Raw genomic sequence first — 137,462 nt, forward strand, 5'->3', positions numbered from 1 at the left:
ACTCTAATTCAATTTTATTAAATTGTACAGAATTTGAACTTATAAAATTTAGAATCTTTATTAAAGTTTATATGTTAACATGTCAGAGGTAAGCAGTTTGGTAGTTTAGTGAATTGATAGTTCTCTGAAATTTGTATGAAATATTTCATTAAAATATTGCAGCAATTTAAAATATAACATTTACAAATTTAATGTCATATATTTTTCCAGATCAGCACATATACATTTCCATTTTAAAATAATCCCACTAATAGTGGGATTTTGAGGAGATTCTTGATTTTTGGTTATTAAAGACAATGATACAAAGAGCAGCGATTATGTTTCTTTGAACACCTAGCCTATAAATCCCCTAAGTGGAGGTTCTCCACTGAACTGTCATAAAACCTTTAAATCTAAGATATAGTGCCGACTCCCCCTCCCAAATTATATATAGGGCCAATATAAAAAAGAGAATTATTAAACTCTATCTCACATTCTTTAATTCAAAATTAAATTTATTCTAAAATGTGATAAGCAAATGGTTTTTCCACTGTTTCTTTAACCTTTTCTTACTAATTAAAGTTCTTAGTTTGAAACGTTTCTTAGTTTCATTTGTTGACAGTATATTCTCATCTTTTTTATGATCACTTTTTTATTTTTTACATTTAGTAAAGTCAAATCTACTAGTCTATATCTTCCTAGAGTTTAGTTTTTGCATCATATCAAAAAAATTTTTAATGAGCTATTTTAATGGGTTAAAATATGTACCTATGTTTGCCTTTAATGTTTTCATAGCTGTATTTTTACAAATCTAAATCTTTTACACTTCTGAGATTTATTTTCAAAAGTGAAGTGAAATTAGAGGTTTGATCTTACCATTCCTGATTGCTAAGTTGCCCCATTATCATTTACTATTTCCCTTCAGTTCAGTCGATCAGTCGTGTCTGACTATTTGTGACCCCATGAATCGCAGCACGCCAGGCCTCCCTGTCCATCACCAACTCCTGGAGTTCACTCAAACTCATGTCCATCGAGTCAGTGATGCCATCCAGCCATCTCATCCTCAGTCATCCCCTTCTTCTTCTGCCCCTAATCCCTCCCAGCATCAGAGTTTTTTCCAATGAGTCAACTCTTCCCATGAGGTGGCCAAAGTACTAGAGTTTCAGCTTTAGCATCATTCCTTCCAAAGAACACCCAGGACTGATCTCCTTCAGAGTGAACTGGTTGGATCTCCTTGCAGCCCAAGGGACTCTCAAGAGTCTTCTCCAACACCACAGTTCAAAAGCATCAATTCTTTGGTGTTCAGCTTTCTTCACAGTCCAACTCTCACATCCATACATGAATACTTACAGAACCCAAAATCTATCTCTATCATATATCTCATTTACCTATGTGTTTGTGTCTAGGTGTGGACAATACAATTGACTTTGAACACATCCTGGAGAAGGAAATGGCAACCCACTCCAGTACTCTTGCCTGGAGAATTTCATGGACAGAGGAGCCTGGTGAGCTATATATAGTCTATGGGATAGCAGTTGGACATGATTGAGCTACTAATTTGAACACATGGGGAGATTAGGGGCACCAACCCTCCAACACAGTGGAACTAACCAATTATACAATACTGTAGTATTTATTATTGGAAAACAATCTTCATATGCACATTTCTAACCCTTATCCAAGGGTCAACTGTAGTTTTGTTTCACTTTGCTGTCTCATTCTTCCCGCTCTGTGTCCTTACTCTCTAAAATCTGTAATTTGTGGAATAAGTAGTGCATGAAGACAAACACCACTATGTCATATGGCAGAGTCACACGTGAAAAGTATGATTTAGTGGAAAAACTTATAAGTAAAAATTTAGCAAAGTTCCTTCTTTTCTCATCATCTCATGAGGAAGCTGGGTTATTGCTGCTTATAGACTTATAATGTGTCCTAGGCAAGTTATCTCACCCACTGCCTGGTCTATTTTATAATCAGGCAAACCTGAGAACAAACTGGAAGAAAAGATTAAAATATCAAATCTTTAAAGTTAAGCAGTATTAATTTTGAAGCCAAATTTTTAGGAGAGTATGATTAAGCCAACTATTGGCATTTATGGATAATGTGGAATTCTGACATTAGAAAAGTCCTCTTTCCCAAAACAGAGCCACCAGCACCAGCTACTTATTACATACTGGCTCATCAGTAAAGTTATATTTGTTTCTCCACAAATGTGCTTTACTATGTTATTTGTCACTGTCATTTCTGATATTTCTTTGGTTTATTCTTATATCCTTGGGCCAAAATCAAACTGTCTTATATGGCTTCATAAGTAGGTCTTGGCAGTATAAATCTTCTAGCTTTGTTCTTCAAAACAGCCTTGGATCATCTTGACCTTTTGTAATTCAGTATACATTTTAGAATTAACATGTCAATTTTCCAAAAACTCCTACTTGAATTCAGATTGGGAGTACATGAATATATATATGAACTTAAAGATAATTGGCATATTTTACAATTCATGAATCTAATATTTATTAGATGCTTATTTTGTTGTCACTTGTAAATTATGTTACTTGCCTAACTTTTTAATTTTGGTAATTATATAAAGTGACTTTCTAGTATTGAACCATTTTTGCATTCCTACAATAAAATCAGGTGGTCAGAATGAGAGCTAAAAAAATATCAATATTTGTGCAAAGTAGTATTTCTATAAATCTTTACTGAGAATTTTGCATTATTTGATTAGTTGAAAATGACTAGTAATTGTGCTTCTGGTAATGTAATCTTGAAAAAGTTTTTCACATGTAGATAGATATGTACAAGTATATTGTACAATTTTAGAATATCAGTTTGTCAGTAAAAATAAAATCATTTGCAAAATGTTGTTATGAGAGGATATCACTTATTCATTTTCATATCATACACAAACTAGTAAGATGATAAGTGAACTTTACCTCTGCCAGTATTTTTTATTTTATTTAAAAAGTTTGAAGCAAAATGATAAAAATGCACATACTTATTAATTCTGAAAACAGGATGGAGATCTTTATTATAGTATTTTTTACTTTTCTGGATTCTTAAAATATTTAAAAATATTTTTCTTTGCTCAGCTAGAAACTCTTCTGGTTTTTTTTTCAGATCTCTTAAAAACAATGTATTGTGTTACTATCTCTTCTTAGATACTGGTATATCTTCCTTATTATTTTGTCTCAAAAATTCTGGCTAGCATTCAGTTCAGTTCAGTTCAGTTGCTCAGTCATGTCCGACTCTTTGCGACCCCATGAATCGCAGCACGTCAGGCCTCCCTGTCCATCACCAACTCCCGGAGTTCACTCAAACTCACGTCCATCGAGTCGGTGATGCCATCCAGCCATCTCATCCTCTGTCGTCCCCTTCTCCTCCTGCCCCTAATCCCTCCCAGCATCAGAGTCTTTTCCAATGAGTCAACTCTTCACATGAGATGGCCAAAATACTGGAGCTTCAGCTTTAGCATCATTCCTTCCAAAGAACTCCCAGGGCTGATCTCCTTCAGAATGGACTATTCATGTGTAAATGGATGTCATTCCACAAAGGTCTGCTTTACACATCCAGAGCAACATGGATGTTTTCCCAGATAAACATATTTCCTCTTTTTTTTTTAAATTTTTATTTTTACTTTATTTTACTTTACAGTACTGTATTGGTTTTGACATGAATCTGCCACAGGTGTACATGAGATTTCCTTTTGTTTATCAGGGATCTACAAGCCAGCAGCAAGCATCCATTTAGGCTATCTCTGCACTGTACTTCTCAATCTACTAAATGCATAGGCCCAAAGGAAATCAGGGCCTGTGGGAGAAGACTCAAATATTTGGACACTTCTTCCATCTCAGAAAAAAATAAGATGGGAAGCTATCTCAATTTGCCAAACATAGATTCATTTGTCTCAAAACTGATAATGTTTATTATCTCTCTGTTCATCTGACTATTAGCAGCAACTACAGAATGACTTCTAGATTGTTAATGCTCTATATTCCAGTTACCCAGTTTCATTTCTCTTAGTCCTGCTTATAATTAGAAAACCATTTGGCCTTTCTTTCACTTGAAAGTGAAAGAAAGAAAGTGAAGTCACTCAGTGGTGTCCGACTCTTTGCGACCCCATGGACTGTAGCTACCAGGCTCCTCTGTCCATGGGATTTTCCAGGCAATAGTATTGGAGCGGATTGCCATTTCTTTCTCCAGGGGATCTTGTCAACCCAGGGATAGTACCTGGGTCTCCCGCATTGTAGACAGCCGCTTTACCATCTGAGCCACCAGGGAAGTCTTTCACTTACATGACCCTTACTATTATTAGAGTTCAAGATGGTAGACCTTATTTTTTTGTCTATGGAGGAAGAATAAATCTATTTCTCAAACTCTAAAAGAGATGTCAAAGAGCTTGCATATTCTCCCACCAGCTGAGATCATCACTTTTGTTAGGCCCAAATATGAGTTACATATTGATAGTTTCAATTTCCTTCAAACAACTTGGTTTATGGCAGATATTCCTCATAATTTTTGTTAAGAAATTGTGTCTATCTCTTTCAAAAAACTGGATTTAGTGTTAATTCTTTTTTATCCTTTTTAAGCATTTCAGTGAATTTTAGGGAAAAAAGTTAAGTGACTATGCACTTATCTTTCAAATTCAACTAACAGACTTTCTATTTTGGTTTTGTTTTAGGTAACATTTGCCAACAGCCAAACAAATGGAAAAACAAAATCACTCTGTAGTGGCTGAATTTATTTTGCTGGGACTCACAGAGTCTCATGAGTTACAGATTTTCTTTTTTTACTTTTTTTCCATTATTTACATAGCCATTTTATTAAGTAACCTCATTATAATCTTGGTAGTGAAATTGGACCCTCAATTACAGTCTCCAATGTACTTCCTACTGGTCAACTTGTCCTTTATTGATATGTCTCTGGCTTCCTTTGCTACTCCTAAAATGATTGGTGACTTAATTAGTGAAAATAAGGCCATTTCTTATGAAGGATGCATGGCCCAGATTTTTTTCCTTCACCTTTTAGGTGGAAGTGAGATGATGTTGCTTGTAGCCATGGCAATTGATAGATTAATTGCCATATGCAAACCGCTGCATTACAAAAATATTATGAGCCGCCGTATTTGCATCAGACTTGCACTTTTCTCCTGGACTGCTGGATTTGTGCATTCTGTTAGTCAAATAGTTTTTATAGTGACTTTACCATTTTGTGGCCCCAATGTTGTGGATAGTTTTTTCTGTGACCTGCCTCAGGTGATCAAACTTGCCTGCACTGACACCTATGTCTTAGACCTATTAGTCATTGCATTTAGTGGACTACTTTCTTTGTTCTGTTTCATATTTCTGTTCATTTCCTATAGCATCATCCTGATAACTGTCCATCATCACTCCTCCAGTGGATATTCCAAGGCCATGTCCACTCTTTCAGCCCACATCACCTTGGTGGTACTATTCTTTGGACCTTGCCTCTTTATCTATATATGGCCATTCAGCCATGTTTTCATAGATAAGATCTTCTCTGTGTTTTATACAATTTTTACTCCCCTTTTAAATCCAATCATTTACTCATTTAGGAATAAAGACATGAAGAAAGCAATAATAAAAATAAAGACCAAGAATGTGAGTTCCAGATCAGCCTTTTAACTTAAATATTACAATCCTCAAAGGCATCATCATTGTTGTTGTCATTGTAATCATCATCCAGAGACACAGGTATAAGATTTTACACTGAACATAAGTCATATTTTGGGAAATTATTACTTTTCCCTACACAAGCATATATGCAACAAAGCATTCTGAATTGCACATCCAAGTGCAAAATCATTCCAACATATTATCATCCATTTATGTTGTAATTTTAAATTTTTCTATACATTCTTAGATTTTAAAATACTGTTGGTTGAGTTCTAACCATGTCTAAGGCACTTTGCATGCATTTACTCTTAACCTCACACAGTGAAAATAGAGAATATTATTTATATTTATACCAGAAAACTGCACATTATAAAATTTAACAAACTTGTCACAGAAATTGTTAAGTACTAGACCTAGAATCAGATCCCACATGTAACTACAAAATCTATGCTTTTATAACAAAATATTTTAATCTATATTTTAATTAGTATTCATACATTTTGTTTACTTGTCCTCTCCTTTACATATCGTAGTTCCCAATAATTAAATCTTCCCCAAAATAGGTTAAAATGATTTTCCTTTGATCTGAAAGTAAAAAGAAACCAACCTTATGCCTCTGATTCAATGAAAAGAGTTTGTTAAAACAGCTAAGAACGTTGACCCATTGAGCAAGGTGTACCAGTACTACTGTTACACAGCAGGGTAGGAAAAATCATATTTGAAACCCATGTGATTCTCTGTGGTGCCTCACAGTATTTGCATATCAAGTAGTAAAAATATGAAAATTACATAACCTAGTACAAATTAGAATTTGAATCACTCCACCAAGAAAAGAATCACCATCAATGGAGATCTTGGATGAAGACAAAAGAAGAATGCAATTGGTAGTAAAAGAAGATAGCCATAAATAAATATTATAATAGTTTAACATTAGTAGAATGATGATTATAGAAACTAAGACTGTTTCCTTCCTAAAATATTTATGGTCATTGTGTATGTATAGTATTTGTTGACAAATTTCAATTTTTTGTTGTTGTTCATTATCAAGGAGTTGTTGGAGGTTAACTTTAGAATTTTGTCTCTAAGATGGGATATTCATGTGGGATTATGACTAAATTAGAGGAAATATCAATACCTCACTGAGATGAACATAGTAACCTACAGAATTTTGTCTTTCCATTTGGAGAAAAGAGGGTGAATGTCTTGATTTGTATAAATCTTTAGGCTAAGACAACTGTTGTTCCTTGGCAGTTTAAATAAAGATAGAATGAGAGTATTAAACATTTGAGAAGAGAGAAGGCATGTACCGAGAATCACAGAATTTTACCCTGACCAGTAACTTAGGGTACATATTTAATCAAGAATAAATGATATTATATAAGTAATGAGGAATCTGGAGGAATATTTTATTGGGTCAAAATTCATAGTTGAAACAAGAGAAGCCTGAATTAAGCAGTTATTTTAAAAAGTTATTCAAACCCATTGTTTTAAGGAAGGTGCATGCATTTTAAGCTAACTGTAATCATTTAATTAGGTATAAAAAAATGAGAGCATCTATTTATGTCTTTTAACATTAAATGACAAGTAAGTTTTGTTATTATTTACTACACAGATTATTTTAGGTACTCAATCAATCTGTGTGTTGCCTGGTCATGATATATGGCATTTAAAGTTTCTGGAGAAGATGGGAGTAACCAAAGACAGAGGGGGATCAAAAGTAGTTCTCTTCAAGGTCATTTGCTTTGAACAAATTGTCATTCAATAAACAGCTGTCTCTCTGTATAATAGCTTAGGTGTGCTAAAGTGAAGGAGAGGGAATGCTTAAAGATTACATCATCTTATGTTAGCTCAATTCATCCTCCACAACTTAATTAGGGCTTTAAAAATGTTTCTGTGAATAAACCTTGGATTGAAGATCATTCTTGTTTTTAAAATTCATGTAAATGATTATAAAATGACAGAATTGATAATTATACCCACAATATGAACTTTTCCTTAGCTAAATCACAAAGTATTAATAAAAGAACAATGAGATACATAACTGACAAATACAAGATACAGTAAACTGGCCAAAATATTTAAAGTTAAGAAAAATTATTTCACAACATGGATTTACTTTCATCTTTATTAACAGTGAATGTGACAATACATATTGTACCTTGATAAATTAGCTAGTCATCAAAATTAGTAAAACATCAAAAACTAAATATATAAAACATAAAATTAACCTCTACAATTTTATTTGCAATATTAATAGTCAATGATAACCAATGGAAGGCTTTAAATTTTAATTAAATGTAGTAAAATGTGTTTCCGTTTCTTACTAATACCAAAAGAACAAAAGCCACATTCCACAGAGAAATTACTTGTATTTTCTGCCATTCTATAAAAATGACTAATGTATGACAATAAATAAAATTTATTCCTTATCAGCAAATGCTATTGAAAAGCACACAGAAACTATTTCTAATTATCTGCAAATTAAGTGATAGAATAAATTATATCTTGGGAGGAGTTTTGCCTTATATAAGAGTTGAAAGGTTTTATCACTTGTACATAAAAATTTTCATCAACAATACTGACTCATAATAAAAGCTAGTCTATGACAAAAATCTACATTAAGCCCTTGGTTGAATAGTGAATTTGACTGGAATTAAATAAGAACTTGTAGATAAGATACAGATATGTCAACCAATTTGAAAGTTACTCATGACATTGTTGGCAAGTTATTGAAACAGACTGTGAAGCCTGCTGTGCAAAGTACATTAGGATGATCAATATGATAAACTGTATAAAAGCAAACTCTTATAAAAGAATAATTTACTGTAAGATTTTATAGTAAAAAGGGCAATGACAATGAAAATATATTTTGCCATATAAATATTCTCTGAAACTCTCATAGCAAGGTAAATAAATTTAAAAAAATTAGTATTTTAATGACCATAAAACAGTTCGTTGTAACATTAATGTATAATATGAAGTTTGAAGTAATTTAATGTGAATTATTCTTAGTATATCTTTACAATTTTCTATTTCTAAATATATTAATGTGCATATAATATGCACTTTTAGGAGTAAGTGTGTAACATGTATAGATCAATTTTTCTGTTAAAGATATAATGGTCATAAAGGTCTAGAGATTATTTATCTGAAATAATACCATAAAATGGTTAGAAGGAAGCTAAGAATGTAGTTTGGGAATAATGTGAGGAAAAGGAAGCGTCCATTAAATCAAAGCTGTCTGTACTTATTATATCACAAAAACCCAATATTCTCATGACTATTTTAATCATTCCAATACTCAAGGAAAGCAAAGCATATTACAGGACCAGAAATTAAGAGTGAACATCTCTGCTGGTTCTGCTATCACAGCAGCCCCAATGTTGTAACTACTCCCACTGAAATTTGGATTCCCAGGGCTCCAAAAAATCTGCCTCCAAACTGGTTCACATCTTTATAATAGATGCAGAAAACAGTATCCAGAACCACATGAAGGGCATCACAGAGAGTGAAAATTAGATTTATGATTTCAAATAACGTCTTGAACACATTGTTTCTCATAATGCGCCTTTACAGCAAGTAAGTGAAAACATTATAGAGGATTAACTCATTACAAATTTAGTATACTGAAGATGGTATTTTAATTAATTCTGTGTTGACTGGAAGGAAAATACTATGGTTTTCAAGACATGGAATTACATACTTATTTTACATTGGACTATAATCAACAATTTCCATGAAAATTCAAAAGGTATATGCTCTCAAAACGATATTGCAAATAATTTTGGTGGTATATGGTAAATGATTAAGAATAATGAATAAAATTAAGAAATATAAATTCCTGAGCATCCAGATAATTCTGGATTAAATTATTTAGCCAGCATCATTAAAAATGTGGAAAAGCTAGAAACTCATATTATTTTTTGTAGTATGGTGATAGATTTCTTTTAATAAATTTAAGCTATACCTAGGACATATAAATAAGAATAGCATAATTACAGTTGGAAAAAAAGCTGGCAAGGGAGAATTAATGAACTAGATATTTAGGTATTTAGAACTAGATATTTAGAAAATCACTGTTTGAAACTTATGGTTATTCCATATATACATAGGGCATTTTATTTTTATTTTATTTTTTTTTCTTTATTATTTCTTTATTATTTTTTTTTAGTTTTTTATTTTTTAAATTTTAAAATCTTTAATTCTTACATGCGTTCCCAAACATAAACCCCCCTCCCACCTCCCAGGGCATTTTAAAGAATAAAGACAAATAAGCTCTTACAGGATGTTCATATTCAGGAGAATAAAGAAAAAAGTGAATACTTCAGGAATCTCATTATGAGTATTCAAAATAGTAATAATAATCAAGAAAACTATTTAACAAAATAGAGAAGAGCAAGCTTCCAAATAGATGTCATTCAAAACCATAAATTTAAATAGGAGACTTTAAGAAAAGTTTAAAGTTAGATTGTACTGGATTGCAGTGTGACAATAATTGTCTCCTGGTGAAATAAATTTGAGGACAAGCAGCTGGACTGTACTAGAAAACTCTATTTAAAAACACTAAATTAAAATATTAAAGATAATTTTAATTTAATAATAAAAGCAAAAATGCATAATAGTTGTATTGAATATAATCACCTTATATAAAATCGCCCATTTAATACACATTTTAATGATTATTATTCTATTCACATAGCTATGCAAGGATCACCACAATCTTATTTTACACAATCTTATTTTAAATCATTTTCACCATAAGGTAGTTCTATTTGCAATTTTTTAAGGAATCTCCACACTGTTCTCCATAGTGGCTGTACTAGTTTGCATTCCCACCAACAGTGTAGGAGGGTTCCCTTTTCTCCACACCCTCTCCAGCATTTATTGCTTGCAGATTTTTGGATCGCAGCCATTCTGACTGGTGTGAAGTGGTACCTCATTGTGGTTTTGATTTGCATTTCTCTAATAATGAGTGATGTTGAGCATCTTTTCATGTGTTTGTTAGCCATCCGTATGTCTTCTTTGGAGAAATGTCTATTTAGTTCTTTGGCCCATTTTTTGATTGGGTCATTTATTTTTCTGGAATTGAGCTGCATAAGTTGCTTGTACTGCTGGGCATACACACCGAGGAAACCAGAATTGAAAGAGACACATGTACCCCAATGTTCATCGCAGCACTGTTTATAATAGCCAGGACATGGAAACAACCTAGATGTCCATCAGCAGAAGAATGGATAAGAAAGCTGTGGTACATATACACAATGGAGTATTACTCAGCTGTTAAAAAGAATTCATTTGAATCGGTTCTGATGAGGTGGGTGAAACTGGAGCCGATTATACAGAGTGAAGTAAGCCAGAAATAAAAACACCAATACAGTATACTAACACATATATATGGAATTTAGAAAGATGGCAAAGACGACCCTGTATGCACGACAGGAAAAAAGACACAGATGTGTATAACGGACTTTTGGACTCAGAAGGAGAGGGAGAGGGAGAGGGTGGGATGATTTGGGAGAATGGCATTCTAACATGTATACTATCATGTAAGAATTGAATTGCCAGTCTATGTCTGACGCAGGATACAGCATGCTTGGGGCTGGTGCATGGGGATGACCCAGAGAGATGTTATGGGGAGGGAGGTGGGAGGGGGGTTCATGTTTGGGAACGCATGTAAGAATTAAAGATTTTAAAATTTAAAAAATAAAAAACTAAAAAAAAAAAAATTAAATTAAATTAAATTAAAAAAAGAAAAAAAAATAAATCATTTTCACCACTGCAAAAAGAAAACTCACGCCCATCTCCAATCGATCCTCAGCTGAAGGGCCACTAATATGGGTTTTTTTTTTTTTTCAAAGATTTGCTTTTTCTAGACATTTAATATAAGTGAAGTTACAAAGCATATAGTCTTTTGTGTCCAGCTTCTTTTATTAAGCATATTTTTCAGTTTCATCTGTATTTTAAGATAAACATGTATAGTTTTAGAAAAAGGTGAAATTAGTCAAAGTAGAAATTATGCTTAGTTTATTTAAATGTCTATAATGAAAATGGGAGAAAATATTTATTTGAGTTAGTTTTGCTTATGGTGTTTGTTGTTCAGCTGCTAAGTTGTGTCTGACTCTTGAGACCCTGTCGCACACAGCACACAGGGCTCCCCTGTCCTTCACTATCTCCTGAAGTTTGCTCAGATTCATGTCCATTGATTTGGTGATGCTATTTAACCATCTCATCCTCTGCTACCCCCTTCTTTTTTTTGTTATATTAAGTAATTTATGTCTTATACACACATGATCAAGAGTAGAAATATTTATTTTCCACAATTTACTAAAACAAGTCTTGACTCCTTCTTTTCCTAATAGAGATTTATATGGAAAAGTCTCAGGCTTATATAAGATTTATATGAGTGACTCAGACTCAACACATGCCCTCTCTGTGCCCATTCTGTGTCCAGCCATGAGCTTATACATACACCATCTCACCTAATAATCACTACATTTCCTCAGGGTGGTCCTACCTCTAAGACTTGGGAAAATTTAATTAATTATGGGAGTCTTGATTTTTCATTTACTAAAGAGAACAACTAATTACAAAGTTCCATCCTAACTCTAATATACTGTGATTTTGTCTTCAAATTCCTGCAAAGGGCATCATAAATTGAGTAAAGGTAACTAACACAAAATGTGCAATTATTTAAGAGGAAGACAATTTTCTTCATTGATAGGATTTTTGTCTAACCTATATGATAACTTATTTCTTTTCATTTCATAGTCTTTTTACCTTCATAATATAGAAGCAGGTATACTAAGTGCAGAACCAAATAAATATTTTGAGAAAGCTTGCTTAAAAGTGAAAGAGAGGAATAAGAGACAGAAATGCAGGGAAAGTCATCAACACAGTAAATTCCAGCTTTCCCTCTGAAATAAAAGGCCAAAATAAATCTTTCTTAATCAATTATGTTTAACTAAATTAATTTCATTTGCACGTAGTTCTGTTTTTACTTTATTGTGGGAAATAAAATTCAAGGGTATTGGTTCCCAAATTATAGTTGGCATATTCATTATTTTCTAACAGTTATCAAGCCATGTCACTTCCCCAGAGTGCATGCAGTTATTGCAATTTCTGTCACAAGTCTCAACAGCAATATTTCTGGTCACTCTCATGATAGTCATGTAACACAGTCGTTATAGAAGGCATGGTGTGGAGACTGTCCTCTGCATGCCCCTCCAGGCCCGCAGTACACCATTTAGCATCCACTCGGTACACTCCTGGAGGTTGACCTACAGGAACTACATCATTTTTCACTTTTATTTCCCCTAGTTTGTAGACACTGACTATTTCTTAAAAATATCGGAGGTAAGATAACAATTGAGATAATTAAGGTTGTATAACGGTGATAAGAAGTTTTGACAAAAGACCGAGCAGAGCTGAAAACAAGGAGAGATTTACAGGTCATTGGAAAACAAATATTTCCTAAGCATCTTTAAAACTTAATTCAGTCACTTTTCCAAATACACCACTCTTTCTACTCACTGTTATCAATTCTTTTCTTCTTATAAATCTTCAGTCTTTATGCCTTGTCCTTTTTATTTACTGACCATGAGTACTTTTTTTTATTTTTTAAGATGATTTGAAGATAAATAACAAACAAGTTTGAAGCTGTGTCTTAAAAGTGACACTTGGAATTGGTTGCCAATTTTAAAAAATCTTACAACATTTTTCACAAATCATGTGCTATATTAAATATTTTGTTACATGTCTCATTGCTAATTTTTGATTGACAATTAATCTCTAGATGGTAAACTCCTGAGATACCAGGTTCTGATTCCTTTTGTATAAGAAAGAAAGGTGCAGTTAATTACCTAGAAGGATTACAAATACTTGTTGAATCATATCTGTTATGCTCATATAAATGGAACATGTTAATTCAATCAATATTTAATAATCTGACCATAAATATACATTCCTTTATGTTTGGAGGAAATATGGTGCTTTGCTATAAGCCCAGATACTGGTGTGAGTAAGTCATTTAAAACATCTATGCCAAGTTTCCTTTAAAACAAAATTAGGATAATTATAATAATGGGATTGTTATGCCCATAACAGTAAAGCTTGTTAACATATGTGAAATACAACACAGCTTATCACGTAGTGATCATATAATTATAATTAATTTTGATCACTCTACATCCTAAGAATGACATCTAAAAAGCTCAGCAAAGAAAATTTAGTGTGATATATTGCAACAAAGCAATATCTATACATTAGGATTGAATCATTTCACTATTTACTTCTAAACCACGACATACCAAAAGTTTGCACAAAACACACAAACTTTTCACTGTGAACAATGATGATAAAAGGTTTTGAGAAAACATCTCCAATTAAGATCTGAGATTTAAGACTATCTATTCTCATAGCACCAATAGTTACTCATCAAATAGAAATCAAAAAATGTTGGTGTTTTTGTTGAAGTTCATTTGATAAGTCGTGTTTGACTCTGCGACCCCATGTCAGTGCTAACTGTGGCTTTCTTAAAAAAATTCTCTTTGTATATAAAGAACATCTAGAATCTTCCTGAGTTGAGTAAATGGATCTGAAAAATGGATCTGTAGTGACTGAGTTTATTTTACAAGGATTTTCTGCAGGATGGGGACTTCAGATTGTCTTCTTCGTGACATTCTCCTTGATCTATGGGGCTACTGTGCTGGGAAACGCTCTCATTATGGTCACAGTGACATGCAGTCCCACCCTTCATTCTCCCATGTACTTCCTCCTTGGAAACCTCTCCTGTTTGGACATGTGTCTCTCCACGGTCACCACACCCAAGATGATCAGAGACTTGCTCACTGAACACAAGACCATCTCTGTATGGGGATGCATGGCCCAGATGTTCTTTATGCACTTGTTTGGAGGTGCTGAGATGACTCTGCTGGTAGCCATGGCTTTTGACAGATATGTGGCCGTATGTAAACCCCTGCATTACAGGAAAATCATGAACCACAGGTTGCTGAATGGGTTTGTTATACTCTCATGGACAATTGGTTTTACACACACCATGAGTCAGATGGTATTAACTGTAAACCTGCCTTTCTGTGGCCCCCACGTCATAGACAGTATATTCTGTGACCTTCCCCTTGTAATTAAGCTTGCGTGTGTAGAGACATACACCCTGGAACTATTTGTCATTGCTGACAGCGGGCTGTTGTCCCTCATGTGTTTCCTCCTCCTGCTTGTCTCCTACACGGTCATCCTGGCCACTGTGCAACGAAGGTCATCTGGAGGCCTCTCCAAAGCTCTGTCCACACTGTCTGCCCACATCACTGTGGTCAGTCTGTTCTTTGGGCCGTGTATCTTCATCTATGCCTGGCCTTTCAAGAGTTTTGCCAGAAATAAAGTGCTTGCTGTATTTTACACTGTTATCACACCCTTATTGAATCCTATTATTTACACCTTGAGAAATCAGAAAATGCAAGAGGCCATGAAAAAACTAAGGTTCCAAAATGTTAGCTCCACATAGAACTTTTAGATTTTAGACTGTGTAAGTAATCCAGCTTTCAAATATAATGCAAATATAATTTGAATATATATGCAATACATGGTTTTACTCTTTTATTTTAGAATCATAACTGATGCATAAAAATTAATGATAATATATTTTAAATTTATACAGTGCTGTTATAACATATGATAATTAGTGATCTCAGCAAAACAGACATATAAAAATCATTAAATACTTTATGATACAGGCAATATATTTGTTAGTGAAGAAATAAATATAAAAACACAGTGATTACTGTTAAGAGATTACTTCAATTGAAATGGGTTGTTAATGACAGTCATAATACTATCATTTATTCTCAGTCATTTATACAAATGACAGTCATTTATATTATCATTAAATGAGACACCCTGAACAAATAATGATTGAAAGAATTTGAACCAATGAGAGAAAATGTAAGATTAAAAAATTATATTTGACAGAATCATAAATATAAAATTCTAGATTGAACATAATATGCCAAAGGGAAAAACAAATAGAAGCGCAATTTCAATAGAACTGCACAGAGCAGCCTTGAAATCAAATGCTCTAAGAAATTCCATCTGTATACACAGTTGACTTTCAAACCTAAGGAAATAAAAGTAGTAGCACACTTTTTAAATTTTATGTAATATACCACGTAACTTGTTTTTTCCAAGTGCTTAAACTATGGTTTAATTGTCTTTGTTAAGCTTGCAATTTTTATTGCAATTATAAGCAAATTAACATTTGCTTGTTAGTGTTAAGGGGTAGGGGGCATTTCTTGCTGAATTCAGAATCCTAAACTTATTGATGGCTAATCTTAAGTATTCTTCCCCAATTCAAGAGACTAAATATTTCTTCTTGTTCTAGGCAATAGTTTTGAAGTTAATCCTAAAGAAGCATATAGACTTTTTTCTCCATTCAGTGTATCCTCAAGTTCATCCAGAGTGATGCTGTTAAAACACATTGCTTGGATTCTTTACAGCATGTTGGTAGCCTGTTTCTTTAAACTGTATGACACGCTAAATTCATGCTTAGTAGTTCACAAATGTCAAAATAACCTAAACATATTATTGACCAGAATGCTCATAAAAAATTACCAGTGAAACATATTTATACTATACCTAAAATTGTCCCATAAAAATTATGATTATTTCTCAAAGATGGCTATAATCAAAAAGGTGACAAATAACAAGGGTTGACAAGGAAGTAGAATAATTGGAACCCTCATATACTGCTGACGGAATACAAAATGGTGTAACCATTTTGGAGAGAATTTTGGCAGTTCCTCAAAAATGTTAAATATAGAATTACCATGTGCCCTAGTTCAGTTCAGTGCAGTTCAGTTCAGTCGCTCAGTCGTGTCGGACTCTTTGCAACCCCATGAGTCACAGCACGCCAGGCCTCCCTGTCCATCACCAACTCCCAGAGTTCACGCAGACTCACGTCCATAGAGTCAGTGATGCCATCCAGCCATCTCATCCTCTGTCGTCCCCTTCTCCTCCTGCCCCCAATCCCTCCCAGCATCAGTCTTTTCCAATGAGTCCACTCTTCGCATGAGGTGGCCAAAGTACTGGAGTTTCAGCTTCAGCATCATTCCCTCCAAAGAAATCCCAGGGCTGATCTCCTTCAGAATGGACTGGTTGGATCTCCTTGAAGTCCAGGGGACTCTCAAGAATCTTCTCCAACACCACAGTTCAAAAGCATCAATTCTTCGGTGCTCAGCTTTCTTCACAGTCCAACTCTCACATCCATACATGACCACTGGAAAAATCATAGCCCTGACTAGACGGACCTTTGTTGGCAAAGTAATGTCTCTGCTTTTCAACATGCTATCTAGGTTGGTCATAACTTTTCTTCCAAGGAGTAAGCGTCTTTTAATTTCATGGCTGCAGTCACCATCTGCAGTGATTTTGGAGCCCCTCAAAATAAAGTCTGACACTGTTTCCACTGTTTCCCCATCTATTTCCCATGAAGTGATGGGACCAGATGCCATGATCACTTTTTGAATGTTGAGCATTAAGCCAACTTTTTCACTCTCCACTTGCCCTAGTTACTTCATTTCAAATACACCCTCGAGAGAAATTAAGGCACATGTACACCCCCAAATTTATAATAAAATGATGGTAGCAACTTTCATCATACTAGTAAAAATGTTAAAACAACCCAAATGTTCTTCAACTAATGAATGGATAAATAAAACATGTTATATCCATACAATGGAATATTATTTGGCAATAAAAATGAATCAGGTACTGGTATATGCTACAGTTCAGTTCAGTTGCTCAGTCGTGTCTGACTTTTTGCGACCCCATGAATTGCAGTACGCCACCCTCCCTGTCCATCACCAACTCCGGAAGTTCACTCAGACTCACATCCATCGAGTCAGTGATACCATCCAGCCATCTCATCCTCTGTCATCCCCTTCTCCTGCCCCCAATCCTTCCCAGCATCAGAGTCTTTTCTAATGAGTTAACTCTTTGCATGAGGTGGCCAAAGTTCTGGAGTTTCATCTTTAGCATCATTCCTTCCAAAGCAATCCCAGGGCTGATCTCCTTCAGAATGGACTGGTTGGATCTCCTTGCAGTCCAAGGGACTCTCAAGAGTCTTCTCCAACACCACGGTATATGCTGCACTATGTATGAATCTTGAAAACACTTGGCTAAGTTAAAGAAATGAGTCGCTAAAAACTACACCTTACATGAGTCCATTTGTATGAAATGTCCTTTATAGGCAAAACCTTAGAAGTAGAAAGTGGACTAATGGTTGCCTAGAGCCAGGAGTGAGAGGGAAGCAAGGATGTGGTCTTTTTAGCCTCTTGGATGTTTTCAAGACTCATTCACATCACAGCTTACCTCACTTCTTGATGCTAAGAGTGACATGAGCAACGTGAGAGGAGGAATCCCTGGACCATTGCTCTCCAACAAACACACCAATTTAATAGCAATTTGTGATAGATTTTCTTTGTGAGAACTTTGAAACCAATTGAAAGTCTCTTTTACCCCTGGGGGATGAAAAATTAGACTCACCAAATCAGGCAAGGAGATTCAAGTCTTGCTAGTCTTGGAGCTCTGACAGGTCTGTCACAGTCTGGCTGTCTGGGGGAAGACAGAGGCAGTTAGCTGGGCCAGCTATAATTGATTCTCCATAACTCAGCACAGAATGAGTGGATAAAAAATTCCAGCTCTCAGCTTCCACCTGTAAAGGAAAAGAGTCAATTTATGGATCTAGCATCCAGACTTCACAGAAGATTCTCAAAGAACTAGTACTTATCTCACCAGGCAGGGGCTGTGATGGTTCTGATAGAGTCCAGATGCTGGGGGACAACTGGGTTGGCAGTTTGGGTTTCTAGATGCCAGAGCTTCACCACATACCCCACCACAATCTGTCCACAGAGTGAGAAAACAAAAATCACTGCCAAGAGGAATGCTTCCTCCTGAGGTGGGAAACCATCGGCAGAGGTCTCCAGAACCTCTGTTCAGGTTTATTGGTGAGGACCCCCTCCTCTACAAGGCCAATCTGTGAAGACTGGCAGAGGTGCCTGCATGGTGTAATGTTTAGAGACCAACACAGAGCATCAACAGAGAACCAGGCAAAGATGTTCTAAATAAATAAGCAAGGTAAATCTCCAGAAACTGACAGTAATGAAACGGAGTTCATGATTTACCTGACTGAGAATTAAAAATAACTGTCATAAAGATTCCCTTTGGAATGAAGCGAACAATGCATGAATACTCCCTTCAATAATAGTCTCATGGCTCCTGCCAGAACAGGACAGTTAAATGTCACAATTACTTTAGTATATAGTCTCTTTCATTTTTTTCAGGCCCAGCATATCCCAGGGATTATGCTGGGCTTCTACTCTAGTTATTATGTACAAGAGGAAGTTAGCCTAAAAGATGACCTATTTCCTTGCAGAAGCGAGGCCTCTGAAGCTCCTTGAGCAGGAGAAAGTTCAAGTTCTTACTGATGTTGACGAGTCTGTAGAGCTAAAGTCTGCCAGGGCATTTATCCAGATGTACTCATTCCATATTTCAGGGTTCTAAATTTTTCCCTACCAGTGCTCTGACCTTATCATGACACATATGCCTAGAGTGTTTGCACTTGTTTGGATCTCTGTAGCTGTGGAAGATCCCCTAGAGAAGGGAATGGCAACACACTTCAGTATTCTTGCCTAGAGAATTCCACGGGCAGAGGAGCCTGGCAGGCAACAGTCCATGGGGTTGCAGAGTCAGACACTACTGAGTAACTAACAGTTTCAAAGATGAAGAATCTTCTATAGGTATACTTGTGCAACTGTTAGATCTTCAGAGTCTTGCTTGTCTGTGTCTACTTAATCAGGAGACAAGGAACTCTTTGAAAACTACCAAAGAGTTTTTAAATCTTTTAAATACCTAACCTTTAACGTCTGCTAATTAATGGCTTTCAATTTCTTTTTATTTCAAGGCATCGATACAACTTACAATAAGCAAACAACTGCTCTCTTTGTAGGAACTTCTCTTCTCTTTCTTTCAAATAAAAGAATCATTCACCTGTGATAGCATTCCTTTCCAACAGGCTGTATTCCCAGATCACCACCCATGAAATATTTAGCCATCAGCCAACTACACTAAGCCAGGACCTGGGTCCCATCTACCACTTGTGTGAATGCATGCTCACTCACTAAGTCATAGCCAATTCTTTACGACCCCATGGACTCTAGCCTGCCAGGCTCTTCTGTCCATGTAAATTTCCAGGCAAGAATACTGGAGTGGGTTGCCATTTCCTCCTGCAGGAGATCATCCTGAGCCAGGAATTGAGCCTGTGTCTCCTACATTGGCAGGTGGATTCTTTATCACTGAGCCACGTGGGAACCCTACCATTTGCAGTGGAATCTTATTGGCCACCAGGTGATGAGCCAGCTACAAATCCCCATTTTCATCTGTTTCTCAGACCACTCCTGGTACCAACTATGTTAATTTAGGTCTTCCGAGAAATGGATACCAAGATGAGGTTACATTCATAGTACATTCACACAGTGGAATAAAACTCGGTAATACATTTAAAAATTTTCAAACTTGTACATTAAACACTCTGGATACATCTCTTAAAGACTGTTATTTAGAGAGAAGATACTCAAAAGCATACACATTGTAAGATTTTATTTAAAAGAAATTCAGCAATAGACAAAACTGATATTACGTGAGAGAAATGAGAATAGTCCTTATCTCTGCTGGTGAATGTTTATTGCAGAGCAGTCGAAGGGAAATTTTTGGTGTGAGAAAAATATTTAGAAATTTGACAAGTGTGGTAGTTTCATAGATGCCTGCAAAAGGAAAACAAAATTTTCAAACTACACATTTAAGATTTGTTCATCTTAACATCTATAAATTATTTATCATGTAGATAACAGAATTTAAAGATTGGCTTTAAAAAATAGCAAAAATATCAAATAAAGTTATTGGGTATGGTATTCTTTCAATAGTTAATAAAAGAAAATTTGAGAGTGCTTTATGGAAATAATATTAATTATAATAGAGTAATATCTTGATTTGTTTTCTTACCAAAACCCTTTTTCTCCTTCTCCTGGGATGCAGCTATAAGCTCTTTTTTTTTTTTTTTCATTTTTTTTTAATTTCTTTTTTTTTTTCATTTTTTATTTTTTATTTTTAAATTTTAAAATCTTTAATTCTTACATGCATTCCCAAACATGAACCCCCCTCCCACCTCCCTCCCCATAACATCTTTCTGGGTCATCCCCATGCACCAGCCCCAAGCATGCTGCATCCTGCGTCAGACATAGACTGGCGATTCGAGTCACATGATAGTATACATGTTAGAATGTCATTCTCCCAAATCATCCCACCCTCTCCCTCTCCCTCTGAGTCCAAAAAGTCCGTTATACACATCTGTGTCTCTTTCCCTGTCTTGTATACAGGGTCGTCATTGCCATCTTCCTAAATTCCATATAGCTATAAGCTCTTAAAGCCAATGTCTAATTCATTTTCCAAGGTAAAAGTAGGCATGGCAGAGAGGAGCTCTGGTTTTACTGGTCCTAATAGATATTTTATTGCTTTTTTATATTCTCTACTTTTTGGCATTTTCATATGCTATATTTGTCTCTAATTTTTCCTATTATGTTAAAATTAAACTAGTAGTGCACTAAAATTAATAGCTTTTCAAGTTTTCTATTTTTTTCAGAAAAATAGATGTAATTCACTAGTAAATTACTTATTGCCTTATTCTTTCCTTTTCCCAAGCACTAAGAGCACCATAAGTGACCATCTTTTATAAATTAAAACATAGTTTAGAACATTTAACTTTTAGATTATATTAGTATGTATATATGAACTTCTCAGTTCAAACTGAAGAAAATTAGTCACCAAAGACATGGGCTATTTTATATGATGAGAGAGAGCTTCAATCTTTTTCTTTGACTGTTTAACAAGAAGTATCCCAGGGTTCCATTTATTTTAAAGTATCAAGTTATTAATTGAGAACATAGTTGGCAATCAAGATCCAATGATGAATGGTGGTATATAGGGTTCTTTTTTTATACTGAATTATCTCCTTTGATGATCTGCTTATTTCCTCAATACAAGCCTTTGACCATGTGGATCACAACAAAACTGTGGAGAATTCTTAAAGAGATGAGAATAACAGATCACCTTACCTGTCTTCTGAGAAACTTGTATGCAGGACAAGAAGCAGTATTTCTAACCTTACATGGAACAGCTGATTGGTTCAAAACTTGGAACAGAATATGTGAAGGCTGTATACTGTCATCCTGCTTATTTAACTTCTATGCAGAATAAATGCCAGGCTGGATGACTCACAGGCTGGAATCAAGATTGCTGGGAGAAATAACAACCTCAGAAATGCAGATGATAGTCACTCTAATATCAGGAAGCAAGAGGAACTAAACATCCTCTTGATGAGGATGAAAGAGGACAGTGAAAAAGCTGGCCTAAAATTCAGCATTCAAAAAACTAAGATCATGGCATCCAGTCCCATCACTTCATGGCAAATAGATGGGGAAACAATGGAAACAGTGAGACACTTTATTTTATTGGGCTCCAATATCACTGTGGATGGTGACTGCAGCCACAAAATAAAAAAGCGCTTGCTCCTTGAAAGAAAAGCTACAACAAAACCTAGACAGTTTTATTATAAAGCAGAGACATCACTTTGCCGACAAAGGTCCATATAGTCAAAGCCATGGTTTTTCCAGTAGGTCATGTACAGGTGCGAGAGGTGGACCATAAAGAAGGCTGAGTGCCAAACAATTGATGCTTTTGAACTGTGGTGTTGGAGAAAACTCTTGAGGGTCCTTTGGACAGCCAGGAGATCCAACCAGTCCATCCTAAAGGAAATCAGTCTTCAATATTCACTGGAAGGACTGATGCTGAAGCTGAAACTCCAATACTTTGGCCACCTGATGTGAAGACCTGACTCATTGGAAAAGACCCTGATGCTGGGAAAGATTGAAGGCAGGAGAAGGGGATGACAGAGGATGAGATGATTGGATGGCATGACCAAGTTGATGGACATGAACAGGCTTCAGGAGTTGGTGATGGACAGAGAAGCCTGGAGTGCTGCAGTCCATGAGGTTGCAGAGTCAGACATGACTGAGTAATGGAACTGAATTGAACCAGTGGAATGCTACTAGTCAAGGCTATGGTTTTTTCAGTGGTCATGTATGGATGTGAGAGTTGGATTGTGAAGAAAGCTGAGCACCGAAGAATTGATGCTTTTGAACTGTGGTGTTGGAGAAGACTCTTGAGAGTCCCTTGGACTGCAAGGAGATCCAACCAGTCCATTCTGAAGGAGATCAGCCCTGGGATTTCTTTGGAAGGAATGATGCTAAAGCTGAAACTCCAGTACTTTGGCCACCTCATGCAAAGAGTTGACTCATTGGAAAAGACTCCGATGCTGGGAAGGATTGAGGGCAGGAAGAGAAGGGGATGACAGAGGATGAGATGGTTGGATGGTATCACTGACTCGATGGACGTGAGTCAGTGAACTCTGGGAGTTGGTGATGGACAGGGAGGCCTGGCGTGCTGCGATTCATGGGGTTGCCAAGGGTCGGACACAACTGAGTGACTGAACTGAACTGAATGCTACTACAGAGGAATATTTTCTTCAAAACTTTCAGCTAGGAATAAACAAGAACAAGCAAATAATTGCAGAGTAATAAAATATTTCTAAGTTTAAAATAACATAAATTTAGGAACTAAAATAGAAGAAAGAGAAATAAGTTTCTGGAATGCTAGGAAACAACGAGTAAGCCTGAATCATGGAAGACATGGCTGGAGCAGAAGCTTTGAAAAAGCAGGGTAATGCAGGACAAACAGGTATCAGAGAACAACCTCATGGCTGCTTTTTTTTTTTTTTTTCAGGTCTTTTTTTTTTTTTTTAGGTGTTTTTATATTTTGTGTTTCTGCCTTCAAGTCATCCACTAAACTTGCCGCTGAGACACCAAACTTACCAAGTAGCCCTTCTATGTCTCCTGTCTCTCATTTAAATTTTTCTTTTTTTGGTTTCTTCTCTGTTATTTTCTAAGCTGCTGGTTATCTTCTGCTTTAAATATCAGAAATTTATGCTTAAATGAAATACAATTTTAAGCTACAAGTTGTGTTACAATATCAAGTACTCTGTGAATTTACTAAAATATTAAAATCTCTTTGCAGCTATTCATGCCTTATTTGCTAACCTGGATATAAACAAGATTGACTAGTATTACATCTTGTAAAAATGAAAATCATTTATTTTTCAAAATAGAAATAGCACTTGTAAGTACTTATGCACTCAGCATAGGAACTTCTAAATACGTAAAGCAAATAATAACAGACTAAAAGGACAGTACAATAATGGTAGGGGGCCTTTAACACACTACTTATGTCAGTGGATTTTCTTCCAGACAGAAAATCATAAAGAAATATTGGTCTTTAATGACAAATTAGAACAGAAAAACTTAACAGATATTTATTGAACATTCCATCCAAGATCAATAGAATATATATTTTTTCAATTTCACATAAACACTCTCTAGGGTAGATATCAAGTTAGGCAATAGAAAATAATAGCAAATGAAGCAACTGACAAACAACTAATCTCAAAAATATACAAGCAACTTATGCAGCTCAATTCCAGAAAAATAAACGACCCAATCAAAAAATGGGCCAAAGAACTAAATAGACATTTCTCCAAAGAAGACATATGGATGGCTAACAAACACATGAAAAGATGCTCAACATCACTCATTATTAGAGAAATGCAAATCAAAACCACAATGAGGTACCACTTCACACCAGTCAGAATGGCTGCGATCCAAAAATCTGCAAGCAATAAATGCTGGAGAGGGTGTGGAGAAAAGGGAACCCTCCTACACTGTTGGTGGGAATGCAAACTAGTACAGCCACTATGGAGAACAGTGTGGAGATTCCTTAAAAAATTGCAAATAGAACTACCTTGTGACCCAGCAATCCCACTTCTGGGCATACACACCGAGGAAACCAGAATTGAAAGAGACACATGTACCCCAATGTTCATCGCAGCACTGTTTATAATAGCCAGGACATGGAAACAACCTAGATGTCCATCAGCAGATGAATGGATAAGAAAGCTGTGGTACATATACACAATGGAGTATTACTCAGCCGTAAAAAAGAATTCATTTGAATCAGTTCTGATGAGATGGATGAAACTGGAGCCGATTATACAGAGTGAAGTAAGCCAGAAAGAAAAACACCAATACAGTATACTAACACATATATATGGAATTTAGGAAGATGGCAATGACGACCCTGTATGCAAGACAGGGAAAGAGACACAGATGAGTATAATGGACTTTTGGACTCAGAGGGAGAGGGAGAGGGTGGGATGATTTGGGAGAATGACATTCTAACATGTATACTATCATGTGAATTGAATCGCCAGTCTATGTCTGACGCAGGATGCAGCATCTTGGGGCTGGTGCATGGGGATGACCCAGAGAGATGTTATGGGGAGGGAGGTGGGAGGGGGGTTTATGTTTGGGAATGCATGTAAGAATTAAAGATTTTAAAATTAAAAAAAAATTAAAAAAAGTCTCAATAAACATAAGAAGATTTAAGATATATCAAACAAACAAAAAAAATTAAAAAATAAAATATATCAAACACCTTTTCCAATAATGCCATAATGTAACTACTGATAATTTTCTTTAGAATATTAACAGTCATATAGTAATCAATGGAAGGCTTTAAATTTTTCACTTAATATAATAAAAAGTGTTTTAGAATGTTTCTTATTAATAGCAAATTAACAAAGCCATATTTCACTGAGAAAATACTTGTTTTTCTGCTATTCTGTAAAAATGGGTAAGATGAACAATATGACAATAAATAAAATGCATTCTTTATCAGCAAACACCATGGAAAGGTACACACAAACCATTTCTAATGCTTGCAAATATAGTGATAGAATAAATTAAGTCTTGTTGAAAGGAATTTTGCTCATTGTAAGACTATGGGAGATTTTAACATCTGTATATGAGAAATTCCCATCAACCACAATGACTCTTGCAAAAAAGCAATATCTATGCAAAAATTCTTGAGAAGGCAATGGCACCCCACTCCAATACTCTTGCCTGGAAAAATCCCATGGACAGAGGAGCCTGGTAGGCTATAGTCCATGGGGTCTCTAAGAGTCGGGCACGACTGAGAGACTTCACTCTCACTTTTCACTTTCATGCATTAGAGAAGGAAATGGCAACCCACTCCAGTGTTCTTGCCTGCTGAACCCCAGGGACAGAGGAGCCTAGTTGGCTGCTGTCTATGGGGTTGCACAGAGTCGGACATGACTGAAGTGACTTAGCAGCAGCAGCAGCATGCAAAAACTCTATATTAAACCATGGGTTAAATGATGAATTTGACTAGAATGAAATAAAGATTTGGAGATAAGGAACAGAGATGTCAACCAATTCAAAAGTTATTCAGAGCATCCCTTGTTGTCAAGTTATCGAAACAGACTTTGAAGCCTGTGTTGCAGAGTATACCAGAAATATCAATAAGATTACTTTAGTAAAAGGAACAACTTACCAAACAAGAACTTATTATATTTTATTTTTAAAAGGATAATGATTATGAAAGGGTTTCCTAGGTGGCACAGTGTTAAGAATCCCCCTGTCAAAGCAAGAGATGCGGGTTGGATCCCTGGGTCTGGGAGATCCCCGAGTAGGAAATGGCACCCACTTCAGTATTCTTGCCTGGAAGATTCCACGGACAGAGAAGCCTGGTAGCATACAGTCCATGGGGTCACAGAGTCAGGCACAACCGAGCACACAACATGGCAGCACCAGAAATGATTATGAAACTATTTTGTGCCAAGTACAAATATTCTCTCAAAATCTCATAGAAAGATACCTGGATAATGAAAATAACTATATTTTAGTTAGCTTAAAGCAGAAATATCATTCAGTTCAGGTCAGTTCAGTTGCTCAGTTGTGTCCAACTCTTTGCGACCCCATGAATCGCAGCACGCCAGGCCTCCCTGTCCATCACCAACTCCCAGAGTTCATTCAGACTCACGTCCGTCGAGTCAGTGATGCCATCCAGCCATCTCATCCTCTGTCGTCCCCTTCTCCTCCTGCCCCCAATCCCTCCCAGCATCAGAGTCTTTTCCAGTGAGTCAACTCTTCGCATGAGGTGGCCCAAGTACTGGAGTTTCAGCTTTAGCATCATTTCTATATGATGTGCATATCAGTTCAGTTCAGTCGCTCAGTCGTGTCTGACTCTTGATCAATTTTAAATAATTTAACATAATTTATTTCAATTTTATTTTTTAAAATTTCTACTTCTGGAATATGTAAACATATACATAAGATGTGCTTTTATGCAATATGTGTAGATCCATTTTTATATTAAGGTTTTGGTGGACAGAAAGGTTTTTCAATTATTCATCTCAAAAATTATTGCAGAGTTCTTAGAAGGAATGTAAGAAAATTTCTTGGGAGTAAAGTGAGGAAAACGAAGTCTGTATTAAATCAAAGCTGTCTACACTTACTATATCACAATCCACCAACACTCTCATGCCTGTTTTAATCATTCCAGCTTCCCACCAGGGAAGCCCCTCATATTCAAGAGAATAAAGGAAAATTTGAATACTCCAGAAAATGACCGGAGAGTGACTTCATATTCCAGGATCAGAAATTAGTGTGAACATCTTTCCTGGGTACACTATGGTAGAAGCCTCGGTGTTTAACTACTTCCACTAAAATTTGGATTCCCAGAGATCCAACAAATCTGCCTCCAATGTGGTTCACATTTTTATAAAACAGGCCTAAAATAGTACCCAGAATCATATGAAGGGACTCACAGAGAGTGAAAAGTAGATTTGTCATTTTGAACAAACTCCTGAACATGCTGCTCCTAATATTGTGCCTTTAGAACAGGTAAGAGAAAATGTTACAGAGAGCTAATTCATTACAAGGTTCATACACTGAAAATGGTATTTTAATTAATTCTGTGTTGGCTGAAAGGAAAAGGCTATGGATTTTAAGATTTGAAATCACATACCTATTTCACAATGAATTATAACCAACAATTTTCATGAAAATTTAAAAGGTATATATTCTTAAAATGATATTGCAAAGTAAGATATGGCAATAGATGATGTGATTAGGAATCATGACTAAAATTAAGAAAAGTAAATCCTGCTTGCTTGCTTGCTTGCTTGCTAAGTCGCTTCAGTCGTGTCCGACTCTGTGCGACCCCATAGACTGCAGCCCACCAGGCTCCCCTGTCCCTGGGATTCTCCAGGCAAGAACACTGGAGTGGGTTGCCATTTCCTTCTCCAATGCATGAAAGTGAAAAGTGAAAGTGAAGTCGCTCAGTCGTGTCCGACTCTTCACGACCCCATGGACTGCAGCCCACCAGGCTCCTCCGCCCATGGGATTTTCCAGGCAAGAAAATGGAGTGGGGTGCCATCACCTTCTCCAAAGTAAATCCTGAGTATCCAAATAATTCATACTATCAAATAAAATAAAGGAAAACCTAGAAACTCATGGCATTTTCCGCAGAATAGGGATCAAGGTTCAAGTGTTGGCAGAAAATGTAAACATGCACACATAATGACAGTTGAAGCAGGAGCTGGCAAGGTAGAGTTAGGTAGACAAACTAGGTATTTAGAAAATCTCTGTATAAAACGCACCATTAATACAATGAGATTTTAAATAAATCTGAAAGAGTGAGAAGTCCCTACGGGATGTTCGTATTAAAGTGCGAAGTCGCTTCAGTAGTGTCCAGCTCTCTGCAACCCTATGAACTGCAGCCTGCCAGGCTCGTCTGTCCATGGGATTCTTCAGGCAAGAATACTGGAGTGGGTTGCCATTTCATTCTCCAGGGGCTCATCTTGACTGAGGGATGGAACCAGGATCTCCTGCATTGCAGGAAGATTTTTTTACTGTCTGAGCCACCAGGAAAACCCTTCATATTCAAGAGTGTAGTTCAGTTCATTTCAGTCACTCAGTCGTATTCAGCTCTTTGAGACCCCATGAACTGCAGCACGCCGGGCCTCCCTGTCCATCACCAACTCCCGGAGTCGACCCAAACCCATGTCCATTGAGTCAGTGACGCCATGCAATCATCTCATCCTCTGTCAACCCCTTCTCCTCCTGCCCTCAATCTTCCCCAGCATCAGGGTCTTTTCCAGTGAGTCAGCTTTTCGCATCAGGTGGCCAAAGTACTGGAGTTTCAGCTTCAACATCAGTCCTTACAATAAACACCCAGGACTGATCTCTTTAGGATGGACTGGTTGGATCTCCTTGCAGTCCAAGGGACTCTCAAGAGTCTTCTCCAACACCACAGTTCAAAAGCATCAATTCCTCAGTGCTCAGCTGTCTTTATAGTCCAACTATCACATCCATACATGACCACTGGAAAAACCATAGGCTTGACTAGACGGACCTTTGTTGGCAAAGTAATGTCTCTGCTTTTGAATATGCTGTCTAGGTTTGTCATAACTTTCTTTCCAAGGACTAAGTGTCTTTTAATTTCATGACTGCAATCACCATCTGCAGTGATTTTGGAGCCGAGAAAAATAAAGTCAGCCACTGTTTCCACTGTTTCCCCATCTATTTCCCATGAAGTGATGGGACCAGATGCCATGATCTTCGTTTTCTGAGTGTTGAGCTTTAAGCCAACTTTTTCACTCTCATCTTTCACTTTCATCAAGAAGCTCTTTAGTTCCTCTTCACTTTCTGCCATAAGAGTGGTGTTATCTTCATATCTGAGGTTATTGATATTTCTCCCAGAAATCTTGATTCCAGCTTGTGCTTCCTCCCGCCCAGCATTTCTCATGAGGTACTCTGCATGTAAGTTAAATAAGCAGGGTCACAATATACAGCCTTGATGTACTCCTTTTCCTATTTGGAACCAGTCTGTTGCCCCCTGTCTAGTTTTAACTGTTGCTTCCTGACCTGCATACAGGTTTCTCAAGAGGCAGGTCAGGTGGTCTGGCATTCCCATCTCTTTCAGAATTTTCCACAGTTTATTGTGACCCACGCTGTCAAAGGCTTTGGCATAGTCAATAAAGCAGAAATAGATGTTTTTCTGGAATTCTCTTGCCTTTTCCATGATCCAACAGATGTTGGAAATTTGATCTCTGGTTCCTCTGCCTTTTCTAAAACCAGCTTGAACATCAGGGAGTTCATGGTTCACATATTGCTGAAGCCTGGCATGGAGAATTTTGAGCATTACTTTACTAGCATGTGAGATGAGTGCAATTGTGCAGTAGTTTGAGCATTCTTTGGCATTGCCTTTCTTTGGGATTGGAATGAAAACTGACTTTTTACAGTCCTGTGGCCACTGCTGAGTTTTCCAAATTTGCTGGCATATTGTGTGCAGCACTTTCACGGCATCATCTTTCAGGATTTGAAATAGTTCGACAGGAATTCCATCACCTCCACTAGTTTTGTTTATAGTGATGCTTTCTAAGGCCCACTTGACTTCACATGTCTGGCTCTAGGTGAGTGATCACACCATCTTGATTATCTGGGTCGTGAATATCTTTTTTGTACAGTTCTTCTGTGTATTCTTGCCACCTCTTCTTAATATCTTCTGCTTCCATTAGGTCCCTACTATTTCTGTCCTTTATTGAGCCCATCTTTGAATAAGTGTTCCCTTGGTGTCTCTAATTTTCTTGAAGAGATCTCTAGTTTTTCCCATTCTCTTGTTTTCCTCTATTTCTTTGCATTGATCTCTGAGGAAGGCTTTCTTATCTCTCCTTGCTTTTCTTTGGAACTCTGGATTGAAGGAATATTTGAATATTCCAGGAAACTAATTATGAGTATTCAAAATAGTATGAAAAGTATGAAGAAAACTGTTTAGCAAGAACAGAGAAGAGCAAGTTTCCAAATACTAAACATAGCCAAAAATATAAATTCAAATAGGGGTATTAATACATTTATAAGTAGATTCGATTGGACTGCAGTAGGTCATTAATTATCTCACAATGAAATATATTTTAGTATAAGCAGCTGTACAGTACTAGAAAACTATAATTTACAAACACCAAATTTTAATATGGATAAAAGTTAAAAATGTATAATGGTTTACATTTTATTGAATATAATTCACATAGTATACATTTACCCTTTTTAAGTACACATGTAAGTGATTATTATTACACTCACATATTTGTGTACCTATCACCACAATCTGATTTAAGTCATTATCATCAGCAGTGCTCATTGGCATTCACATCCCAACTCAAGGGGACTACTGATATAATTTCTGTCTTTATGGATTTTTGATTTTAAATATTTCACATAAATGAAATTATATAACATGTGGTCTTTTGTGTTAGGTCTCTTTTACTTAGTTTTTGAGGTTTGTCTAGGATAAGCGTGCATAGGTTTTAAAAAGTATAAAATCCACCAATACTGAAATTATGTTTGTTTTCTTAAAATGTCTATATGAAAGGGAAAGAAAAGATTTACTTGTTACATTAAGTAATGTGTATTGTATACACATGAGCAAGAGTGGAAATGTTCATATCTGATAACTTAATAAAATAAGCCTTGTTTTATTACTTTTCTAACAGGGATTTATGTAAATTATTCTCAGACTTTAATCTTGGATTTACATGAATAACTGACTCAATATATGCCTTCTCGGTGCTCATTCTGTGCCAAACCAGGAGCTTATACATATGCTATCCGATCTAATACTCACTACACATTCTTGGGAGTGGTCTTGCCTTTAGGACTCAGGGAAATCATTTACTAAATAAGATTTGGAGAAAAAATGATTAGAAAGTTCTATCCTAGTGCTAATGTATTATTTTTCTACCTTCAATTTTCTCCAAAGTGGATAATAAATTGAGTGAAAGCAATAAAATCTAATTGGCAATTAATTATTCAAGAGGAATAAAAGTTTCTTTACCAATACATTTTGTTGTCTAAGCTATAAAATAATTTCTTTCCTTTCATTTAAATTGCCTTTGTATTCATAATAGAAGAACAGGTCTATTAAGTGCAGAAATAAATATTTTGAGAAGACTTGGTCAGGAAAAAGAATAAGAGACACAAGCGCTGGGAAAGTCATCAACTTAAATGAATGCCATCTTTCCCTCTGAAATAAAGTAAAAGGCCAAAATAAGTCTTTTTAATCAATTTCTGCTTAATTGAATTAATTTCATATTCAGATTTTTCTTTTGTTAATTGTATCATGGGTTGTAAAATTCCATGTACCATAGGAACTATGTGAAAAGTATAGTCCCTTTCTCATTAACAGGAGCATTTACAATAGAAACTTATCTTTATGTTTAGTTTTAAAAAATAAGAAAATATAATTCTGGAAGTAAAAACAAATAAATCCATGTGACAAAGGCAATGGTCCCCAAATTATAGTTGGTTTTCATGTTAATAGTTGTCAAGCTTTGTCGTTTCTCCATAGTGCATGTAATTATTGCATTTACTGTCACAAAAGTGTCAACAGTAATATTTCTGCTCATTTACATGTTATTCGTGTAGCACAGCTCTTCATAGAAGGCTAAGTGTGGTTCTGTCCTCTGTGTACTCCCACGTCCACCGTCAACATTTTAGTATACACTCTGTACACTTCTGAAGGCTAACCTACAGGAACAACATTCTTTTCATTTTCTTTTCTCTAATTTGTAGGCACTAATCATTTCTTGAAAATATCCGAGATAAGAAAGAACTTCTGGAACTTCTTTTGAGTTGAGTAAATGGATCTGAAAAATGGATCTGTAGTGACTGAGTCTATTTTACAAGGATTTTCTGCAGGATGGGGACTTCAGATTGTCTTCTTCGTGACATTCTCCTTGATCTATGGGGCTACTGTGCTGGGAAACGCTCTCATTATGGTCACAGTGACATGCAGTTCCACCCTTCATTCTCCCATGTACTTCCTCCTTGGAAACCTCTCCTGTTTGGACATGTGTCTCTCCACGGTCACCACACCCAAGATGATCAGAGACTTGCTCACTGAACACAAGACCATCTCTGTATGGGGATGCATGGCCCAGATGTTCTTTATGCACTTGTTTGGAGGTGCTGAGATGACTCTGCTGGTAGCCATGGCTTTTGACAGATATGTGGCCGTATGTAAACCCCTGCACTACAGGAAAATCGTGAACCACAGGTTGCTGAACGGGTTTGTTATACTCTCATGGACAATTGGTTTTACACACACCATGAGCCAGATGGTATTAATGGTACACCTGCCTTTCTGAGGCCCCCGCGTCATAGACAGTATATTCTGTGACCTTCCCCTTGTGATTAAGCTTGCATGTGTGGAGACACACGCCCTGGAACTGTGTGTCACTGCTGACAGCGGGCTGTTGTCCCTCATGTGTTTCCTCCTCCTGCTTGTCTCCTACACGGTCATCCTGGCCACTGTGCAACGAAGGTCATCTGGAGGCCTCTCCAAAGCTCTGTCCACACTGTCTGCCCACATCACTGTGGTCAGTCTGTTCTTTGGGCCGTGTATCTTCATCTATGCCTGGCCTTTCAAGAGTTTTGCCAGAATAAAGTGCTTGCTGTATTTTACACTGTTATCACACCCTTATTGAATCCTATTATTTACACCTTGAGAAGTCAGAAAATGCAAGAGGCCATGAAAAAATTAAGGTTCCAAAATGTTAGCTCCACATAGAACATTTTTTTTTGTCTTTTTATTTTTTTTATTTTTTTTATTTTTATTTTTTTTTAATTTTAAAATCTTTAATTCTTACATGCATTCCCAAACATGAACCCCCCTCCCACCTCCCTCCCCATAACATCTTTCTGGGTCATCCCCATGCACCAGCCCCAAGCATGCTGCATCCTGCATCAGACATAGACTGGCGATTCAATTCACATGATAGTATACATGTTAGAATGTCATTCTCCCAAATCATCCCACCCTCTCCCTCTCCCTCTGAGTCCAAAAGTCCGTTATACACATCTGTGTCTCTTTCCCTGTCTTGCATACAGGGTCGTCATTGCCATCTTCCTAAATTCCATATATATGTGTTAGTATTATGTTAGCCTTATATTTGAAAGCTGGATTACTTATACAATTCTATGTGTATAACATAGAACTTTTAGACTTTAGAATTGTATAAGTAATCCAGCTTTCAAATATAAGGCTAACATAATTTGAATATATTATATGTAATACACGGTTTTATTCTTTTATTTTAGAATCATAACTGGGTGCAGAAAAAATTAATGATAAAATGCTTTAAATTCACCATTAATGCTGTTATAACACATGATAGTTATCTACAGCAAAACAGACATATAATGTCATTAAATACTTATGATAAAGTCAATATTTATTTATTAGTGAAGAGATAATTATAAAAATATGTAGTGGTACTATTAGAGATTATTTTAATATAGATTGCTAATGATTATCACTAATTTATACTACCATAAATGTGCTACCCTGAATAAATCATTATTTAAAGAATGCCAACAGCAAAGGCAAAAATTTAATTCCAACCTCTTGAACCAATGAGAGAAATAAATTTGATAGTATAGTTAATATAAGATGACAGAAGGAATATAAGATACTAGAAAGGAAAAAGAAATAATGAAAGGACAATTTCAATAGAACTACAAAGAGCAGCCTTGAAACCACATGCTCATAAGTGTGAAGAGTTGACTTTCAAACGTAAATGAAAAAAAAGAAGTACACTGTTTGATTTTATGTTTATAAATTTATATATGTTTTAAAAAGAATACTACTTGGTGATTAAAAACCTTAGCTCTCATTTCTCCCTGGGGAGGGAAAGAATCAATACATGCACCTAACACCTCAACTTCTCAGAGGCTTCTCAAAGAAACAGAATCTATCTTATCAATCACTACTGAAAACTGAAATCCCTGAGGAATCTGTAATGATACAGAAAAAACAATAAAACCCAAAAATCACAACAAAAGGCACTGCGTTTCCAGGGATATTTCCTCTCTCTTGACACTCTCTCCTCTCCCTTTGTCCTCTCCTCCTTTTCTTGTATCTGCATACATGACTTTGTGGCACAGGTATCTCTGTGGGCATGGTTTCTTTGTCTCTACATCTTTTCTTCTTTTTTTTTTCCATTATGTCTTTCCATTTTTTCCCCTCTTTTCTCCTGTAGTTTCCAATTACATTTCAATCTGTCTTTCTGGAAATTTATATTGTTATATTAATTTTATCCAAGCAAAATGACATATATTCAAAATTATTTATTTGCAGCACAGATTATAATAGGAAAAAATAAATAACATTATTTTCATCTCTTTACCTCTTTCTCCAACTTTTTATCTCCTACTGCGTCTCTGGCTGTATTGGATATAAATTTGAATGAAAGTACACTTGATCATATATTGTTTTCCTTTTGAAAAAGATGTTTGTTATTTTAATTTTAATGTGATAGATTTATTTCACTTCTTAAACAAAAAGTCAAATTAATTTCTTACAATTAAGTATTTTTTCTTCCATATAACATTAATTTAGAAACTAAAAATTCTTCATTTTGCTACAGCTGAACACACATTCAAAAAAGTGAATAACTATAGATACAAAAATCACAGTATAATAATTCTCTTATTTGAGACAGCATATCCCTAGAGAGACTATTCTACAAGACATCATGAAGTTCTCTTATTTAAGGAGAATTATTCTTGAAAAACATTTTGAGCATAATATATTCTCTATCAAACTCTTCTATACAAAGAAATAAAGGTAGTAACATATTTACCATTGATTTATTTTCACTATTTAACTTCTTATTAAACAACCATGCATTTTCATCACTTGTATGAATTGTATAATAAGATCTAAAATAATCTCCCTAGACTTTCTACTTTCATTATACTTAATAAACATATGTGCCATTCCATTATCACTGTCACTGATAAACTGTCAAATTCTAAATCTTAACAAGACCTGTGTGGCCCTAGCTGGTACATTTTTTGAACAATTAATCCTTAAAGTATTCTCATCTTTTCCTCTAGTTCTAGATGACATTCTAATATTCCCACTGAAAGTACTCTGTAGGCTTAAAGTAGCTATAATACCCCCATACACCCCTTATTGCATTATAAGTTGTAGAACAGATTTAGAATTCATCATGTTTCACCATGAGAATATATATTTAAGGAAAAATTCTGGAATGATCAGTTAATCCCCTTTTTATCAGGAGGAAGATAATGGCCATTTGTTTGAGAGTCACACTGAACACCTGGTGAGCTGAAATTTTTGCTCAGTCTTCATATTTGAAAGAAATTGAAAGGAAGAAGAAAATAGAAAACAAATCACATTGTAACTGTCCGAGACATTTGCTGCCTGAAAATGCATGCTAATAGGATAATGTTGCAGCAACAGAGAAAAGGTGAGATCTACATTTGTCTAATTACTGGATGTTTTAGTTCAGCCTAAGTAGATGTAAATTGGCTACTGATCATCTCATTTGACCCCAAAAGGATGGGATATATTATTTCTCCTTTTTAGATTGAAAAAACAGATTTTAAAACACTAAATAACTTGTCCAAGGTTATACAGTTACCAAACTATAGAAATAGTCACTTATATTAAATAAAATATCTTCAAATAATATTCCTGATACTATATAAAATCTTGGAGTATTAAAGGAAAATACAAATTTATATGATCTAATTTAACTATTTCATTTAATTTATAAGATATTGTATGGGTGAAGATTTGTGCAATTGAATAAAATTTTACATAATCCTCATATCAATAACCTCAGATATGCGGATGATACCATCCTTATGGCAGAAAGTGAAGAGGAACTAAAAAGCCTCTTGATGAAAGTGAAAGTGGAGAGTGAAAAATTTGGCTTAAAGTTCAACGTTCAGAAAACGAAGATCATGGCATCTGGTCCCATCACTTCATGGGAAATAGATGGGGAAACAGTGAAAACAGTGTCAGACTTTATTTGGGGGGGCTCCAAAATCACTGCAGATGGTGATTGCAGCCATGAAGTTAAAAGATGCTTACTCCTTGGAAGAAAAGTTATGACCAACCTAGATAGCATATTCAAAAGCAGAGACATTACTTTGCTGACTAAGGTCCGTCTAGTCAAGGTTATGGTTTTTCCAGTGGTCATGTATGGATGTGAGAGTTGGACTGTGAAGAAGGCTGAGCACCGAAGAATTGATGCTTTTGAACTATGGTGTTGGAGAAGACTCTTGAGAGTCCCTTGGACTGCAAGGAGATCCAACCGGTCCATTCTGAAGGAGATCAGCCCTGGGTGTTCTTTGGAAGGAATGATGCTGAAGTTGAAACTCCAGTACTTTGGCCACCTCATGAGAAGAGTTGACTCATTGAAAAAGACTCTGATGCTGGGAGGGATTGGGGGCAGGAGAAGGGGACGACTGAGGATGAGATGGCTGGGTGGCATCACTGACTTGATGGACATGAGTCTGAGTGAACTTTGGGAGTTGGTGATGGACAGGGAGGCCTGGTGTGCTGCGATTCATGGGGTCTCAAAGAGTCAGACATGACTGAGCGACTGAACTGAACTGAACTGAACAACTCTACTATCAATTAAATATTCTTATTCTTCTGCCTGATCCACATTTTTTAAATCTTGTAGTAATAGTAACAATATATTGTAATAAAATATAGAAATCAATACATTATCAGAAACCACATTGTCATATTTGAACTTTCATCTTTGTAAGGGTGGTATCAAGGAGATTAGTTTTAGAGCACAAAGTCATTTCATATATATCAGAATGAGTTAAAAGCAGACAAAATATGTGAGAGAATGTGCGACTGAGTGACTAATATGTGAGACTGAGTAAATTTCAGAGGATAGTATTCAGGAGAAAAGGCGTAGTGCCGAAGACCAAGTTAAGAATTTTCAGTCTGTAGAAAATCCACTCTAAGTGAACATTTAGGAAGCACCTACCATGCTCCCTCTACCATGGAATGAGAAAAACAATCTACTACCTCAGAATTAATGGAAAGACAGGCATGGAACACGATGAAATAGAATACATATAGAGAAGGAGGTGAGAAAGATTTAACACTGAAAGAATTTGGGCAAAAAGAAGGAAAAGAAAGAGAATGATAAGAAAGGAAGCAAGGAGGATGTGAAAGCAAGAGATATAATAAGGAAGAGAAATTGCAAGAAAAAAAAAAAGAATAAAATTGAAAATAAAGGAAGCTAAATAAAATATAAATATAAAAAGAATAATTGAGAAAATGAATGTATTAAGGTAGGATTAACAGGAAGAAAATGGGAAATTATAAAAAACAAGAACAGGAAATAAATGGGGAAAGATTAAAGAGTGAGACGCCAGGATGGTAATCAGGTCCCCAGAGGGGAGCTGATCTAATAGCAGCTGGAAACTAGGCACGCTCGATATTGCTTGTGGAGGGGTGTTGCGGGTCTGCACTTGCAGAAAGAAGGAAAAGAAATAGACATCTCTACCCATGCATCTTCAGTTCCAGGTGTGTTTTTGTACCAGTTGAAATAACAAGGAATATTAGCGATGAGAGCATTCAGATCTACATCTTAGCCTACACTGACAGCTACTTCTTTGCTTTATAGGATTAGGACAAAAGCTTGTCCATCTAAGATCCATTGTTTGGGGCCTTTTTTTTTTTTCAGAATTCATTCTTTTCTTTCTTTTTTTTTTTTTCCACAGAGAAATAATCATCCAAGGCACGTCTGTCCTTTATCTCTATGAAGAGCAGAATTTGAGAATCACTGGAATAGAAGGTATGTACATGGGAATGGGAGAAGAGTAGTGAATTTAAAGTATTAAGTGGTATAGATTTTCATTTGTTAATAACAAATAGGGAGTAGAGGTGGATGATAGAAAATAAAAGCAAAGGTAGAGTGGAAGAGCCTGTAACTCATAGTGATCCCTTTGTCCTGGAACCCAAAGAAATAACCTTGAGCACCTGAAATGCACAAAACTTAAGAACAGATAGAGGTAGCTGTTGACTTACTTTCCTAAGAGTAGGTTTCTACAGGCAGAATGAGGAATGAATGTGGAGACAAATCAGTGTTTAAGTGGATAAAAGAAAGAAAGAAGCTCCTAAACTAATTTGAAAGTCACCAAAGACATTTTTTTTTCCTATTTCAATTTTCTTAGACTCACAATGTGTGAATATGTATTTTTATGCACAAACATGTGCCCATGAGTTATGGTATGGTTGGTTTAGTTCCTAAGTCGTGTCCGACTCTTGCGACCCACAGACTGTAGCCTGCCAGAGCTCCTCTGTCCATAGGATTCTCCAGGCAAGAATATGGGAGTGGGTTGCCATTTCCTTCTCTGGGGATCTTCCTGACCCAGGAATCGAACCCAGGTCTCCTGCATTAGCAGGCAGATTCTTTATCGATTGAGCTATGAGGAAAGCCCACCCATGAGTTATAAACAACTTCTTTGTCACATTTGTCTGCTCCTTACAGATGTTGCTAATCACACGGAACACATGTTCTGATGTTTCCTAATAAGTATGCCTAAGATACTGGTGGATTGTGTGAATTTCCCTTGAGTTCCCTATACAGACTTGTTAAGGGTGGTCTTCCTTTACTCTTTCCTTTTCTCTCTTCCTCTTTCCAGGGAGGCTAGTAATAATTATGTCAAATTTCAATTAGAATTTTTTTCCTCTTTACTCTTGTCTGCCACATTAAATAATAGTTAAAGAAATTTGGAGAAGGAAATGGCAACCCACTCCAGTATTCTTGCCGGGAAAATCCCATGGACAGAGGAGCCTGGCAGGCTACAGTCCACGAGGTCACAAAGAGTCAGACACAACTAGAGCGATTGAGCACAGTGCAAATAATATTTATTGAGATATAAAAAACATATTATAAAATTGACCATTTAGACCATATTATTCAGTGCTAAGTGTATTTAATGAGCTATGCAAGCATAAACATGATATAATTTTAAAACATTCTGTCACTCCCCAAGAAATCTCATACTCATTAACAGTCACTCCTATCCCATTCCTATTCCTTGGCAACCACTCTTTTACTTTCTATATCTACAGATTTGCCTTGTCTGGACATTTTGCATAAATTGAATTATAAAATATGTGGTCCTTTGTGACTGGCTCCTTTTATATAGCATAATGGTTTTGAGTTATATCCATGTTGTAACATATATCAGTAATCCATTCCTTTTCATTGCTAAATTGCATTCCACTGTATGCATAGCATTTTTGAAAATCAACATTGTGTATAATTAAAAATCAAGGGAAATATTGCTATATGTCACATTATAATATTTTGTTATAGTCAACAACCTTCTTTTACATCATTCATCTCAACAAATATGCCCAAATATCACATATATGAATGTTTATTTATAGGATACTTCTACAATTATGCTAATGTAACACTTAGAAAGCAATCACAAATACTTTTAAAAATTCAAAGCGTGATTTAAAATAATAAAAGGAGAAGTTCCATTGTTTTTATGCACCCTAATGGATTATCTTGTTTATCCACTGAGATGAGCATACTCCATTTTGGAGACCACTATATAGACTAAACCTTAATTCTGGATGTCATGAACAGAATTCTTCTTTAGATCAGATTATAGCCCACAAGGCCGAAGTATTTACATAAGCAGATAGCAATTATTTCAGCACCTAAATAAAATCATACAAGTTGATGGAGCACTAATTAGTAACTTTATCACATAGAAAGTCCCAGAGACAGAGGAGCCTGGTGGGCTACAGTCCATGGGGTTGCAAAGAATCAGACACAGCTGAACACACACACACAATCTGTTTAAACAGAGGAACACATACCTTTTCGCCCCTATCACTTACTAATTAGAATTAAAAAGAAAAGTCATTGCAAATTTAAGAATCTTAACTGAAATTACTCTATTTTTCTCATCTGCTGAATGATATATTAGACTACATGTTCTATATGGTCATTTCCAGATCTAGCTTTGATTTTATTAGTTGAGATAGTCAAAATATTTTATATATTCTAATAAGTTTTATATTACAAGAAAATATTTGTGGGAATAGCATTTGGCTATCATCCTGGATCTGAGGGAAAAGTAGACTGTAGATATATCTGGTGAGCAAGTAAGACTGGACTAGTATCAATTAGGATTTCAGGACAGGGTGTGGAACACATGCAGGGTTGGGGACCAATCAGAGGTGTAAATAGGGGAATGTGTGCTTAGTTGCTCAGTCATGTCTGACTCTTTGTGACCCGGTAGATTGTAGCTCCTCTGTCCATGGAATTATCCAGGCAAGAAAGCTGGAGTGGGTTGCCATTACCTCCTCCAGGGGATCTTTTTGATCCAGGGATTGAATTTGCATCTCCAGTATTTCCTGCATTGGCAGATGAATTCGTTACCACTGAGTCACCTGAGTCACAGTTAGATGTAATGTAGTGTACTCGCTGAGATCCAGGTGACTAAATAGAGTAAGGTTGCACAAGGGCACCAAAGCAAAACACTGTGATGGAACTAAGGCGGCACAAATTCTGAAAACAAGGCTGCTGCTGCTAAGTCGCTTCAGTCGTGTCTGACACTGTGAGACCCCTTAGACGGCAGCCCACCAGGCTTCCCGTCCCTGGGATTCTCCAGGCAAGAACACTGGAGTGGGTTGCCATTTCCTTCTCCAATGCATGAAGGTAAAAAGAGAAAGTGAAGCACATAGCTGCAAATCAGGAACTGGGAATTCTACAGGAACTGGAGGAAAGAAGCATCTGCATAATATCTTTGCTCTGTGGAGATGAAGAAGGGGACCAAAACTCAGCAACTTAATCTAAGCAATAGAGACAGTGCACCACCGACAACAACAAGAGCCACAACAACCTGACAACCTTAATAATGACTAGTTTTGCTTTAATCAGGAATTTTCTAGTATACTTCAAGCAAAATAGCTTAGGAACACAATTATATAGAAACACATGCTTAAATAGGAATGCAAGTGGTGTGGCCATAAGATCAGTGTCTTGGAGAAGCAGGAAAATGAAAGGTAGGAAGTTTAACTGAAAACACAGGAGAGCTATGATGTGTAAAGTGCCTTCAGCTGGCAAAGAGCTGGATGTGGAAAATATTATTTTTATTTGGAGAAGAGCTAGGGGGTAAATGAAAAGGTGGTTATAACAGATGGTATTCTCCTCTTTGTTGTTCCACAGACTGAGGAATGATGGAGAGGGAGAACAGCACTGAGGTGACAGAATTCATCTTACTTGGTCTGACCCAGTCTCAAGATGTTCAGCTCCTGGTCTTCACACTAGTCTTAATTTTCTACCTCATCATCCTCCCTGGAAATTTCCTCATCATCCTCACCATCAGGTCAGACCCCGGCCTCACGGCCCCCCTCTACTTCTTCCTGGGCAACCTGGCCTTCCTGGATGCATCCTACTCCTTCATTGTGGCTCCCAGGATGCTGGTGGACTTCCTCTCAGAGAAGAAGGTGATCTCCTATAGAGGCTGCATCACTCAGCTGTTTTTCTTGCACTTTCTGGGGGCAGGGGAGATGTTCCTTCTTGTCGTGATGGCCTTTGACCGCTACATTGCCATCTGTCGTCCTTTACACTATTCGACTGTCATGAACCCTAGAGCCTGCTATGCCTTGCTGTTGGCTCTGTGGCTTGGGGGATTTACTCATTCCATTGTTCAAGTGGCTCTCATTATCCACTTGCCCTTCTGTGGTCCAAACCGACTGGACAACTTCTTCTGCGACGTGCCACAGGTCATCAAGCTGGCCTGCACGGACACCTTTGTGGTGGAGCTCCTGATGGTCTCCAACAGTGGCCTGCTCACCCTGCTGTGCTTTCTGGGCCTCCTGGCCTCCTATGCAGTCATCCTCTGCCGTGTAAAGGGGCACTCCTCTGAGGGGAAGAGCAAGGCACTGTCCACATGCACCACACACATTATCATCGTGTTTCTCATGTTTGGACCTGCCATCTTCATCTACACCCGTCCCTTCAGAGCCTTCCCAGCTGACAAAGTGGTTTCTCTCTTTCACACCGTAATCTTTCCTTTGATGAACCCTGTGATTTATACCCTTCGCAATCAGGAAGTAAAGGCTTCCATGAGGAAGTTGTTGAGTCATCACATGGTTTGCTGAATGCAATGGAAAGACTGGAAAACCAAGGAGGGGAGTAAGTTCATTTGAAATTAAATAAGTTATTTATTCATTAATGCACAGAATCAATCAATCATTTAGCAAATAATGTATTTATTAGACACTTTCAGGTTTCAGGCTTTATTGTAAGTATATGAACAGGACAGGTAAGATTCCAGATCTGCTGGGACTATATTTGAGTGGATAAAGATAGGTCATACTATTAAACTGGAAAAAAAAAAAACCCACAATGTCTGAATACTCTGAAGCTAATTAAAAATAACGTCATGTTAGAGTTCGACTGAGAGATGATAGTTACTTTATTTTTGGTTGTTAAGCAAGATATTGAGTGTTATTTAGCTGATATCCAGACGATTTGAAAGAAACAACCATGCAATAACCATGGGGATTAAATATTTTAGGCAGAGAGGATGACTAATACAAGGACACAAAGATCTTATAAGTCTGATACATTTGAAAATTATAAAGAAAAATAGACCAGCTGTAGCATAGTTAGTGTGAAAGTGGCAGAAATTGAAGCTAGAGAGATTGGTACAAGAAAACCACATATTTTAAGTGATAAAAAGATCTTCAATCTATTCAAATTTCAAAGAGAGGCCAAAAAATGTATTAAGTAAAAAAGTGACTGTTTCCTATTTGATTTAAAGCAGGATTCTCGAGATTCTATAGAGGGTTTTGTGTAGTAAAATATCATTAAGTACAAAGTGTCATACTGTTACATGATTTTAATGGACACTTAAAGATGTAGTTTTTGTTCCTAATTTGGTGGAGTGAAGTAACGAAAGCTGTTATATCCTATGGAAAATGGTCATAAAACAGTTTAACTTCATATTTCAAAGTTTTGGAAAGTTTTGTGGTTATTCATAATATTTTTTTTTTAATCTTAGAAAGGAATTTGAGTTCATGCAAAATCTTTTCACTTAATGCAATAATGATAGGTATTTGGTGTATAAGTCATTATTTGGTTACAGATAGTTAACTTTTCTGGTTATATTTTAAATAAGGTAATATAAGGCATTAGGTGCTTACAAATCATGGAAAGTGCTGTAAAGGTATATTTTGGTATGGTACTCAGTGATAATCCCAAAACATTGCCAACAAACTGCTGTATAAAACAAGATACTGTGCTCATAACAATCATAAAGCTGGGGGATATAGAAGCAGATTGTCAACTATGTTGATACATGTTAAAATAAGTACACACTAAAAACTGACTGTATAAAAAATAGTAGCTATCTCATGGGACATATATACACGACATATGTATATACATGTATAAATGCAGTACAATAGTGAAAAATGAAAGATCACTTATATTTAATGATATTATTATTGATATGGTTAGATTAAAATTTGTTTTCCTGCCAGATGTTTTTTGTTGTTGTTGTTGTTGTTTTTGCTCTATTTTTTTCTGCTTTCTTTTGGTTTAATTGAAAAAAGCAAAGAAATGAGGGCTTCCCTGGTAGCTCAGATGGTAAAGAATCTGCCTGCAATGTGGGAGAATGCATTCAACCCCTGGGTGGGGAAGATAGAACCTTTGGAGAAAGGAATTGTAACCCACTCCAGTATTATGACTGGAGAATTCCATGGACAGAGAGGCTGAGGCCTGGAGGGCTACTGTCCTTGGGTTGCAAAGAGTCAGACTGAGTTACTAACACACACACACACACACACACACACAAGGAAATGAATTCTCTCCTATATCTTACAGAAAGAAATGCAACTCTGCCAACCCTATGAATTTAACCCAGTGAAACTGCATCAGATTTCTGACCTAAAAATTGTAAGATAATAAATTATGGCTATTTTAAGTTGCTAAGTCCGTGGTAATTTTTTATAGCAGCAGGAGTAAAGCAACACATCACAGTTTAATTAAACAATAACATATTAGTATATTTTCTTTTTCTGTCCTTTTACTTTTAATCTATGTATCTTTATTTTAATGATGGCTTCTTGTCTGTAACATATATTTTATCCAATATGACAATCTCTGTGTTTAATTGAGTTATTAAGCCATTTGTTGAACTGTGAAGAAAGCTGAGCCCCAAAGACTTGATGCTTTTGCACTGTGGTGTTGGAGAAGACTCTTGAGAGTCCCTTGGACTGCAGGGATATCCAACCAGTCCATTCTGGAGATCAGTCCTGGGTGTTCTTTGGAAGGAATGATGTTAAAGCTGAAACTCCCGTACTTTGGCCACCTCATGTAAAGTGTTGACTCATTGGAAAAGACTGATGCTGGGAGGGATTGGGGGCAGGAGGAGAAGGGGACGACCGAGGATCAGATGGCTGGATGGCATCACCGACTTGATGGATGTGAGTTTGAGTGAACTCCAGGAGCTGGTGATGGACAGGGAGGCCTTGCGTGCTGCAACTCATGGGGTCGCAAAGAGTCGGACACGACTGAGCCACTGAACTGAACTGAACTGAACTGAAGCCATTTATATATATTATGATTATAGGTGCAGTTTGGTTAAAACTGACAAAACATTCTATTTTATATTTGTTTCACCCATTTTTTTCTGATTTTGTTTTTTCTGTTTTGGGGGAAATATTTAAGTATTTTCTATTATTAACATATTTATTCATACTAATAATGTTGACTTAGTTATCTTTTTCCTGTGGTTTTTAGGGTTATAAATATATACTGTACATCTTATAATTGTCTAATTTGGAAATTATATATTTCTGTGTGTCATATGAGAAAGCTACAGCAGCATACTTCCATTTACCTCCTCACTGCTTTTATAATTGTGTTGTATATTCAATGTCTACTATTTTCTTACTGAGCTAATACATTCAACAACACATTATTATTACTTTTTCTTTGCAAAATTATTTACTTTTTAAAGAGACATATAATAAAAATTATCTTTTATTCTCTCCATGTTATAGTTCTATTGGTAATTTCAAGTGCACTAATCTTTTTTCTGAAATGTCATCTCTGTCATTAATACCATTCAATTCATTTTCATCTCACAAACAGAATAGTTCAATCCCATGTTTCAATTTGGACTTTTTTAATATCCTCAATGGCTCAACCATTTATACTGTAGTACTACTGCTTCTCTTGATGACCAAGGTAAATTACTCTTTATAAGGCTGTGGCACCTTTCCTTGCCTTTGAGTCTTTGGGAAAGGAAAATGTAGTTACTGAGTGGCAGCAATAAGTTGAAGTTAAGAGAAATCTTAATGCATCTTCTGGTGAAAGCATGTCCCAGAGCTTCCAGAACTACAGAGTCTAAAGTTGTGGGGGGAAAAAATACAAATTCTACAGATTCTTCCTATAGGGGAACTTAGGACAAAATAACATAATAATCACTGGTTAAGAGTGTATGTTAGAGAATGCTATCCCAAGACAGCAGGATGCAATATAAAAATGGATGGTTCAAATGTGATAGCAAAAAAAAAAAAAAAAATGTGATAGCGAATGATTACTCTAATGCTCTACCAGCCAGCACAGTACCTTCTCTGTTATGCAGTAAATGATAAGGCCAGTAGATATCTGCTCATTAGTCAACTCTTGAATCTCTTGCTGAAAACTAAGCTTAACTAACTAACATATCATAATAAAACTCGTCTTATTTTGAACATTTCATATGTCCTCAAGAGTAATGATGGTCAAAGGCTTGTATCATCTCAGTCATTGTGCCACTTGAGTAATCAAATTAATTCTGCTTAAAATATTTATTAACATTATTGACTATAAATATTCACAGTGTTTCAGATTAGCTTTAAGACAAACACTTTTCCAAATTAGACCTGAGAAAACAGGGTTTAATTCAGTTCATTTGCTCAGTCATTTCCGACTCTCTGCCATCCCATGAACCTCAGCAAGCCAGGCCTCTCTGTCCATCAACAACTCACGGAGTTTACCCAAACTCATGTCCATTCAGTTGGTGATGCAATCCAACCATCTCATCCTCTGTCACCCCTTTTCCTCCTGCCCTCAGTCTTTCCCAGCATCAGGGTCTTTTCAAATGAGTCAGTTCTTTGCATCAGGTGGCCAAAGTATTGCTTTCAGCTTCAACATCAGTCTTTCCAATGAACACCCAGGACTGATCTCCTTTAGGATAGACTGGTTGGATCTCTTTGCAGTCCAAGGGGCTCTCAAGAGTCTTCTCCAACATCACAGTTCAAAAGCATCAATTCTTTGGCGCTTAACTTTCTTCATAGTACAACTCTCACATCCATATACGACTACTGGAAAAACCATAGGCTTGACTAGATGGACCTTTGTTGACAAAGTAATGTCTCTGCTTTTGAATATGCTATCTAGGTTGGTCGTAACTTTCCTTCCAAGGAGTAAGCGTCTTTTAATTTCATGGCTGCAGTCACCATCTGAAGTGATTTTGGAGCCCCCCAAAATAAAGTCTGACACTGTTTCCACTGTTTTCTAATCTATTTGCCATGAAATAATGGGACTGGATGCTATGATCTTAGTTATCTGAATGTTGAGTTTTAAGCCAACTGTTTCACTCTCCTCTTTCACTTTCATCAAGAAGCTCTTTAGTTTTTCCTCACTTTCTATGATAAGGGCGGTGTTATCTGCATATCAGAGGTTATTGATATTTCCCTGGCAATCTTGATTCCAGTTTGTGCTTCTTCCAGCCCAGTGTTTCTCATGATGTACTCTGCATATAAGTTAAATGAGCAGGGTGACAATATACAGCCTTGACGTACTCCTTTTCCTATTTGGAAACCAGTCTGTTTTTCCATGTCCAGTTCTAACTATTGCTTCCTGACCTGCATACAGGTTTCTCAAGAGGCAGGTCAGGTGATCTAGTACTCCCATCTCTTTCAGAATTTTCCACAGTTTATTGTGATCCACACAGTCAAAGGCTTTGGCATAGTCAATAAAGCAAAAACAGATGTTTTTCTGGAATTCTCTTTCTTTTTCCATGATCCAGCGGATGTTGGCAATTTGATCTCTGGTTGCTCTGCCTTTTCTAAAACCAGCTTGAACATCTGGAAGTTCATGGTTCACATATTGCTGAAGCCTGGCTTGGAGAATTTTGAGCATTACTTTACTAGCATGTGAGATGACTGCAATTGTGTGGTAGTTTGAGCATTCTTTGGCATTGCCTTTCTTTGCGATTAGAATGAAAACTGACCTTTCCCAGTCCTGTGGACACTGCTGAGTTTTCCAAATTTGCTGGCATATTGAGTGCAGCACTTTCACAGCATCATCTTCCAGAATTTGAAATAACTCAAGTGGAATTCCATCACCTCCACTAGTTTTGTTCATAGTGATGCTTCCTAAGGCCCACTTGACTTCACATTCCAGGATGTCTGGCTCTAGGTGAGTGATCACACCATCATGATTATCTGGGTCATGAAGATCTTTTTTGTACGGTTCTTCTGTGTATTCTTGCCACCTCTTCTTAATATCTTCTGCTTCTGTTAGGTCCATACCATTTCTGTCCTTTATCGAGCCCATCTTTGCATGAAATGTTCCCTTGGTATCTCTAATTTTCTCGAAGAGATATCTAGTCTTTCCCATTCTATTGTTTTCCTCTATTTCTTTGCATTGATCACTGAAGAATGCTTTCTTATCTCTCCTTGCTATTCTTTGGAACTCTGCATTCAAATGGGTATATCTTTCCTTTTCCCCTTTACTTTTTGCTTCTCTTCTTTTCACAGCAATTTGTAAGACCTCCTCAGACAGTCATTTTGCTTTTTTGCTTTCTTTTTCTTGGGGATGGTCTTGATCTCTGTCTCCTGTACAATGTCAAGAACCTCCATCTAAAGTTCATCAAGCACTCTGTCCCATAAATATATTTCTCTCTTCCACTGTATAATCATAAGGGATTTGATTTAGGTCATACCTGAATGGTCTAGTGTTTTTCCCCACTTTCTTCAATTTAAGTCTGAATTCGGCAATAAGGAGTTCATGATCTGAGCCACAGTCAGCTTCTGCTCTTGTTTTTGCTGACTGTATAGAGCTTCTCCATCTTTGGCTGCAAAGAATATAATCTGTCTGATTTTGGTGTTGGCCATCTGGTGATGTCCACGTGTAGAGTCTTCTCTTGTGTTGTTGGAAGAGGGTGTTTGATATGACTAGTGTGTTCTCTTGGCAAAACTCTATTAGCCTTTGCCCTGCTTATTCTGTACTTCAAGGCCAAATTTGCCTGTTACTCCAGGTGTTTCTTGACTTCCTACTTTTGTATTCCAGTAATGGAATGGACATCTTTTGGGGGTGTTAATTCTAGAAGGTCTTGTAATCTTCATAGAACCATTCAACTCCAGCTTATTCAGCATTACTGTTCGGGTCATAGACTTGGATTATATAGGGTTAGCAAGAGGCAAAGAGCATAACTTTTTGATGAGTCAGCCCTTATAGGGAATTTCAACCAAGTAGCCACATGATAATATTGTTTTATTTCATGCTATTTACCAATTCTAATTACAAGGGAGGCTGTACAATGTCTGTAAATGAATTGAGGTATCTATTATAAATGAAGAACAGGAGAAGGCCACACAGCAGATAATAGCAGTCTCTGCTACATGGTCTACAGTCATGGCTAAACTAGATACTGGTGAGGAGAATAGTCGAGTTGGGATTGACCTTGGTTAGTGAGATGCAGCTTTTTATAGAGTTTGAGGCTTCATGGAAGTACATAGGCAACTAATCCCAAGAAAATGAGTTGTCATTATCAAGAAAAAAGAAAGTCATGGTTGGCAAGCTAACAAGTTTTGCCCATAGCAGTTATTGTCACTGTTACTCAGTATTGCTAGAAAATTTTAGTTAACAAGATAAGTAATAGAAAAAATATTAATATTTGGAGATCACTTTATCATTAACCTGATACAAAGAAGAGAAAGTAGTAGAAAAACTATCAGAAATAAGATGTCAGCAATGATACCATTTACCACCTATGTATGTAAAATAAAAACAGTAACAGTAAGATCAGTCATGTTAGGGGAAAACCCAATATTAAGTGTAGCACTTAAGTACAAAATATGCACAATTAGATTTAACAGAAATGTGTTACCAAAAAATGTGTTGAAATAACAAATATGACAAAATTTTGCTGTGTCATGATAATAAATATTTAAAGGGATGTAAGAATTTCCTAGAATACTCAATTTTGTAATTCTCTTAATTTTTTCTACATTTTATGTTTAATATTGTGATATCAAAATGACTAGTAAAACTTGTTTTAATTTTAGAAAATAAATCAACTTAATTTAGAATAAAAAGATATAAAAACATACAAGAACTCTTTGAATGAATAAAGCAATGAGAAAGGACATGCTCTTTCTAACACTAAAATATACCATCAAACATAATGAGTAAAAATAAAGTGCATAGGACTTCCTCAAAAGTTAACAGCCAAGACAAGGAATAAAATGAGCAGACCCAAAAAAGAACCTGATCCATCTACAAATTTGTATATGCATAACAAATTGTTAGTGGAGTACTATTTCGTTGGAATGATGGAAAACTTCCTTATATCATTTCTCAATAAATTTCAACAGATTTGAGTTTAAATGTGACATTCTCAACCTTAATAATTTTCAACAGTTAAAGTCACCTAGAATATATATATTTGCCTAAATATAACATTTCTTAATGCTTATTTTAGACATTAAAGTACAACAACAACAACAACAACAAAAACTATACAAAAATTCCACAATTCACAACTAGTGACAGCTTCCAAAACCCCCTTGATTATCTATTGCAGCCTTTAAAGAATTGTCAATTTGAGAATTGAAAAATGGTGTCTCAATTTATGTAACGGCAAAAGTCTCTTTTAACAATCCCAGTTACTTGTTACTGCCAGTCTCTGAGGACTCTGAAACAATCAAGGGAGTTTTCTCCTTTATACCTCGTATTAAGGGATACATTTATATATTGAGCAGTTTGAAGTCCAGAGCAGAAAATAGAATCACTGGATAATAACCGAGCATTCAGGATTTCATAGTGACGTTACTTCTAAAGTACAAGTGCAACTGGTAGGTTACGTAATCCTGATGTGTTACTCTACTTATACAACACACCTATCACGCTAGTTCATTTATGATATAAATGTGTCAGTAAATGACAAAGTTAAATGCCAAGATAATAACAGGTGAGGGTTGAAGAGTGAAACTGCACTGGAACAAATCTTATCTTTATATAAGTGGAAAAAATATAAAAATCACTCTAACCATATTTACTGGGAATTAAGGCAGCGATCGGAGAAGGCAATGCCAACCCACTCCAGTACTCTTGCCGGGAGAATCCCAGGGAGGGCGGAGCCTGGTGGGCTGCCATCTATGGGGTCTCACAGAGTCGGACACGACTGAAGTGACTTAGCAGCAGCAGCAGCAAGGCAGCAATCAGAGAAGGCAATGGCAACCCACTTCAATACTCTTGCCTGGAAAATCCCATGGATGGAGGAGCCTGGTGGGCTGCAGTCCATGGGGTCGCTAAGAGTCGGGCACGACTTTCACTTTTCACTTTCATGCATTGGAGAAGGAAATGGCAACCCACTCCAGTATTCTTTCTTGCCTAGAGAATCCCAGGGACAGAGGAGCCTAGTGGGCTGCCGTCTATGGGGTTTCACAGAGTCTGACATGACTGAAGCAACTTAGCAGCAGCAGCAAGGCAGCAATCCAGGCCAAAGAAATTATTCTTAGAGAGTAATATTCTTAGAAATATTCTTAGAATATTATTCTCAGAGAACAACTTCTTAGAGAACAATTATTCTTTTTTATGTTTTCAAGATATTTTAATTGTTTGGCTACCCTGATCAGATTAAATGATTTTATTGTTTGAGCTACTACATAATATAGAGGAATTTGAATACTTGTTTTTAGGGATGCAGTTATTTTTTAAGGGAGATAGGTAACAAAACTGCAAGAATAAAATGCCTGATTCATGGCTTGGACAGTCATAGAGTTTCAACACATACAAAATATTGATGCTTTCATTACACCTGTTTAGAATTATGGAGAAGAACTTATGACAAACTATCCAGTGACAGCAGTCTGAACATGACCATGTGTTTAAACAAACGTAGTTTTTCCAGTGGTCACGAATGGGTATGAGAGCTGGACTATAAAGAAAGCTGAGCACCAAAGAATTGATTCTTTTGATCTGTGGTGTTGGAGAAGACTCTTGAGAGTCCATTGGACTGCAAGGAGATCCAATCAGTCCATCCTAAAGGAGATCAGTCCTGGGTGTTCATTGGGAGGACTGATGTTGAAGCTGAAACTCCAATACTTTGGCCACCTGATGCGAAGAGCTGACTCATTTGAAAAGACCCTGATGTTGGGAAAGATTGAGGGCAGGGGAAGAAGGGGTCGACAGAAGATGAGATGATTGGATCGCATCACTGACTCAATGGACATGAGTTTGGGTAAACTCCGGGAGTTGGTGATGGACAGGGAGGCCTGGCATGCTGAGGTTCATAGAGTCACAAAGAGTCACACGCAACTGAGTGACTGAACTGAACTGAACTGAACTGAGTTTGTAGGAAACAAAAAAGAGAGAGAGAAGAATCATCCTGTCTAGGATGTGATGTTTGCCAAGTCAATGAGCACCTTCAAATCTACTTATTTGCATACTTCAGAAAAACACAGAAGATCCAGCGGCTGTAGCTTAGATAAAATCATTGTCTTGCATTAAGAGTACAAAGCACAAAGAAGGAATGATGATTCACATATCAAAGATTTCCATTTTCTATCTGACTACCACGTGAAAGAATGAAGTTTCTATGCTACTCTAAGTAATGGTGTCAAACATAATGGTTAGAGTATGGCCACTTATCAAATGTGTGTCTTACTGATATTAATCTTACATACCTAAGTGTATGTAATGTTCATTATGGTCAACTGGATATACTGTGTCTCTGAAAACTGTACTGTGTGATTAACAGGTTAAAGGTACACAAATAATCAAATATATTCTATTTTATTCTCTTTTTGGCCTTAGGTCTGACTCTAGGCTCTGAAAAAGGCAATAAAAGCACTAGAGATGATCATTGAGCCTGTAATTAAACTTGAACAATAGAGCTAAAATCAGATCAACAGGAGAGGCAATGAAATAAGTGAATTTATGTAGATGAAATATTTTTTCCTTTTATTTGTATTTTTTAAAAATAATTGAGCTTAGCAGAGTCCACCTCAATCAGCACTACAATATCTATGACTTCTGTCTATCCTTGACAAAGTTAAAGGTTAAAGGAACCTTAAGGAAAATCAATGAGAGGAAACAGTTTCAAAGGTGAGAAGTAACTATCCAAAGTTGCTACTCTGTTCAAACAGTTCATCATAATTTTAGTTTGTTTGTTTAGATGCACAATTGTAAACAATTCAGTCACCCTGCTCCTTACATCTCTTTGAGTGAAAAGTTGAACAGGACTACCCTGGTTACATCACTAGCTCATGACCTTAGTAACAGTATTTTTGGTATTTCTACATACTCATTGTATTTATGAAAATATGTGAGTCAAAGAGCAAATATCAGATAAAAATGGTCATGGATTTTGCAACACTTGCCTGCTAATGCAGGAGATGCAATTGATATCCCTGGATCAGAAAGATCCTCTGGAGGAAGGCAAAGCAACCCACTCCAGTGTTCTTGCTTGGCAGGCTACCGTCCACAGGGTCACACAGAGTTGAACACAGCTGAAGTGACAGCATGCAGCATGCAGGGTAAGAATGCACAGATGGAATAAACTTATTTACATAGCCACATAAAGGGAAGATTTATATGTGAATGAGTATCTGCACTTTTGAGAGTTAATCTGGTGTTTCAGGTGTAAATGAATAGGGTTTGATCTAAGTAAACCATGGAGCTGTCTCAATACTTAACTTTCTATCAACAACACATGCCTTTAATCAATATACTTCAGGAAGCATAATGTACATAATGTGATTTTTGGCAATAATTTTTTATTTATTTTCTAGAGTTATTTACTATCCTCATAATGTTTATAGGATGAGTAGACCAGTAGTGATGAATTCTCTTTCATTTCTGATTTTGCTAAATTGCATCTTCTCTTTTTTCTTAGCCTATTTAGAGTATCATTGCTTTAATTCATTTTTTTTTAAACAACCAGGTCTTGGTTTCACTGGTTTCCTTTGTTATCTTTCTCTGAATTTTTGCTATAATTTTTGTTATTTATTTCCTTCATGTTGCTTTAGGCTTGAATTGGTCTTCATAATATCTTTTTTAGTAAGGTAAACTTATTACTGCATACTGAGGATATCATAATATACTTCTTGAGATTCACAAAAGGTAAAAATCTACCTCCAGGAGATTTTGAAAACTCTCCTTTGTCACTCTAATAGTTTAAGTGTTTCTACACAGTGTGATCTGGACTGAACATGAAAGGAGACACATTTTCTGTGTCTAACTGAACTTGATTTGCACTAACCATGAGAAAATTTGATTTAATTTGGTCCATAGTCATCACATTTTTATGGTCTCATGGTCCTGTGAAGTATCTCCAACTGCAAAATACCTACAAAGCAGTCCTACTGCCAAACTGTTATTTCCCTGAATAAAAGGCAAAATGCTTGAGTAAATATGAAGTTCCCTGACCTGTTAGTCCCTATCGTGCCCTGTTTGTCTTCCCTTTTCAGAAAGCTTCTGCAGAAGGATGAATGGATCTCCTGAATAACAGATCAAGTGTTTCTGAGTTCATTTTGGTGGGACTTTCTGCTTCTCAAGAAACTCAAGTATTCTTTTTTGCAATCCTCTTTCTTGTCTATGTCGCCATCATAGTAGGAAACCTCCTCATTGTCATCTCTGTGATAGTTGATAACCATCTTCACTCCCCCATGTATTTCTTTCTGGCAAATTTATCATTTTTTGATTTATGTCTTTCTTCTGCTGCAACTCCCAGAGTGATTTCAGACTTCCTTAGAAAACACAAGACCATCTCCTGGTGGGGCTGCATGACCCAGATGTTCTTTATGCACTTCTTTGGGGGTGGAGAGATGGCTCTTCTGATAGCTATGGCCATCGACAGGTATGTCGCCATATGCAAACCCTTGCACTACAAGACCATCATGAGTCACAGGGTGCTCATTGGGTTTCTACTGCTCTCATGGGTGATTGGGCTCATCCATACTACAAGCCAGATGGTTTTTACGGTGGGTTTGCCTTTCTGTGGTCCCAGTGTATTGGACAGCTTTTTTTGTGACCTCCCCCTGGTCATCAAGCTTGCCTGCACTGAAACTTACATCCTAGAGCTCCTGGTGGTCGTGAACAGTGGGCTCTTGTCCCTGATCTGCTTCATTCTCTTGCTCATATCCTACGTTGTCATGCTGGTCACCATCTGGCAGCATTCCTCCAGTGCATCCTCTAAGGCTCTGTCCACACTCTCTGCTCACATCACTGTAGTCACTCTCTTCTTTGGCCCTGCCATCTTCATCTATGCTTTCCCATTTAACAGTTACTCTGTAGATAAATTTCTTTCTATGTTTTACTCTATCATCACTCCTCTCCTTAATCCACTTATTTATACTCTGAGGAATCAGGAAATGAAGGCAGCCATTAAGAGACTGAGCAACCAGCATATTGGTGCTGGGCTCGCCCACTAAATATTGTCTGTTACAAACAATCATTTTATGTTCTCTGCTATTTGTGTGTGTGTGTCTGTGTGTAAGCTGCTTCAGTCATGTCCAACTTTTTGCTACCCCATAGACTGTAGCTCAACAGGCTCCACTGTCCATGGGATTTTCCAGGCAAGAATACTGGAGAGGATTACCATTTCCTCCTCCAGAGCTATTTGGGGTAGTGAGTCTTAGGTACATATAAAAATATTGTAAGTAAGTATTTAAATAATATAAATTTTCTTAAGTATGAAAATCCATGAATAAAATTATTCTTATAAAAAATTTTAGTGAATCAATCTGTAAAAATATGAAATTTTAATGAAAGCACATTTTAATGAAAGCACACGTATGAAAGCACATACGATGTTTAGTGTAACTTTTAGTTTTCATGTTGTATGTAGTAATTTACCAGGTATTAATCTACCAATATATGTCAACCATATAGAAGCTCCACAGAGGAGTTATGATTTGAATGACAATTTGGAAAATAATTTTTCACTGTATAGCTTCAATAAGCTAATCATCTTTAGTAGAATGTATCATGTAGTTAGAAAATAATATTTCAAAACTTTCTTTGGCAACCCAAATAGTTTTCTCAACACTATATTATCTGAAATATTGAAGATCAAAATCATAAACTGCTCACTGTATCTTGCTATACCAGACAGCTTGAATACTAATATTCTTTTAACTAAATTCAGATATTTATGACTGAATTTTTAAAATATTTTAAACATTAAAAGTTTTTAACCTCTGAAAGATTTACACAACGGACATAGCAAAATCTGAAAATTTTAGAGTGATGACCACTCAACTCCACTAATTAATCATTAATTAATTGCCATTCATCTATAAAGAGCTTTCAATATGGTGGAAAGAGCTTTCTGCTCCTTCTCCTTTCTCTCTGCCTCTTTGTCTCTCTTCTTGCACTTTCTGCTATTTCTCGCTACCTTCTTTCCTTCACAGCTTTCATGCCTCCCCCCTCTCTTCCTCTCTCAAAGAGCCTTTATATGGTAAAGAAGATTTTTGCCTATGATACAACTGCTCTGTGGTCTATGAATTTCCTTATAAAAATAAAATTAAAAATTAAATTTCAGTGTGCTGACATTTACTTTTTATACAGACATAATAACATTGCATATGACTATATTTTTGTTAAGGAAAAAGATTACTTTATAGAAACAAATGTTACAAAATATGTAACATTTCATTTAATAAAAATGTTACATTATTCATATAATCAAGATGATAAAACTTTGTTGTAAGCTATAAAAGATGACAGATTTAAAGGTACATAAATTCTTTAGGGATGAAAATGCTCAATTTTGTAAAGCTGTTCATTTCTCCTATGTTTATCATGAGTTTCTAATATTTCATTGATTGATCCCATTGGGACTTGTTTTAACTTCAGAAAATAATTCTATTTCATTAAAAAATACAGAATATCTAAGAAAATTCTGAATGACTAAGGCATCAACATGTCTTTCCTGATATTAAAATGCACTGTAAAATACAATGAGTAAAATGAAAACTTGTGGTAATGATATGAGAGAGAATAGGTAGATCAGTGGATCATGATAGACCCGCATAAATATAGTCAACTTATTTTACAAGTGAGCAGATATAATACAAGATAGACTTTCAACAAATGGACATTCACATACAAAAAAAAATCTAAACAGAAACTTTACACTCGTCACAATAATTAACTCAAAATAGATCGCAGAATTCAACATAAAATATAAAATTCATAGAAGATAACATAGGAGGAAATCTAGATGACTTTGGGTTAAGCAATGACTTCTCAGATATATCACTAAAGGCACAGTCTCTGACAGAATTGGTAAGCTGGATTGATTAAAATAAAATAAAAAATGCTACTCTCTGAATGACAATGTCAAGAGAACGAAACCACTAGTCACAGATGAAGAACAGATTTGTGAAATACGTATCCGAAAGGGACCACTATCCAAAATATAAAAAGAACTCTTAAAACTCAAAATAAGAAAATAAACAATCCTATTCTGAAAATGGGCAAAGACCTTAACTAACACCTCACCAAAGAAGTCATACATCATGTATCATTAGGATCATGCAAATTAAACAGTAATAAAGCACTACTACACAGTTATGAGAATGGTCAAATTCCCGAATACCGATGACACCAAGTGCTGGCAAGGATGTGGAAACACAAGAATTCTCATTCAATGCTGGTGGGAATGCTAATGGTACAGCCACCTCAGAAGACAATTGGTGGTTTCTTACAAAACTAAGCATATTTTTACAGTATGCTTCAGCAGTTATGTTCCTTTGTATTTACCCAAATGCACTGAAAACTATCCAGAAGAAAATTCACACAGATGTTCAGAGCAGTTTTCTTTATAAGCACCCAAACTTGAAACCAACCAAGATGTTCTTCAGTAGGCTTATGGTTAAATAAATTATGATACAACTAGACAATGGAATTTTATTCAGTGTTAAATGAGCTATGAAGCCATGAAAAAGCTTGGAGAAAAATGCATATTGATAAATGAAAAGCCAATCTAAAAAGCTTACATATTGTGTAAGTCTAATCATGTGATATTCTGGAAAAGGAAAAACTACAGAGACAGGGAAAAGGTCTCTAGCTGTCAGTGAACAGGGGGAAAAAGAAAGACTAGATGGAACGGAGGGGATTTTATGGCAATGAAACTAACCCATATGATTCTATAATAATGTCTATATATCATTATAGATTTGTCCCAATCCATCCAATGTGCAATCAAGAGTTAACTATAGTGTGAAGTATGGATTTTGAGTGACAGCTATATGTCAGCGTAGGTTCATCATTTGTAACAAATGCACCATAGTGCAAGACGTTGATAATAGGGGAGGTTATGCATGTGTGAAGCAAAATACCATGTGTATGGAAAATACCATTTTCTCAATATTGCTGTGAACCTAAACCTGTTCTAAAAAATAAAGTTTATTTTTAAACAAGGAGAAAAATAGGTAAGCTTGAAGCAGACTTGTCTACACATATCTTTAAATGGAAAAAGAAATATAAAATTCAGTGGAATTAACTTATCTAATTACAATGATATCAATAATTATCTCACATCCTTTATCAATAAATTCCAAGAGATTAAAGTTAAAACATGGGAAAAGTTCACTTTTAATAAGATTTAGAATTAAAATTATCTAGACTGAATATTCATATTTTGCCTGAATAGAACAATCATAAATGTTTGCTGTAGAAAAGGAACTACAGCCAAGACAAAACATCATCTAAAAAAATACAATTCACAGCTAGTGATATCTTTCAATACTCTCTTGATTATTTATTGACATTTTTAAAGTAATGTCAATTTGAGAGGTGAAAAAATATTTCTCATGTTCTGCAGTGGCAAAAGTGTCTTTGAACAATCCCAATTACTTCTTATGGCCAGTCTCTGAGGACTCTGAAACAACCAAATGAGGTTTCTCCTTTATGTCACCCATCAAGGGATACTTTTATATACTGTTGTCTTTTGAAGTTCAGAGAGGAAAATCTTTGGATGATGAAGATAAGCATTCAGGATTTCATAATGACTTTACCTCTGAAGTCCAACAGGTAGGTTACATAATCCTGACATGTTTTCCTGCCTATATACCACACCTATCACAAATTTCATTTACAACGTAAGTGTGTCCGTCCATACTGATGAATTCAATGTCAAAATAATAAATGAAAGAAGGGAGGGAAAGGAGACCTTAAACTGGAAAAAATTTGATTTTTATAAAAATGGAAAAAAGATACAAAAGTCACTCTAATGATGTTTACAGGGAATTAAGATAATAATACAGCAATCCGGGCTAAATAATTTATGTGTACAGAAAAAGGATCTGGGCAAGCTTAAATTGTTTGGTTATACTTATCAGACTGGTTATACTTATCAGACTTTGAATTATTGCATAGTGTAGAGAAAATTGCATATTTGTTTCTAGGGATGCAGTTATTAAATGAGAGTTAAGAAAACTGCAAGGATAAAATGCCTGATTCATGGCTTGAAAAAAATCATAGAAAGTCACCACTTCCAAAATACTGATGCTATCATTACGCTTGTCAGAAATTTTAGAGAGGAATATACAACTATCTTCTAACAGTCTGAAAATAGCCATATATTTAAACAAATATTAATTGGTTAAAAAAAAAGCTGAGAGAAATCACCTTGTCTGAGATCTTGCCTTTGCCCAGCTCATTGTACCTATAAATCTATTTATTTATTTGCAAACTTTAGAAAAACAAAGCCATCCAAGACTGCAGCTTGGATAAGATAAAATCATTGTCTTGTGGTAAGAGTACAAAGCACAAAGAAGAATATAGATTTTTATTTTCCATTCCATTATTATGTGAAAACAAGAAGTTTTATGCTACTCAGAGTGATGAAGTCAAGCATAATGGTTAGAGTACGGGCCACTTATGATCAAACGTGTGTCTTAATGTAAGTAAACTTACATACATAAATGTATATAATTAAATGTTCATTATGGTTAACTACATATACTGTACTTCTAACATTTAAACAGTGTGATGGAAAGGCTAAGGGTACATGGATTATCAAATATGCCCTATTTTGTGTTCTCATTTTGGCCTCAGGTTTGTCTCTAGGCTCTGAAGAAGGCCAGAAAAGCACTGAAGATAATCAACAAGCCTGGAATAAGATTTGAAAAATGCATCTAAAGTCAGATAAGCAGGGGAGGCATTGAAATAAGTAACTTTATGTGGGCTGAGCACTGACCTCTTCCCCTTCCGTGTAAGTGTGTATTTGAAATTTTTTAATTTAGTTTAGCTGAGTTCACCTCAGTCAGTAACATAATATTATGAGTCTATCTATCCTTGACAAGGTTAAATGTCATTTAAATGAAACTTAAGGTAGATTACTGTGAGGAACATAGGTCCAAAGAGGATAAGAAATTAACCTGAAAATACTACTCTGCTCAAACAATACATCATTAACTTTTTTGAGTTTAGAATCACAATGATAAAGTATTCCCCTTACTCCTTACAACTCTTTAAGACAGACAAGTTGAACAAGAGTACCATGGAATCTTCACTAGTTTATAGTCTTAATGATGGTTATTTTGGTATTTGTAGACTCATTATATGTGAAAATATATGAATTGAAAGGAAATATCAGTTAAAATGGTCATTTGATTCAATTTTGCAACAATTGGCTGAGAATGCACAAATAAGATGCACTTACTTGTCTGACCACATAGACTGAAGAGTTAGGCAAATAAGTGAGATGAACATCTGATATTTTGAGAGTCAATCTAAGTCATTCAAATCTAAAATCTCAATAATTTTGTTAACTATTATATAGCTGTCTCATAATTCAACTTTCTATCATAATATAGTCACAGTCATACTCATCATTAGTCCTCTTGAGGCTTCCCAGGTAGCTCAGAGCTTAAAGCATCTGCCTGCAATGCAGGAGACCTGGGATTGATCCCTGGGTCAGAAAGATCCCCTGGAGAAGGAAATGGCAACCCACTCCAGTATTCTTGCCTGGAGAATCCCATGGACAGAGGAGCCTGGTGGGCTACAGTCCACGGGGTCGCAAAGAGTTGGACACGACTGAGGGACTTCACTTTCCATGCAGTTTCAGCAGTATCTCTCTAACATGGTACACATTTTACTACATAGTATATGCAAGCTCTTTCACTCTGTCGTGTCTGACTCTGTGTGATCCCATAGACTATAGCCTGTCAGACTCCTCTGTCGGTGGAATTTTCTAGGCAAGAATGCTGGAGTGGCTTTCCCTTTCCTGCTTCAGGGGATCTTTCCAACCCATGGATCAAACCTGCATCTCCTGAATTGGCAGGCAGAGTCTTTACCACTGTGCCACCATGGAAGCACCAATGTAGGATGTAAGAAAATATGTCAGTAAATATATTATATGAAACCCACAAAAGAAAAAATCTATTCCCCTAATGCTTTTGAAAACTCTAATAAATTAAGTGGTTATACAGAGTGTGATCTGGAGCTGAACACTAAAGAAGACAAGTTTGCTCAATGTCTAGCTGATCTTGACTTGCACTAACCAAGAGAAAAATGTAATCTAGTTGGTTTCATAACCACCACACTTTTATGGTCTTGTGGTTCTGTAAGATATCTCCAATTGTAACATATCTGCAAAGCAGTCATGTTATAAAAAGGGTTACTTTCCTGAATAAGAAATAGGATGATTAAGACTAGATTCCCTGACCTGCTAGTCCCTATCACATACTGTTTGCTTTCCTTTTCAGAAAGCTTCTGCAGAGGATGAATGGATCTCCTGAATAACAGATCAAGTGTTTCTGAGTTCATTTTGGTGGGACTTACTTCTTCTCAAGAAACTCAAGTATCCTTTTTTGCAATCTTCTTTCTTGTCTATGTTGCCATCATAGTAGGAAACCTCCTCATTGTCATCTCTGTGATAGTTGATAACCATCTTCACTCCCCCATGTATTTCTTTCTGGCAAATTTATCATTTTTTGATTTATGTCTTTCTTCTGCTGCAACTCCCAAAGTGATTTCAGACTTCCTTAGAAAACACAAGACCATCTCCTGGTGGGGCTGCATGACCCAGATGTTCTTTATGCACTTCTTTGGGGGTGGAGAGATGGCTCTTCTGATAGCTATGGCCATCGACAGGTATGTCGCCATATGCAAACCCTTGCACTACAAGACCATCATGAGTCACAGGGTGCTCATTGGGTTTCTACTGCTCTCATGGGTGATTGGGCTCATCCATACTACAAGCCAGATGGTTTTTACGGTGGGTTTGCCTTTCTGTGGTCCCAATGTATTGGACAGCTTTTTTTGTGACCTCCCCCTGGTCATCAAGCTTGCCTGCACTGAAACTTACATCCTAGAGCTCCTGGTGATCGTGAACAGTGGGCTCTTGTCCCTGATCTGCTTCATTCTCTTGCTGATATCCTACGTTGTCATGCTGGTCACCATCTGGCAGCACTCCTCCAGTGCATCCTCTAAGGCTCTATCCACACTCTCTGCTCACATCACTGTAGTCACTCTCTCCTTTGGCCCTGCCATCTTCATCTATGCTTTCCCATTTAACAGTTACTCTGTAGATAAATTTCTTTCTGTGTTTTACTCTATCATCACTCCTCTCCTTAATCCACTTATTTACACTCTGAGGAATCAGGAAATGAAGGCAGCCATTAAGAGACTGAGCAACCAGCATATTGGTTCCTGGCTCAACCCCTAAATATTGTCTGTTGTATACAATTGTTTTTTGTTCTCTGCAATTTGGGGGTTGTTATTGTTATTGTTTAGTTGCTCAGTGTGGTCCGACTCTTTGCAATTCCATGAATGGTAGCCCTAGAGGCTCCACTGTCCATAGAGTGGGTTACCAAATCCTCCTCCAGGAGATCTTCTTTATCCAGGGTTAAATCAAACCCATGTTTCCTAGACTGGCAGGTAGATTCTTATGGCTGAGACACCAGGGAAGACCATTTAAATATTTCTTCAAATAATTGAAATCAAATGTTAAATAATATTAAATTTCCACCTTACAAAATGTGAGGAATATTAAGGTATCTTTTTATTTTATAGGAAAATATTCTTAGCACAAATGTAATACATAAATAAGCTTGCAGTCATTACCTCCTTTACCTCCTTGTCTTGGAATTCAAGGGAACCCTTATGAATGTTTAAAAAACATAATACACATACATGGTTATCACACAACACTGCTCTCTGCCTTGCAGATAATAATGAAGTCATCCATATTAGGCATGGTGATGTTAGAAGATCATGTTAAGGAGAAATCTTCACAGAAACACATTAAGAAAGCTAAAGAATAGATATTTGAGTGGGAAAAAGAGCCTTCCAGGCAGACGGGCCAGTTTATATGGATATTGTAAAGTGAGAAAGTCATTTTAGGTACCAAAGACAGACATGAAGGAGGTTGATGAATAAAAGGAAGAAAGACCTATGCAGAGATTATATAGAAAGGTAGAGACCAGAGTATTGAGGCCTTGTGAATCCTAGTTTTTAGCAATATAAAGCAATTAAAGAGTTTTGAGAATGGGAGGTTTGAGAATAGATTTAACATACTTCTAAAGTGTCATGAAGGTTTGTCTTCTTAAGTGGAGAATAAGTTGTAATAGAAATGAATGCAGAGAAAATAGTCGGCTATTTCAGGTTACAAGTCTGAATTAATTAATGATTCAGTGAGTTTATGGAAACATTGCAGAGTCCTTCTAAAGACTTACTGGAAACCTAAATTATGCAAACATCTTTGGCACCACCTCTTTTCATGTATTTTATTAATATATTGCCAAACAAGGAACCTGGAATAAGGCATATTTTCTGTCCTTATTTTCATCTTATTTGTTTGTTCCCCTGTGTTAGATTGTATCTGCCTGTAGGGAAAGAGCAAATTAGCCAAGATGGCATGGTCAGGCGCTCTCACCCTACAGCCTCGTGCTCTTGCCCCACATTTTGCAAATAATGATTATGCAACAGCTCTGATCACTTGGAGCACTGCGCATTCACATCACCAAGTCCTGCTTGCCTGTGGGCTACTTCATGTGATAAAGATGTCTGAACTCCACCTAGAGAGCAGTGGCATTACTGCTACATCACAGCTGTGTCCGTTGGGTAAGTCACAACAGGAGAGAAGGTAGCGTGTCCGCTTATACCACTGCCGCATCAGCCAGGAGAGAATACAGTTATGGCCGCTTGCCAGCCAAGAAAGAGGTTGTGCTGTGGTTTTCTTCCAGCTTCCCCACTTGCACCTTGTCTATCATGCGCTCAAGGAACAGAGCACACAGTATGAATAGCTAGACAATTGGCATCACGAACAGGATAAGAAGCAAGACACTGCCCAGTTTTAGTTTGACCTTAGACACTGTGCACCTAATATTTCAGTTTATTCTGAAAAATTATATGTGCACCATCCTTAACCACTGGTATGGGTAATCTCATCTGGATATCAATACTGTGCTCATATTATCCTTCTAATTTCTATTTTTAAGAATGCTCTGCTCTCTTGCAAACATCCCTTCAAAGGTCATGCTATGTTGAGGTATATATCACCTTAGCTGAAATATTTTTTTAATGGCAATTCTAATTGCTAGCAGTTGCCTGGAGAACTATATTGAAAAAAATTCTGAGGTTCAGTTAGAAAGAATAAGAAATTTATTAACAATATCTACTATGGGCTTTGGAAATGAATCGTATTTATCACATATTTACAACCCTCACTTTCTTGTAACCTTTTCAAGAGGATTGTAATTGAGGAGGCATGGCAGAGTTACACATAAGAATAAAGACAGAAAAATTCCTCAAATAGGTGAAATCCTGTGCAGTCATGTACTGCTACTCAGATAGCCCTCAGAAATTTACCTGGTTAATTATGTTTTATCATAAAAGTTTTACTGTAGTAACCTCCATAATATTCTTTTAATACTGTTGATCTATCATGAAGTTAAACATAATTGTAAAAGATTACATGAAATTCCAAATCTGCTGCTACTGCTAAGTCACTTCAGTCGTTTCCGACTCTGTGCGACCCCATAGACAGCAGCCCACCAGGCTCCCCCGTCCCTGGGATTCTCCAGGCAAGAACACTGGAGTGGGTTGCCATTTCCTTCTCCAATGCATGAAAGTGAAAAGTGAAATTGAAGTCGCTCAGTCGTGTCCGACTCTGTGCGACCCCATGGACTGCAGCCCACCAGGCTCCTCCATCCATGGAATTTTCCAGGCAAGAGTACTGGAGTGGGGTGCCATTGCCTTCTCTGCTAAGCTCCACTAACTAATCACTTCTTGAGTACCATAAATCATGTATTGATTACCCTGGTGAAGGCCAGGGTTTCCCTAGTGGCTCAGACAGTAGGGTGCCTGCCTACAATGCGGGAGACCTGGGTTCAGTTCCTGGATCTGGAAGATCCTCTGGAGAAGGAAATGGCAACCCAATCCAGTACCCATGGATGGAGGACACTAGTAGGGTACAGCCCATGGCGTCACAGAGTCGGACACGACTGAGCATCCTCACTTCACTTCACTGGTGAAAGCCTCCTCTGCTGTTCTAGCTTAAGAGTGTGTGTGTTTCTTTCTCTCTCTTATTCCCTTACAGAGTAAAAGGAAAGTTTTCTCTGTGCTAAGAACTAGTCTATAGTCTATGAATTTCCTTATATGCCTTGCTCTGTGTGGATCTGTTTATTTTAATTCCAATTGAATAAATGCATTTAATTATCAAATTATAAATATTCAGACTGGTAAAGTCAAATGAATAGAATTATAGTTTTCTCAAGTCCATCATCTATGGTAGCTCTAATTTGCTTACCCTCCACCAACCAAAACACTTAAGTTAATGCTTTTTCCTGGAAAACACTTATTAGGGAGACTCCACACAACTCACATACTTGGTGAATTCATAATCAACTTAAATAATGAGAGACTAAGTCCTTGCTCTGAACTCTAGAGACAACTAACTAGCACCTTTACTCTAATAATTTCCTCTGGGCGTTAATCACCAGTATACACCTTATGTATGTGTTTTGTGTCTTTTTTTTCCTGACCTGCAAGTGATTGTCATGTATATCCACAGAGGCAAAAAGATAAATATCTATTCAGAATCTCACTCTGTCTACATATCTTTGAAGAGACCATTCCTCAGCTAGAACTGGTAGGTTTAAATAGCAATGCTAATAACATACAGAAACTATATACTTTAATAAAGGAGGAGACTTTGTATACGAAACCTAGAAATTAATGAAAATCAGATTATTCTGATCATGAAGGCAATGGTAAAATACAACTTGGGTCAGATAGCATCTGGACAAATTTACCCAGTTTTAATAAGAAGAAAGCCAGTCTGTGAAGGATAAATACCACTGATATCCTGATCTAAGGGGTCAGTTTTATAATTTGAGTTTGTATTTTGAGAACATAAATTTGAGTCTGTTTCTTGTTTAACCACTATTGGATAAAAAGACAAAATAATTTAGAATATGGTAAAGTAACAAAAAATTAGTTTCATCCTTGGCTACATTTAACATCTTTGACAAATCTGAAATGCAGTCTAATAAAAATTGCATATCAAGAAAATGGAAAACATTGACTTATTTTATTTTATTTTCATTTAATTCTTCATGTTTTTACTTTCCTACATTGGATATTTACTTCAGCTGAGAAAACACTTATGGAATTCTAAATTAAATGTGATTAATTAATACCAATATTTAAAAGATTTCCCCTCAAGTCTATATTTATTTTTCTGAAGTAACAAACCTTCTATTCAAAATGATTGTCTAATTATACTGCTAATATAATTGTTTTGGTGATTTTGTAACCTAAGGACTATTTCCAATTTTTCTAAACTTACCACTCTTTCTACCTATATTTATAACAAATACAAACTTTAATGTGTTAAACTTGATCAATATATGGGAAAAGAGTTCTTTGGGCACATATAATTTTGGCAGTTTTTCTACCAACTGTACAATCTTATTTTTTAATTAGGGAAATAGTTATAATGGTTATTTTGGCAGAAAATCTGAATGTCAAACACTTTTTGTGATAAGTGAATATTACCCCTGGGTTATCTAATCCATACATAGCTTAACACTATGAGGGCAAATAATCATTAAAAAAATTCAAGATCAATAGAAACTTCACAGACTTTTTTTTCTTAACAAAAGAGCTTCCAGTTACATATCTCCACATACAGTAAGTGCTTTTATGAAAATGTGTAGAGAGGCTTTATTACTGAATATAGACAAAGAATATTAAACAGTTTTCTTTCTTCGAGTTTGCACCACAGTTGAACTAATAATTTTTTATTCATTCAGTCACATAAACAGCACAGAAAGAGCTAGGCTCCCCAATCACAGGCAACTATCCCAGTCTCAGAAATTTCTGCTAGAGAAAAACCAAGCCTTGACTGATTGAGCGTTATTCAATTATTTTTTCATTCCTTTTCAGTTCAATATTATTGGTATAAATACATACCACTCAAAAATTTAAATTTTTTCATGTGAATTTTAAACTGTGCCTCAAGTTAACAATAACTGTATTATTTTTCTGATTCTAACTTATTTTTGCCTGTGTCTGAGTAGGAGTATTTTTTAAATATTTCACATTTGATTATATGTAAAAATTGTCAAAATGAATTATTTTGTCTCTTATAACATATTTGAATTATGTTTATGTGCATTTAGATGGATATATTTTATAAATACACCTTCAAAATTTTTAAAAAGCATAAATTAATATAGTTTTTGCTTTTAATTTTCCAATTTTACATAATAAACTATAAAAATTACTTCTAAAGGTTTTCTTCTGTTAGTATTTTGAGATCGAGGACAGCATAATTTTGATAATTTCATAACTATTATGTAAACTCAATTATTGCATTAAATATAATACCAATGATGATGACAAAAACTCTTTTAAAGAAGACAGCCTAGGTAATTTTATCACTTATATTTAATGAAGAAAAACATGTCCATTAACACTAAGTCTACTTTACCAAATCTTTCATAGTAAAAATCTTTCTGTGGTCCTTATTGGTTTGAGCATCCTCACAATCATGAGAAAATGAGATAATGTTAAAGATAAAATTTTGGGAATGCACATAGGTATTTAGCACCTATGTGTAGAATAAAACAACAAAAATATAGCTCCAAATCCTTCAGGCTGGGCTTTAACAATATGTGAACCAAGAACCTCTAGATGTACAACCTGGATTTAGGAAAGGCAGATGAACCAGAGATCAAATTGCCAACATCCATTCAATCACAGAAAAAGAAAGGGAATTCCAGAAAAACATCTACTTCTTCTTCATTGACTATGCTAAAGCCTTTGGCTGTGTGGATCACAACAAACTGTGGAAAATTCTTAAAGAGATGGGAATACCAGACCATCTTAACTGTCTCCTGTGAAACCTGTGTGCAGATCAAGAAACAGCAATTAAAACTGGACAGGGAACAATGGACTGGTTCAAAATTGGAAAAGGAGTACATCAAGGCTTCATATTATCACCCTGCTTATTTAACTTATATGTAGAGTACATCATGCAATATGCCAGGCTGGATGAAGCATATGCTGGTAGAATGCTCAAGATAGCTGGGAGAATTATTAATAACCTCAGATACCAATGACACCATCCTAGTGGCAGAAATTGCAGAGGAACTAAAGAACCTCTTGATGAAGGTGAAAGAGGAGAGTGAACAAGCTGAATTAAAATTCAACATTCAAAAAATGAAGATTATGGCATCTGGTCCCATCACCTCATGGTGATGGGGAATACTTGGGGAAAAAATGGAAACAGTGACAGACTATTTTCTTGGGCTCCAAAATCAACACAGGTGGTGACTGCAGCCATGAAATTAAAAAATGCTTATTCCTTGGAAGAAAAGCTATGACAAACCTAGACAGTGTTTTAAAAAGCAGAGACATCACTTTGCCAACAACGGTCTATATAGTCAAAGCTTTGATTTTTCCAGTAGTCATGTATGGATGTGAGAGTTGGACCATAAAGAAGGCTAAGCACCAAAGAATTGCTGCTTTCAGACTGTGGTGCTGGAGAAGACTGTTGCAAGTCCCTTGGATAGCAAGGAGATCAAACCAGTCAATCCTAAAGGAAATCAACTCTGAATGTTCAGTGGAAGGACGGATGCTGGAGCTGAAGTTCCAGTACTTTGGCCACTTGATGTGAAGAGCTGACTCACTGGAAAAGACACTGATGCTGGGAAAGATTGAGGGCAGGAGGAGAAGGGGACGACAGAGGATGAGATGGTTGGATGGCATCATCGATTCAATGGACATGAGTTTGAGCAAGCTCTGGAAGAATTTGCAGTCCATGGAGTTGAGAAGAGTAGGACACAACTGAGTAACTGAACAACAAAACCAACCTGTTGCCCTTTAGAGTCTTATAACAATTTGAGAGGTTGAAGAGTAGATATTATTTTATTTCTATAGAAAATTGAATCAACGTTGAAAAGAGTTAAAGAGTATATTTCCCTAGTACATGTTAGGGCAGGACTAGAATTTGATTCTTGACTCTTGGTTCAGTGTTGTTGTTGTTGTTGTTTTCAAGTTTTGATAACTGGACTAAACAATAACTTCTGAATATTTCATGAACTATAAAGAAAAAAAGGGAAATTCAGAGTAAATTCTCCACATTCTGTCCTTGAACTCTAGAACTAGAACTTGGTATAAGCATATGTGTGTATATCTGTGATTCTGTATCTGTGTCTGTGCAGTTGGTATGTGCCATTAATAGTTTTTTAAAGGCAAAAAAGAAATAGGAAGATGGGGCCAAAAGATCTAAATCGAAGAGAAAAGTAGATGAAAGTAAGCCAATAGTGCCCACTCATTGTGGAAAAACAGAGTACAAGTATCAGGGATATTTGAGCCAGGAATTATCAATCAGTCTGGACACAAGTTTGAAAAGTCAGAGGAAAGCAATCATCAGAAAAAAGTAAGCAATTAGGAGCCAAGGGAAAAAATAAGCACTACTTGTGAAAGATTTGATGATTGTTTAGAGACCATTTACACAGAGAATGCAAAGAGACAAGAAAGAAAACTCCAGCCAGGAATCCAGCAAGAAGAGAGTCAGGGAAATAGACAAAAAGTGGAGGCTAAGAGTTTTATTCACGAACCAAAGTATGAGATACAGAACACTACTGAAAAAAAAAAGAAAGAAAGAAAGAAAGAAAATAGAAGGAAGGAAAGGAGAAAGGGAAGGCAGGAGGGACAGAGGGAGAAGGAAAGAACAAGGAAGAAAGAAACATTAACAAAGAAATATTTATGTTCTTGTGCAGAAACGTCCTGGGAAGCTTATTTTATTATTATTTGGGGGAGGTAGGACACATGACAGACTGTAGCCAGTTTAAACCTTCAGGAATAAGTTAAAGCATTGGGTATATATATTTGAGATAAAAGGGAAGGGTGAGAATATAGTATAGGTGAGAGAAGAAAGTACTGTAACAATTTGCCAAGTGGGTATATAATTCAACTCATATGAACATATCTGAATATTTCAAATTAGGAAGGTGTAAAGGGTAAAAGATTGAATACTAGCTGCCGAAAAGTTACATGACTATATTCTAATCCACTTGAATTAACTTATGACCAAAGACCATTTGATTATTATGTGATCCATTAAACTCAGGGTTCATAAAGTCATGAACTCATGGTAAAAACAACAAATAAATGTGAAGAGAAAATCTATACCCACAAACTATATTTACAAAATTTTACAATAAATTTCCCTTTTGTGCCTTTCTGTTTGGAAATAAATGCAGTAATGTGAAAGTGTCTACAAGTAATATGCTTATGTTAGTCAATTAAAATGTATTTTTCAGAAATATCTACCTTTTATTTTTCTGTAGGAATCAAATACTACTTTCTGTATGCCCATACCTTCAAAACTGTCACAGATTAAATAATCACTTTTTCTGGATTACCTTCATTTTAAAGACTTTCTGAAAACACATAAATAAACTTGATGAAAATGATGAATAGCTCAATGATATCTGAGTTTGTTTTGTTAGGACTCACCAACACTTGGGAACTTGAGCTTTTCTTTTTTTTCATATTTTTATTGGCCTATGCAGCGATTATGGCAGGAAACCTTCTCATTGTGGTCACCATAGCCTTGGACTCTCATCTGCACTCCACACCAATGTACTTCCTCCTTGGAAACCTCTCCTTTCTTGACATGTCTGTTTCTACAATCACAACCCCTAAGATGGTTGCAGATTTTGTCAGGGAGAATAAAACTATTTCTCTATGGGGCTGTATGGCTCAGATGTTCTTCCTTCACTTTTTAGGGGGTAGTGAGATGACGCTTCTCATAGTTATGGCGGTTGATAGGTACTTTGCAATATGTAAACCTCTTCACTACACAACCATCATGAACCACCAGGTACTCAGAGGCTCTGTGCTGCTATCATGGGCTGTTGGCTTTGTGCATACAATGAGCCAAATGGTGTTTACCATCACCTTGCCCTTCTGTGGTCCCAATATAGTAGACAATATTTTCTGTGACCTTCCGCTGGTTATAAAGCTTGCCTGCACTGAGACCTATGTTCTGGAGTTGCTGGTAATTGCTGACAGTGGACTATTGTCTTTCATCTCCTTCATACTCTTGCTCATTTCCTACACTGTCATTCTGGTAACATTCGACATCAATCCTCTGGTGGTCTCTCCAAAGCTCTGTCCACACTCTCTGCTCATATTACAGTGGTCACTCTGTTCTTTGGGCCATGTATCTTCATTTATGCTTGGCCATTTAGTAATTTTTCAGTGGATAAATTTCTTTCTGTGTTTTATTCAGTTATCACACCTTTACTGAACCCCATTATTTATACTCTGAGGAATCAGGAGATGAAAGCAGCCATGAATAGACTGAGGACCCAACATGTGAACTCCAGAAAGATCTTCTAGGCAACTACCATGATGTCAAAGATTTCTAGACCAAAACCCATATATAGTACATCTTGGAATAAGTTGGTATTAATTTGTCTTTTTGTAGTTTTTTTCAATATTCATAATGTATATTAAACCTACCAATGCTCCATCATCATATCTCTATGATATATTTTGTTTTATTGAAAGAATAATTTTTAATTGGGCTGGAAGAAGCACAAGCTGGAATCAAGACTGCGGGAGAAATATCAATAACCTCAGATATGCAGATGACACCACCCTTATGGCAGAAAGTGAAAAGGAACTAAAAGGCCTCTTGTGAGGCTCCTCTTAAAAGTGAAAGAGGAAAGTGAAAAAGTTGGCTTAAAGCTCAACATTCAGAAAACAAAGATCATGGTATCTAGTCACATCACTTCATGGGAAATAGAAGGGGAAACAGTGGAAATAGTGTCAGACTTTATTTTTGGGGGCTCCAAAACCACTGCAGACAGTGATTGCAGCCATGAAATTAAAAGATGCTTACTCCTTGGATGGAAAGTTATGACCAACCTAAACGTCCATCTAGTCAAGGCTATGGTTTTTCCAGTGGTCATATATGAATGTAAGAGTTGGACTGTGAAGAAAGCTGAGCACAGAAGAATTGATGCTTTTGAACTGTGGTGTTGGAGAAGACTCCTGAGAGTCCCTTGGACTGCAAAGAGATCCAACCAGTCCATTCTGAAGGCGATCAGTCCGGGGTGTTCTTTGGAAGGACTGATGCTAAAGCTGAAACTCCAGTACTTTGGCCACCTCATGTGAAGAGTTGACTCATTGGAAAAGACTCTGATGCCCTGATTGAGGGCAGGAGGAGAACGGGATGACAGAGGATGAGATGGCTGGATGGCATCACCGACTCGATGATCGTGAGTTTGAGTGAACTCTGGGAGTTGGTGATATACAGGGAGGCCTGGCGTGTTGTGATTCATGGGGTCACAAAGAGTCAGACACAACTGAGCGACTGAACTGAACTGACTGAATTTGTCTTTTTGTAGTTTTTTCAATATTCATAATGTATATTAAACCTACCAAATGCTCCATCATCACATCTCTATGATATATTTTGTCTTATTGAGAGAATAATTTTTAATTGAATTCAGTTCAGCTGGGATTAAATTTCTTAGATAAAGAAATAAGGAGAAAAAAAAAAAACTGACTTACTAACTGTAGTGTGAAACCCAGAAATATTCAAGAGTAAATTTCATTAAATAAAGAGAACTCAAGTATGAATTGGTCCACTTTTAAATTCAAAATGAGGGATCTTTCAGCTAAATTCTCCAGTTGACCAAATGTGCAAACAAAAGTATTAACTCACAAGCACATACACACATAAACTTACAATTTTGCATATCCTAATATGTATAAGATTATTGCTTTTTTGACAAGGAAAATTTTCTATAAGTAGATAGATACAAGTAATAGTCATCTGCTGGCAAGAAGCACATATTTAATTCTTAAGGAAGATAGAAATTTCACCCTAACATAAAAGTTACATACAGTTCATTTCCCCTTATTCCATCATTCATGTTTGTATTCACAGGTGTTCTCATATATCTATCAAGAGTCAAGTAAGAACATTAGTACTATTTCAATCCACATGGAAAAGGAAAAAATAAAGAAGTCTCTCTATATTTAGTTATTTACTTCACAATAAAACAAAGTATTCAAGCTACTTGCATTGCATGAAATGTGCCAATTTGCAAGTTTGATAAACAGCTCATGGGTGTTAGAACACAAACACATTCTATGATCTCTTTGGCATCAAATTCAAATGCTCTGCTTTTCCCCAAACATTCAGTGTTCCTATTATGGGCATCTATCCAATACTTTTTCTTCATTGCCTCTAAAAAATTTGTTGTTGTTCAGTCATTTAAGTCGTATCTGACTATCTGCAGGCCAAAGGATGGCAGCACCCCAAGCTCCTCTGTCCTCCACTGTCTCCCAGAGTTTGCTCAAATTCATGTCGATTGAGTTGGTGATGCTATCTAACCATCTCATTCTCTGGTGCCCTCTTTTCCTTTAGCCTTCCTTTCCCACCATCAAAGTCTTTTCTAATAAGTCAGCTCTTTACATCAGGTGGCCAAAGTATTACAGCTTTAGCCTCAGCATCAGGGTTGATTTCTTTTAAGACTGATTGGTTTGATCTTCTTTCAGTCCATACTAATTATACGCTAAAGTGTGCTTTAAAAATGAATCTCTAGCCATATGTGCTTGATATATTTCATGCTAAATTTTTATTAAAAAAAATACTTTGAGGAGGGTTGGAAAGGTCGCTGGAGATCACTGGACATATCTGTACCTTTCCTATAAAGTATTTTGATTGTAGAATTTAATCTAGACACTGATATGGCATGTGGTTTGATCAAATTTTTAACATTTTGCCTTATTTATTTCAGATCCCTCTTTACTACAAAAGTGGATTATTAGAAATAATAAAGACCTCTAAGCAATCCTCTATATCCAATTATTTTATCATAGCAAAGATAATAACTATCATCAATTCCATGAGTATCACTACCTTGTATATTAAAAAAAATATTTTCCTCATTTTTCATACATTGTGAAAAAATACATTTTGTGTAGTTTTAACTAGATACAGATGGTACCTATATATTATTGCCATTATTCTAAAATTTGTTTTTTCACTCATTGTTATGTTGTAAAGATACATCTACTTAAATATATTCTGTTCTAGTTCATTCTTTTTAAAAATGTGGTTAAAATATAACATCTTAATTTTCACCTGTACAATGATGTTAAATATATGCACCTTGTGAAATAGACCTCAAGAAATTTTTCATCTTTCAAAACTGTAACTACATAGCCATTATACAAGTGCTCTTTTCACCTCACCTCACCCTGGCAACCACCAGTCTCCATTCTGTTTCTAAGGATTTGAGTACTTGAGTCAATCATGAAGTATTTTTATGTTCTTGAGATGGACTTTAGATTAGTGATCACATCATCATGATTATTTGGGTCGTGAAGATCTTTTTTGAACAGTTCTTCCCTGTATTCTTGCCACCTCTTCTTAATATCTTCTGCTTCTGTTAGGTCCAGACTATTTCTGTCCTTTATCGAGCCCATCTTTGCATGAAATGTTCCCTTGGTATCTCTAATTTTCTTGAAGAGATCTCTAGTCTTTCCCATTCTGTTCTTTTCCTCTATTTCTTTGCATTGATCACTGAAGAAGGCTTTCTTATCTCTTCTTGCTATTCTTTGGCACTCTGCATTCAAATGCTTATATATTTCCTTTTCTCCTTTGCTTTTCGCCTCTCTTCTTTTCACAGCTATTTGTAAGGCCTCCCCAGAGAGCCATTTTTCTTTTTTTCATTTCTTTTCTGTGGGACAAGCTAGACATCTTGGAATGTAAAGTCAAGTGGGCCTTAGAAAGCATCACTACGAACAAAGCTAGTGGAGGTGATGGAATTCAAGTGGAGCTATTTCAAATCCTGAAAGATGATGCTATGAAAGTGCTGCACTCAATATGCCAGCAAGTTTGGAAAACTCAGCAGTGGCCACAGGACTGGAAAAGGTCAGTTTTCATTCCAATTCCAAAGAAGGGCAATGCCAAAGAATGCTCAAACTACTGCACAATTGCACTCATCTCACATGCGAGTAAAGTACTCCAGTACTCCAGTACTCTTGCCTGGAAAATACCATGGACGGAGGATCCTGGTAGGCTACAATTCATGGGGTCGCAGACTCGGACACGACTGAATGACCACTTATTCTTCTAAATTTGTTGATGTATAGTTGACTTACAATATTATTAATATATTAATTTCAAGTGTATATTACATTTTAAATGGCTCAGTAAAATTAATGCGTTTCAGGTTACTTCTATTTATTTTTTATGTATTTATTTACTAAATAAATTTCAGGTATATAGAATTATAATTTGACATCTGTAAACCCTACAAAGTAATCAACATCTAGTCTAAGTATACTTATCATTCATCATCAGTCAGTTGACACTCTTAACCCATTTCAGCTACTCTTCAACCCCTTTCCCCTTTGGCAGTCACTAATCTGGTCTCTGTACCTATGAGTTTGTGTTTGGTTTGTTGTCCCAGATTTCACATATTACTGAAATTATGCGGTATTTGTCATCTTCATCTGATTTATTTCATTTGACATAAAACCTTCAAGGTCCATCCATGTTGTCACAAATGACAGAATTCATTCTCTTTTAGAGCTGGGTAATATTCCATTTTGTATATACACTACATCTCCTTCATCCATTCATCCACTTATGGGCACTAGTTTCTATATCTTGGATATTGTAAATAAGGGGACAGTGAATATAGGGGTGCATATACCTTTTCAAGTTAGTTCTTTGGTTTTCTTTGAATATTCAAAATGGAATTGTTGTTTCATATGTTAGCTCTATTCTTAATTTTTAGAGGAGTTTCCATATTTCTTTCCATAGTAGCTGCACTAATTTACGGCCTGACCAATAATGTACAAGGACTCCTTTTTTGTCACATCCACTCCAACATTTGTTATTACTTTCTTTTCAACAATAGTCATTCTAACATGTGTGAAGTAATATCTCATTATGGCTTTGATTTGCATTTCCCCAAGAGTTAGTGGTATTGAACAATTTTTCATGTATTTGTTGTCTTCTTTGGAAAAATGTCTATTCAGACCCTCTACCCATTTTTAAATCAGTGTGCTTGTTAAGTTGTATGACTTTATATATTTTATAACCACCTGTCAGATATGTGATTTACAAACATCTTCTCCCACTTGTTAGGTTCTCTTTTAATTTTGTTTATAGCTTTCCTTGCTGTGCAGAAGCATTCTAGCTATTGTAGTTTAATTTGTTTGTTTTTGCTTTTGCAGTTCTTGCATCAGAAGTCACATGAACAAAAACATCAGTAAAACTGATGTCAATGTGGTTATGGCCTATGCTTTCTTCTAGGTATTTTATGGTTTCAGGTCTTACATGCATGTCTTTTTTTTTTCCTGAACCACCACCCCCCCTCCCTCCCCATATCATCTCTCTGGGTCATCCCAGTGCACCAGCCCCAAGCATTCTGTATCCTGCATTGAACCTAGACTGGCAATTCCTTTCTTACATGATATTATACATGTTTCAATGCCATTCTCCCAAATCATCCCACCCTCTCCCTCTCCCTCAGAGTCCAAAAGTCTGTTCCATACATCTGTGTCTCTTTTGCTGTCTCGCATACAGGGTTATCATTACCATCTTTCTAAATTCCATATATATGCATTAGTATACTGTATTGGTGTTTTTCTTTCTAGCTTACTTCACTCTGTATAATAGGCTCCAGTTTCATCCACCTCATCAGAACTGATTCAAATGTATTCTTTTTAATGGCTGAGTAATACTCCATTGTGTAGATGTACCACAGCTTTCTTAAACATTCATCTGCTGATGGACATCTAGGTTTCTTCTATGTCCTGGCTATTATAAACAGTACTGCGATGAACATTGGGGTACACGTGTCTCTTTCAATTTCGGTTTTCTCGGTGTGCATGCCCAGCAGTGGGATTTCTGGGTCATAAGGCAGTTCTATTTCCATTTTTTTTAAGGAATCTCCACATTGTTCTCCATAGTGGCTGTACTGGTTTGCATTCCCACCAACAGTGTAAAAGGGTTCCCTTTTCTCCACACCCTCTACAGCATTTATTGCTTGTAGACTTTTGGATCGTAGCCATTCTGACTGGTGTGAAATGGTACCTCATTGTGGTCTTGATTTGCATTTCTCTGATAATGAGTGATGTTGAGCATCTTTTCATGTGTTTGTTAGGCATCCGTATGTCTTCTTTGGAGAAATGTCTATTTAGTTCTTTGGCCCATTTTTTGATTGGGTCGTTTATTTTTCTGTAATTGAGCTGCATCAGGATTGGGAACTCATGTACACCCATGGCTAATTCATGCCAATGTATGGCAAAACCAATACAGTACTGTAAAACAACATAAAGTAAAAATAAATTTTTTTTAATTTAAAAAATTTAAAAAAAATAAATAAATAAAAGTGAAAAAAAAAAAGTTGCTTGTATATTTTTGAAATTAATTGTCAGTTCTTCATTTGCTATTATTTTCTCCCATTCCGAAGGCTCTCTTTTCACCTTGCTTATAGTTTCCTTTGTTGTGCAGATGATTTAACTTTAATTAGATCCCATTTGTTTATTTTTGCTTTTATTTCCAGTATTCTGGGAGGTGGGTCATAGAGGATCCTGCTGTGTTTTATGTCAGAGAGTGTTTTGCCTATGTTCTCCTCTAGGAGTTTTAGAGTTTCTGGTCTTACATTTAGATCTTTAATCCATTTTGAGTTTATTTTTGTGTATGGTGTTAGAAAGTGTTCTAGTTTCATTCTTTTACAAGTGGTTGACCGGTTTTCCCAGCTCCACTTGTTAAAGAGATTGTCTTTAATCCATTGTAAATTCTTCCTCCTTTGTCGAAGATAAGGTGTCCATAAAGTAAGTAAGTAAGTAAAGTAGCTCAGTCATGTCTGACTCTTTGCAACTCTGTGGACTGTAGCCCGCCAGGCTCCTCTGTCCATGGAATTCTCCAGGCAAGAATACTGGAGTGGGTTGCCATTTCCTTCTCCAGGGGATCTTCCCAACCCAGGAATCGAACCCCGGTCTGCATTGCAGGCAGACGCTTTATCCTCTGAGCCACCAGGGAAGCCCCAAGGTGTCCATAGGTGTGTGGATTTATCCCTGGGTTTTCTATTTTCTTCCATTGATCTATATTTCTGTGTTTGTGCCAGTACCTTACTGTCTTGATGACTGTGGCTTTGTAGTAGAGCCTGAAATCAGGCAGGTTGATTTCTCCAGTTCCATCTTTCTTTCTCAAGATTGCTTTGGCTATTCGAGGTTTTTTGTATTTCCATACAAATTGTGAAATTATTTGTTCTAGCTCTGTGAAAAATACCGTTGGTAGCTTGTAGGGATTGCATTGAATCTATAGATTGCTTTGGGTAGTATACTCATTTTCACTATATTGATTCTTCCAATCCATGAACATGGTATATTTCTCCATCTATTAGTGTCCTCTTTCAATTCTTTCACCAATTTTTTATAGTTTTCTATATATAGGTCTTTAGTTTCTTTAGGTAGAGATATTCCTAAGTATTTTATTCTTTTCGTTGCAATGGTGAATGGAATTGTTTCCATTAAAGACACTCATGCCTTTAATCCATTTTGTGTTAATTTCTGTGAATGGTGAAAGATAATGCTCTAGTTTTATTTTATCACTTATGGTTGTCCAATTTTCCCAACACCATTTATTGAAGTCTATTTTTCTTCAGTGTATGACCTTTTCTCTTGTCACAAATTGTTTATATTCATGTGGGTTTATTTCTGGACTCTCACCTCTGTTTTATTAATCTTGTGTGTCTGTTTTTGTGCCAATACTAAAATATTTTGATTACTATAGCTTGATAGTTAAAATCAGACAATATGATACCTCCAGCTTTATTATTCTTTCTCAGGGTTGTTTTGGCTATTGAGGATTGTTTTTGATTTATACAAATTTTACAGTTATTTGTTATAGTTCTGTGAAATATACCTTTAGAATTTTGATAAGGATTGCACTGAATCTGTAGATTCCTTTGGGTAGAAGAACATTTTAGCAATATTAATTCTTTCACTCCATGAACACACAACATCTTTTTAATTTGTATCTCCTAATTGCTTTTATTGTTGTCTGACAGTTTTCACTATACAGAACTTTAACCTCTGTAATTATATTTATTCTTAGGTTTTTAAATTATTTTTGATGAAATTTTTAATGGGTTTGTTTTCTTAATTTACCTTCCTGACACTTTTATATTAGTGTGTACAACTGCAACAGACTTCTGTAAATTAATTTAGTACTCTCTGAGTTTACTGAATTAATTTACTAGTTTTTACAGTTTTTTTTAGTGAAGTCTTTAGAGCTCTTTATATATAGTACCATGTGATCTTCATATAGTGACATTTTTACATATTCTCTTCAGATTTTGGTTGGTTGGTTTAGTCACTAAGTCATGTCCGACTCTTGTGACTCCATGGACTGTAGCCTGCCAGGCTCCTCTGTCCATGGGATTCTCCAGGTAAGAATACTGGAGTGAGTTGCCATTTCTTTCTCCAGGGGATCTTCCCAACCCAGGAATTGAACTCGGGTCTCCTGCATTACAGGCAAATTCTTTACCACCCGAGCTACAAAGGAAGACCCATGGGATCTTCCCAACCCAGGGATCAAACCCAGGTTTCCCATATTGCAGGCAGATTCTTTATCAGTGAGCCACAAGGGAAGCCCAAGAAGACTGGAGTGGGTAGCCTATCCCTTCTTCAACAGATCTTCCTGACCCAGGAATCAAATCTGGGTCTCCTGCATTGCAGACAGATTCTTTACCAACTGAGTTATCAGGGAAGCCCTCTTCAGATTTTGATGACTTTCCTTTTTATTGCCTAACTGCTAATGGGTAGAACTTCCAATACTATGTTAAACAATAGTGGGAGACTGGTCATCCCTGTTCTGTTCCTGATCTTAGAAGAAAATATTTCAAATTTTGTTCAGAGTTTTTATTGTTAATGGATGCTGGATTTTGTCAAATGCAGTTCTGCTTCTGTTCAGATAATCATCTGATTTTTATCCCTCTTTTTGTTAATGCAATAAGTCACAGTGATAAATTTGTGAATACTGAAATATCTTTACATTTTTGGAATAAATGTCACTAGATTGTGATATATGATTATATTAATTAATTGTTGGATTCAGTTGCTAATATTTTGTTCAGGAATTTTACATCTATGTACATCAGTGTTATTGGCCTATAATTTGTGTGTGTGTGATGTCCTTGTCTGGTTTTGGTATCAGAGTAATGCTGGTTTCATTAAAGTATTTGGAGAATTTTCCCTCTCTAAATTTTTAGAGAGTTTGAAAAAGGTAGGTATCAAATCTTCTTTGAATGTTTTCTAAATAGACAAGTAATCTTGCCATTCACATGAGGATTTTCTATTGGTGGTCATATATCACACACTGGTCAGGATACAGTTTCCTAAAACTGGAATTAAATCTTAATTGCATCTGATTACTTATATCTAGTTATAGATTGAGACTGCAGAATACATCTTAGTACTTACAGGTTAAATAAAAGTAATTTAAAAACCACTATTCTTAGCTCCTTTATGTGTGATTTTTTCTTCACTCCCAGTTCTGATTTCCAGAATATGTAAAAGTTACTGCTCTTAGCAAAAATGTCCCTAAGAGATGTACAATGTAAATTATTTTCATGATTCTTGTTCTGTCTAGAACAGGTAATAGGAAAAATTCACTCAAGGGATTCCTTCCAGTGGTGAATATATGTCAGGCTGAGGGAAATTTCTCCCGCAGATACTGTTTCCGCTCTACAGTGGACGTTATCTCAAGCATATATCAGAAGAGAAGAGTAAAATGTAATCTGGTCTCAGAAAAATATAGTCTTAGTAAGTTATCTCATATTCTCTAGAACTTTCTGCCTTAAAATAATTTAAAAAATATTTCTATGTATCTGTTTCATGCATGCCCACTATGCTTAGAGTTGAGTATGACTTGTTTAGCTTCTGACCTTTAAAGATATAATCAGTTATCCTACTGGAATTTCCAGGCTCACTTTAACAACAGTGTGCATACGATCATAATGCCTTGCCTCAGAGGTGCTCTCAAGCTTGCTTCGAGAGATCACAGTTCTTTGAATATTATAACAACTACTTGATTATGAGCAACTTCCAGCTATCCTAGCTAAATGGTCCTTCCCATTTAAAAGATAAGAGTTTTATATCAGAGAGAGTACTACATACTAAGGTAACTTTCAGCATAAAGATAGAAGAAAAAATAATTATACATCCAGTGAGAAGTGATGCAGTACTAAGTTACTGTAGGGTTAATAGGATTTAACAGGATTAAGACTCATAACCTTAGGGAGAAAAGAGGGCAGCTTTAGGTAAAGAAAGGAACTTGGACAGTTTCCCTGTGTACTTTCCCTAGTGTATATTTCAGACTATCTATTAAATTCTCTGTGTCCAAGTTTCTCTTTGTAAAATTAAAAGTGTTGATAATCACAGTTTTAGAATTGCTATTATAAAAAATTAATAGAAGGATCTTGCATCTAGATGGGGATGAAAAATGCTTGGCTGTATTTTAATACTCTGAAAAGGGTAACTCAATTTGTCTCCTAATTTTTTTTTTCATTTTCACTAATCCCAAAGTTATAACTACCTCTTATTGTGAAGACTGACCCTAAGTTATAGGATTCTAAAGGTACTTTTAAAAAATGTACTTGAAGGCTTTCTTAAAGTACAAAACACTTCCTAGATGGAAGCAGATGTAAAAGGTGGAAAACTTGTTAAGCTTATGGAAAGGAAGAAGCAATTCTTGCTTCTTGATATTTCCTTTGCATCCATATCCTATAAAGTTGCTTAATGTAATTTAAAGAAAATGTAATCAGTTATTTTAAATAAAATTTACTTTATATATTTTGGTTATAGAAGGTGGTTGGCAGTCAACTAAGATTGTTTCTTAAAACCTTTGGAAACTGAAGAGCTTTAATCACTTAATAAGGAGGGGAAATAACTAGTATTTATTAAACATATGCTGAATACCAGATAACTTTAAGTAATTTCTGTGTTTTCTCATTTGAAGACAAGTCTATTAGATTGGGGGCTTCCCTGGTGGCTCAGAGGGTAAAGTGTCTGCCTTCAATGCAAGAGACTTGGGTTTGATCCCTGGGTCAGGAAGATCCCCTGGAGAAGGAAATGGCAACCCAATCTAGTACTCTTGCCTGGAAAATCCCATGGACAGAGAAGCCTGGTAGACCACAGTTCATGGGATCGCAAAGAGTAGGACATGACTGAGTGACTTCACTTTCTATTAGATTGAGTGTTCTCTTTTCACAGATGAGGAAATGGAAATAGAAATAAATTTAGCTCAAGATCACAAGGTCAACAAGTAATAAAGCTGGAGTTTAGACCAGATCTGACTAATCTAAAAGGCCATGGTTATTCTACTAATCATCTCAAACGTTAGATTGATATTAATTGATATAATCAGTCTACTAATATTATGAAATATTAACAAGTCCAAAACTGATTTTAAAAACACTGTCATTTCTTTTTGGTAAATGGTTCCTCAGCAATGTACATATTAATCTTTTAAGAAATTCCTCTCTCAAACCCAGTTGAAATTCTGCTTTTGCTACTAGCTATCTTCTATATCCCTTATCCCAAGAGGTATTAAAAAAATATATATAGAAAACTAATCCTGATCTATTATCTTGACAGGTTTATCTTGACAAAAATTAAGTTTCCAAGTAAAGGTCAAATGGTTCAAATTTCTCAGGGGACATAGGTCTATTGTGTGTAACATAGGATACTTTCTTTAGAAATTAAACATATCTCTATTATGGAGGATATATTTATCTTTAAGCCATGAGACTATTATTACATGTTCTCCCTTTCACAGCACATGTATGAGTCATCTAATTTTTTGAAGAAATTATTTTTTCTTTCCATCCTTTATACTTCTGAGTTCACATTATAAGGGAAGGGGAAACCTGTGCTCATGATGAGGTAATAGTTTTCATTGTTCACCTGTTCTCCTTAGCACCACCCTTGAGATTTCAAATGATAAAAGAAAATGCAGCACCTAAAAAGTAAAACAAAGCCAAGGGAAATAAATAGAGAGGGAAGAGAGACACAGACCATTGTGGCTCAGCTGGTAAATAATCCACCTGCAATGTGGGAGACCTGTTTTCAATCCCCGGATTGGGAAGATCCCCTGGAGAAGGGAAAGGCTACCCTTTCCAGTATTTTGGCCTGGAGAATTCCATGGACTGTATAGCCTTTGGGGTCACAAAGAATCAGACAAGACTGAGTGACTTTCACTTTCGGAGATACAGTTATATTTCCACCATTCAGCTCGAGAGGAATTCTTAATGTACTTAAGGATTAATATAAGCTATATCTTTATTCTATTTAGAGGTCAGTAATTGATGATCTCTGAAGTTTTAACTTTATGTTCAGTCAGTACTAACAAAGACATACTTTGCTTACACATGTCTGTAGCTTATTGTAATCTTAGAAAATATTTTTTATACATTTACGGTAATATTTCAAAACCTAGGGGTTTCCTACCATCTACTGATATAATTGAAAGTAAATATCTTCTATTCATAAGCTTGAGTTATAAGGAATGTTCATTCAGATGTCATCAAAACAGAACCTGCATCTGAGTTAAACTCCCTTTCTCACATAAGTCTCCAGACATTTTTTTCTAATAGATTTAGTTAACTAAATGAATTCTATTGACTTGTGATCTTAAATAATGATAAATTATGTGCTTGATTTTGCATGTGGATTATCATGCCTGGTATTTATTATATGGTTTTTTTCCTAAAGATTGTTCCAATATATAATGTAGAAAATAAGGTAAAATTTTAATTAAATGATGTCTTATAGAAGACACTCAAAGGGGGCTTAAAGAAATCAGTGTGCATAATAGAGAGAAACTGTAATTTTGTGCCATGGCTTTTGTTCTGGACTTCAGGATCTATTCACCATCATCTTCCTAAGTAGACTACTCAAATCATAGTTATTACAGTGTAACAGTTGTTGGTCCTGCACTCAGATTCTTTTCACTGGGAAAGTAGACTGAAACTAGTTTCTCAGTGACACTACAATCTTTTCTCAGCATTTCATTTTGCTATCCACCTTTCTCACTTGTTCTTTGTGGGAATATCCTCTTAATTAATCATTTATAAGGAATCTATCTTGGAAAGCAGATTTTAGGCATTTACTTCTCTTTTGGTCATCATACTATGAGTATTTTCCCAATATTTGTCTTCCCAATTAAATTTTCACTTTCAGATATAGATGTTAATTTTCAATGAATTTAAACTTCATTGAGATAGAATTCCAACCAAATTCTAAAGATTAAGTATCCTTTCCCATCCCACTAACTGAAAAATCTGTCTTTTCTCCTGGTTATTTTAGAGCACACACTGAATTAAATGGATGCAGGAAATCTGTCTGTAGTGTCAGAATTTGTGCTTCTGGGACTTTGTCACTCATGGACTATGCAGGTCTTACTCTTACTGATGTTTTTTATGCTTTACCTGATCATTGTATTTGGAAACATTGCCATCATAATCTTAATCATCACTGACCCCCATCTGCATTCTCCCATGTACTTCTTATTGGCCAACCTTTCTTTTGTTGATATGTGGCTTTGCTCAGTGACCACTCCTAAGATGATTACAGACTTTGTCAGAGAGAACAAAACTATTTCCTTTAGAGGCTGCATGTGTCAGGTCCTGTTTGTGCATTTTTTTGGAGGGGGTGAGATGGTGCTATTGGTGGTAATGGCCTATGACCGCTATGTGGCCATCTGCAAGCCACTCCACTATTCAACCATAATGAACCTGCAAAAGTGCATTGGGCTTGTAGTGACTTCCTGGACTATTGGCTTTGTGCATGCCATGAGTCAAATGGCTGTGATTGTGCAATTGCCTTTCTGTGGCCCCAGGGAAATTGACAGCTTTTTCTGTGATATACCACTGGTAATCAAGCTTGCCTGCATAGACTCTTATAACTTGGGAATATTAATGAATGCTGACAGTGGCGTTCCAGCCATGACCTGCTTTATAGTTTTGTTAATATCCTACACATATATTCTTCTTACTGTTCGCCAAAGCTCTAAATCTGGTACATCTAGGGCACTCTCTACCTGCACTGCCCACATCACAGTGGTGGTGCTTTTCTTTGGGCCCTGCATCTTCATCTATGTGTGGCCACTCAGCATCACCTGGGTGGACAAATTTCTTGCTGTGTTTTACTCTGTTATTACACCTCTTCTAAATCCAGCCATTTATACCCTGAGAAATAAAGAGATAAAAACTGCGATAAAGAGATTCAGAAGCTACTGCATATACCCCACGGGAAATATTTAATGCCCAGAAACCTCACTGGAAACACTTCAAATTGACAATATACTGACCTTATAAAAGAGGTTGAAAATTCTAGGCATTCAATTTATATCTTATATTTTATGCATGAGAAACACTGGGCTGGAAGAAGCACAAGCTGTAATTAAGATTGCCGGGAGAAATATCAATAACTTCAGATATGCAGATGACACCACCCTTATGGCAGAAAGTGAAGAGGAACTAAAAAGCCTCTTGATGAAAGTGAAAGTGGAGAGTGAAAAAGTTGGCTTAAAGCTCAACATTCAGAAAATGAAGATCATGGCATCTGGTCCCATCACTTCATGGGAAATGGCTGGGGAAACAGTGGAAACAGTGTCAGACTTTATTTTGGGGGCTCCAAAATCACTACAGATGGTGATTGTAGCCATGAAATTAAAAGATGCTTACTCCTTAGAAGAAAAGTTATGACCAACCTAGATAGCATATTCAAAAGCAGAGACATTACTTTGTCAACAAAGGTCTATCTAGTCAAGACTATGGTTTTTCTTGTGGTCATGTATGGTTGTGAGAGTTGGACTGTGAAGAAAGCTGAGCACCGAAGAATTGATGCTTTTGAACTGTGGTGTTGGAGAAGCCTCTTGAGAGTCCCTTGGACTGCAAGGAGATCCAACCAGTCCATTCTAAAGGAGATCAGTCCTGGGTGTTCATTGGAAGGAATGATGCTAAAGCTGAAACTCCAGTACTTTGGCCATCTCACGGGAAGAGTTGACTTATTGGAAAAGACTCTGATGCTAGGAGGGATTAGGGGCAGGAGGAGAAGGGGATTACAGAGGATGAGACAGCTGAATGGCATCACCGACTCGATGGACGTGAGTTTGGGTGAACTCCGGGAGTTGGTGATGGACAGGGAGGACTGGCATGCTGCAATTCATGAGGTCGCAAAGAGTCAGACATGACTGAGCGACTGAACTGAACGGAACTGAACTGAACTGAACTGAAGTACATGTTATGATCCGTGAATTTCATGACCCCACAAATCCACTTCTATAACCATTGTTGCTAATTGCTTTGCAATAAAATAAACCTGATCAAATGCAGTGTTTAGCAATAAATGATTTCTGACCATGGTTATTTTGTACTAAATTCCATTTAGCAAGCACTGGAGGTGGCTGGAAAAATAGGTTAGCATGCATAGAATTTATTAGTCTACTACTAAAGTTTCTTCTATAATGGATACCCTTTGGTAAGAATACACGAGACACAGATTTTTCATAATCTGTGCCCATTCTGAGAGATCAATTACCACCAATTTTCCCCCAGGAATTCTTTGCCACCAGTCTTCCAATTCCATTTACTTTAAATTCTGACCATGTAACCAAACCATTAATAACTTTTCATGAATCAGTATATATGCATGCTTCTAGGCAAACAAAGTGGACAACCAAATACACTGCTTGCATTTCTTTCAAATGGGAGAATTTCTTATTAGTGTTTTTCAGGACCATAATCAGAATACTGACAATGTGCATGCTAAGTTGCTTCAGTCATGTTCAACGTTTTGCAGTCCCATGGAGTGTAACCCACCACGCTCCTCTGTCCATGGGATTCTCCAGGCAAGAATACTGGCATGGGTTACCATGCCCTCCTCCAGGGGCTCTTCCAAACCCAGGGATTGAACCCGAATCTCTTATATCTCCTGAATTGGCAGGTGGGTTCTTTGTCACTAGCACCACCTGGGAAGCCCAAATACTAACCACAACTAAGTTATATTCAACCACAATATTTCAATAAATTGGGACTTTAAAGCTGTAGACTTTTTCTCCTAGTTGCTACCAACACATCATGCAAAACCATCTGTATGTTCAGGCCCAAATTTTAAATTTTCATTCTACTCATTATAAGGAATTCCTGTGTTAACTATAGGTGTACGTTGGGGGCAAAGGAAGGCAACTGGACAGCAGTAGTTGTTGAATGAATTGAGTCATAAATTAACGTAACTTCTGTATGCCTGTGGCCCTGCCTAAACCTAATCTCTTATGTATGATTTCCACTTGAAAATAAAATACTCTTTTTGCATCTCAATTTAAAGCCTTGTATAGTAAGATAGCATCCACTTCATGACGGTGTTGAGGAAGATCATCACAAAGACGTAATCACCATTTGGACTGATAAGCTGGACCCGGTCAGTTGGAGGCTTTTATCCCCTTCTCTGTCCTTCCAATATGTGTATTCCACTTGTTTGGCTCAGATAGTAAAGTATCTGCCTGCAATGCAGGACAACTCGTTTCAATCCCTGGATCGGGAAAATCACTGGAGAAAGGGAATGCCTTCCCACTCCAGTATTCTTGACTGGAGAATTTCATGGACAGAGGAGCCTGGCAGGTTATAGTCCATAGGATCACAAAGAGTCAGGCACAACTGAGCAACTATCACTTCAAGTTCCTAGTGAAATATAGTCCAGACCCAAAAGGTTCCCTATAAATCAAGAAACAATCAAGGTACATGAAGCAACTCAAGCAACTTGGAATGAAATACTAACTTCCCTTTGGAAAGGCTGGCACCTGTAGTGGTTCAGCAAATGTTTGTTGAATTGAAAACAGAAATGAAGAGTCAGAGGAAAGAGGGAGTGGGAGATTTGTTGTAATGTCGCAGAGGTGCTCTGACTTACCCATATAAGGAAAACAGCTGATAATTTTATATTATACTGGCCCATATAATCTGATCTCTCAAAAAAAAAGGAGCTCAGAAAACAATATTTTCTCTATAATTGAGCCCTTTTAAGAAATGTTTCCCTCTTTGATCTCTGTGGTTAGTACTCCTCAGAACCGCTGCAGGACTAACAACAGTTTTTTGGTGACCCCTTGCAACTGGGAAAGGTTAATTCTGAATTTGTGCTGTATCTGCTTCTGTAACTTTAACTCTCATCTTGCCACTTTTGTAAGCATGAATAATGGACTGCCTTGAGGAGATAACCTGAGCTGCTTGCCTGTAACAGACCATAAGGAAGTGAAACCAACACATTCCGCTGCCTGAGGCTTGGCATTCTGGGGGATGTTTGCAAGGATTGAATAGTATTTACTTTGTCTCCTCATCTCTCCACCCCATCTCTGATCCATAAAAGAACCTGGCAACCAGGCCCTGATAAAATGATTATTTTGAGGTGCTAGCACCATCTTCTCAGTCAGCCAGCTAGCTCCTGATAAAGTCTCTTGTTGATCCCAACACCTTGTCTCTCAGTCATTGACTTACGCTGTGAAGAGCAGAGCAAGCCTGGACCCTTGATGATTCAGTGGACTGAGTCCCCTGGCCATTTATTATGAGATCTCTACTTTGAATTCTCATGACATTAAGAGAAGAAAAAAATATTAGAACTTTGGTTTAAAAAGTAAATGGGGAACAAAGGAATCTATGTCTAATAAAATATGACAGCAAAATATCTTCAAGGAAAACCAGTATCTCCTGACATTTTAATGCCTATTGATAAATATCATTTAGACAAATACCAGTGAAAAAGGAATGTGAAGCTCACTCAGTCATGTCCGACTCTTTGCGACCCCATGGACTGTAGCCTACCATGCTCCTCCATCCGTGGGATTCTCCAGGCAAGAATACTGGAATGAGTTGCCATCTCCTTCTCCAGGAGATCTTCCCAACCCAGAGATCAAATCTGGGTCTCCCACATTATAGGCAGACGCAATACCTATTAACAAACACATTAGTAAAAATTAATTAGAATTCCATTGGAAGCATATCCATGGAGTTTCCTTGAAAACACTAAACCTGCTTTTTACCTCATTAATACAATTACCATCCCCATTTTAGAGATACTAATAGTAAATGATATGGAAATTTAACATGTTGGCAAAAGTTAATATGCTGAAGTCAGATCCAATATTCAAACACAATAATTTTCTGATTCCAACGTCCATGGGTTTAATACCTACGCTACATGTTCTCTTTTTTAGATCATTGCAGAACACATAAGTAAGAGTGCACGGGTCTACTTAGCTCTATGCTTAGCTGAGCATTTTTGCCTATATTATCTCATTTATTATTTCATATAAAATGGTGATATGGAAACCCAATATTCTTCCATATCAGATGAAGAAATAAGATTGTGACAGGTCAGTTATAGATGAAAAGGTAATGGAATTTGTGTGCTTTGGTATTCAGCCCTGTGATTTTTTTCTATGCATTAACTAAATTCAGACATACTGAATATCTCTAACTCTTTAATGCTATTCAAAAAATCCACGTGCACATACAGAAGACCAAACGTCACCATTCTTATCTTATTTAACACCATTATTTTGTTGTTTAGTTGCTAAATCATGCTTGACTCTTTGCAATCCCATGGACTAGTAGTTCTCCAGGCTCCTCTGTCCATGGGATTTCTCAGGCAAGAATACTCTAGTAGGTTGCCATTTTCTTCTCCAAGGGGGTCTTCACCCAGGGACTGAACCCTGGTCTCGTGCATTGGCAGGCAGTTTCTTCACCGCTGAGCCACCAGGGAGCTCCATTTTAATACATTGTCCCCAGAATTTGATTTCTGTTAGTTAAACTGCTATGATCTCATTTTATAATCAGTTCAGTTCAGTTCAGTCACTCAGTCGTGTCTGACTCTTTGCGACCCCATGAATCGCAGCACCCAGGCCTCCCTGTCCATCACCATCTCCGGGAGTTCACTCAGACTCACGTCCATCAAATCTGTGATGCCATGCAGCCATCTCATCCTGGATGGTCCCCTTCTCCTCCTGCCCCCAATCCCTCCCATCATCAGAGTCTTTTCCAATGAGTCAACTCTTCGCATGAGGTGTCCAAAGTACTGGAGCTTCAGCTTTAGCATCTTTCCCTCCAAAGAAATTCCAGCGTTGATCTCCTTCAGAATGGACTGGTTGGTTTAGACTAATTTCTACATAACATCTAGCTTGGAGACAAATGAGCAAAAATTTAGTGTGTGAACTGCAGCATTCTCTTTTACATAACAATTATACATTTACCTAAAAAAGGGAAAGGTACACATAAGCCAAGTATGATTTTGAAAAAAATAAGGTAAAACAAAGTCGATAACTAAAGTCTTTATTCATAATGGAAAATGATATTTTCTCATTTATCTTTTTAGTATTAAATTTTATGCTATTTTATCATAGAGGTAAAATTCACATAATGTGATGTGAATCATTTGAAGAGTACAATCCAATGACATTTAGTACATTCACGGTACTGTTCAATCATCATTTCTTCACAATCAATGTCCACTAATAAGCCCCTGACACTTATTAGTCTGCTTCCTGTCTCTGTGAATTAACCTATTCTGCATATCATACACAAAAAGAATCAAAACAATTATGTTACCTTTAGTGTCTGGCTTCTTTCATGAAGCATAATGTTTTCAAGTTTAACCATATTGAAACGTGTATTAGTGCACTGTTCCTTTTTGTGGCTGAATGATATTCCTTGGTATGGATTACCATATTTGTTTATCCATTCATCAGCTGATGAACATTTGGATTGTTTCCACCCTTGGCCATTGTGAATAGTTCTATTCTAAACATTTATGTACAAGTTGTTATTTCAATACCTGCTTTTATTTCTTTGGGATTAAATACTAGGAGCGAAATTGATGGGTTGTAGGATAATTGTATGTTTAATTTTTTAAGGAACTGCAGCATAAGGATACCATTGTATTGACACTTACTTGACATTTTTCCCATGATTACACCAGAATCATGGGCTCAAGGGAGGAACATCACAGATAAAGTCCTATTTTCATCACCTCCTATCAAGGGTCTATACCATCAACATGATTTATACTGCTAACGTTGCCCTTAATCATCTGATTGAAATCTTTGTCAGTTGCTTCACTGTAAAGTTTCTTTCCCTACTATCCACAATGCACTTTTTGAAAAAAAAAAAAAAAGTCATTATACTCGGCCAATACTTAAGGAATAGGGAGCTAAGTTCCCCTTGTATAGGACAGCCTAATTTTTCTGTTATTCTTATACATGGGTGATTTCTCTTCTACCTCATGTACTAATTTATTCAGTCATTTATATCTGTATGAAATCATGGATTTTATTTTATACTTTGGATTATAATATAATACTGTTAATTATAATCTATATATAATATATATATATATAATTATTATAATCTAATATTGGGAGATTTTTTATTTACCTCCTAAATCCCTTTGATATATATCCACATCAAAGTCTGTGATTTTATGTGTTTTTGAGCACTTCCTTATATTCTAAGATTAAAGGATGCTCCAAGATTATTTTGCACCATTCTTCTTCATTCTTCCCTATTCCTACAATAGCCATTTCTCCAAAGATCCTTGGCTCCTGTTACTGGATAGTGGCATTAGAAGCAAATTTGCATTCATTGTTACTACAGTGTCATTCCTTTTAGGTCCTCACAGAAGATGCAGCAAATGTCTAAGTCCATATATCCAAAACTGCAACATCATAAAAAGTAATTTCACCATACTAAAATCTCCTATGCTTCAGCTACTTATCCATCCCCCTAAATCTCTAAGAATCACCTTTATTTTCACTGTCTCCATGGTTTTGCATTTTCTAGTATGTCGTATATGGGGAATCATATAGTATGTAGATTTTTCAGATTGGCTTATTTCATGTAGCAAGATATTAAGGATTTTCTATATCTATTCATGACTTGATAGAGTACATCCCTTTATTGTTGTAGAGTATTCCATTATAAGGATGTATCATAGTTTGTCCACTAACAAAATTCCAGAAATATTGGTTATCTCTAGTTTTTGATAATTATGAATAAGCTGCCAGAAACATTAAAATTCAGGTTTTGTAGGAACAGAATTTTTTAACTCAATTTGGTGAATACCTAGGAGTACTACTACTTTGTCAAATGGCAATAGGATCTTTAGCTTTATAAGGCACCACAAAGCTGTCTTCCAAATGTATGTCTTTATTTAGAATTATATTAACCAGGCTAGAGATTTCAATATATTATTATTTGGTTGGCCACCCCATTTGATTTCTTTGTGTAGGAGTATAAGAATAACAGTCTTACTACTTGATTAACTGAATACAATATTGTCACCATCCTCCTCTACTGTTGTGTCACCTAAAAACTTGGTGAAGCTAAAACATGGGATTCATTTCTTCCCTAGAACACATAGATAGATTTACCAGGTAGATAAGACAGTGACTATTAAGTTTATATAAATTCCTGAAACCTGTCCAGAGTTCCCCATCACTCGGGAAGAGTGAAATGTCTGTTTATCAAAAGTTCTCTAACAATGAGAAGGAAAAGAAATGAACAAAAGTTATCCTGCAGATATGGTGCATTATAGCCACCTTTTCTTTATGAGTTTATGTGGAGCTGAGATGAAGTTTTTGACTCTGCCCCCTCCATATTCAAGAATATTTTAGATAGTTGTCATATTTGTATGTTTGTGCTACCCTATGTTCAAGAATATTGGACTTGAAGTAGTTTCCTGATTTACCTTGAGTTGCCATTCCTTAAATATAGTCAGCGATACTTTAATGCACAGATGTTCTAGGCTATATGTCAAGACAGAGGATTTCCCATGCCTGATCATCAGCCAAGTTGACCAGTGGTGGGCTGACATCATTAACAGTATCCACATAGTTAATGTCAAGCCCAATAATCCCATCTTTGTACCTCATTGTCTTTTCACATCTGCTTTCCAAACCACAAGCATCTGTTCCTAAAGTGTGAAGAAAACACTAAAAATGTGTTGTTACATAAATTTCTCTCTTAATTTCTCTAAAAGCAACCATTTACATTGACTGACAGATATTTAAGCATAAATTGATTTTAAATAAATTGGAATTTAAAACACCCTTACATGTACTATACATTCCACAAAGCAAATAAGACTCCTCCATAACATATATGCTAACATATGCATATGTAATTGCATGGAATAACCACTAAGTATGGATAACTTTTTTTCCGGTGAAAAAAGTAACAGAGATGGGTGGAGACAGACTATCACATTTCTTTCTCAAGCTTCTAAGATGTTGGAATCTTGTCAATAATATTGAATTTATATAATAGTCCCTAAATGAAAAATAAATGTAGGCTTCCTTTATTGCCTTTTATCTTATAGAATATTGATAATATTTCCCTTTACTCAATGTTCAGTTCAGTTCAGTCACCCAGTCGTGTCCGACTCTTTGCGACTCCATGAATTGCAGCACGCCAGGCCTCCCTGTCCATCACCAACTCCCGGAGTTCACTCAGACTCACGTCCATTGAGTCAGTGATGCCATCCAGCCATCTCATCCTCTGTCATCCCCTTCTCCTCCTGCCCCCAATCCCTCCCAGCATCAGAGTCTTTTCCAATGAGTCAACTCTTCGCATGAGGTGGCCAAAGTACTGGAGTTTCAGCTTTAGCATCATTTCTACCAAAGAAATCCCAGGGTTGATCTCCTTCATAATGGACTGGTTGGATCTCTTTGCAGTCGGAGGGACTCTCAAGGTCTTCTCCCACACCACGTTCAAAAGCATCAATTCTTCGGTGCTCAGTCTTCTTCACAGTCCAACTCTCACATCCATACATGACTACTGGAAAAACCATATCCTTGACTAGACAGACCTTAGTCGGCAAAGTAATGTCTCTGCTTTTGAATACGCTATCTAGGTTGGTCATAACTTTTCTTCCAAGGAGTAAGCATCTTTTAATTTCATGGCTGCAATCACCATCTGCAGTGATTTTGGAGCCCCCAAAAATAAAGTCTGACACTGTTTACAGTGTTTCTCCATCTATTTCCCATGAAGTGATGGGACCGGATGCCATGATCTTCGTTTTCTGAATGTTGAGCAATCTGCTTACCAATGCAAGAAATGCAGAAAAGACATGGTTCGATTCCTGGGTCAGGACGATGCTCTGGAGTAGGAAATGGCAACCCCCTCCAGTATTTTGCCTGGAAAATTTCATGAACAGAGGAACCTGGTGGGCTACAGACCATGAAGCCACAAAGAGTCAGACATAACTGAACAACTGTACATACACATTACTCAATGCTAAACCAAGATCATTGTTCAAATAATCAGAAATTTTTGATACTTTATAATGTTTCTAATATTCATTGAAACCCAACAAAGCCAGCAGTCAAGGCTGTTTCACCATGGACATAGGTGGTGAACAAAAGTGACTAGGTCATCTCCCTCTGCTGGTCATCCCCTGTCTACCGACCCAAGTCATCTGGAACTAGACATGACAACTTAGTTCTGGATTTTTTTTTTTTTCTTTTTTAAAACAGTAAGCAAAGAGATGTTTTAAAACTGTGCTTAACTTCCACCAGTAGAACTTTTATCATTGTCCCCACAGGTCTCTTTCTGATCTACACAAAAGGAACACTTTCCAGGTGAACTCTCAATTCAGAGAGACTCAGAATAAAGTGGTCCCAAAGGAACCTAGCTTGAGAGTCTCCTATCCCAGAGGCCACTTTCTACACTAAATATATATCTCACAGTCCCCCATGAATGCTGATCACAACAGAAAGCAGATTCTATTTTGATGAAGTAATAATTTTATTTCAGATTCTAGTTAAAAATATAAACAATGCTTTATTCTTGGGAAAAAAAGGTAATCAAGTATGGCGTCTCTCTGGTAAGGATATAGTCTATATGTTCTGTAAATATCTTAATTTCCCCCTTAGTTCCCTTCCTCTATCACATTTAAGAGAATGTTTCAATATCATATTTCCATATGTGCTAATTAGGATGGTTTGGAATTGTCGTATGCTCCTGCTGCTAAGTCGCTTCAGTCGTGTCTGACTCTGTGCAACCCCATAGACGGTAGCTCATCAGGCTCCACCATCCCTGGGATTCTCCAGGCAAGAACACTGGAGTGGGTTGCCATTTCCTTCTCCAATGCATGAAAGTTAAAAGTGAAAGTGAAGTCGTTCAGTCGTGTCCGACTCTTAGCGACCCCATGGACTGCAGCCTACCAGGCTCCTGCGTCCATGGGATTTTCCAGGCAAGAGTACTAGAGTGGGGTGCCATTGCCTTCTCTGGGAATTGCTGTATACCTTCCAATAATATCATGGATTTCTTCTCCCAGTTACATGCTGGGACTTCTAGACTCCCTTCAGCATCAAAAGGAATACCTTCTATACAGCCTTACAGCTCCCTTTTTGAGGATGCGTTCATATCCTCATAGAGCCACAATCATTGGTGTCTACAGTTTCCCTGAATTAAGGGAAACTGTGTTCTAGACACAGGTATGTAACTGTAATTAACAGAAATTTCTGAATATTGAGAAAAGTGATTGCTATTAATTTAGCTCAGGAAGGAAAATTACAAAGAACACAAAGAGAAATCTCTTAAAGTTTGTAACAGTCAATAGTTACCATGTAAGTGGAATTACGCTCTTGAAACTGAACAGAAAGATGCGCAGAATGACAGCATAAACGAAGGACTAGCATCAGAGAGCACTGGGATTGCACTCCAGTCATACTATTTCTCAGCTCTGAGACTCTAACAGGTTACACTGATGGTCAAACTCAGAATAAGATGTCTTTCACGGGCTTATTGTGAAGATTACTTTTGATGATGTGGGTGAAAATTTCTAGCACAGGGGAGCTAGTCAGAGAGAGACAGGGAGAGACAAAGAAACAGAGAGACTTAATTTATGTATGACCCTAAAAATAGCAGCTTTAAAAAATGAGAATTGCTTCCTTTTCTTTTTTATTTTTAATTATCCTAACTTTTGATTCTTTTTTGTGAGTCTTGCTTTAACTCATTTGATTTTGCAACTATACTCTTAAAAATCTTTAGATTTACTTCTCCCATGTAATATTTACTTGAAAATTAAATATAGTAGCTCAGCTGGTAAAGAATCCACCTGCAATGTGGGAGACCTGGGTTCAATACCTGGGTTGGGAAGTTCCCCTGGGGAAGGGAAAGGCTACCCACTCCAGTATTCTGGCCTGGAGAATTCCATAGACTGGAATGGCCCTTGGGGTCACAAAGAGTCAGACATGACTGAGCAACTTTCACTTTCATTTTTCATAATTAATTTAGCAGTGATATTTTATCTTTTGTAATTCAACTAAAATAATATTAACAACATTTGCAGCAATTAGGTGAGAAAGTAAACATAACCTTTTTCTTCTTTAGTATAATCTCGAATGACTGCAATCAACTTTTTTTTCAATGAAGTGCTCAAAAGTGATTACAGTTCACAGTAAGAAAGCATTCAATAAATTCCTGTTTACCCTATCAGAAAAAATTAAAAATCCCTTCTACATCTAGGGTTTTCTAATTCTGCTCTTATTTTCATCCCTAGTATAATAACTGTGTAGATTTAAACAACAAACATATAATCAACAACAACTTCAATTATAGAAAACAGGGAGAGTAAACCAAGACTAAAGGAAAGCAAAACCAGAAGCAAAGAGTGCCAAGAGCAGTAATGCAACTTCATACAGTTTGGGAAACACGTATCTTCTTATCTCAATTACAGGCTATATCGCTTTGAATTTCATGAACAGAATACGTTTCTTCCTGATGCTTGTGATTTACTCCTTATGCATGCAACATGTATTCTTCCACACTTTCGTTGATCAGCTTATCTGCTCTTATACATAATTAACTATGTTTCTTGGTAAAAGCGTTTTGTCATTTTATCAAAGCTAGTATTAATATCTCTTTTTTACTGGATCTAGTCATTAAAATTATTATTACTCTTCAATAATGCATTAAATATTGTTTGAGTTTTTCAAATTTATTTATAATAAATATCTTTTTACCACACAGCTTCAAAAGATGTTAATAAAATGTCACTTTTTGTAGTATTTTTTAGATTTCACATGTGAGTGATATCAAACAGTACTGGTCTTTCTCTGGTATTTCACTAACAGTAATACGTTATAGGTCCATCCATGTTTCTGTGGATGGCAGACTTTAAGTCATTTAATGTAAGTCAACTATACTTCAGTTAACAAATGCAAATGCCAGTTTTTTGAAACCATTATTTAACTCAGGTCTGCTGTATTGAATAGATCATCATTCTTGATTCACAGTATATTCTCCTAATTTTTCCATGTCCATTTTGAGTTTGTTTGCTTGTTTATATAATAATAAAACTATACCTATGAAACATTGCCCAGTCCAAGACCTAAACAGATGATAATAATGGACAATTGCTTATGTGTTCATCCTCATGCAGAATCTTGGCTTTCCGCAATTGAGGTTACATTTTGGGACATAGTTTTATGACTTATACAAGTTCCTGCAAAATATACTGTTATTTTTGTAGTGCTCTTCATCTTATAAAACTTATGTTGAGAGGATCTATTTGAGGCTTTTTATTTCTTTATTACTATATTTTACTAACACACATTCATGTCATTTTATATAGCTATACTTTGTTAAGATTCTATCACTATGTTTATAGGCATTGCTGTAAATTTTCCTTGTATACAGATAGAAGAGTTTACATTGAGCATACAAATGGGAGTGAAATTGCTGCACCATAGAATATATGTATATTGAGCATTAAAAGAGAAGTCCAATTGCTTTTTACAGTGATTATGTAAGTACACACTTCCATTAGTAGCGCATAAAAAACACACTTGATGCACAGACTGTTTATTTAGAAAATCTATTTTTACATCTTTTCTTCAGATAAATTTAGAAGACACTGAACAGAATGGAAGAAGTAAACCAGTCTGTGGTATCTGAATTTATTTTGCTTGGGCTGTGTGACTCATGGGACCTCCAGGCCTTCCTCCTAGTGGTATTTTCTTCACTTTACTTGATCACCATTTTAGGCAATGTCTTCATTGTGCTCCTCGTTATTGCTGACCTTCACCTCCACTTGCCTATGTACTTCCTATTAGCTAATCTGTCATTCTCTGACTTATGCTTTTCCTCAGTAACCACCCCTAAATTGATCACAGACTTTCTGAAAGAAAATAAGACCATCTCCTTTAGAGGCTGCATGTGTCAGATGTTTTTTGGACATTTTTTTGGAGGGGGTGAGATGGTGATCCTAGTGATGATGGCCTATGACCGTTATGTGGCCATCTGCAAGCCACTCCATTACTCCAGCATCATGAATACAAAAATGTGCATTCGACTAGTGATGACATCATGGATCATTGGCTTTGTGCATTCAATAAGCCAACTAGCTATAATTACACAACTGCCCTTCTGTGGGCCCAGAAAATTGGATAGCTTTTTCTGTGATATTCCATTGGTGATCAAGTTAGTCTGCATGGACACTTATATTCTAGAAGTGTTGACAAATGCTAACAGTGGGGTACTTGCAACCGTTTGCTTCATTCTGTTGCTGATCTCTTACTCTTATATTCTACTTACTGTCTGTCACCAATCAAAGGGTGGCGCATCCAAAGCTCTCTCCACCTGCACTGCCCACATCACAGTGGTCATGTTATTCTTTGGGCCTTGCATCTTCATCTACCTATGTCCACTCAGCATCGCTTGGGTGGACAAGTTCCTTGCTGTATTTTATGCGATCATCACACCACTACTAAATCCAATCATTTATACTGTAAGAAACAAAGAGATTAGAAATGCCATTAAGCGGCTATGATGACTTAGATTTCTGTTGGTATTTCATCATTTCAAATAGTCAGAATGTCTACTGTGAGCACACTAAATTAGCCACACCTGGTGGCTCCGACGGTAAAGCATCTGCCTGCAATGAGGGAGACCCGGGTTCTATTCCTGGGTCGGGAAGATTCCCTGGAGAAGGAATTGGCAATCCACTCCAGCACTCTTGCCTGGAAAATCCCATGGACGGAGGAGCCTGATAGGCTACACTCTGTGGGATCACAAAGAGTGGGACACGATTGAGCGACTTCACTTTCACTTTCACCCTGTTACTGAAGACTGGGAAGAGTTTCCCAATTCACATATGGAAATCATGTGTATCTGTTGATGAAAATTTTGTGTCAATTCTTTAGGAGTCTAGAATTGTTAAAATGAGTTCCTGTTTGGAAAATTTGGCCAGTCTTTAAAAGCATGATTTTGATTGTTCTCAAGAATGACTTGAAATTAGTAAGAATGTTACTATTTTATATTACTATTCTTACTATTACTTCAACACTGACCACTATATCAGTGTGGATAATAATTTTCTATTATCCTATGCATTTCTTTTAGCAGAACATTTCATATAGACCTTCTCTAACGTTTTCTTTAATGTTACTGCATTATATTGCTCTCTTTACTTTTACAAAACATTCTAATTATCTTCTATAGACGTATCTATAAAAGTAATCATTAAGCATTCCTAATCATATTCAGAAAGTTGAATCATAATCATAATCTGGATAGAGCTTTGTCCCCTCAGCATCATGTTTTATTTGTGAAACACCGTAATTGTCTTTAAATGATGTATATGAAATACAAAGATGGCTATATTAACAACCTTTAGAGAGTTTGCTTTTTTCCTTCCAATTTATAAATACGTTAGTCAGTTCATCATATAGATAGGTAAAAAAATTTAGTTTTGTAATAAACTATCCATTTAATTCACTGCAGTGTTCAAATAGCCTGTAAAAACAATATTATACACAAAGTTTGCAAATTACTCATTACTACATATAACAAAACAAAACTTTTCTTCAGAAATCTTCCTCAAAAAATTATACAAGTTTACATCCATTTATCTGAATCCATGGATCTAGATATATCTCAAATTTATATTACTTTTTAAAGATGACATGTATGCTAATCACTCAGTCGTGTCCAACTCTGTGACCCCATGGACTGCAGCCTATCAGGCTCCCCTCTCCATGGAATTCTCTCGGAAAGAATATTGGAGTGGGTTGCCATTCCCTTCTTCAGGGCATCTTCCTGACCCAGGGATTCAAGGCAGGTCCCTTGCATTCCAGACAGATTCTTTATCATCTGAGCCTCCACAGAAGCAAAAGATGACATGGTTCTGTGTATTTTGTAACATTCCCAATAGAAAATCTCAGGAATAAACCCTTAAATAAAAGAATTGCTATTTTCATACGTGTATGTATTCTGACATTTTTTGTTCTTTTAATCTCTCTTTACTCAGTTTGGATAATATATATTGACTTGTCTTTGAATCCACTGAGCCTTTCTTCTGTCTGTTTTTAAATCAAGCCCCCTTAAATTCATAATTGCCCATATTTAATTTTATTTCAAAACAACCCTTGATTCTTTCTTAGATTGTTTCTCTGAAAATTTTTTCAGTTTTTCAACTTCTTCACATTGCTTTAGATTAAATGAGTTATTGCTAAGTCACTTCAGTCATGTCCAACTCTGTGCGACCCCATAGATGGCAGCCCACCAGGCTCCCCCATTCCTGGGATCCTCCAGGCAAGAACACTGGAGTGGGTTGCCATTTCCTTCTCCAATGCATGAAAGTAAAAAATGAAACTGAAGTCGCTCAGTCATGTTCAACTTAGCGACCCCATGGACTGCAGCCTACCAGGCTCCTCCATCCATGGGATTTTCCAGACAAGAGTACTGCAGTGGGGTGCCATTGCCTTCTCTGTATACGAGTTATACTCTTTCCTAATGTCAACAACTGAGCCATCCATAGTCTACTTCTATTATTTTCCGCTTAATTATCAGTTACATATCCCTGCTACATATATATCATATTTTTTTCTATTTTAAATACTGTGTATAAACGAATATTTAGCTCTGGCATGATATGTGTGTATTAGTCACCCAATCATGTCTGACCCTTTGTGATCCCATGGACTGAAGCCCACCAGGTTCCTCTGTCCACAAAATTCTCCACAAAAGGACGCTGGAGTGGGTTGCCATTTCCTTCTTCACAGGATCTTCTTTATCCAGGGATCGAACCCAGGTTTCCTGCACTGCAGGTGGAATCTTTTCCATCTGAGTCACTATTCCTCCACAAATTATCTACTCTCTCTTCTATGAGGAATAAAAGATTATGGTGTGATCACTTCAATTCAGTCAAGTAATAAAGCCTATTTGAATCTGGATTGTAAATTTTATAAGACTTAGTATACCTCAGGTTTTTCCTGTTCCTTGTATATATCCCTTCCAAGTTTGGATGATGATTCTATTAGATCTTTTCCTCCTCAGTCTGAAAGAATTCAGGTGATTCAGTTTTGCCCTTCAGAACCTTTATGCTTAAAACTTTAGACTTTAGTCTTCTTCCTTCTCTTGCTACTTTCAAAAAGTATGGAAAATTACCCAAAGAGAAATTGGCTTTACATTGTTCTTTTTAATCAATGTACCTAACAAGAATCCAAATACAAATAAAAGCAATTGTATTTAAAAATACAAATAAAAGCAATGAAATAATTGTGAACAGGAAAAATATAAAATATACAACTGATTGATAATCTTAAATGAATCTTGGATTACAATACTCAAACATAGGGTCCTTTCACAGCTTTGCAGAAAATTTGGTTCAGTCTTCTAGTTATCAAAGTAAACTATAAATTAAATTAGTTTTGTTATTTACACAGGTTATACACAATACCATATAACTGAGACCCATGTTTTGACATAAAAGAGTTATATAAGATGAGTTATCAAAGAAAAATAGTGATTTGGACAGAATGGCTGTTAGCTAATGATAATATCAGCCAGGCTATATGGTCAGATCAACATGTTTCAATGTTGGAGGAATATTCATTGATGGATTAAGTCATAATTTCAGAAAATTGTGAAATAACAACATATTCATAAATTTCGCTGTCCGAAGCCAATTGTAGATGACTTGAGTCTGAAATTGAGACAAGCTAGGGTGAGATTAGTAGCCAGAGGCCAAGCTCATGAAGTATATTATGAGGCTCTCCCAAATGCTTTCCTTCTGCCATCTGTTAATCTTCCTTTATTTTGCTACCTTATCCATCTTCTGTCCACTCCACTTCTATTACCCTGTTTTGTTTCTGCAGGTTTTAAATCCTCATTTAAATCCACATTTTTTTGTCTTTCAGAAAAAATATGATTTTTTCACATCCTAACTTTAAATCAAAGGAAAGTTAGATATTTCACAACTCTCTCAAACTTTTGACAATATTAGTTATAAGTTAATTCAATTAATTGAATTAAATTGATTCATTGAATCCAAGCAGGGTGATGTATAAGGCCATACACTCGGCAGATTCGAAGTGTATAACTGACACTTTTTCAAAAATTTCCACCAAGCAATTCCTGGGATTAATCTATCAAATGACTTGTTACCTAAAGAGTTCAGTGTAACCTCATAATAAATGGCCTGAATATTCTAAAATGGTGACTTTAGAAAAAAAATCCCCAAATTTTTTATATTAATTTAAGCACTTTTATTACATGAAGTTGCTTGAAATAACTTGGGCTTCCATGAGTTACTTAGGAGACCTTCCTCTAAATCAGAAGCTGACTACTCAGTCTCCTCATTGCCATCTTCATTTCCTTGTTTCTCAGCGTGTAAATGGCAGGATTCAGGATGGGTGTAACCAAAAAGTCTAAAATGGCAAGAAACTTATCCACTGGCACCGTGGGAAATGGCCACATGTAAACAAAGATGCAGGGTCCAAAGAACAAAACCACCACAGTGATGTGTGCTGACAGAGTAGAGAGGGCCTTGCGCAAACCACATGAAGAGCGTTTCCATACGGTGACCAGGATGAAAACATAGGAGATGATCAACAAGAAGAAAGTGTCCATGGATATGAACCCACTGATGGCAATAACCATGAATTCCATTCTGTAGGAATCTATGCAGGCAAGTTTGATAAACCAAGGAAGGTCACAGTAAAAACTGTCGATTTCATTAGGACCACAGAAAGGCAAATGGACCACAAAAGCTAACTGGACCACTGAGTGAATGAGGCCAATAGCCCAAGCACCACACAGAAGCAAAAGGCACACCCGAGGGCTCATGATGGTCAGGTAGTGCAGGGGCTTACATATGGCCACATAGCTGTCTAAGGCCATGGCAGTGAGCAGCACCATCTCAGATCCACCCAGGGTGTGAAGGACAAATATCTGGGTGACACATGCCTGGAAGGATATGGTTTTGTGCCCAGAGTGCAGGTCAGAGATCATCTTAGGCACTGTTAAGGTAGAAAGACACAAATCAATAAATGAGAGGTTGGCTAAAAGGAAGTACATGGGGGAATGTAGATGAGGGTCAAAGGTCACTGCAAACACAGCAAGGAGATTCCCTAGAACAATTGTTACATAAAACACTGTAGAGAAGGCAAGGAGGTAATTCTGCACTGGCCTAGAGGTAAAAAGTCCAAGGAAAACAAATTCAGACACCAAAGAGTCATTTGCTTCATACATTGACTTGGTCTGGAGATACCTAAAGACTAGAAACAAAACATAACCAAAGCATTTATCAAACATTTTTATTTAAAGAAACAGATTTAAGCTTTTATCAAATATGGTTTTAAATCAGAAATCTTCCCTAACAGCCATTAATATATTCTGAAAATATAATGCATTATTTCTTCAACTAATGCAGCTAATGAGTGTAACTGATATTACTAATGAGTATCCACTATATTCCAAGTTCAGTGTCAAGTTCTGAGGTGAAACAGTAATTCTGAATATGAGAGAAAATGGACTAGATCTCGATGGGTAGATACAGGTAGATACATAGATTAAATGAATTTAAATACAGATACATCTCTGACAACTGATTTCAAGGAAAAGAACAGAGGGCTATGAGAACAATATGACACATCACCATCATACTTACTCAGACTCTGCTAACTATGAGTTATTTTTGAAGAGTAAATACAGTGGTCCAGACTTTGGAATGCCAAGTGTAAAGACCCTGAGACATGAAGGCCAGTGAGGAAGGAAGGTGAATGATTGAGCTCAGGAGGAGAAACAGGCCAGACAGGATGGAATCTTGTACCCATGTTATGAACTTTGCTTTTTATCCTAAGAGCAGTAGAAAATCTGGGGGATATTCAGTTGTAGCTGGTAATCTTTTTGTTTTCAAACAGTTACAAAGCTTCAATGTAAAGAATGGAAGGAGAAGGTAAACTTAGAGTGACTCCAAAATACAAATGAATAATCATTCTCATCTGTGGACAAGATGAATTATTCAACCAATGGTGCTGGCACAACAGATAAAGCTTGGAAATATGTAGATTATTGCCTCATCATAAACTCAAGAAAGTTTCAAAAGGATATTTAAACATCAAAAAAGGGTAACAAACCAAGACAAATAAAAATAATATTCAAGCAAACATTTAAGATGGAAAATTCATTCTAAGAATATCTCTTATTAACAAATGAGGGAGGAAAAATAGTTGGCACTATCCAAAATATTCAGTCTTGCTATACTTAGATATAGGTGGATGTACAAAATTTTGTATAAATATCTACATATAGATATCTTATATGGATATATAAACACTACAAAATAAAAAACACACTCTGAAAAATAAGTTATAAAATATCAGACTGATGACTAATATTTCTATTATGAAATCAGTTCTTCTAGAAAGATAAAGGAAATGTGATATACAAATTTCAAAATGAGAAAAACATATAAGACAACCAACACATAAGAAGTCCCAATAGTTGATAGTCATATGAAAGTAAAAGTCTCACTAGTAATCAAAGAAATGTAGATAAGATTGCTCTGGGTGCTATTCTGTACTAACAAATTTCAAAGGTTCAAAAAATTGATGACATCATGGATGAGGCTGTGAGGAGAAAGTCATACTCATACACTGGTAAAAAGAATGAAAACTAATGCAGTTTCTTTAGAAGGCACATTAGAAATAGATACCCAAACTTCAAAATTTTCCTTTCATATGACTAAGCATCTCAATCAAGAAAAAATAACGTAGACATAATTAGTTCAGTTCAGTTCAGCTGCTCAGTCCTGTCCGACTCTTTGCAACCCCGTGAATCACAGCACGCCAGGCCTCCCTGTCCATCACCAACTCCCGGAGTTCACTCAGACTCACGTCCATAGAGTCCGTGATGCCATCCAGCCATCTCATCCTCTGTTGTCCCCTTCTCCTCGTGCCCCCAATCCCTCCCAGCATCAGAGTCATTTCCAATGAGTCAACTCTTTGCATGAGGTGGCCAAAGTACTGGAGTTTCAGCTTTAGCATCATTCCTTCCAAAGAAATCCCAGGGCTGATTTCCTTCAGAATGGACTGGTTGGATCTCCTTGCAATCCAAGGGACTCTCAAGAGTCTTCTCCAACACCACAGTTCAAAAGCATCAATTCTTCGGCGCTCAGCCTTCTTCACAGTCCAACTCTCACATTCATACATGACCACAGGACAAACCATAGCCTTGACAGACCGTAGTCGGCAAAGTAATGTCTCTGCTTTTGAATATGCTATCTAGGTTGGTCATAACTTTTCTTCCAAGGAGTAAGTGTCTTTTAATTTCATGGCTGCAACCACCATCTGCAGTGATTTTGGAGCCCAAAAAATAAAGTCTGACACTGTTTCTAGAGTTTCCCCATCTATTTCCCATGAAGTGATGGGACCAGATGCCATGATCTTTGTTAACATATACATATTACTATATATAAAATAGATAAACAGCAAGGAACTAGTCTATAGCAAAGGCAACTATATTTAATATCTTGTAATAATTTTTAAAGCAAAAGAATCTGAAAAAGAATATATATAAATACGTATACATAGATATGTGCTTCCCTTGTGGCTCAGCTGGTAAAGAATCCACCTGCAATGTGGGAGACGTGCGTTGGGAGGATCCCCTGGAGAAAGGAAAGGCTACCCACTCCAGTATTCTTGCCTGGAGAATTCCATGGACTATATAGTCCATGGGATCGCAAAGAATCAGACACAACTGAGCAACTTTCACTTGCTTACTTATATATAGATATCTACAAACATATATGAGTGAATCACTTTGCTGTATACCTAAAACTAACTAAACAGTATAAATTAACTATACCTCAATAAAAGAAGAAAATTTGCCTAGTGTATTGAAACTAGATAAGTTAAAACAAACTACAAGGGGCACTGATGATAAAAATTACAGAAAGAAAAATAACATAATTATCAGCAGCAGAGAATATTCATAGTAAATGAATGTGAATTAAATATTCATAGTTCTTCCATCTAGAGAAAAGCATTATTACTCATATACAGAACAAAGTTCAATCTATGAACATATGCATAACAGACATTTTAATAAATGAGAAATCTACAAGAAGGGTATATAGGAAACCTATTTTCCTACAAAGTCTAGGGAAAAATAGAAAAATGTTTATCTTTAGTTCTTATCAGTAAATTGTTCATCTCCAGGCTTTTATGCATATATCAGTTTGAGTCATAAGAAATTGTTCTTTCAGTTAATTCACATTTGGTCAAATATCAATTTTATAGAATTCAATCTAATATATAGGCTATTTATTCATACATGATCTTCTAAACAACTTTAAACAAACCAAATTAGTGATGCTTGTTCCACATTTGAATTAAATACCAGGAGTCCCCCACTTGCACTGCCCCCACTAAACTTTCCTCCAGGCCCCACACCACTAACAACCACGCTTTCTCTTATCACTCCTCTCTTGGCACTCCACACCATGCCTGGGCTCTCCTGTGGGCACAACTCTGCACTGCCTCAGAGAGAAAGCAGCATAAGCCGGTTGAAGCCCCTTGAAACTGTTATAGTCAAGAACAGACATGCAGGCAGCCAGGCCAGTCAGGAAGGACATTGTGAGGGTAATGGATGTGAAGTTGGTCTTGTAGACAAAAGGAAATACGGCAGGGGTGCTGCCAGGAGGCCGCGATACAGGGGCAGGGAATGGAGGATTTTATAGCCAATAAGAGAAAAAAATAGAATTGGACTGAGCAAGAGAGAATGAATGGGACAATCACCAGAATTAACTGCAGTGGGTGTGACATTTCAAAGGAGCAGATATCTATCTGAAGGCTTTGATCATGCAATATGTAGATTTTAAAATATACGTTGTCTGGTATACAAAACAATGTACATTCACTTTGTTTCCAAATGTAAAAAATAAATTAAAATGTCTCAAAGACCAAAAGAAAGTTCAGTTTAAAAAAAATACTGATAAATTTGTATTAGTATTAGGAAAACTAGGTGATTATTTTTTTTCCTGGTTTTCTTTTTTCTAAACTTTCTAAACATTAAAAATCCATTAATAATACACTCTTCATTTGTTATAGTTCAGTAAGAAAGGCAAAATATTGGCAATGGCAACCCACTCCAGTACTCGTGCCTGGAAAATCCCATGGATGGAGGAGCCTGGTAGGCTGCAGTCCATGGAGTCGCTAAGAGACACGACTGAGCAACTTCACTTTACTTTTCACTTTCATGCATTGGAGAAGGAAATGGCAACCCCCTCCAGCATTCTTGCCTGGAGAATCCCGGGGACGGGGGAGCCTGGTGGGCTGCCGTCTATGGGGTTGCACAGAGTCGGACACGACTGAAGTGACTTAGCAGCAGCAAGAAAGGCAACATATTGGCATTAATCAAAGAAAGATTACATTTGATGCAAAGGTTAATATAGTAACTCTCAAGGAGATTAAACTTGAAAAAGTGGAGACACGTGCACAGGCACTGATGGTCGGAACAATAACAACAACACGTACAAGTGACCAATGAGCATATTGATAGACGCCTAGCCTTATCTGCAGCAGTGAGTAGGAGACTCACAGTTTTCTGTTTCACCAACTGACAGGGAAATAATAAAAAGAGACAGATGAAAATGAAAAAGAATTTCCAATATTATATAGCTATAAAAATTAAATAAATAGTTATTTATATATATATATTATATATATTATATATATATATAATATATATACAGATCTGGAAAGATTTTCAATTTAGGGAACACAAGAAAGTACATAAAAATAACACTATTCCTTCCATTTTGGAAAAAGTATTGAGGTTCTTAAAGCATTAAAATTAGAACTATCTTTTCATGTAACAATTTCACTTCTTATATATGCAAAGGAAATGGAATCAGTATCTTGAGAGATATTGACAGTTCTATGTTCATTGCAGCATTACTCACGTTAATCAAATTATGGAAACAAACTAAATTTCTGGTGATGAATGACCAGTTAAAGCAAATGTGATACACACAACACAACAAAACACACACATACCAAAATATAATTCATTCTAAAAAAAAAGAAAATCCGGCCATTTGCAACAAGGTGATTAAAAGCGGAGAAAAGTGTAATAAGCCAGTCATAGAAAGCAAAACACTGCCTCGTATCACATATGAGACATCTAAAAGAGTCAAATTAATGGAAGCAAAGAGTGAAATTGTGGTTTTGGGGGTCTGAGGGGAGGGTGCATGGGGAGATGGTCAAAAGAGACAAAATTTCACATATCAAGGGGCATAAGTTCTGGAGACCTAATGCACAAGCAAGCTGTGCTTTATACTTGAAATTTGCTGAGAGGTAAATCTGCAGCGTTTTCACACACAAAACAATGGTAATTGTGCCAAGCGGTGGATACATTCATTAGCTTGATTGTGGTAATTATTTGATAATTATTGGTAATTGTTTGTCATATATAATATAGACATATAACAAAAAGTATTTGATATACATAATGTATAATAGACCTATATCAAAGCATCAAATTGTACACCTTAAGTATACACAATATTTGTGACAATTATACCACAATTTTTCTGAAAAAATAAAAACTTGTTATAAGCCACTTGCATTAAGTTTTGTTACTGCATAAAAACATTGTAAACTATCCGAAAAAGCCTATATTAATCATCATTTGTTGGGGCTTGTGTAGTCCTAGAAAAAGCTTTCCACCCATAGCAATTCAGGAACTAATCTAGTTAAATTTGATGTTACATGAAAATTGAGGTCCTGTTCTTATGAGTAATAATATTATCATCACCTATGTACAAAGTCAAAAGTATTAAATATATCTGTGTATGTATATTCATAGCTGGTATTGATTCCTGCAAAAATTGTTACATGATGACCCGTACTATGTCTTAAATTGATATAATGTTGATGTCAGTTTATTATATTTATTTAAGTACCTGGAAACAACCATCCAAATATTGAATTAAAGCGAGAACCTCTAATGGCAAAAAATTATTTTTATGAAAATATGTTTGTGCTCAAAAAAGTGTTCTAGGACTGTACATTAAATATTACCAATAGTGAATCCTGAAAAATAGGACTACATATGGCTTTTATTTCCTAAGGCCTATATTTCTGTATTATTTGAATGCTCTAAAACAACCTGATATTGGCTTATGACTTAAAAATAAAATTTATTGATAAAACACAGAATAAAAGGCTCAGATGAACATACAACCCTTCAAATTCAGACTGTTATCGATGGCAGTACCATTTGGTCAAACATTTAAAAATTAGTTTTACAAGTGTGTAAACGACCGCTTACTCATAAAAAAATCACAATAGCTCCTTAACAGAAAATGTTCTCTATAAGAAATTAATGACCAAGTTAAAACCTTCCATTTGTGACAGTCTACTGTTAGTTTCTTTTTTTTTTTTAAACATGTTTCAATGCTATTCTCTCAAATCATCCCACCCTCACCTTTTACCACAGAGTCCAACAGTCTGATCTTTACATGTGTGTCTCTTTTGCTGTCTCGCATATAGGGTCATCGTTACCATCTTTCTAAATTTCATATATATGCGTTAATATACTGTATTGGTATTTTTCTTTCTGACTTACTTCGCTCTGTATAATAGGCTCCAGTTTCATCCACCTCATTAGAACTGATTCAAATGCATTCTTTTTAATAGCTGAGTAAAGAAGCTGCTAGGTTCTTTAAAGCATATCTATTGTTTAGCTGATTGATACTAATAAGGAAGAAGATGAAAAGAAAAGGAAAGGAAAAAGAGGAGACAGAAAAGACAAGGACAACCAGAGGAAAGAAATAGGAGAGAACAGAAGCAAGCAAGAAGGAATACCATGCCAGCTGAAAGGGAAGCAGCAGCTGGAACAGCGTTCTAGGGAATGGTTCCCGAGTCTTTTTTGCCTGCTCACTGCTTACAGACCCTCAGTAACTGCTGTCTTCACATCTCAGCAAGGCACATAATGGGACTGTCTACAATTCATTTTCCCAGCCCCTTATCTCACCTCTCTGCCTCACAAACCTGAACTACAAGGACCCTTGTTATTTCATTAATATCAAGTTTACCCATATTTTTGTTCTGCACTATAGCTTTCCTTTTTCACGTGGTGGATTACTTTTTGTTCTAGAAATTGTCAGCTGTTACTCAACAATGTCCCCCTCTCTCCTCCAGTCTTCCTGAGATATTCCTCCATTTTGCTATCACATTTTACTAGTGAGAGTCTCATATTCCTTTTCATGTTATAATTTACAATTGGCTAGTCGCTCTGTGGGCTTCCTGGGTAGTTCAGCTGGTAAAGAATCTGCCTGCAAGGCAGGAGACCTCTGCTCGATTCCTGGGTCGGGAAGTTCCCCTGGAGAAGGTATAGGCTACCCACTCCAGTGCTCTTGCCTGGAGAATCCCCATGGACAGAGGAGACTGGTGGGCTTCAGTCCATGGGGTCGCAAAAAGACAGTAACAACTGAGTGACTAACAACCGTTGCTCTGTCTTCACTGCTAGGAGTATGAGCTTCTTAAGAGCAGAAACTATGTCTTAAAGATAAATCCTGACCAGATGAAGTTTTGTGGATTTAGGAGAGAAGACAAGGGTTTGGATGGCTGTGGGTGTGTATATACATATGTCTCAAAAATTGACAATAATAGTTTCTCATTAAACACACTGATTTTTTTATATTTTCCCAAAGAAAACTAATGCTAGTAGAATTTTTAAAAAAGCAATTGTCATTCTAGAAATTTCCATGAACAACAGGTCAAAGATGATTCACATCAAAATCAATTCCCAAGGTCCTTTCTAGTACTTAGTGAAATATAATCCATGTCCAAAAATTTCCCTGTAAATTAAAATACAATTTAGGTGTATGAAGAGCTGCACAACTTGACAGTTTGAATTTACCCTTGGAAAGACTGGCACTTGTGTATTCAACAAGGTTCAACAAATGAATATTGAATTGAAAAACAGAGATAAAGAGCTAGAGGCAAGGTGGTACACGGGGAGAAGTTTTGTAATGTTGTAGTAGAGTTGCTGTATTTTGCCCATATAGGGGAAAGAGCTGGTCATTTTAACAGGTTATTCACTTAAATTATACTCTCTCCACTTACCTGACCTCCCCAAAAAACAAATCCCAAGAAATAATATTTTCACTATAATAGAATCTCTTAAGAACTGTTTCCCTCTTTGATCTCTGTGGTTAGTTCTCCTTACAGTTACTCCAGTTTTAACAATAGCTTTGGATGACACTTTGATGACTCAGTGACCTGAATTCCCAGGCTGTTAATTATGAGATCTCTACTGAATTCCCATAGCATTAAGAGAAGAAAAAATATTAGAAGTTTGATTGAAAAAGTAAATGGGAAACAAAGGAAGCTATGATTAATAAATTATGACAACAGTATCTTCAAGGAAACTCAGCATCTCCTAACATTTGAATATCTATTGATAAATTAAATATCACTTAGACCAATACCTGGAGAAGGAAATGGCAACCCACTCCAGTATTCTTGCCTAGAGAATCTCATGGACAGAGGAGCCTGGTGGGCTACAGTCCACAGGGTCACAAAGAGCCAGACAAGACTGAGCGACTTCACTTCACTTCTTCACTTCAGACCAATACCAGTGAAAAAGGAATGCCTATTAAGACGCTCATTAGTAAAAATTATTTACTATTCTATTGTAAACATATTCATGGAATATTCCTAGAAACCCTATACCTGCTTTTACCTCATTTATATAATTATCAAACACATTTTAGCCATAATAATATCTAAAAAAATAGAAATTAAATATGTCAATATGCTAAAGTCAAAACTAATATTCAAATGAAATAATATTCTGAATCAGGAATGTAATCCCTATACTGATGCTGCCTCTTTTTTAGATCAATGCTATAACATACTAAAAAAAAAAGAGCTCTTATGTCTATTAAGCTTTTTGCTTTTCTTAGTATTATACCTATACTATCTCATTTATTATTTCCAACAAAATGGTGAGATGGAAATACAACATTCTTCCCCATCAGATGAAGAAATAAGATTGTGATTTACCAGTTAATAGTAGAAAAGGGTCAGAATGTGTGTCTTGGCATTCAGCCCTGCATATTCTTTATTCATGAACTAAATCTAGACATACTGAATATATCTAACTCTATAACGCTGCTCAGAACAGTAATGTGTACACACAGAAGACCAAATATCACAATTCTTATATCATTTAACATTATTATAAGAGCTCCATTTCAACAGATTGTTTTAAAAAATTGATTTTTGTTAAACGATTATTCTCATTTTACAAAAATTTAGACTAATTTCTACATAACATCTAGCCTAGAGAGAAATAAGCAAAAACTTTGTGTTGGAACAGTAACATTCTCTTTTACATAAGTACACATTAGCCTAGCATGATTTAAAAAAAAATGAGCTTAAAAAAAGGTGGATAACTAAAATCTTAATTCATAATTGGAAAATAACATTTACTCACTTATCTTTATAGCATTGCATTTTATATATGGAGAAGAAAATGGCAACCCACTCCAGTATTCTTACCTGGAAAATCCCATGGGCAGAGGAGCCTGACAGGCTATAGTTCGTGGGGTCGCAGAGTCGGACACAACTGAACAACTTCACTTCACTTCACTTTTATCTTATCAAGGTAAAATTAATGTAAGGTAAAATCAATCATTTGAAAGCTACAAACCGATAGCATTTAGGCGTTCATTACATTGTGGAATCATCACTTCTACCTAGTTCCAAAATGTTTTCATACATAATGAAATGTGTATCCTTACATCAATCCTTTTTGTGGCTGAATATTATTGTTCTGTATGGATTAACACATCCATTCATCAGCAGATTAACATTTAGAGTGTTCTGTAATATTCACATGCAAGATTTTGTTTTTGTACTTGTTTTTAATTCTTTGGGGTTATAGACTAGGAGAAGAATTGAGTCTTATGCGTCCACAGGATTCTCCAGTACTCTTGCCTAGAGAATCCCATGGACGCAGGAGCCTGGTAGGCTGCAGTCCATGGGGTCGCTAAGGGTCGGACATGACTGAAGCAACTTCACTTTCACTTTTCACTTCCGTGCATTGGAGAAGGAAATGGCAACCCACTCCAGTGTTCTTGCCTGGAGAATCCCAGGGATGGGGGAGCCTGGTGGGCTGCCATCTATGGGGTCGCACAGAGTCGGACACAACTGAAGCGACTTAGCAGCAGCAGCAGCATGGTAATTCAATTTTTTGAGCAACTGCAAATTAGGAAGGGTATCACCCCACTGAAATGTATTTGACATTTTTCTCATGAGAACACCAGAGTTATGGGTTCAGGGGAAGCACACCACAGGTGATCTGCCATTTTGACACCTCCCATCAAGTGTCTATACCATCACCATGATTTATATCTGTTGATGTTGACCTTGATCACCTGACTGAAATGTTTCTCAGGCTGCCTCATTGTAGATTTACTCTCCCTACTATCCACACCGTATTTTGAGGAAAGTCACTACACTCAGCCTATACTTAAGGAATGAGTAGCTATGTTCCCCTTGATTAGGGTAGTGTGCTTCAAAATTTATCTCTAATTCTCCTGCATGGGTGATTACTCTTCTATCCCATATACTAACTTATTCAATCATTTACATCAGTATGAAATCATGGATATTTATAATTTGGATTATAATCTAAAACTGCTATTGGGAGTTTTATTTTCATTAGGCTCTTAAGCTTCTTTGATGTATACCTGCATCAAATTTTGTGAGTTTATGGATGTTTGAGCATTCCCTTATTGTCTGGGACCAAAATATTCTCCTGACTTATCTTGTATCTTTATTTCCTATTCTTACAATAGCCATTTCTCGAAAGATCCCTGGTTCCTTTAACTGTATAACAGTATTAGAAACAAATACGAGCTCACAAGCTCACGAGCTCATGAGCTTGTTGCTAGGCTGCCATTCCATTCAGGCATCCACAGAAGACACAACAAATGTCTTGAAAATATATTCAAAATTACATTATCATAAAGAATAATTTCACTGTACTAAAATCTCCTGGGTGTAACTTATTCATTCATTCCCCTTAACCCATGAACCTCTGACAACCACCTAACCACCACCTAACCACCTAACACAGTATCCATCGTTGTGCATTTCATACAGGTGGAATCACACAGCACATAGACTTTTCAGATTGGCTTCCTTTGTGTAGCAATAGACGCTTAAGGATCCTGTACACCTTTTCATGACATGATAGATTATTTCTTTTCATTACCAAATAATATTCCATTGTACAAGTGTACCACACTTTATTTAACCATTAACAGATTGAAGGACATCTTGGATGGCTCTAGTTTTTGGTAATTATGGATAAAGCTACCACAAATGTTCAAATGCAGGTTTTGTATAAACAGAATTTTTAACTCGGCTTGGTAAATGCCCAGCAGTACTATTACTTTATCATGCGGCAATACTATCATTAGTTTTGTAAAGCTCTACCAAACTATCTTCCAAATCTTTGTCCTTATTTAAAGTTGTTTTAATCAGGCTAGAGGTTTCTTTAGATTACTCTTTCATTGGTTGTCCCATTTGATTTCTTTAAAAGCCCCATGTCCTAGAAGTCACAGGAGTACAAGAATAACAATATCTACACCTTGATTAATGGAATAGAATGTCCACCTCCTCCAATTGTTGTGTCTCCTAACATGGTGGAGCTGAAACACAAGATTCATTTACTCCCTAAAACACATGAACAGATATGCTAGATAGAGAGGAAGTAACCATAAAGTTTAGATAAACCCTGGGAACCTGTCCAGAGTCCCCAATCGCTGAGAAATAGTGAAATGTCAGTTTAGCAAAAGCTCTCTAACAATGAGAAGGGAAGAAAATGAACAGAAAGTCATCCTGTAGACATGCTGCATTTTAGCCGCCCGTTCTTGATGAGCTGATGTGGAGCTGAGATAAAGGTATTTGACTCTGCCCTCTGCCAACTCCATGCTGCTGCTGCTAAGTCGCTTCAGTCGTGTCCGACTCTGTGCGACCCCATAGACAGCAGCCCGCCAGGCTCCCCTGTCCCTGGGATTCTCCAGGCAAGAATAGTGGAATGGGTCACCATTTGCTTCTCCTCCCAACCCCATATTCAAGGTTATTTTAATGTAGCTATCATCATTAAATGTTTGTATTCCCAATGTTCGAGATATTCATACAATGGAACCTAAATAAATGGTTTAAAGGGTTATCTCTGGTTTCCATTCCTAAACACAGTCAGCTAAAGTTTAATGTACAGATGTTTCTAAACTGTGTGTGAAGACAGAGGACTCTCCTATGCCTGATCATCAGCAAAATTGACCAGTGGTGGATTGACATCACTGACACTATCTACATAGTTAATGCCAAGTGTAATAAGCCCACTTTTCTGCTTCATTCTTTTCATGTCTGCTTTCCAAACTCTAATCATTCATTCTCAAAGTGTGAAAAGAACACTAAAAATGTGTATAAATTTTCTCTTAATTTCTCTAAAAATATATATACATTGAATGAAATATATTAAGCATATTATTTTAGAGTAACTGGAATTTAAAATATCTTTCAACACTGTATATTTTTCAAAGAAAAAGATTTTTCTATATATTTAAAAGTGCACATGTTAGTATGTAACTGCATAGAAAACAAACTGAAACCATAACTACCAATATGTGAACAATTTTATTTTTCTGCTTGAAAAAAATAAAAGTAACAGCAATGGGCAGATAGAGACACTATCATATTTCCTTCTCAGACCACTAAAGTGTTGGATTCTTGTCCATAAGGTTAAATAATATAATATTGTATAAATGAAAATAAGAGATAAACTTGCCTTACTATTTTGTTATTTTGAATAATATTGTTAATATTGCCCTTTGGGTATGAGAGTTCTCAGTGGTATCCAACTCTTTGTGACCCCATGGACCATAGCTTGCCAGGTTCCCCTATCCAGAAGATTATGCCTGCAAGAATACTAGAGTTGGTTGTCATTTCTTATACCAGGGAATCTTCTCCAGCCGTGGATCATACGTGTACCTCTTGCATCTCCTGCATTGGCAGGAGATTCTTTACTGCTGAGCCACTTGGGAAGCCCCAATATTGCCTGGTACTCATTTTTCAATCATGATCATTGCTCAAATAATCAAAGAAACTTTTGACACTTTAAAATGTCTCTCTATTCTTCATTAAAACCCCATAAAACAAGCAGTTCAAGACTGACTGCTCTACATTGGGCGTACTTGGTGTACAGCACTGAGGGAGCAACTGAGCACACACTGACGAGTTATCTCCCTCTGCTCACCATCCCATGTCCACTCACCCAAGTCATCTGGGCCTAGAGATAGCAACTTAGTTCTGGGATAATGTTCTTCTTTTTTAAAAAGTTAATCAAAGAATTGTTTTATTAATTTTTTTCTATGCTTAACTCTACCATTAGAACTTTTATTATTGTCCTCACCAGTTCTCACTCTGATCTTGACAAAAGGCACACTTTCCAGATGATATTCTTAATTCAGAGAGACCAGAATGAAGTGGTCTCAAAGGAACATAGCATGAGTAGCTTGAAAAATTTCCTACTCCAGAGGCCTCTCTCCATACTAAATATATGCCTCACACTCCCCCATGAATGCTGGTCACAGCGGGAAGTGGATTCTTTGTTTTGATGCAATACGGTTCTCTTTCAGAGTCTATTTAGAATATAGTCAATGTTTTATTCTCAGGAAGAAATGTGGTCAAATATGGTGTCTCTCTGGTAAGGAGATACACTCTGCACTCTAAATTTCTTAACTTCTCCCTTAGTTCCCTTCCTTATCATATTGAAGACAATGTTTTAATGCCATATTTCCATGAACACTAATTAGAAAGATTTGGAATAGTTGCATAACTTTCAGAAACATCAAGGATTTCTTCTCCAAGGTATTGGTGGACCTTCTGGACTCTCTACATGTTCAAAATGAGTACACAGTCTCACAGCTGTGTAGGTGCCCTCTTTGAGGTAATATTCAGGTCCTCACAGATCCATAGTCATCAGGGTCTGCAGTTTTCTTGACTTAAGGAAACCTGTGTTCTAGGCAAAGATATGTAACTGTAATTAACAGAAATTTCCAAATATTGAGAAAAGTGATAATAACTAATTTAACTCAGGAAGGAACTTAATAGAGCTTATGGAGAGACATCTTTCAAAGCCTACAATAGTCAATAGTTACCCTGAAAATGGAATTATGCTCTTGGAACTGAACAGGAAGCACAGAACGACAGCACAGATGAAGGGCTGGCATCAGAGAGTATCGGGACTGCACTCCAGTCATGCTATTTCCCAGCTCTGAGACTCTAACAGGTTACTGCTAAGTCACGTCAGTCGTGTCCGACTCAATGTGACCCCCTAGACGGCAGCCCACCAGGCTCCCCCATCCCTGGGATTCTCCAGGCAAGAACACTGGAGTGGGTTGCCATTTCCTTCTCCAATGCATGAAAGTGGAAAGTGAAAGGGAAGTCTCTCAGTCATGTCCGACTCCTACCGTCTCCATGGACTGCAGCCTACTAGGCTCCTCTGTCCATGGGATTTTCCAGGCAAGAGTACTGGAGTGGGGTGCCATTGCTTTCTCCGCTAACAGGTTACACTGGGAGTCAAATTCAGAATAGTAACAAATATTTCACTTATTTTATTTGGTTATTGTGAAGATTACTTTAGACAATATGGGTGAAATTTTCTAGCATATGGGAGGTACTCAGAGAGAGAATGACAAAGAAAGAGAAAGGTTTAGTTTTCCCATGACCTGAAATTAGCAACTCAAAGAAGAAAATAAATTGTCCCATTTATTCTTATTTTTAATTGTCCTAACATTTGATTTTTTTGTGTGTGAGTTCTGCTCTAACTCATTTGATTTTCAACTATGCTCTTAGAATCTTTAGTCTCACTTCTCCTACTTAGGGTAGAGTTGAAAATCACATACCTATTTCATATAATTAACTTTAACAGAATTATTAATATAGTTTTTATATAATTATCTTAGCAGTAATACTTTGCAATTTAACTAAAATAATATTTACAACCTATTAAGCTACTATTAGGTGAAAAGGCATAAGCTTTTATTCTTTGATAAATCATACACCACCTACAATCTATTTCTTTTTCACTGAGGTGCTCAAAAGTGATCATAGATCATAGTAAGAAAATATTCTATAAATTCCTGTTTACCACACTGGAAAAAATTGAAAGTCCCTCCTACATCTATTACTTTCTAATTTTCTTTTTATTTTCATCCTTGGTACCTGATAAATCAATGGATTTAAACCAAACCAGTATCATCAAAAGCTTCAGTTACAGACAACAGGGAGATATATTCATGTAAAACCTCAGAGCCACAGCATTGAATTGATCATAATTCTTGATTCATAGTACATTCACAAATTTCTCAAAGTCTATTTTGAATTTTTTTGCTTGTTTATTTACAAACAAAACTATAACTATAAAAACATGACTAATATAAGACCTAAATAGCTCATAATATCATACAGCTGATAATGCGTGCATACTCATCCTGATCCTTACCCCCCATGCTGGAGTTACTTACATCATTTTAAATACATAGTTTATACATAGAAGTCCCTACAAAATACATTATTTTCTATGGCTGTTCACTTTATAAAAATTATGATAACCTCTTTTTTCTTCATTATTATGCCTCAAAAAGATACATCTTTGTCATTTTATATAGTTATATTTTATATGTTATATTTCTGAATAATATTCCACTGTCCTGTTTATATGTATAATTATAAATATTTCCATATATACAGTTGTAAGAATTTATCTCAAGCATGCAAATGAGACTGAAATTGCTGAACCATAGGATATATCAGTACTGAGCTTTACATGAAAAGGACAATTTTTTTCCAAGGTGACTATGCAAGTAAATGCTTCCATCAGCAATAAATAAGAAACCTGCTTGATTCAGAAAATATATTTTTACATCTTTTCTTAGATTAAATTAGAATAAACTGAACTAAATGGAAGAAGTAACCAGTCATGGGGTCTCAAAGAGTTAGACACGACTGAGCAACTAAACTGAACTGAACTGAACTAGTCTGTAGTGTTCAGATTTAATTTTCTTGAGCTGCGTGATTTATGGGAGCTCCAGGCCTTCCTCCTAGTGATATTTTACTCACTTTATTTAATCATCATATTAGGCAACATCTTCATTGTGCTGCTAATTATTGCTGACCTTCATCTCTACTCTCCTATGTACATCATATTAGTCAATCTTTGATTCATTGACTTATGCCTTTCATCAGTAACCACTCCTAAACTGACCTCAGACTTTCTCAAGGCAAACAGGACCATCTCCCTTAGAGCATGCATGTGTCAGATTTTTTTTGGACATTTTCTTGAGGGGATGAAATGATGCTGCTTGTGTCCATGGCCTATGACCTTTATGTGGCCATCTGCAAGCCACTCCATTACTCTAGCATCCTGAACACACAAATGTGCATTCAGCTAGTGATGACACCATGGATCACTGGCTTTGTGCACTCAGTAAGCCAACTACCTATAATTATATAATTGCCTTTCTGTGGACCCAGAGAATTGGATAGTAATTTCTGTGATATTCCATTGGTGATCTAGCTAGCTTTCTTGGATACTTATGTTTTAGAAATGTTGATTCATGCTGACAGTGGGGTACTGGCCACCATCTGCTTCATTCTACTGCTGATCTCTTACTTTTATATTCTGCTTACTGTCTGCCATAAATCCAGGGGCAGGGCATCCAAGGCGCTCTCCACTTGTACTGCCCACAGTGGTCATGTTATTCTTTGTCCTTGTATCTTCATCTCTTTTTCCACTCAGCACCACTTGGGTGGGCAAGTTCCTGCTGTAGTTTATGTGATCATCACACCACTACTAAATCCAGCCATTTATACTTTAAGAAACAAAGAGATGGGGAATGCCATTAAGTGGCTATGATGACAGACTGTGGATTTGTGTTGGTATTTCATCATCTCAAATTATCAGAATGTCTTCCGTGAGCACCCTAAATTAGCCACACCTATGGCAACCCACTCCAGTATTCTTGCTTGGAGAATCCCAGGGACAGGGAGCCTGATGGGCTGCTGTCTATGGGGTCGCACAGAGTCGGACACGACTGAAGCAACTTAGCAGCAGCAACAGCAGCATCCTGTTACTTAAGACTGGGAAGAGTTCCCCAATTCACATATAGAAATCATGTATATCTCTTGAAGAAAGTTTTGTATCAATTCTTTAGTATTCTAGAATTGCAAAAATGAGTTCCTGTTTGGAAAATGTGGCCAGTCTTTATAAACATGATTTTGATTGTTCTCAAGAATGGCTTGAAATTAGTAAGAATTTTGATGTTAATTATTATGATTCTTACTATTACTTCAACACTGACCACCATATCAGGAAATTTTCTATTATTCTATGCATTTCTTAACAGAGCATTTCACATAGGCTTTCTTTAAAGTTTTCTTTAATAAGTTAGTGCATTATATTGTTATATTTATCTTTATAAAATGATAAATTAGTCTATCAATTAGACAACATTCTATTGCCTTCTATAAACATATATATATATATATATATAAGTAATCATTAAATATTTGTAATCCTATTCAGAAAGGAAATTGGATCATAATCCTAATCTGGAGAGTTTTTTTCTCTTAACATCATGTTTTAGTCATTTGTGAAACAGTGTAATATCTTTAAAAGAACTATCTTAAATACAAGTGAAGTGAAGCAAAGTGAAATTGACTTAGTCGTGTTCAACTCTTTGTAACCCAATGGACTATACAGTCTGTGGAATTCTCCAGGTCAGAATACTGGAGTGGCTTAGACTTTCCCTTCTCCAGGGGATCTTTCCAAACCAGGGATTGATCCCAGGTCTTCCACATTGCAGGCAGATTCTTTACCAGCTGAGCCATCAGGGAAGCCCATTAAATACAAAGATGGCTATATCAACAACCTTTGGAGATTTTGCTTTTTTCCTTCCTAGTCATAAATGCGTTAGGTAGTTCATCATTAGATAGGCCAAAAAATGTAGCTTTGGAATAAACTATCCACTTAATTCACTGAAGTGTCCAAATAGCCTGTAAGAACTAGATTATGTTCAGAGCTTGTGATTAATTTATTACTACATTAAACAAAACTTTTCTTCAAAATCTTCCTCAAAATATTATACAAGTTTACACACATTTATATGAAATCTATACCTCAGATATGCAGATGACACCACCCTTATGGCAGAAAGTGAAGAGGAACTAAAAAACCTCTTGACGAAAGCGAAAGTGGAGAGTGAAAAAGTTGGCTTAAAGCTCAACATTCAGAAAACAAAGATCATGGCATCCGGTCCCATCACTTCATGGGAAATAGATGGGGAAACAGTGGAAACAGTGTTTATTTTTCTGGGCTCCAAAATCACTGCAGATGGTGACTGCAGCCATGAAATTAAAAGATGCTTACTCCTTAGAAGAAAAGTTATGACCAACTTAGATAGCATATTCAAAAGCAGAGACATTACTTTGCCAACTAAGGTCCATCTAGTCAAGGCTATGGTTCTTCCTGTGGTCATGTATGGATGTGAGTGTTGGACTGTGAAGAAGGCTGAGCGCTGAAGAACTGATGTTTTTAAACTGTGGTGTTGGAGAAGACTCTTGAGAGTCCCTTGGACTGCAAGGAGATCCAGCCAGTCCACTCTGAAGGAGATCAGCCCTTGGATTTCTTTGGAAGGAATGATGCTAAAGCTGAAACTCCAGTACTTTGGCCACCTCATAAGAAGAGTTGACTCATTGGAAGCGACTCTGATGCTGGGAGGGGTTGGGGGCAGGAGGAGAAGGGGACGACAGAGGATGAGATGGCTGGATGGCATCACTGACTCGATGGACGTGAGTCTGAGTGAACTCCGGGAGATGGTGACGGACAGGGAGGCCTGGCGTGCTGCGATTCATGGGGTCGCAAAGAGTCAGACACAACTGAGCGACTGAACTGAACTGATGGATCTAGATATACTACCAATTTCATATTCCTTTCTAAAGATGACATGATCCTTTGTATTTTGTAAGTTTCCAATAGAGAATCTCAGGAATAAACCCTTAAGTAAAATAATTGCTATTTCATATGTGTATGTATATGTGAACATGAATTCTATTTTTATTTTTTTATATATTTGTACTTACTTTGGATAATATCTATTAACTTGTCTTGAATCTACTGATTTTTTTCTTCTGCTGTGTCCAATCTGTTTTTGTCTTCTTAAATTCATAATATTGCATATTTCCTTTTCGTTTCTAAAATCACTTGGTTCTTTCTCAGATATTCTGTTCCTCTGTGTAATTATTTTCAGTTTTTCAAATTCTTAATGTCTTTTAACTATATCAATGATTTTATGCTCTCTTCTGATTTCAGAAATTTGTCTTATGTGGTCTGCTTCACTTAACTCATTTCCCACTAATTATCAATCACGTATCCCTGCTTCTTGAATATTCCACAATTATGTTTTACTATTTTACACATTGTATATAAAAGATCATGTAGTGCTGATACAATAAATTCCTTCAGAAATGATCTACTCCTTCCTCTCTGAGCCATAAAATGTTAAGGTGTGATCACTTCAATCCGATCAAATACTACCCTATTTGATTCTGCAGTGTAATTTTTATAATTTTGGTACATTTCAGGTTTGCTCCTGTTCCTTGGATATATCCCTTCCACATTTGGATTATGATTCTAATAGATCTTTTCCTCCTCAGTCTGACAGAGTTCAAGTGGTTCAGTATTGCCTTTCAGAACTTTTGAGCTTAGAACTTTAGTCTTCTCCATTCTGCTACTTTCAAAAGTAAGGCAAATTCCTCAATCAGAGTTCTGGCTTTATATTGTACTTTCTAATTTAATGTACCTAAAAAGAATCCACTAAAAATATAAATCAAAACAACAAAATAATTGTGAAGAGGAAAAATATGAAATACAAACTGATTACATAATCCTGAAAGAATTGTGGATCACAAATACTCAGGACATAGGGTCCTTTCATAGCTTCACAATGAACCTGGCTCAGTCTTCTAGTTGTCAAAGCAAGCTATAAATTAAATAGGTTTTGTAATTTACACAGATCATACACACTAACACATATTTAAGACACATGTATTGAGACACAGTAGAGTTATATGAGCTACTAGAGAAAACAGTCAGCAAAAAAATTGGATAGAGTAGTTGTTGGATAATAATAATACCATCCAGGCTATAGTCATATCAACACATTTTGATGTTTGAGGAATATTCATTGATGGATTAAGTCACAGTTTCAAAAATTGTGAAATACTGACATATACATAAATTTCCCTGTCCTAAGTCAACTGGAGATGATTTGAGTCCATTTGAAATGAAACAAGCAAGGGAAGCATATTTTCAAACTCATAAAACACACTGTCTATGAGGTTCTCCTTCTGTTTTCCTCCCCAGTATCTGTCAGTCTCTATTACAGCATCTGATCCGTTTTCTCTCCACTCCACTTCTCACACACTGTTTTTGTCCCCAGGTCATAAATACTCCCAGACACATATTTTTGTCTTTCAGAAAGAATGATAAATTTAATTATTCATATCCAGCATTTAAATTTTAGAGTTAGATATTTCATAATTTTCTGAAAATTTGCAACTATTAGTTCTCCATTAATTCATTGAATTAATAAAATTCAGTTGATTAATTGAATATAGGCAGTCTGATGCATAAGGCCATACTTTCAGTAGACACTAGTCTCTAAACATTGCTTTTTCAAAACTGTCCAAATACTTACTGGGGCTTTAATTTGGCTGACATATCTTTATCTACAGAGTTAATTTGATAAATTCAATGTAACAACATAACCAATGGTCTAGTCTAAATATTATAAAATGGTAACTTCAGAAAAAAACAGCCCTAAATTTGCATATTTATTTAACCACTTGAATTTCATGAAGTTGTTTGAAATAAACTGTGATCCCATGAGTTACTTAAGAGATCTTCCAGCTCAAGAACTGACTACACAGTCTCCTTATAGCCATCTTCATGTCTTTATTCCTCAATGTGTAAATGGCAGGATTCAGGATGGGTGTAACCAAAAAGTCTAAAATGGCAAGAAACTTATCCACTGTCACTATAGGAAATGGCCACATGTAAACAAAGATGCAGGGTCCAAAGAATAAAACCACCACAGTGATGTGTGCTGACAGAGTAGAGAGGGCCTTGTGCAAACCATGTGAAGAGCGTTTCCATACGGTGACCAGAATGAAAACATAGGAGATGATCAACAAGAAGAAAGTGCCCATGGATATGAACCCACTGTTGGCAGTGACCATGAATTCCATTCTGTAGGAATCTATGCAGGCAAGTTTGATAAACCAAGGAAGGTCACAGTAAAAGCTGTCGATTTCATTAGGACCACAGAAAGGCAAATGGATCACAAAAGCTAACTGGACCACTGAGTGAATGAGGCCAGTAGCCCAAGCACCACACAGAAGCAAAAGGCATACCCGTGGGCTCATGATGGTCAGGTAGTGCAGGGGCTTACATATGGCCACATAGCGGTCTAAGGCCATGGCAGTGAGCAGCACCATCTCAGATCCACCCAGGGTGTGAAGGACAAATATCTGGGTGACACATGCCTGGAAGGATATGGTTTTGTGCCCAGAGTACAGGTCAGAGATCATCTTAGGCACTGTTAAGGTAGAAAGACACAAATCAATAAATGAGAGGTTGGCTAAAAGGAAGTACATGGGGGAATGTAGATGAGGGTCAAAGGTCGCTGCAAACACAACAAGGAGATTCCCTAGAACAATTGTTACATAAAACACTGTAGAGAAGGCAAGGAGGAAATGCTGCACTGGTCTAGAGGTAGAAAGTCCCAGGAAAACAAATTCAGACACCGAAGAGTCATTTCTTTCATACATTGGCTTTTTCTGATGATACCTAAAATCCAGAAACAAAATAACCAAAGAATTTATCAAATGTCAATATTTAAAGAAACAGATTTAAGCTTTTATCAATTTCAGTTTTATGAAGAAAAAAAATCTTCACTAACAGCCATTAATATGTTATGAAAAGATCATGAATTAATTTATTTCTTTAAGTAACACAACTAATGAGTATAACTCATATCCTAATGAGTATCTATTATACCTAAGTCCAATGTCAAGTTCTGAGGTGAAACAGAAATTCTGACTTTTGAAGTTTTAAAGGTTCGGTCTGGATGGGTAGATACAGGTAGATCAACATTAAATAACTTTAAATACAGATACATCTCTGACAACTAATTTGAAGGAAATATCAGAGGGCTATGATAATGTGACATATCACCATCATGATTAGTTAGGCTCTGTAAAATATGAGTTATCACTGAAAGTAAGTAGAGTAGTCCAGACTTTGGAAATGCCATGTGCAAAGGCCCTGAGACACAGGCCAGGGGGACAGGAATATGAATGACTAAAATCAGGCTGGAGAAATAGGTCAAATAGGATGAAATCTTGGATCCATGATAAGAATTTTGCCTTTTATCCTAAGAGCAGTAGGAAATCTTGGGGGATATTCAGTGGATCATATTTCTGTTTTCAGAGAGTTATAAAAATCTCAATGTAAAGAATGGAAGGAGAGGGCCAGAATAAACGAGTAACCTCAAGAGACTATTGAAGAATCCTATAATACCAGTGTGGACAGGGTGAATTATTCAATCAATGGTGTTGGCACAACAGGTAAATTTGTAAATACATAGATTATTGCCTCTGATGATAAACTCGAGAGTTTCAAAATGATATTTAAACATCAAAAAGGGTAACAAACCAAAAGAAAAATAATATTTTAACAAACATTTAACATCTAAAATTCATTCTAAGAATATCTAGTTAACAAATGAGGGAGGAAAAATAGTTGGCACTATCCATAATATTCAGTTCTTACTATACTTAGATATAGGTATATGTACAAAGTTTGCATACATAGCTACATAGATATCTTATATAGATATATAAGCACTATAAAATAACAATTAAAAACACACTGAAAAACAAGTTATAAAATATGACAGATGACTAATATTTCTATGATGAAATCAGTTCCTTCGGATAGATAAAGATAGAAAGCGTGGTATACGAAATTTACAATGAGAAAAACATAAGACGACTGACACAGAAGTCCTAATAGCTGATAGTCATATGAAAAGTAAAACTGTCACTAGTTATTCAAAGAAAAGTAAATAAGATTGTGTTGGGTGCTATTCTGAATTAACAAATTTCAAAGGTTTATAAAATTGATGAAATCATGCATGAGACTATGAGGAAAAAGTCACATTCATACACTGATAAAGATAAAAAAATTCAATTTGTTTAGAAGGTGCTTTAGAAATAGATACCTAAACTTCAAAATTTTCACTATTTATGACTAAGTAAAAACATATACACACTACTATATAAAAAATAGATAAGCAGCAATAACTGTTCCATAGCAAAGACAACTATATTTAATATCTTACAATAATTTCTAATGGAAAAGAATCTTCCAAAGAATATATATGTATATATATATATGTATATATATGAATGAATCACTTTGCTGTATACCTAAAATATACAAAATGGTTAATCAACTATACTTCAATAAAAAAGAAAAATTTTTTAGTATATTAAAACTAGATAAACTAACAATTAAGCTACAAGAGGCATCAATGATAAAAAAATATAAAAAGAAAATTTACAAATAACATAAATGTCTGCAATGGAGCATGCTGCTGCTGCTGCTAAGTCACTTCAGTTGTGTCCGACTCTCTGCAACCCCATAGACGGCAGTCCACCAGGCTCCCCCATTCCTGGGATTCTCCAGGCAAGAACACTGGTGTGGGTTGCCATTTCCTTCTCCAATGCATGAAAGTGAAAAGTGAAAGTGAAGTTGCTCAGTCGTGTCCGACTCTTAGCGACCCCATGGACTGCAGCCTACCAGGCTCCTCCGTCCATGGGATTTTCCAGGCAAGAGTACTGGAGTGGGGTGCCACTGCCTTCTCTGCAATGGAGTACATTCATAGTTAATTGAATATGAATTAAATATTCATAGTTCTTTCATCTTGGGAGAGTATTATTACTCATATATAGGAATAAAATTCATTGCTATGAAATATATGAATAACAGACATTTTAAAACTGAGAAGTTCACAAGAAAGATATACAGGAAACCCATTTTTAAAACTTGCGTGTCTACGAAGAAAATAGAAAATGTATATCTTTAATTCTTATCACTAAATTGTTCCTCTCCAGGCTTATATGCATTTATTAGTTTGAGTCATAAGAGACTGTTCTTTCAGTCAGTTTATATTAGATCAAATATCAATTTTATAGAGTTCAACCTAATATACATGCTATTTTTTTAGACATAATATTAAACTATTGTGTCTTGAAACAAACCAAATTACTGATGCTTGTTCCACATTTGAATTGAAAACCAGGAGTCCTCCACTTGCACTGCCCCCACTAAGCTTTCCTCCAGGCCCCACACCACTAACACCCACGCTCTCTTGTCAGTCCTCTCTTGGCACTCCACACCACCACGCCTGGGCTCTCCCATGGGCACAACTTTCACTGCCTCAGTGAGAAAGCAGCATAAGCCGGTTGGAGCCCTTTGAAACTGTTATAGCCAAGAAGAGACATGCAGGCAGCCAGGCCAGTGAGGAAAGACATTGTGAGGGTAATGGTTGTGCAGCGGGTCTTGTAGACAAAAGGAAACACTGCAAGGGTGGTGCCAGGAAGCCCTGATACAGGGGCAGTGACTGGAGGATTTTGTAGCCAATATCAGAAAAAAATAGAATTGGACTGAGCAAGAGAGAATGAATGGGATAATCATCAGAGTTAACTGCAGTGGGTGTGACATTTCAAAGGAGCTATAATCAAATCTCTATCTAAAGGCTTTGATCATGCAATATGTAGATTTGAAAATATACATTATCTGGTATACAAAACAATGTATATTCACTTTGTTTCCATATGTAACAAAATATTTAAAGCTGTTTCAAAGACCAATAAAAGGTCATTTTTTTAAAGTAGTAATTAAAATTTTTATTGATAGTAAGAAAATTAGGTGATTATTTTTTCCTGTTTTTCTCTTTAGTTATCAATGAATGGATAAAGCAAATGTGATACACACACACAACACACAAACACCAACATAATATTTAAATTAAAAAATCAAAAATTTCCTGCCATTTCCAACAAGCACAAGAGCAACTTGTGATTAAACATGGAGAAAGTGAAATAAGCCAGTCGCAGAAAGCAAAACACTGTCATACAAGAGACATCATAGCAATTCAGAAATGGAGTTAAATTTAATGGTGCATGAAAATTCAGGTACTGTTCTCATGAGTAATCATAAGGTTATCATCATGTAGTTGCTGCTGCTGCTAAATTGCTTCAGTCGGGTCCGACTCTGTGCGACCGCATAGACGGCAGCCCACCAGGCTCCCCTGTCCCTGGGATTCTCCAGGCAAGAACACTGGAGTGGGTTGCCATTTCCTTCTCCAGTGCATGAAAGTGAAAAGTGAAAGTGAAGTCGCTCAGTCGTGTCCTACTCTTAGCGACCCCATGGACTGCAGCCCACCAGGCTCCTCTGTCCATGGGATTTTCCAGGCAAGAGTACTGGAGTGGGTTGCCATTGCCTTCTCTGATCATCAACTAGATGTGAAGTCAAAAGTATTAGAGTAAGATATTTGGGTATGTATATTCATAGTCAAGTATTAATTCCTGAAAAAATTGTTACATGATGATCAGTACTATGTCTTAAATTGGTAAAATGCTGATGGCAGTTTTTCATACATATTTAAATAACTGGAAACAACTAAACAACCATCCAAATACTGGATTAAAGCAAGAGCCTCTAATGGCAAAAACAGAATTCTTTTATGAAACTAATGTTTGTATTTGAAAAAATGTTCCAAAACTGCACACCAAACATTACCAACAGTGAATCCTCAAAATAGGATACATGTGGCTTTCATCTCCCAAGTCCTACATTTCGGTATTATTCAAATGTTTCAAAACAACCTGGTACTGGCTTTTGACTTAAAAATGAAATTTATTGTGAAAATACAGAATAAGAGTCCCAGATGTATAACCCTTCAAATTCAGATTGTAGTGATGGTAGTACCACTTAATCAAGCATTAAAAACTGAAATAAAGTTTTACAAGTGTGTCAACAACTGTTTACTCAGAGAAAATCACAATAGCTCCCTAACAGAAAGTGTTGTCCATAAGAAATCGATGGCCAAGAAAAAAAATCTTCTCTTTGTGGCAGTCTACTGCTAGGGGCTATAAAATATATCTATCATCTAGCTGATTGATACTAGTAAGGAAAGAGACTCTGATGAAAAGAAAAGAGAGGAGACAGAAGAGGCAGGGACAGTAGCGAAAAGAAAAAGGAGAGAATTGAAGCAGGCAAGAAGGAATAGCATAACAATTAAAAAGGAAGCAGTCAGAACAGCATACCTTAGGAGTGGTTCCTGAGTCTTTTTTGCCTGCTCACCAATTACAAACTCTCAGTAACTTCTCTCTTCACAATGTCTCAGCAGGGCACATAATGCAACAATCTACAATGCATTTTCCCAGCCTCTGATCTCACGACTCCACCTCACTAATCTCTTGAACTACTAGGACAATTGTTCTTTCATTGATATGAGGGTTACTCATACTTTCGTTCTGCCCTATAGTTTTCCCTACATTTTTCCCTTGGCCGATTACATCTTGTTCTAAAATTTCTGTCAGCTATTCCACAGTGATACCCCCCAGTCTGCATGAGATATTCTTCCACCCTGCTATCACATCTTACGTGTGAGGTTCTCATGATAACTTTTTCATGACAGTATAATTTACAATTGACTAGTTTCTCTGTCTCCTCTGCAAAGGGTATGGGCTTCTTGAGAGCAGGGACTATGTCTTAGTCAGAGATTCTGACCATATGAAATCATGTGAATTTGGAAGAGAAGACAAGGGGTTGGATGGCTATGGGCACATATGTGCATATACCTTGAAAACTCATAATAGTTTCTTGGTAAACACACTGGTTTTTTATATTATTCTCATTGAAAACTGATGCCAGTGAAATTAAAAAGCAATTTTCATTCCAGAAATTGCCATGAAAAAAATGACAGGTCAAAGATGATTCACATCAAAACCAATTCCCAAGGTCCTTCCTAGATCTAAGTGAAATATAATCCATGTCCAAAAATTTCCCTGGTAATTAAGATACAGTGCAGGCATATGAAGAGCTTCAAGCCTCGAGAAAACTCAGACTTCCCCTTGGAAAGGCTAGCACTTGTATAGTTTCAACAAATGCATGCTGAATTGAAAAATAGAAATAGAGATGAGAAAGAGTGGAAGGCAAGGTGCAGGGGGCAGGGGGTAGAATTTTTGAAATGTTGTAGCAGAGTTGCTATACTTTGCCCATAGAGGAAAAGCAGCTGGTGATTTTAAAAAGCTATTCACTTAAATTATACTGTCCCCACTTACCTGACCTCACTCCCCAAAAAAGGCCCCAGAAAACAATATTTTCACTATAAATGAACCTCTTAAGAAGTGTTTCCCTCTTTGATCTCTGTGGTTAGTACTCCTTACAACTTCTCCAGCTCTAACAACACTTTGGGGTGGCCCTTTGATAACGCAGTGACCTGAGTCCCTAGGCCGTTTATTATGAGATTTCTACCTTGAATTCCCATGCCATTAAGAGACGAAAAAATATTAGAAGCTTGATTTTAAAAGTAAATGCGAATAAAAGGAAGCTATGATTAATAAACTGTGACAGCGATATATATTCAAGGAAACTCAGCATCTTCTAAAATTTTAATACCTACTGATCAATATCATTTAGACCAATACTAGTGAAAAAGGAATGCCTATTAACACACTCATTAGAAAAATTATTTCAAATTCTAATGGAAACATATTCATGCAATATTCCTAGAAACCCTATCCCTGCTTTTACCTCATTGATAAAATTACCAATCCCATTTTGGCCATGATAATATCTTAAAAACAGAAATAAATATGTTGGAAAAGTTCAGAATACTAAAGTCAAAACGAATATTCAAGTGAAATAATATTCTTATCTCAAAGTTTATGAATTCATTCCCTAGCTACGCTGCTTCTCTTTTAGATCAATGCCATGATGTATTAAAAAGAAGTTCACAAGTCTATTAAGCTTTTCACTTTTCTGAGTGTAATACCTATATGATCTCATTTATTATGTCTAAACAAATAGTGAGATGGAAATCCCATATTCTTCCTCACCTGATGAGAAATAAGACTGTGACTTCTCAGTTAAGGGGAAAAACTTTGTGTACCTTGGCATTCAGCACTGTGATTTTTTTTATTCATTAACTAACTCTGGACACACTTAATATCTATAACTCTATAATACTGCTCAGAAAAGCAATGTGTACACACAGAAGATCAAATATCACCATTCTTATAAAATTTAACATTATTATAAGAGCTACATTTCAACATATTGTACTAAAATTCTTTTTGTTAAACTGCTATTATTCTCATTTTACAAAAACTTAGACTAATTTCTACATAACATTCAGCCTAGAAAGAAATTAACAAAAACTTAGTGTTAGAATGGTAGCATTCTTTTTTACATCAAAAATGCACATTATCCAAGTATTTTTTTTTAAAAAAAGCTAAAAAAAGTTGATAACTAAAACCTTAATTCATAGTGGAAAATAATATTTACTAATTTATCTTTTTAGTTTTACATTTTATGTTATCAAGATAAATTAATATAATGTAAAATCAACCGTTTGAGAGCTACAAACCAATGGCATTTAGGCATTCATTATATTGTGGGATCATCACTTTGACCTAGTTCAAAACTATTTTCATCCATATTGAAATATGTATCTGATACACATTTGTGTCTGAATGGTATTCCTTTGTATGGATTACCACATTTGTCAATCCATTCATCAACAGATGAACATTTAGATGAACACCTTTGCCCATTGTGAATAGCTCTAGATATTCATGTATAAGATTTTAATACTTGTTTTTAATTCTCTGGGGTTAAAGACTAGAAGCAGAATTGATGAGTTTTATGATAATTCTGCTTAATTTTGTGAGGAATTGCAAAGTAGGAAGGATATCACCCCACTGAAATGTATTTGGCATTTTCTCATGATTTCACCAAAGTTCTGGGTTCAGGGGACACACGCCACAGGTGATCTGCCATTTTTGACACCTGACATCAAGTGTCTGTACCATCACCATGATTTATGTCTGCTGATGTTGACCTTGATCATTTGACTGAAATGGCAAGTTCCCTCACTGTATATTTACTTTCCGTACTATCCACACTGTATTTTGAGAAAAGTCACTATACTCAGCCTACATTTAAGGAATGGGTAGCTATGCTCCCCTTGATTAGGGTAGCGTGCTACACAATTTATCTCTAATTCTCCTGCATGAGTGATTACTTTGCTACCCCATGCACTAATTTATTCAGTCATTTACATTAGTATGAAATCATGGATATTTATTTTATAATCTAGATTATAATCAAATACTGCTATTGGGAGCATTTTCATTTGGCTCTTAAGCCTCTTTTATGTATAGCTGCATCAAATTTTGTGAGTTTATGTATATTTGAGCATTCCCTTATTCTCTGGGACTAAAAGATGCTCCCAGACTATCTTGTATCTTAATTTCCTATTCCAACAATAGCCCTATTTCCAAAGATCCCTGATTCTGTTTATAGATAATGAAATTAGAAATAAACATGTGCTCATTGCTTCTAGAGTGCCATTGTATTTAGGCCCTCACAGAAGACCCAGCAAATGCCTAAGACAATATATTCGAAATTACAGTTATCATAAAGAATTTCATTACACTAAAATCTCCTGTGCTTCACATATTCATTCATTCCCATGAATTCATGATCCTCTGACAAACACCTAACTTTTCAATGTCTCCAGTGTGTCAAGACAGAAGACCCTCTTATGTCTGATCACAAGCCGAGTTGACTAGTGGTGGATTGACATCACTGACACTATCTACATAGTTAATGTCAAGTGTAATAATCCCACTCTTCTGCTTCATTCTTTTCATGCCTGCTTTCCAAACCCTGCCATTCATTCCCAAAGTGCAAAAAGAACACTAAAAATGTGCAGTTGAATAAATAGTCTCTAATTTCTCTTTATTTCTCTAAAACAACCATTTACATTGAATGAAATATATTTAAGCATAATATTATTTTAAATTAATTGAATTTAAAATATTCTTCCATACTCCATATTTCAAAGGAAAAACTCCACCATACGTGTGTGCATATATATATGAGTGCACATGTAAGTATGTAACTGCATAGAAAATAAACTGAAACCATAACCACCAATATCTGAATAATTGTATTCTTCTGATGAAAAAAAAGTAACAGCCATGGGCAGACAGACACATGTTATCATATTTCCTTCTCAGATCACTAAAGTGTTGGATTCTTGTCCTTAAGACTAAATCATATAATATTGTATACATGCAAATAAAAGGTAAGCTTCCCTTACAATATTCTGAAGAATATTGATAATATTGCCTTTGCGTACATGTATGCTCACTTGTGCCCGACTCTTTGTGACTCCATGGTTTCTCTCTGGTAAGAAGATACACTCTACACTACACTTTTCAAACTTCTTAATTTATCCCTTGGTTCTCTTTCTCTGTCATATTTAAGACAATCTTTTAATGCCATAATTCCATGCACATTAATTAGAATGGTTTGGAATTTTTGCATAGCTTTCAGAAATATCAAGGGTTTCTTCTTCAACGTACATTTTGAAAGTTCGGACTCCCCATAGCATCAAAATGAGTAACTGCTACAGGGTCTTACAGCTACAGAGGTGCCCTCTTTGAGGTAATATTAAGGTAGTCACAGATCCACAAACATCAGGGTCTGCAGTTTTCTTTGAGTTAAGGAAAACTGTGTTTTGGACACAGATATGTAACTGTAATTAATAGAAATTTCTGAATATTGAGAAAAGTGATGGTTATTAATTTAACTCTGGTAAGAATATGATAGAGATTATGGAGAGAAATCTCTCAAAGCCTACAATAATTAATAGTTACCCTGGAAATGGAGTTATACTCTTGGAACTGAACAGGAGAGAAAGAATGACAACACAGATGAAGGCCTGGCATCAGAAAATATTGGGATTACACTAGAGTCATGCTATTTCTCACTCTGAAACTCCAACAGATTGCACTGACAGCCAGGCTCAGATTAGTAAGAATATTTAACTTATTTTATTTGGTTATTGTGAAGATTATTTTAGACAATGTGGGTGAAAATTTCTATTATATGAGAGGTATTCAGAGACTGACAGGGAGATACAAAGAAACAGGGAGGTTTAGTTTTCCCATGGCCCTAAAATTAGCAGTTCAAAGAATAAAATGAAATTATGTTTTCAATTCTTATTTTTAATTTTCCTAACTTTTGATTATTTTGTGAATTCTGCTCTAACTCATTTGGTTTTACAACTATCAGTTCAGTTGAGTCGCTCAGTTGTGTCCAACTCTGCGATCCCATGAATGGCAGCACGCCAGGCCTCCCTGTCCATCACCAACTCTGGGGTTCACTCAGATTCATGTCCATCCAGTCAGTGATGCCATCCAGCCATCTCATCCTCTGTTGTCTCCTTTTCCTCCTGCCCCCAATCCCTCCCAGCATCAGAGTCTTTTACAATGAGTCAACTCTTCGCATGAGGTGGCCAAAGTACTGGGGTTTCAGCCTCAGTCAGCATCAGTCCTTCCAATGAACACCCAGGACTGATCTCTTTTAGGATGGACTGGTTGGATCTCCTTGCAGTCCAGGGGACTCTCAAGAGTCTTCTCCAACACCACAGTTCAAAAGCATCAATTCTTTGGCGCTCAGCCTTCTTCACAGTCCAACTCTCACATCCATACATGACTACTGGAAAAACCATAGCCTTGACTAGACAGACCTTAGTCGGCAAAGTAATGTCTCTGCTTTTGAATATGCTATCTAGGTTGGTCATAACTGTCCTTCCAAGGAGCAAGTGTCTTTTAATTTCATGGCTACAATCACCATCTGCAGTGATTTTGGAGCCCAAAATAATAAAGTTTGACACTGTTTCCACTGTTTCCCCAGCCATTTCCCATGAAGTGATGGGACCAGATGCCATGATCTTTGTTTTCTGAATGTTGAGCTTTAAGCCAACTTTTTCGCTCTCCTCTTTTACTTTCATCAAGAGGCTTTTTAGTTCCTCTTCACTTTTTGCCATAAGGGTGGTGTCATCTGCATACCTGAGGTTATTGATATTTCTCCTGGTAATCTTGATTCCAGCTTGTGTTTCTTCCAGTCCAGCATTTCTCATAATGTACTCTGCATATAAGTTAAATAAGCAGGGTGACAATGTATAGCCTTGATGTACCCCTTTTCCTAGTTGGAACCAGTCTGTTGTTCCATGTCCAGTTCTAACTGTTGCTTCCTGACCTGCATACAGATTTCTCAAGAGGCAGGTCAGGTGGTCTGATATTCCCATCTCTTTCAGAATTTTCAACAGTTTATTGTGATACATACAGTCAAAGGCTTTGGCATAGTCAATAAAGCAGAAATAGATGTTTTTATGGAATTCTCTTCCTTTTTACATGATCCAGCAGATGTTGGCAATTTGATCTCTGGTTCCTCTGCCTTTTCTAAAACCAGCTTGAACATCTGGAAGTTCACGGTTCACATATTGCTGAAGCCTGGCTTGGAGAATTTTAAGCATTACTTTACTAGCGTGTGAGATGAGTGCAATTGTGTGGTAGTCTGAGCATTCTTTGGCATTGCCTTTCTTTGGGATTGAAATGAAAACTGACCTTTTCCAGTCCTGTGGCCACTGCTGAGTTCTCCAAATTTGCTGGCATATTGAGTGCAGCACTTTCACAGCATCATCTTTCAGGATTTGAAAGAGCTCAACTGGAATTCCATCACCCCCACTAGCTTTGTTCATAGTGATGCTTTCTAAGGCCCACTTGACTTCACATTCCAGGATGTTTGTCTCTAGATGAGTGATCACACCATCGTGATTATCCAGGAAGTGAAGATCTTTTTTGTACAGTTCTTCTGTGTATTCTTGCCACCTCTTCTTAATATCTTCTGCTTCTGTTAGGTCCATACCATTTCTGTCCTTTATCGAGCCCATCTTTGCATGAAATGTTCCCTTGGTATCTCTAATTTTCTTGAAGAGATCTCTAGTCTTTCCCATTCTGTTCTTTTCCTCTATTTCTTTGCATTGATCACTGAAGAAGGCTTTCTTATCTCTTCTTGCTATTCTTTCGAACTCTGCATTCAGATGCTTATATATTTCCTTTTCTCCTTTCCTTTTCACTTCTCTTCTTTTCACAGCTATTTGTAAGGCCTGCCCAGACAGCCATTTTGCTTTTTTGACTTTCTTTTCCATGGGGATGATCTTGATCCCTGTCTCCTGTACAATGTCACGAACCTCATTCCATAGTTCATCAGACACTCTATCTATCAGTTCTAGGCCCTTAAATCTATTTCTCCCTTCCACTGTATAATCATAAGGGATTTGATTTCAGTCATACCTGAATGGTCCAGTGGTTTTCCCTGCTTTCTTCAATTTAAATCTGAATTTGTTAATAAGGAGTTCATGATCTGAGCCACAGTCAGCTCCTGGTCTTGTTTTTGTTGACTGTATAGAGCTTCTCCATTTTTGGCTGCAAAGAATATAATCAATCTGAT

General features: G+C 36.4%; 9 protein-coding genes and 3 pseudogenes across 9 annotated transcripts; 10 read left to right on the plus strand and 2 right to left on the minus strand.

The window, feature by feature from the left end:
- The first annotated feature begins 4,685 nt into the window (after positions 1–4,685).
- LOC101104321 (olfactory receptor 4K13-like) lies at positions 4,686–5,624 on the plus strand. The gene has a single exon (XM_012181128.4). The coding sequence runs from the start codon at positions 4,686–4,688 to the stop codon at positions 5,622–5,624; it is 939 nt and encodes a 312-aa protein (XP_012036518.2).
- Positions 5,625–14,202: 8,578 nt separating this feature from the next.
- On the plus strand, positions 14,203–15,132 carry LOC105613619 (olfactory receptor 4L1-like). The gene has a single exon (XM_027972185.2). It carries the CDS (start codon positions 14,203–14,205, stop codon positions 15,130–15,132), a length of 930 nt encoding a protein of 309 aa, XP_027827986.2.
- A 17,211-nt stretch (positions 15,133–32,343) lies between these two features.
- Positions 32,344–33,424, plus strand: LOC105613625 (olfactory receptor 4L1-like; annotated as a pseudogene).
- An 8,326-nt stretch (positions 33,425–41,750) lies between these two features.
- On the plus strand, positions 41,751–43,075 carry LOC101119051 (olfactory receptor 4N5). Its single transcript, XM_027972186.3, has one exon. It carries the CDS (start codon positions 41,751–41,753, stop codon positions 42,678–42,680), a length of 930 nt encoding a protein of 309 aa, XP_027827987.2. The 3' UTR covers positions 42,681–43,075.
- An 11,221-nt stretch (positions 43,076–54,296) lies between these two features.
- LOC101104831 (olfactory receptor 4K13-like) lies at positions 54,297–55,238 on the plus strand. Its single transcript, XM_027972231.1, has one exon. It carries the CDS (start codon positions 54,297–54,299, stop codon positions 55,236–55,238), a length of 942 nt encoding a protein of 313 aa, XP_027828032.1.
- A 6,305-nt stretch (positions 55,239–61,543) lies between these two features.
- On the plus strand, positions 61,544–62,485 carry LOC101105081 (olfactory receptor 4K13-like). Its single transcript, XM_004010953.4, has one exon. It carries the CDS (start codon positions 61,544–61,546, stop codon positions 62,483–62,485), a length of 942 nt encoding a protein of 313 aa, XP_004011002.2.
- Positions 62,486–70,738: 8,253 nt separating this feature from the next.
- On the plus strand, positions 70,739–71,679 carry LOC101105334 (olfactory receptor 4L1-like; annotated as a pseudogene).
- Positions 71,680–84,701: 13,022 nt separating this feature from the next.
- Positions 84,702–85,643, plus strand: LOC101105575 (olfactory receptor 4K14-like). Its single transcript, XM_012181124.2, has one exon. It carries the CDS (start codon positions 84,705–84,707, stop codon positions 85,641–85,643), a length of 939 nt encoding a protein of 312 aa, XP_012036514.2. The 5' UTR covers positions 84,702–84,704.
- A 12,649-nt stretch (positions 85,644–98,292) lies between these two features.
- Positions 98,293–99,198, plus strand: LOC105613617 (olfactory receptor 4K3-like). The gene has a single exon (XM_012181123.3). The coding sequence runs from the start codon at positions 98,293–98,295 to the stop codon at positions 99,196–99,198; it is 906 nt and encodes a 301-aa protein (XP_012036513.2).
- A 3,779-nt stretch (positions 99,199–102,977) lies between these two features.
- Positions 102,978–103,901, minus strand: LOC101105825 (olfactory receptor 4F6-like). Its single transcript, XM_042253112.1, has one exon. It carries the CDS (start codon positions 103,899–103,901, stop codon positions 102,978–102,980), a length of 924 nt encoding a protein of 307 aa, XP_042109046.1.
- Positions 103,902–117,644: 13,743 nt separating this feature from the next.
- Positions 117,645–120,656, plus strand: LOC105615800 (olfactory receptor 4K14-like; annotated as a pseudogene).
- A 4,037-nt stretch (positions 120,657–124,693) lies between these two features.
- Positions 124,694–125,629, minus strand: LOC114115708 (olfactory receptor 4F6-like). Its single transcript, XM_027972187.1, has one exon. The coding sequence runs from the start codon at positions 125,627–125,629 to the stop codon at positions 124,694–124,696; it is 936 nt and encodes a 311-aa protein (XP_027827988.1).
- Between the last annotated feature and the right edge of the window lie 11,833 nt (positions 125,630–137,462).

The sequence above is a fragment of the Ovis aries genome, chromosome 7 (assembly GCF_016772045.2).
Source record: "Ovis aries strain OAR_USU_Benz2616 breed Rambouillet chromosome 7, ARS-UI_Ramb_v3.0, whole genome shotgun sequence".
NCBI lineage: Eukaryota > Metazoa > Chordata > Mammalia > Artiodactyla > Bovidae > Ovis > Ovis aries.

What these genes read in the sequence shown, in the direction of transcription:
- LOC101104321 (XM_012181128.4), top strand. Translation starts at nt 4,686, where the DNA reads ATGGAAAAACAAAATCACTCTGTAGTGGCTGAATTTATTTTGCTGGGA.
- LOC105613619 (XM_027972185.2), top strand. Translation starts at nt 14,203, where the DNA reads ATGGATCTGAAAAATGGATCTGTAGTGACTGAGTTTATTTTACAAGGA.
- LOC101119051 (XM_027972186.3), top strand. Translation starts at nt 41,751, where the DNA reads ATGATGGAGAGGGAGAACAGCACTGAGGTGACAGAATTCATCTTACTT.
- LOC101104831 (XM_027972231.1), top strand. Translation starts at nt 54,297, where the DNA reads ATGGATCTCCTGAATAACAGATCAAGTGTTTCTGAGTTCATTTTGGTG.
- LOC101105081 (XM_004010953.4), top strand. Translation starts at nt 61,544, where the DNA reads ATGGATCTCCTGAATAACAGATCAAGTGTTTCTGAGTTCATTTTGGTG.
- LOC101105575 (XM_012181124.2), top strand. Translation starts at nt 84,705, where the DNA reads ATGGATGCAGGAAATCTGTCTGTAGTGTCAGAATTTGTGCTTCTGGGA.
- LOC105613617 (XM_012181123.3), top strand. Translation starts at nt 98,293, where the DNA reads ATGGAAGAAGTAAACCAGTCTGTGGTATCTGAATTTATTTTGCTTGGG.
- LOC101105825 (XM_042253112.1), bottom strand. Translation starts at nt 103,901, where the DNA reads ATGTATGAAGCAAATGACTCTTTGGTGTCTGAATTTGTTTTCCTTGGA.
- LOC114115708 (XM_027972187.1), bottom strand. Translation starts at nt 125,629, where the DNA reads ATGTATGAAAGAAATGACTCTTCGGTGTCTGAATTTGTTTTCCTGGGA.